At 40.6% G+C, this 119,456-nt stretch overlaps 1 protein-coding gene across 4 annotated transcripts; it reads right to left on the bottom strand.

The window, feature by feature from the left end:
• Nucleotides 1-8,347: 8,347 nt before the first annotated feature.
• PAFAH1B1 (platelet activating factor acetylhydrolase 1b regulatory subunit 1) lies at nucleotides 8,348-72,651 on the bottom strand. 4 transcript variants are annotated; one of them, XM_037880191.2, is made up of 11 exons: nucleotides 72,292-72,651; nucleotides 45,941-46,161; nucleotides 37,258-37,342; nucleotides 27,098-27,172; nucleotides 25,776-25,982; nucleotides 22,834-23,002; nucleotides 18,484-18,586; nucleotides 17,448-17,676; nucleotides 15,085-15,186; nucleotides 14,295-14,451; nucleotides 8,348-12,142 (listed from the first exon to the last, which is right to left on the bottom strand). In XM_037880191.2, exons 2-11 carry the CDS (start codon nucleotides 45,970-45,972, stop codon nucleotides 12,069-12,071), a joined length of 1,233 nt encoding a protein of 410 aa, XP_037736119.1. In that variant the 5' UTR covers nucleotides 45,973-46,161; nucleotides 72,292-72,651; the 3' UTR covers nucleotides 8,348-12,068. The 4 variants fall into 4 exon arrangements, with proteins under 4 accessions (XP_037736119.1, XP_043386837.1, XP_043386838.1 ...); XM_043530902.1 differs by lacking the exon at nucleotides 72,292-72,651 and adding an exon at nucleotides 72,119-72,240; XM_043530903.1 differs by lacking the exon at nucleotides 72,292-72,651 and adding an exon at nucleotides 71,776-72,147.
• Between the last annotated feature and the right edge of the window lie 46,805 nt (nucleotides 72,652-119,456).

Below are 119,456 nucleotides of genomic sequence, written 5' to 3'. Positions count from 1 at the left end.
CTGCAGGTCATGGGATGCCGACAGAGTTGAATGTCCTTTTCCAAGTAAATGAAGACATACAGTGAGATATGTTTGCTAGTCCAAAACCATATCATGCTGCCCAAGGAGTCCAGTCTCTTTGTCAGCACCGGTACTATGCTAATTTGCATTGCTTTTTTGATGACCTTCTGGGAAAACAAGTGCTATCACTGTGCTCTTTATCCTTGGTTTCCTGTACTGCATTACTGGGTATTTGTAACTTTTTGAGGGGAGGGGTGGGGGGGGTGAATGTACAAAGCAGAAGGCATCCCTGATCCAAAAGAACTTGCTCCCCTGTGGAAAACCATTCAATAAATGACAAGGCATCTTTCACAAAAGGGTTTTTGGTAATGTCTTCCAGTTCTAGTCCATTAATTAAACCTCTTTTAAATAAAATAAAATGTGCAAAGTAGTTTACTAAGAAGTTTGCTTTCATTCAACACAACAAAATTAGAGTTCAGGGATGTGTTTAACAGATTATGTTGCCGCCACTTCTACTTCACACTAGTGCAAAGAAGGGGAAATCCCCATGGTGTAAACCAGGACCAAAGAGAACTGAGCCCAGAGTCATAGGTGGGTTAAGATACACTCAAGCTCTTGTGAAAACCCCAGCATTAATTAGCACATAGGTGTTAATCATCCAGGTGAGTGTCTTACTCAATTGAGCTAATACTTCCCTTTAAGTGCTTAAAATGTCGTCTTTTCCCCAGTGGCTCTGTATTTCTAATGAAGCTCAAAACAAACCAACCATCTGCTTTGTGGATTTTTGCACCAGTGTCCTGTTAAGATTGCTCTGATCCTAGGCAAATTTGTTTTGCAACACAGGCAGCTTGAATCTCTCTCCTTTGAAAAAGGTAATACCAAGAGCTGTGGCAGTTAACACAAATCAAGCATGGGTGCTCAGCCTTCTCCAAGGTCCGCTGCTCTCACCCTGTCTAAAACCACATGCAAATTGTATAGAAGGTAACTGACCTGCCCCTACTCTTGCTCTGATGAAATGACAAACATTCTGCCTCTGTAAAATGTGGCAACTGCTATAAAGTGAGTAACTTTTCATTTCTTTAAAATACTTAATGTAGTTTGGTAGGATCCTCATGAGTTTTGACGGCATATCTAACGTTGAGGGCACTCAATACTTTTGTGGAACTATAGAACAACTCATGGGGCTGTCTCTCAAGGTCCCTGGAGGTAGGCAAACCACTGCTTTTCTCACCCTTCTGCGATTTTGTCCTTTTTTATAGTGCAGTCTAATGATTTCACAGTAAGGGAACTTCAGCAATGTAATCTATACTGCACCTGGATGTACACGTAGGACATGAACAGCAAGGAAGAGACCCAAACAGTTGGGATGAAGTGTCAGTCATTTGGATTCTACCCACCCACTCTCTTTGGAAAGAGGTAAAGTAGTGCAGGAGCTAGGCAGTGAGTTGAATATTGGAGCTAGGCCAAGCACAAACTCCTCTGGGTTCCTTTTAACCAGATGCATAACACCCAAGACTCCAGTTCTTGGCACAGCAGGAGGTGTAGGTGGCCTAGATACTGAGGAAATAATGGCAACAGTCTGTTCCTGTTTAGTGGAGTATCCACAATTGTGTAACAGTCTCTATTTCCAAATTAGGCCTGGTCTAGACACTCATTGTGTCAAGATATTTTTTTTTAAACTGTGCCACTGTGTTTAGACAAGCCCTTAAACGGTCTTACGTGATGCTTTGCTTGGGGGGAATGCAACACAAATGGGCTGTAGGCAGTTCATCTTCATAGGCTACATGGGAAGGAGGAGGATAGTCTGTCTGCTGCAGCATCCGCAAAGGCCAGGGTTTGGAGCAGTAGGTTCTGTGCTCCTTAGCCACACAACGGTGGCACAGCTCTTTCGGTAAGCTACACACCGCTTCAGGAGTGATACTTCCCTGCAGAGATGAATTCTTCACAGGCAGAGTCACAACCCAGGGGGTGGGGGAAATGAATTGGACAGCCACAGAAGCAGAGGAGTAGTCTAAACTGATTTCCTACCACACCCAATAAGGGGGGAGGGCAGATGAGACTTAAATACAGAAGCTGAATCACCATCTGCCTCCTGCGTGTTTTGTTCTCTAGCCTGATTTCTGCATTTTAGTAACAGTTTTAAGTTAATAAAAATAGCACCAAGTAACCAACTCCACCCCTGCCCCCTCGTGCAGTGCTGTGGAGGTACCTGTCTGTCTCAACACTAAAGAAAATGAATGCTCAAGCCCTGTTCCTAACCCCTGGGAGGAGTTAATTTTCCTTCCTGCTTGGTATAATTATGCTCTACCCAGCTTCAGGAGTAGCTTATACTAGAGCAGTTTATAGGGAAGAGAAGGACTTAGAACTGATCAGTTTTTCAAAATAATCTTATTCTGATTCTCCAAGAGGGTGCTGGCTTTTTGTCCCCATCACTTCCAAAAAGGGACTCCTCCAGCTTTTTCCCTGGCAGTGGAAAGGCTCCACTTCTTACTACAAATTTGCTGTAGCTCACAAAAGCTTAGGCTCAAATAAATTTGTTAGTCTCTAAGGTGCCACAAGTTTTTGGTTTTTTTTGAAACCCTTCAGACTCAATCCCTTGTTTTGAGTCGTTTCAGGCTGAGTGAGCCTAAAAGTCAGCTTCCCACCTCTGGCCTCCCACGCTGGAGTGGGAACAGGACACCTGCTTGCTAAGTGTGAAAAAGCAGTGTGAGAGAGGTACCTGCTGGAGCAAGGCAGAAAACAAAATGCACATTACCAATATTGCATCACACGCAGGCTCAACTCCACCTGGGTTTGTTTTTTAAACTCAATTCATCAGCCTTACAACCACCTAGTCAATATTTTCTTTTAAAATAAATGCCCTCTCCAAGGAGTGGTACCCACTTCAGCCATTTGGCATTTCCTCAGGACAGTGCAAAGTATTTCAACTAGACCTTGGGAAAGAATGGGTGTAAACTTAAAAGTGTATCTGTTACAGCATCTGAGTCTAGCCTTGTTTCAAGAAACAATCAGGAGCAACCAGCTGATGATTAAGTGGTTTCCTCATAAGGCACAGACAAGAATGTAGGTTTGGAAAGTACAGTAAGGAGATACCATATTCAACACCAAATCAATTCTAATGAGTCTAATTGCAGTGCTGCCTAGGGTTAAACAAAGTTGCTCATTTGGGGGGCTATTGGAGAGAGGAGGAAGAAATGAGCAAAAAAAAAAAAAAAAATACAGAACTCCAAAGAGAATTGTAGCTATAACAGCAGAGAATCTCACTCCTTTTATACCTGCACTGTAGGAAAGAGAGCTGCAGACACTGATCCATAACATTAAACTACCAGGATCAAAGTTCTTCTAACCCCTCAACAGTTAAAGCAAAGAGGTTTTTCAATTCCAAATTCCACACACAGAGTAAGCCACGCATTGATCCTGGTAGCAAGTGGTTTGTTTGTTCTTGGGAGTGAGGGGACATGCACAGAAGGAACCACCTTTGCAATCAGTGTCTGATGTGAAACTTAACTGATCAAGACTGAATGGGCTAGAGCAAAATGAACATCTCGCTCCTGGGGAATTTAAATGAAATCTAGGCCTCCATCACAAAGACATCAGAAGATGAATTCATCTGTTTAAGTTATCGATGGAACCTTGCACTCAAGCGGAACCATGGATCTGTCAAAAGGTGGTGATGAGCTGCTGCTGCTGCTTTTCAGGATTTTCCCCAGCACCTTGACTGAAATACAACCGCCCTTGTTATGATGCTTTAAGTGCAGTTCGTGTACTGCCAACCTCTCCCTTTGCCTCCCTAGAGGTAGCTGAGGTTTTAGGAGGTCTGAATTTCCTAGAGCATTTTCCTTCCTGCAATCATTGAACTGGAAGGGATCTCCAGAGGTCATCTAGTCCAGTCCCCTACACTCCCAGCAGGACTAATTATCTAGACCCTCCCTGACAGGTGTTTGTCCAACCTGCTCTTAAAAATCTCCAGTGATGGAGATTCCACAACCTCCCTGGGCAATTTATTCCAGTGCTTCACCAGTCTGGCAGTTAGGAAGTTTTTCCTAATGTCCAACCTAAACCACCCTTATTGCTTCTTGTCCTAGCCTCAGGTTAGGAAAAACAATTTTTCTTCCTCCTCTTTGTAACAATCTTAAACATACTTAAACTGTTGTGTCCTCTCAGTCTTCTCTTCTCCAGACTAAACAAACCCAATTTTTTCAATCTCCCCTCATAGGTCATGTTTTCTAGACCTTTCATCATTTTTGTTGCTCTTCTCTGGATACTCTGTTTGTCCACATCTTTCCTGAAATGTGGCACCCAGAACTGGACACAATACTCCAGTTGGGGCCTAATCAGCACAGAGTAGAGTGGAAGAATCACTTCTTGGGTCTTGCTTACAACACCCTTGCTAATACATCCCAGAGTGATGTTTGTTTTTTGGCACAATAGCATTACACTGACGACTCATTTAGCTTGTGATCCACTATGACCCCCAGATCCCTTTCCGCAGTACTCCTCCTTAGGCAGTCATTTCCCATTTTGTATGTGTGCAACTGATTGTTCCTTCCTAAGTGGAGTACTTTGCATTTGCTCTTATTGAATTTCATCCTATTTACTTCACACCATTTCTCCAGTTTGTCCAGACCATTTTGAATTTTAATCCGATCCTCCAAAGCACTTGCAACCCCTCCCAGCTTGGTATCGTCCGCAACGTCTAGCAAGGAAAAGCTCCTTTTAACGAACATGATCTTGTCTCCACCACCATGTCATCTCAGCACCTCCCATGCATGCTTCCCCCCTCACAAGCCCTGCATGCTGGGAAATTACTGTTACCCGCATTTTACAGATTGGGGACCAAAGCCCAGAGAACTCCACTGCTCAAACATTCTGCGATAGAACTGCTCGACTAACAAACAGTCAACACTGCAGGGAAGACCAGCCCAGGGGTCCAAACGCCCAGGCTAACACCCTAACCAGGACCATCCTTCCTCTCCATTTATGTCAACTGCTTTTAGTGGTGCAAGTTACTTAAAGAATGAGCAACCTATCCCTGAGAATGTTGCTCTAATCACAGTTCTATCAATTCTGATTAACCCAAATCCAGTCACGTCACCCACTTCAGGCCCATATGGCAGGCAGTGGTATATACATTGGTTATTAGTGGGACCATAAAAGATACAAACTTCATCCACTCACTAATCAGGCTGGCAAGGGGACAACTGACTGTCACTTTTCATATAGTCAGTGGGAGGAGGGGGGGAATATAACAGAAAGCTGGCAAAAGCAGCAGGAGGAGGAAATTATTCATGATGAGTATGAAAAAATAGATACCTATTTTTATCACTGCTTCCTTTCCCAAAGGAATTTCCAGGATTTGAGTTCATGTCAAATATTCTGCAAGGATACATAATTAGCTGCAACTCTACCTTTTAGTAGAACAGAAAGGCCAACATTTTAACTCCTTCTGTGTTGAGTGGAATCCAGCCACCCTCCCATTCAACTGACTGAAGAATGGGCTACTCAGACTCCAACACTAAATCCCACAGCAGAGAATTACTCATCCGCCCACTACATATGAAACTGAATTCTGAAACCCTCCCAAACACACCGATCGGTTGCCTCTCAGCTTTCACAGAAAAGTGTCCTGGGAATTAGTCTTCGTTATTTGTCAAGCTTCTCTCAATAAGGCACTCAAAGTAGGGCTAAGCTATCCACCAAGAATGCGGAACATGGAAAGTCAAATGTCGATTTCAAACTTGAGCATGTGCGCACAGGGGAGGTGGGGGGGGGTTGAAACTTTCTGCTGCCTTGTCTTCCACATCATGAATGGAATTATTGACATGTTTAAAATTACAGAAGGCCTTTTCTTATTTGACCTGCTGCCCAAGATGGCTGATAAGTCAGGCGACCTCAGCAGAATGAATTTTCACATCTACCTGTATCTCAGCTAGAAATCTCTGTTCCGGCCCTGGCTCAGTCCACAGTCTTAGTACAGCCAGACAAGGAGAACATCAATGAAACATGAAAAAAAAAACACTCTGCTGAATTCTTTGTCAAAGGCAGCTAAAGATCCAGAAGTTACAGCATGCTGCACATTGCTGGACAATTTGGACAACCCCTTCCAAACCGGGCTGACAAGTCATCTTTTTCTAATACCATCTAGGCTGTACTTGTTTATTCTGAGAACTAAAAAAATAGAAATGCCTTTCATCAGTGTCAAATTCACTCCCTTGCTATCTACCACTAGGACATTAGACAGCAAGGGATGGGGAGAGGCTTCCCACTGAACAGATAGGGGTGTTTTAGAGCAATGGGGACACAAATGTAGGACTGGATGGGACCTCAAGAGGTCACCTAATCCATCCCCTTGCACCGAGGCAGGCTTAAGTATACCTAGACCATCCCTGACAGGTGTTTGTCTAACCTGTTCTTACAAAAGCATGACTGGGATTCCAGATCTCCCTAGGTAACCTGTTCCCATGCTTAACTATCCTTAGAGTTAGGAAAAATGTCATGATATTAACCTAAATCATTAGTCAGACCAGCAAAAGATTTCTAAAAATAAAGTTTGAGTTCTTTTTCTTGGCCTTCTGTTTGAGCCTTTCCCACAAGGGCTAGAAACTTCTAACATCAAAGCTCAAAGTTTCTCGTGCAATACATGATTCCAGGAGCTGTGCCTTCAAGAAAAAACACCAAATGTCATGATAGCTGGCAACTCTGGTATGGCAATTGCTAAGTTCTAGAAGCCTTTAAGAGTGATCATTCACTGTAGTACAGTATCCACTAAATATATTACGTGGACGGACCTTTCCGTAGGTTGCCAAAGTCCAATTGCATCTTCCCACTCCCTCTGCTAAACTGAAGCTTTTCCTTTCATTATAGCATCTACTCTTAAGTTCAGCAGTTGCTATTAAAGTACAAATACTGGGGCCTTCCGTATGGCTCTCATTTCATTCAACACAAAGACAAAGCCCATTTCTTTTACCTACACAATCATGGATGTGATGATAGTCAACTAGAACTGATAGGTCCTCTTCATGCAGTCACAAGATAATCTCCATTACAGAAAACACAGTTGCTACTGTATTCAATAAAATGGTTACTTCTGAGTTCTAGGTAGTCACGCAAGCTACAGTTTAACCTGTGTAAACTACCACCTGTTCTTTGTCCGGTAAGAGATTGGAAAATCCCCACCCACATAACTCTGCTTGTCTAACAAAAGCAATCCAAAATAAGCAACACCAAGCTAGCTTTACCTGATGTGCGATTTAGTACAAGCAAAAACTTCCTTTCTAGCCACAGGGAACAATATATGTGTAGTTTATCCTCAACCTCAAACGCATTCAAAACAGTAGCAGCGTGATTTAAGTTATCAAGCAAAGCCTCTTCCCAATGCAGAAGACTGGACTTGGTACAAGCAGCCTTTGGTGTTTGCCAGGTAGCACGTATCAAGCCTGAAAAGGTTCATAGTTGCTTCTCCTTCACTGATGGGGTCTTACTCATTTCCTGTATGTCAAACCACCACTGTAGTTTTCCTGCTCTTGTGCAAGAAGCCCTTCACACTGGGTCCCTTCTACCTCAACTGTTTCTCAGGTAGAGCTTTCTAAATCAGGTTGAGTGCTGCATATTAAGTAGCTTATGCTCAAAATTTTCTACTCTTGAAGCTGACAGCTGTGGAAAGGAACCATCCTCTAGATAAGGTAAGTCTTAGACAAAAATTGACCTCACACAAGCAAGCACTGCAGAGAGACGCCACTGCAATCTCTCTGTACTATTGCTACAAAGCATCATGAAGGCCATTTCAATAAACCTAAATCCCCATGCTGTGCTGATACCATCAAAAAGGCTGAAGACAAATAAGTGTTCCATTAAAAGCGTTACATCAACTGATGCTTGTTTAATAGGAAAGGACAAAATTAGGAGGTAAAGAAACTAAAAATAATGGGAAATAAAGAGTTAGACAGCTTCCTTTGAACTTTGCAGTGTTGTATCTGTGTCAGTCCCAGGATATTAAAGAGACAAGGTGAGTTAAGTAACATTTCATGGGACCAGCTTCTGCTGTTGAGAGTGCTTCTCTCACCAATAGAATTTGGTGCAGTGAAACATTACCTCACAGACCTTGTCTCCCTTGAACTAGTCCGTCAAATTTTCAATTTGCATCACTTAAACCCAAGATTCTCATTTATGTAATTAAGTTAATACTCTTATAATATTAGAGCTAACTAATCAACTTGAACTATTTACACACTTCCTGGTCGGAATGGGTTTTGGAGTTAAAGTGTGGAGTAAAATCTGAAGGGTGAACCTACAGAAGCTTTTGTCAGAATAGTGTTACTTCCTGCATCCAAGGAAACAAAACCACATCTAGTTTTATATGCATTTAATAGTTTACCAATTGGTACAATAAGTTTTTTTTAATATGCAGAAAACATGAATAAATTTTGTTTTACACAGTCTGAGAGCAACAAATCTTACTGTAAAACACAGAGCAGTATTATATACATTCCTTTACTGATTTTTTTTTTATTATTATTGTGTCATATCTTCAGTTAACTCCTACAGTTTGGGAACGGTTTTCTCCAACTGCCACCTCTACATCGTTCTTATGAAAAAAGTTGATGTTTGCCTTCATGTCAATGTCAGCATCAAATTCTAAACTTGAAGATTTCACTAACTTATCTTCAGAATGAACTGGGGGAAGCCTGAAGGATAGGTAGGACAAGAAAGCAGCTACTTACATGACACAGTGGAAAGATAAAAAGGCCAGTTAAATCCAGTCGTGACTTGTAAATCCAGCTCACTTCCGCCATCCCCCAAGTGTTCTTCCCTACCATTTTTTACAAGTAGTTTTCCCTCCACTCTTGGAGATTATTCTTTGTAGTAACTAGGTTTCTTTGTAATACACTGGACTTTATGTACAGCTGGACAGAGAATGAGCGGTCTAAGTGCCTTTTTCCTTCATTCAGTTCAGCAATTTTTAATCTTCAAATTGTTAAAGGATTATCAAGCCACCACGGTCAACAAAAAAAGTCTATATTTTTTCTTTTAAATAGCTTTTATGGGGAACAGAAGCTATTTAAGAGTGATATTACCAGGCAGTTCACAAAAACAGGAGGAGGCAAACAGAAGAAGCAGGGTACTGACAGTATAAGTAGACGGCTTGGTGAGTCTATAGCCAAAGCTTTCAAACCACTACAGTGCTCCACAGCCCTTGGAGAACTTGCTAGCAACTAGTTTTGCTTTGTTTTTTTTTCCTTTTTAATTAGTGCCCTGGGCACATCATTGGTCACACCATACACAAAAGCAGGACGGCTTTTTTAATCTTCTAAAGTGCAAGATGCTATAAAACATCAACTTTCAGATTATGTCTAAACCACAATAAATTTTGCACTTTCAAGAATGCATCTAGGATTTCCTGGGCACATGAAGTTAGCGTGGCACTGGAATGTCTGTCTGTTCTCATTTGTTTGAGCAAATAATTCGTATTTGTCTATTTGGGAATGTAGTACTACATGTTTTCGTTTAAAAATGCCAATTTTAGTAAGGAAAGTGACAAAGCAGCAGTGAACCTCTAAACCCTCCAATAAATTCTTTTTCCAATCCAAACCAGTAACCTCATCATTGTACTTATCACAGGAAAGGCACAGGATTAGACAGCTGACAGAAAACATTGAAAAGAGTGAAAAAAGATCAACACAGTGTAATATCAAGGGGCTACGCTGCAGGAAACCCTCAGAAACCCAACTCCTGTGTTGTAGCTTTCACTTTTTGTCTAAAAACAGGGCTTTAACTTTTGATCCATTTTAGGACCATCCCTGAGATTATTCACTGCTTATTAAAGGAGAAGACTGCAAATTAAGTTGTTGCAAGTTTAAATACTCAGCAGGGTGTTTCACTTTCTCAATCAAATAAAATGCTGCTTACAAAACTTTAGTTCCTCTTTGTCCCTGTAAATCAATCATTGCATGCTACAGGGGAAAAAATGCAGTGCACAATTTCCATATAATAGGTACCTTGAAGTTTCTCATTCATGTTTATGAATTATGTACACGTGTGGGGTTTACTTTACCCTTAAATAACTGAAGTTGCTAGATCCTATCAGGAATTAAAATGCAGTACTACTTTACAGTTGCAGATGTATAAAGAAATTTTAAAATGCACCATCTCCGTGTATTTGGAATTCTCAAAATAGGACAAATAAATAGCAGCAAGTTTTTCCAGTTGAAACAGCTTAAGCAAAAACAAACACTTCAAATTTGTGTATGTTTTACTGTGAAAAACATTATCGTGAATGATATAAACCACTAGATTTAAGGAATTAGCCTCCCTCTTCATCTGCTTTCAAAATATATTAACACTCAGTTTCCTCCCCTACACCAGAGGCATGTTTATGCAAGGAACCAATAGCAGAATCCAGGTCCTTCTGGTGGTTTTATGGACCCTTTTTGTATGCGACTGTAGGAAATTAACAATCTTACCACTCACCATTTTCTCCTTAGTGTGTGTACACCCTCCAATCCAATGCTTTCCATTGAATCATTTCTTTAAAAAGGGACAGTTTTAAAAGCCATGTAAACAAAATGAATAAAACAATGCACAGAATAAATTCACCTATTAAAATGTCAGACTGGTAACTTCATTATATTGCAAATTTTAAAGTGGATTTTTAAAAAGACCTGGTTAGATAAGCAATGGATTTCTTTATTATCTACAATGGAATCTGTCACAAAAATGCTGATTAAAATATTCATTTGATATTTTCATTCACTTCGGATCAAAATATGTAATTTTAGGGATATGCAAATTAAAACTTCTACCAGAAATGGGTTACTAATTACCAAATCAGACTAAGATTTTGTTTGGTTTTTAACATTTACCTGATAGTTTCATTCCCACACTTGGGCAGCTCATTATAAGGCTATAAATGTGAAAATTATTTTTAGAAGCTTGTATCAAAATCTGTAATGGAGTCAGTCCATCACTCTACAATCAGATCCATTTTAGTGCTTTATTGAAAGAATTTGAATACTGTACCCTAAGATCTTTCTTACACAGACCACAGTAAATTTTGATGCAAGCTATGTTAAAACTTGTTATGTTTTATATTACCTCACATTTCAGAAGGGTTTGAGGGGGCACTGACGAACCCCTGTATTCCCCTGCTTCCCACATAGAATACAGGGAGAGTGTCCTTTGATATTGGGTAATGAGCATTGCACACAAACCATGTCAAAACCAAACAGTAAACTGCTACCACAACGTAGTCACTGCAGAGATTAAGCTCTAGTTGGAAATTAGATCAAGTTCTACTAGGAAGGACGACGCCTCTTGGAAGTATGTCTAACAAGAAAAGCATTAAGCTTAAAAGTTTTACATATAGCTTAACCACTGAATGACCAAATAAAATAAATATATCACATCAGCTGCTACTAAGATGTGTTCTCTTATTTCAGATTTACAAGTTAATTTGTTTATATAAATACACCACCCTTTGCGCGACAGGAGGCCAAAACAAATGTATTCTATTGATTTGGCAAATGGGTCATGACAAAAATCCCAAAGTTTAATTAATTCCCATTAATTACATATAAGGTTCAGAAGATTCTGAATTGCAGCCTTATTATCTAGTATCCTTAGAGAAGATTTATTAAGCACACTTAAGTGATGTTCTATAGATACACATTTCTGAAAGAGCCCTACAAAACTTTTCCCAAATGAGGTCACCAATTCAGGCACCAACAGACAGCAGAAAGAAAAACAGGTATAATTATACAACATAGAACGACACCGTCAGCTATTCAGTTAAGTGCCCTATTTCAGTTATCCAACTTCTGCCTTCATAGGTCTGATGTGACCAATGCCAGCCCATGTTCTTAAACCTATGGTACTTCTAGACAACGTATGTAAATTTACAGTATACAATTTGGATTCACCATGCATGAATACTTTGTGTGTAACATTTAATAAGCTCAATCTACATCCAGAATAATTTACATGAAAGGACAATATTTATTTAAACAGAGCTCAATGGATAACCATGGTATCTGAGTGCATCCAGAGGAAAAGGGGGTCAAATGTGACTTCAATCAACGGCACTCCCACACTTTTACTGTTTGATCTACGCTGCCAGTAACCACATATGGTGCTGTCTTGTGGAAATCTGTGAGAAAGAGAAACTCTTATTAAATGAATGCAACAATTTATAGTGTTCTCCCTCCCCTTCAAAAATATCTTTTCCCCCCCTGAAAAGACACAACAATGCTATAAAGATCAAGGAGAGACTCAGCATGTAAGGTCTTTGGGGCAGGGACCATCTTTTGTTGTGCCAGGCACTGTACAAACACAAGCGAGTCAGGGCCCATGACAAAACACTATTGCAACAGAAAACCATAATAAGCCTAAGAAGCATTCCCTAGAGTGTTGATGGTAGTCAGAATTACCAACGCAAGTGTTAAAACTCCCCAGCCCAGGATGTTACTGGAAGGGCGAAGTTAAAAGATCTTGCAACATAATTTCAACAAAAAGCATACTCCGAATATTCTAAAAAGGGTGCAGATCTCGATTTTCTCTGGAGTTCTGCTCAGGGAACTATGTTCTGAATCTGAGCCACAAAGGTCCCAAATAAGATAAGCACTCCCTCCCCAGTGATTGTTCAGCTAGAAGAACGCTGGTGTTCTCTGTTCTCTCAAGGAAAAACTCTCCCCTTTCATACTGAAATGTTTGGATCTTATTAACATTTAAATCATAAGCTCTGTGGGGCAGGAAAAAAGTCTTACTCTTTTTTTTTTTTTTTAGAATGTGTTGTGTAAATATAAGGCTGTATCAAGTTTGTAGCATAACTTAAGGTGTACTAAGTAGTCAGATTGCTATCAGTTGGAAGTAGGCTTAGGTCTTGCATCCTTTGGCTACAAATTCAAGACACCGTTAAGTAACTTCACGCAGATCAAAGTGTTTGACTTTGGACATCAGCATATACCATGTTTTTATTCCTGGAGTAGACAGATTTAGTACTGATCAGGAATGGATGCGTGTGTATTTCACAGGCTTTAAAAGGGGACTGCTTTTCAGGGGAATCTGAGAGGCATTATAAATCCTGTAATCAACTTCTGATCAGGTCAATTGGTGGACAATATGTATTGGGAGGGCTAAGTGAAGACTTCATCACTGAAAAATTAAGAAACATTAATAATCCTTAAAAAGCGGGTGCTATAACATTTCAAATGTATATAACATTAAGAACTTGATGTTATCTAACCCTCATCTTTTCTTTACTTCCCTATTGACTTTACTCCTTTTAGCAGTAAAACCCCTGGGCATGCAGAAAGCCTGACTCAAGTGCTAATTGTGATAAACACACAAATACTTAGTGGCCTAAGTTTCAGGCCTATCACCACCTTGACACAGAGGGTTTAAAAGAACCTAAAAAAATTCTAAAGACTACAGAAAAACCACCACAGCTAGAGATAAGAGATTCTATGATAAATCCAGCGTTTTTCTTGTCTGGGTAGTATTTTAAACTTTTGGGGGGGGGAAGAAGATTGAAAAGCTAATAAAGCCAATTAGCACAAAACAAGAGCGCACACGATGTAAAGTATTTAAAGGGACAGCTATTTTTAATACACTGTACACACAATCCCCTTCCACACATACTGGTAAAATGTTTCAGACCAACAACATTGCAAGTTAAAGCTTTTATCCACAGCACTTCACCAAACCTGCTTCAACCCTATTCGAAGGGAATCTAAGTGGCTTGGAGGCTAGAATATGTACATGTCTGGCTTGTTTGCTGAAACTCAATCAATGCATGTGGAGGTTTTTGATGGAATCATTATCCACTAAAAACTGGTATGATAATACATAAGCTAATGGCCATCAAATAGTAACTTTTAATCAACCACCAGCCTAAGAGGAATGTGAACCACTGAGCATACATTAGGGTTTGTTTTAAATATAAATGGTTGACTAACCTTACAAAAAATCTTGAATAGCAAAAGTATTTTCTACCAGATTTTCTCCCTGTAATACTGTATTGCTGATGTACCTTAAAATTAAACAGTCTTTTGGAACGGATTTTGTGCATTACTGATGGCAGCACGGCTTAGCTAACAGTGCATGAACTGCAAGTACAGAAGCAGTTCAGATGGGTGCCAAAAGGCCTTACATTTAAGCAGACTATTACTGTTCTCTCTCTCAGTTCTGTATTTAAGTCTTTGGGGTGGATATTTCTGGCCTAGAATGCAAGGAGTGAAAGTGCAGAAAGTTGGTAGTTTTGGTTTGGTGTTCTGCAGTAAGCATTGTAGAACAATACATACCCAAAGAGGTAACAAAGTGTTCGTGCGCATTAAGGGTTTTCATACATCGTTTGTTCTTGTAGTCCCAGACACGGAGAGTCTTGTCATCAGCACAGCTCAAAATAAATTTTCCTCCAGAATGGAACAGAACGCCACGTACCCAGTTATCATGGCCCACCTTATGAACAAGCAGACATAAGAAAGTTCTTACATTCTCTCTAGACCTGCTTAAAAGCATTTCAACTGTGTCTCATTAGCAAGAAGATGTCAATATGGAATGCCTTCATCACAGGATGCTAGTCTATTTTCTTAAAACCCATCCAACATTCCTTGTCTGTCCTACAAAACAACAGCAGCCCGTGTGTCTTCAGTGTTGGATATTTACACCAAATTTTCATCCCAGCCTTGATAAGTGTTGCAACCGCAGCCCAAACACCGCAACACAGTTGATTTCACTTTTGAATTTGCTGGGTCTCACAAGACACATTTATGTAGGGCAAAATTTAGACAAAACTAAGCTTAGTTTCAGAAGATGAATCAAGATACCCAACCACACAATAGTACTCCAGAACCTATGCTTCTTTCACCAAGAAGAGCATTGTATTTTATTTCTTAATGATCCTAACAAAAACCAAATACTGATGCTATTATGTTGTATATTTTGCATTAATATGCTTTATTTTGTTGTATCTAGCATTGCAGAAGCTTTCTAAAGGAAGAGAGGTGGCCTATAAGTTTCAAATTCACATTTAAGATCATTCATTCGGTTACTGACTAAAGTAATATGTCTGCAGTACAGAAAAAACCTTACAAGTGTCATAAGGCACATGCCAGTGCTAATATCCCACATCTTAATGGTCTTGTCTCTGGATCCAGACAGTAGGAAAGGCCCAGGTTTACCACTCTTCTTAGTCTATGGAAACAAGCAGACTTTTAGATTATGGTATTTTTCCATAAAAGAAAAATATGTAGAGACCTCTCAAATGACACCCCTAATTTGAGTGATATTTCTAATTAAGCGGAAACTGGATTGTTGTCTGACAAGGTTAAGGCTACCAAACACATTCTACCAAACTAAAATAAAAGTTCATCAGGATTTTATTAACATTAACAAAGAAAAGCACAAGCATTGAACTATTATATGAAAGCTGCAGCAAGAAATATAACTGAAAGTCGTCCCCCGTTCCCCCCCGCCAGCGACCCAAACCAAGTTTTCATTTAGAAGACTTAATAATGGTGCCCCCTTCTTCTTAACTTAGTAAGACTGAGTCTTCTCATTTAACATGCTGGTGGATATAGCCTGTGGCTTCCTCGGATCAAGTTCCAGTAACAGTCCAATAATTAGACTAACAAGACATACCTTTTCTGTATTCTGAATCTTCATATAAATCAATTAATTGAGAGAGTAATACTATTTGGAAACCCTTACTCTGTGTGAATTTCCATTAGCCCCAATCCCAAATATCAATGCAATATTCGGTTGTTAGCTGCACAGCTGAAATACATTGCAGTCCTAATACATCTGCTTGCTTCTTTTTCAAAGTAGACTGTCAGACTGTATGTAGTTAATGAATCCAGAAGAGGGCAGGAGAGAGTACTACTTTAGGTAACTAATTTCCTCTTGACATGGTAGTTAACATTTGGAAATTACCTCAAAAATTGTTAGTATATTAAGTGTTTTTAAAAAAAGTGAATAAAATCATCTTGACTGACATTTGTCCAAACCTGTCATTCTCACAAGTTACTATATAGCTGACATTGGTCTACTGCTTCTTTTATTTCACCTAAATAAAAAGGAACTTCCAACAGCCGCAGAACTGTCCACACAACAGAACAGCACATTTTATGTCACCCTTAAAAGGGATTTGTACAAATTCTGAACAAACCTTTCTCACTTTGGGCAAATGGGATGTGAGGAATCATTAAAAAGGGATAGAGAATAAGACGGAGAATATCTTATTGTCCTTATATAATCCATGGTATGCCCACATCTTGAATACTGCATACAGATGTGGTCCCCTCATCTCAAAAAAAGGATACTGGGATTAGAAAAAGGTTCAGAAAAGGGCAACCAAAATGATTAGGGGGTTGGAATGGGTCCCATATGAGGAGAGATTAAAGAGGCTAGGACTTTTCATCTTGGAAAAGAGGAGACTAAGGGGGGGATGTGATAGAGGTATATAAAATCATGAGTGGTGTGGAGAAAGTGAATAAGGAAAAGTTATTTACTTGTTCCCATAATATAAGAACTAGGGGCCACCAAATGAAATTAATGGGTAGCAGGTTTAAAACAAATAAAAGGAAGTTCTTCTTCACTCAGCGCACAGTCAACCTGTGGAACTCCTTGCCTGAGGAGGTTGTGAACGCTAGGACTATAACAGGGTTTAAAAGAGAACTGGATAAAATCATGGAGGTTAAGTCCATTAATGGCTATTAGCCAGGACGGGTAAGGAATGGTGTCCCTAGCCTCTGTTTGTCAGAGGGTGGAGATGGATGGCAGGAGAGAGAGATCACTAGATCATTACCTGTTAGGGTCACTCCCTCTGGGGCACCTGGCAGTAGACAGGATACTGGGCTGGATCGACCTTTGGTCTGACCCAATACGGCCATTCTTATATTTAATCTCTTGTGTACTAGGACATTCAAATCAAAGCTCAACTCAGATGAAGTCCCCACAAATCCTTTAATAGGCAGCCGGCCTCTTCATTCCAGATTAGTTTTCCCTACCACTTCTCAAATGCCCTTTAGGTGATTAAAGGAACTGCCCTAACAACAAAAATGTACTCTCTCTTTTCATGTTCCTTGCAGGTTGGGAAATGGGGCTTCTTAAAAATCAGAGCATCTCCCTCTTCTCCCCAAAAGCAGAAGAAACTTGTCACACACACACACACACACACACACACACACCCCCGACCTCCTGATAGTAAGTTCACAGGTAGCTCCTGAATTTACACAAAAAAGTCAATGGCAAGGGCACTAGAACCTGTGAACTCAGGAAGTGACACTGATAGGAACAATACCCAAAATGCGTTGTCATATATCCCTTGCACCCAATTATAAAAAATGTTTAACAGATTAGGCATTTACTTTTAATACTCCAAAACCTTTACAGTTGTCTTTGTACTGTATTTGCATTGAACAGGAAGGAAAGAGATGTACTGTATTTAAGCTTACCTCAGATCCTGTAGCTTCCGATATGGTGGAGTATGAGCTCTCAGGAGCCCAAGAAATGCATTCTACCACATGCTCATGTTCTCGGAGCTCAGCTTTGCATTCCTTTGTTGCTACCACCCAAACACGCACTGTCTGGTCATTAGAACAGCTGGCAATCAGGGTGCCATCCTGATTAGGTCGCACCATGCGCACCCATTCTCTGTGCCCCGTGAAAGTCTTCACACAATAACTATCAAACATAAAAGCAAGTTATGAATCAGTCTAAGTATGTTGCTATAAAAACATCTGGTGTATGCAGTTTTGTGGTTTAGGGACACGGGGGCTGTTGTTGAAGCGGCTATGACTATAAGGTGGGCTACTGATGAACTGAAGTATCAATATGCTGGCTAAGCAAGATGGAAAAGGCTCTAGAAGAGTTAAAATTCACGGACAGAAAGGTCACTAGATTAGAAAGAAAAGGCAGCTAAAATAAGCAGACAAGGAAGGAAGGAAATATGAAAGTAGTAAAACAGCAGGCCTAGAGAAAAACTAGTGCTGAGAAAATTAACCCGGGTAAAATACTAGGCTTTTTTAAAAGACATCCGGGGAGATCTGGAGAGAATACAGAAATACTTCACTGTGTGTTCAGAGCATATGGTTGGGAGCAGGGGAGAGAGAAGCAAAGATTTGTGGGATGGTGTTACATACGGAGGAATGTAGATGCTGACAGTACAAAGATGGGAAGAGGCTTTTGTCCACACCAAGAATGGCACACCTCTCTAGTAGCTATAAAGGTATAGTCGTTGTGGCTCAAAACTATATAGCAATCTATTGATTATATTCCTATAGTAGACTACAAGCTCACAAGGAGCAAGAGGGGAAAAATCAATGTGTGGTTACTGGATCTTTGGGGCCTAGTCACTTTAGCAACCAGTCTCAAGGGACACAATCCAAAGGGTATGTTGTGATGACATTCAAGCTATATATAGTACACTTCTTACAAAGGGTACAGTGTTTCCTTTTGGTATGGACGCTTTTTAAACAGAACTATACTTACCCTGTTTGAACTTCCCACATTTTGATAGTTTTATCCCTTGAGGCAGAGACTATGTGATCTCCGTTGGGCATGATAGCTACTGAAGAAACATTATGATCATGACCTAAAAACAAAATCAAGCTTGTATTAAGTAGTGCTCTGACACATAGCATTACAATGCATAAGCAATCCAATATTCAATTCTCTTGAAAAATTAAACTACGATGTACTACAACTTTTATGGGAGAATATTAATACAGAAGGTTATGGGGGTATTTAATGAGCCAAGGAATATTTCAACGCATCTGCCCTAGCATGTCTAGTGTTTCTGTATGGCAGTGTTCGGGCATTAACATATTAGCCACACTCCCTTTTGTAATTACTTTTACATATATGGTGCGCGTTACAGGGTAACCACTGTTTGCAATAAATTCTGCAAATATGATACAGCAACACCATGTTTCTTGGAAAGAAAACTCTGAAGGAAAATAACTCAAGTTTTCGCCAAGTGGGCAAGCACAAGACCTGAATGACAATCCTCATTCAGGGGCTTAACACAATTTTAAAGATTAAACATTTCAAGAGTGCCTCATTTTAGGCATAAGTTATAGTACAACTGCATTATTGAGACCGACATAACTGATGGTCTCTCCCCTTATTATCTAGTAACTCAAGGAATGGGATCAGGATTGAGTCAGAAAAAAGTCAGTTCTAGTCCAGGCTCTTCCAGATTCACGGTGACCTTGGATATGTAGTTTCACCACTTGGCTTCATTTCTCCCATCTAGAAGAGAGGATACTACCGTCCATCCAAGGGTGTTGAGGATTATTGAATTGGTTTTGGGAAGGCAACGTTTTCCATGTAACAAGAGATAATATTTCAAACATCTGAATAAAAGTGTTATGAATGGAAAGTATTAGTAAATTTTGCTGAAATAATTTTAACACAAATCTCATCCAGAAAAAGTGTGTATTGTTTTGACAAGTCCAATTAAACAAACAAAAAACTTTGACCATATCAACAATTGATATTTGTTCATTCATGTAGAGGTACTTAAACATTTAAGATAAATGCAAAATAACTTAAAAAAAATACTGCCTCCAGCTAAGATGTTGGGGCAGAAGTTAATATTTCTAAAGCTTTGGGTACAGTGATTTGAATAATCAGGGCAGCAGTTTAAGAGTATTAATTTAAGCAACCTCCTGTGTAAATATGAAATTCTAGTATTCCCCAAAAATTAGGTTACTAACAAGGAGGTTTTAGTGGCAAATGCATAATGTCTTGCCTACCAGATATCTATGAATAAAACAGGAAAACTCACTGAAACAAGTTTAAATTCTGCAAGATTTACTTTTTAAACTCCCACTAAAAAAATTAACCATTTTAGTGGATATTAATCATGCACATCAAGAGTCAGAGGAATACTAGCTTTTGGTAGATTTTCTGTACTTCATACTGCTCCATCAAAGTGATATCCATCTCAATGGTCATTTGGAAAAAGAAAAAGGAAAAGTTTAAACAATGAAATTATGACGTATGTAGTGAAGCCATTTCGCCCATACCTATGTTAACTGAAAGAACATGGTTTACAAAAAACAAATATCCTGTATGCTGGACATATGTACACTGGTTCTGAAATACTGCAGTAACCAAGAATCATTAGCATAGCAAGGGGGAAAAAAAAAATAGAGGAAACACCACAGATTACATGTACTTTCTGTAGCCCACTTAAGGTGAATATAGCCCCTATTCACCTACTGCTGAATGATTCAGAGGTGCTTAAAGAGGAGCAGATGCTTCACTGAAGACTCTGGGCACAAGAACAGCCATACTGGGTCAGACCAAAGGTCCATCTAGCCCAGTATCCTGTCTTCAGACAGTGGCCAATGCCAGGTGACCCAGAGGGAATGAACAGAACAGGAGATCATCAAGTGATCCATTCCTCGTCACCCATTCCCAGCTTCTGGCAAACCCCTGCCTAATATCCAAATGATGAACCTATCCTCCATGAACTTATCTGGTTCTTTTTTGAATCCTGTTATAGTCTTGGCCTTCACAACACCTCTGGCAAGGCTTTCCACAGGTTGACTGTGCATTGTGTGAAAAAATACTTCTGTTTTAAACTTGCTGCCTATTAATTTCATTTGGTGACCCCTAGTTCTTGTGTTATGAGGAGTAAATGACACTTCCTTATTTACTTTCTCCACACCAGTCATGATTTTATAGACCTCTATCATATCCCCCCTCAAACATCTTTTTTCCAAGCTGAAAAGTCCCAGTCTTATTAATCTCTCCTCACATGGCAGCCATTCCATACCACTAATCATTTTTGTTGCCTTTTTCTGAACCTTTTCCAATTCCAATATATCTTTTTTGAGATGGGGCAACCACATCTGCACGCAGTATTCGAGATGTGGGCCTACCATGGATTTATATAGAGGCAATACGATATTTTCTGTCTTATTATCTATCCCTTTCTTAATAATGCCAAGCATTCTATTCACTTTGACTGCTGCTGCACAGTGAGTGAGTGTTTTCAGAGAACTATCCACAATGACTCCAAGATCTGAGTGGTAACAGCTAATTTAGACCCCATCATTTTATATGTATAGTTAGGATAATGTTTTCCAGTGTGCATTACTTTGCATTTATCAACACTGAATTTCATCTACCATTTTGTTGCCCAGTCACCCAGATTTGAGAGATCCTTTTGTAAGCTCTTCGCAATCGCCTGGGACTTAACTATCTTGAGTACATCTGTATCTGCAAATTTTGCCACCTCACTGTTTACCCCTATTTCCAAATATTTATGAATATGTTAAATAGGACTGGGCCCAGTACAGACCTCTGGGGGACACCACTATTTACCTCTCTTGTCTGAAAACTGACCATTTATTCCCTATCTTTTAACCAGTTACCAATCCATAAGAGGACTTCCCTCTTATCCCATGACTGTTTACTTTACTTAAGAGCTTTGGTGACAGACCTTGTCAAAGGCTTTCTGAAAATCTAAATACGTTATATCCACTGGATCCCCCTTGTCCACATGCTTGTTGACCCCCTCAAAGAATTCTAGTAGATTAATAAGGAATTTCTCCTCTTTACAAAAACCATGTTGCCTCTTCCCCCAATTATGTTCGTTTGTGTGTCTGACAATTTTGTTCTTTACTATAGTTTCAACCAGCTTGCTCTGTACTGAAGTCAGGCTTACCGGCCTGTAATTGCCGGGATCACCTCTGGAGCCATTTTTAAAAACAGCAGATAGGCAGCTGATTGTTTCTCTTCTCTTGTTCTTCGTAGACTTTTCAATACAAACTGTGTTTCTTTAAAAAAAGATTATCTATTCCTGCTGATCATTCATTTTTAATACAACATCACCACAAAACAGAGAATTATCTTGAGATGATGCAGCAGCATATGAATACTTTTGTTCAGAACTTTCTGAAGACTGCAGGGGTGGCCTTCATATTCTCCACCCCACACCCACAACCCATCACCTCCACCATGTGTCTTTGTAACCTTGAATTGGGTGAGCCTGGAGGCTTTTCACTTTCCTCTGCACCATGGGGCACAGATCACTTGGAGGTTTAAACTATGTCAAGAGTGAATTCTCTGTAACTTGAAGTCTTTAAATCCTGATTTGAGGACTTCAATAACTTAGCGTAGGGGTCTATTATAGGAGTGGGTGGGTGAGGTTCTGTGGCCTGCAGTGTGCAGGAGGCTCATGATGGCCCCTTCTGAGCCATGCTATGGCTCCTGAAATTCTGACAGACTGGGAAAGTGTTCATCCACCACTGTACAAGGAACCCACAATTTACATACACAATTTATAGATCAAGAGCAGGAAGCATGTTAATTCAAAACAAGAAAATGTGGAACAAGAGACTCCCATTAAAGGTAGATTCAGTATACCAAGCAAAATAGCAAAATAGCAAAATAGCAAAATAGCAAAATAGCAAAATAGCAAAATAGCAAAATAGCAAAATAGCAAAATAGCAAAATAGCAAAATAGCAAAAACCACTTCCCACATGTACCAAGCTATGTTTTATACCCCATTCTCTTGTGGGACGGTCCCATTTTCTATTGAGCTCTGGACATAACAAGTACTAAAGCCATCCATCTGCTGTTTCACTGAAACCACCCCTACAGATATTTTATTTCCAGTACCATCTCATACACAGCAGATTAGAGATGCATTTTCAATAATGATGGGACAGAATACAGTTATGAACAAAGCACTCCAAAGGTTAAAGATAACTCTTTTTGGTATTCCAATTACATATCCGTTCTCACATCAGCAGTTTTCTGGATCAAAAAAATAAAAAATTGATTTCTCTTCATCTTATAGATCACTAAGTCAGTCTCCTTACCATGCATGGTTCTGATGCAATCAAAGCCCTGGAAATCCCATAGCTTAATGGTCATATCAGCAGAACAGGAGGCCAAGAGTTTGCCACTGTGGTCAAAAGAAATATCCTGCACAGAGTCTGTATGTCCCTTAAGGGTTCGTTCAAAATCGCCTGTCTCATAATCCCACACCTGACAAGTGAACAGAAAATTCGTTAACACCAGCTTATCACTCTTCATGTTCTCCAGCTTTATATTTGCACCCCACAGGCCAGTCTGGCACCTTGTTCAATAATTAACGTGAGCAGGAAACAAAGGAAGACTGTCCTAGAAAAGCCAAGCAGTGGACGAAAATAAGGCCGTGCTATATTTATATGGTTTAATTACATTTAAGTTAATTATATTTAAAGAATAGGTGCACTTCCCAGATTTCGAAATAAATTAATGTAAATGGTCTCCTCTACAATGTGACTAGGAAAAGAGTTTGCTGCATCCCTGAAAAGTCTTGATACAAATTACAAGAAGGAAGAAAGGAAGGAAGGTCACGCGAGTGAATAAAATTCCAATTAGGTAGAAGAGTCCATACAGATATATGCAGAGTCCTTTTCCCTTTCTCACCCACTTCCACAAACCCTTGTCAGTGTTCTTCCCTTACACCCTACCCCTTTCTAAGCTTTATTGTGCCGTTAGTAATTAGGGGATGCTAAAGAGCCACATGGTCAACACTCCCGACTGGAGAGCAGTATACGAACTCTGCAATATGCAGCATTTCGGTCAGGTTAGGGAAAAAGATCTGAGGTCACTCCAAAATTTAATATTAAGTAAATAGAATCTGGCATCAGCCAGGACACTAGTCAATAGAAATATGAAACACATTTGCAGTAAATACTTATCTAATTAAGAGGTGAAAATGAAGTATTCACACTATTACTTGTCAATACTCTATTAAACAAACCACGATGAACATAAACCTACTTCACTTGGAAAGAAAAGCTACTACAGATGTTAATTTCTTTAATGCCATTGGCCTCATCACAATCCAATTGAGGATTAACTAAATTAAGAGTTTCACTTAACATTTAGAAGCATGAAAACATCTGTGATTCTAAAATCATTAGCCTTATTTAATACCACAGATAAAATGAGAGGTGATTCTAGTCACAGCTATTATAAGGCTTAATTTCTGATGTGACCTGGTTTCTGAGGCTGCAAAGCATAATTAAGAATAGTCATGGTTTATGCTGGACCTACGAAATATACAGTTTGTAATCTGTGTAGCTCTTCATCACTTCAGCATTACTTGGTGTTAACAAGTGAATGCCAGTTTAGAAAAATGACAGATGGTACTATATAGTCTGAATTAAAGAACAGCACTCACCAGATAAATTTCTTCTAATGGAAGAGAGTGAAGGATACACAGAGCTTATGAAAAAAAAGTTTCCAGTAACATTTAACAAAGGCCTTTAAGAATGCCACTACACAGTTTTAGCTGACCTTGTTAGAGAAATAATTCCCTCCCCCCACAGGAACGACATGCCTTGGAGCCTGGAAACGTAGGCTCTGCTAGAAGACAGGACCTTGCTCTTTTTTTTTTTTTTTTTTTTTGGGGGGGGGGGGGGGGGGGTCACTGATATACTGGTAATAAGCTAAATGAAACAGTAACAAGTATACCTATGACTACCTACCTACCAGACTAGGTAATTACTACACTATGAGGGACACTATGCCGTTCGGACTCTCTGCCTAAGGTGGTTCAAAGGAACTGAGTGGCAGTTGGGAGTCGTTGTGCACTTTATGCCCGGGGGAAGGAGTGTCGTGAGGGCATGCAGAGTGCATATACAACCCCTGCGGACACTGCTGGTGAAAATGTTCTAACCTCCTATGCTGGGGCAAATGGACACTAAGTAGAATCTACACGTGCAGTAACTCGAAGAATGATGTTATAACTGGTTAAAACTTGATGCAAAATTATTTCAATTTAATCTTTGTTGTATCCTCCATCACGACAGGTTGCTCAATATCTCCTTACAATATTTGTTACCCAAACTCTTTAGGTCAGTATGACACTTTCAACCATTTCCAAAGCAGCATCAGCTCCCTGGTAGTTTTCATGCAAGCATATATCAAATTAATCCCCAAGCAAATGCTCAAGGAGAAGGTCCTTAAGGATTGTAGCCAAGTAGAAGTACTCATTTTCACTCCATGAATAAATCAGTTACACAAATATTTCTTTAGAATTAGGACACTAAATGGGCAAAGCACACGCCTACCACAAAAGAGTAGTATGGGTGCATTAACATCTGCAACAGGGGCTACAAAGATCTTAATAAAAATCATATTAGAAGTTCTGAAAGACTAAAAGTGTTTCTATACACACTATCTTCCATTTCCCACAAATGTTTTTAGGTGAATATATGTTGAAAACCAGCATCAACTGGTGGCTGGGTATTACATATGAAGAAGAAGATATCAATCCTTTACATTAAAAAGTAGTGGGGGAGGAGGGAACATTAAAGTTTGGTGTTTATTTAAAATTTTAGCCTGCAAAGTCGTCGTTCGATGAATCTTCTGAGATAGTCTTTTCTCTATCTTTCTCAACATCTCTTTACTCTTAACCCAACCAAACACTTCTATGTGCCACATCATCTGCCTTAATCTTTGGCTATTCTCCTTCCACAAGAGTGTTTATCCCTTAATCTTCTGCCCAGTCCCTAAATCCACACTTGCGTCTCAACAGCTTTCAAATATTATTCTGACCCAAGAGAAACCCCCAAAGACAACTTGAAGGCATCAGACTAAAATCTGCTGAATACTACCACACAACAGACTATGATCAAAGTTATAAGGACTATGAAAGTAGGTAAAACTTGGCTCAGGATTGCATGTGTGTAGGTGGTCTATATTCCTCATTATCTCAAACTGATTTGCTTAGCCCATCATATAACTGTCTATAGCAAGCATTTACCTTTATTGTAGCATCCTCTGAAGCAGAGACCATAACACTGAAAACTGGGTGGAAAATTACTCTTGTGACAGGACTCCTATGTCCACTCAACGCATACTTCTCTGGAGGACGAGGGATCCATTCTTTAGGGTCTCGTTTCTGACCAAGAGGTCCACCTGATGTGAATTCTTCTTTTGCTTCATTTAGCTTAGATTCTAGTTCCATCACCTGAGATTTATGGGGTTTAAAAAAAGAGCAATCGTTTCTACAATCTTCTACAGCAAGATCTAGCTAATCTGCACTGGTCGTAAAGAAAGCTAAACTTTCTGAATGGCTTTGGATCTATAGTATTTTGTTTCTCTCTTAGATGGAGAGCAAGTTACTAACCTCCAGTAGCTCTGGACCATCCCTAAAATACAATGGGTCTGAGTAATACTTGATTTGAACCCAAAAATTTTCCTCATAGGTTTTATGTGGGAAGGGGACTAACATGCAAAGTCATTTAGCTCTACTATACTGGGAAGGTAACTACTTCAAACTGATTGAAAGTAGCTTTTCAAGTTGCATTTTGTGAACAGTCTTTTGGCAAACGATTGTCAAAGGTAATTTTACTACTAAAAATGCTCACACACAGCCCAAGGACCACTTATCAAGCATGCATACAGGATACCCAAGGGCAAAAAATATTAAAAGCTCAGTAAAATCCTACAATGTTAACTACTACATTTGGTAGCCTGTGCTGTTAACATGCTATGATTTTTGATGCATCAATACAATATATACCTATGAAGGCTCTATTAAGCACGTACAGTTTTGTATTGTGTGTTTGCACTAGAACTACTTACTCTAATGTATCAGAACTAAAGGCTTCACTGCAAAGGAAGAGCCAAAGAGGACTAGCAGCAGAGCTTTTGCCTTCTTCCCTGCTAAGGAAGTGTTTTGGGGACAACTACTCAGCCTTTGCATTTCCAAAAAGCCTTGGGGCACTCTTTCCTTCCCACCATCTTCACAAAGTGCATCAGAAATCCATGAGATGAAGCAAAGAGTCAGATATCCGAGAAACCACTATAGGAAAAGCGTGAATATTTTTGCTGGAGATGAAATGGATAGTAGAACACACATTTCAAGGCTAAATATTCTGCATGTTGGATACCGTTACCTTCCCTGTTCTGCCCTCCAAAAATACTTTTAGGAGAACATTTAATAAGCCCACACTTCCTTTGAATGCATATGATAGTTCCTCTTCAATTTCAGTCCACCAAATACTGTTAATTTGCTTTAAAAACTGATTACTCATTGTACAATTGTACAATATGAAAAATTCAAGTCCCCTCCCCATTTACCTTCTTTTGTAATCTTATAACAGATGTCCATTTTTTCTCCAAAAGTCCAGCATACTTCTTATCTAGCTCTTCATTCTGAAACAGTAATTCAAGAAGTTATAATGCAGTTGTTAAGAGACAAGCCAAAGCATGCCGTAATGTTTTCAAGAACATTTAAACATTCAAATTAAGTAATTTGTGGGAGGAAAGAAGAGGAATCAGTTGATTTTTAAATCATCTTAATTCAGTCACCAGATGGACATCTTGATTTTTATTTATTTATTTTGAAGACTAATACCATAAATACTTTGGCGGTCTACTTTGGTTACAAAGTAATAGTGATGTTTAGCCAAAGATTTTCTGTGAATCAAATCCACAAAACCAAAGGCTCAGATCATCCACATTATTGTATTCTGGCTATTAAACCCCCCAATCCCCTTTTCTAGAACACATGAGAGCCTCTTAAATGAGTATTACTACTGCGGGAATTCTGTACCATGGCGTGTGCACAGAATTCATGCCTCCTGCAGATTTTTTTGCTTCCCTGCAGATGATAGGGAAGCAAAAGGAAGCTGCAAGAACAGTCATGCATCGTTTTGGGTGCGTGGAGCAGCTGGCGGAGAGGAAAATCACTGTGGGGTGAGGGGGGAGCCTGGCTCCTACCCTGCGTTGAACCCTGCTAGTCCCAGCAGGGCTGGGGGAAGACAAGACTTCCTATTCCCCTGCAAGGGAGCAGCAAAGCCCGATCAGACCCATGCCCAGAAACCCCCCCCCCCTCCCCCCAGTTGCACAAATATTTATACCACACTCCCTGCCCCATCGCTCCACAGCTACAGGTGGAAAGGTCACTACAAGGGTATTTGCTCCCCCGTCCACCCAACCCCCATGCGTCCAGTTCTCCCCACACCCGGACCCCCCACCGAGGCACCCGCACCCAGACTGCCCAACACAAGCCTCTCATCCCATACCAGAATCCCCCCACCACTAAACCGCTTCACACTTGGATCCTGCCAGCCTGAGCCTGCTTGCCCCACACCTTGGATCGGGGCAATGGTTGGGCATACATGAGACACTTCGTCCATCTCGCTTACTATCTTGGTACGCCCAGCGTGGAGGCAAAGGGCCCCAAGGTGTTTCTGGGGCAGGCCCGGCCCTTGCACTGTGTGCAGGCTTTAAGTCAAGTCTGTGTCTGGGAACGGTGGGAGCACTGCAGGATCTCGCATCTCCATGAAGCCAGTGGCCTGTGCTCCCCACTGCACCAAGATCACCCACTGCCATGCTAGAGCCGCCTCATTTATTTATTGACAAAATATTCAAAATTTTTATTTTTTTGGCCCAGAATTTTTAGGTGCAGAATTCCCTCAGGAGTAGAGTATACAATGAATAGCTGAGAAAACTCTAGTTATGACTTGTCTAATTATCTTTCCCACCAACCCCCATCAACTAGAAAAGAAAAGATAGGAAGGGATGTGTTGACTGTGTGGACGGGAGAGTAAGTGTGACCTGGTGATAATTAGGTTTTTGTAGTTACCTAACCTTTTAATCAATCAAAAACTGATTGACCTGTATGTACAACGGCCAAGGAAATATGCTACCACTATGTTTGCACCGCATAATCAGCTAACTTGAGACATCTGCTGCACTGCTTAAAATTTTACAACAAGGTGCCAAAAGACAGGCTTGCATATATATAGGCTATGGTGGTTTCTTCTTATTTTTAGCTGATGAATACAACCCCATCCTTGTTGAAAGGCCTTCACATCATACCAATCATGGGGTTCGACCCAAATAGTGATGGGAATAATTTTAGGCATTTCAATGATCTCTCAAACTATATGGCTAAAACAGAAAAAGATTTAAATCCTCTGTATTTCACTAGGTCTAAAAAGGTATTTCAAGGCCCTTTTAAAAAAGTCTTTGTAGTGTGCACAGTGGCGCCTAAGTGTTCCTTCTCTCAAAACAGGAATACACTGGTAACACTGATGTAAAGGTTTCTAAAGATCTTAGTAGTGTAAGAGCACTGCTACATCTGAGGCCTCCTTGAGATTCATCCCAAGGCCTGGAAGTGCTCATAGAAATGTAGGTCAGGAAGAGACTGACAGGTCATCCAGTTCAGTCCTCTGTATTGAGGCAGGACTAAGTGTTATCTAGAGTTTAGACCATCTCTGACAGATGGTTTGTCTCACCTATTCTTAAAACCTCCAATGGCAGATTCCACAATATCTAAGTAATTTGTTCCAGTTCCTAGCCACCTTTACAGTCAGTAAGTTCTCTATTGTCTAACCTAAATCTCCCTTGCTGCAATTTAAGCAGATTACTTCTTGTCCTGTCCATTTGGGGGATTCTACTTTACTCTTTCAAAAAATAAAATAAAAATCAAAAGAAAACCCCACAGATGATCACTACTGGGCTCAGAAATGGACATTTCTCTTCTCCAATTCTAGGCTTTTCCCTGCACAGTGAACCCTTTCTCCAACCTCTCCTCAGAGAAAAGAATCTGAAATTGAAGTGTGAGGTTTCATTAGGTCTGCTACACCTAGATGAAAAGCCCTCACATTTCCTGCAGTATCCCAGATGTTGAGTTTTCTAAATCCTTGGCCTTACCCAATACGCTCAGAAAGGATAACAGCCTCCTGTCTCAAATCATGCTTCCAGATGCCACTACAGTTTGATCCCTGAAAGCTTTGCCCAGGATGAGAAATCCAGCTTTTGGCAAGACACACACTCCTTGTTCCTTTCTTTTGATAATACAAATACACAATTGCCAGAGCGTCCATCCTAATTGGGAAGGGTTTGTCTCACTTGCTGATGAACTGATCTTAAGGCTCTATTTCATTTGGATGTCTCTAGGAAGACAGGTATCACACCCCATCACACAGCCTGACATCTGTGGTGATGGTTTGACTTTGGGGAGTTTGCAAAGGCTAACCCTAAAAGATGACTACTAGAGACTCCTATCATCTCTGGAACAATCTTATGAAGGTTGAGGACGACACTCAAACCCTTGGAATTTCAACAGCTTTTGCGTTTGAGGTCTAGAGTGCGTTCCTGCCCAGTGCATTAGTTGTGTATAGTCAAACTGCAGGCGCTGAAGGGCTAACCTCAACTTGAGTATTCTGAGACAGTGACTTGACAGGCCATAAAAATGGTTCTATTGATAGAGACAGAACTGGGCGTTGAACAAACGGTCAGTGATGGAGTTGTTGCTGAGCTGAAGTTAGCTTGCTGTAACTAATTAAGAATCTCTAATTAAGTACAGCAGATTCCTATACTGCTTTTCTAGAGGCAAGAGATGGGGGTCAGACAAGCCAGGTGTCCAAACAGAAGAGGGAAAACTTATGACAGGCTACCTACTAATACAAGACCTTTGGAAGAGAGCAGATATCAGCCCAAAGGGGGAAGGATGGGAACTGGAAATGTCTAGGGAACAAAAGTAAACTAGGGAGAAACTTGACAGAAAACAGGAGTGTGGAGGTATGTACTTTAACTATGCAGACATTCATAGAAGTTTCTAGGTTCCACTGCTCCAATTATGGAGTTGATGCTTGCCATCTTATAGTTTGTAAGTGGTGAAAGTTCAAATCTAAATACATGTCCCCTAACATACTAGGAAAATGCAGCAGCAATATGCTGCAGAATCTGGGAGAGTTTTGTGGACTGCTCGGATACTGATGAACTGATCAGTTGCTCTCAGATAAGTCTTTAATGGACAAAATGTTCCAGGAGAGGTGGGGATAAGGAGTCTAATTACACACAATAACTAGTTGAAGGCAGAAAACTCCTATTGTTACTGATGAAAGCTAACAAGCCTTCCCTCTTTAAAAAACTCTAATGGAGACTAGGTACCAGGTCAAAATCTCATCTATTCAGTTTGCCACGGGATGAGTTTTAACTTGATCCCTTAGAGATGTAGGACCTACAGATGGAAACCTGGAATCAGCCATATGTTCCATATCCTTGCTGGTCTCTACATCAGGAAGAAGGAAAGAAGGAGTAAAGTCTGCTGTATACAGGGGAGGTACTGTCCCTCCAAAGTCTTGGTCTCCTCACAGGAGCTTATTCCTGTTAAAGGAAGTTACAGTAAGACACTATTTGATTCAGAAATCAAGATTTCCATGCCAGAAGCCAAGGCATCCTGTGACTTGCAAAGATACTGGTCAGGAGACAAAAAAGTTACACGAAACAGAAGTCATTTGATGAATCAAGCCAATGGATTAAAAAAAAAAAAACGCAGTTTAGACTTGGAGGATTCTCTGCAAATATTCCATTCTAGCTCCTGAAGGTGCATCAGAGAAGTACATTTTGACAAACCTGACTTCATCATTCGGTACTAGGTTATAGTTCTTTTTGAAATTATCACAAGTCTTAGATACTAGGGCATTGCCTGGCAAAGGTCTTAAGCGGAGTGATACACAGGATCAATCCTAAGAGCATCTCCCATAAATCATGATGGTCCTTGAAGAGCTTTTTTCATCTGGACATGCCTTTAGGGTTGAGCAGTTCTGGAGTCCTGACATTTCCATAAAACTTGTATTTTATTCAATATCAAGATGAAGACATTATAAATTAATATCCTGGGTCCAGTCTTATTCTAAGACCCTGGGATTCTTTGCTATTAGATTAAGAGAAAATAAGGGTAACCAAAGTTTAAAGGAATCTGTGTGGAATTGTTGGTTTTCTGGGTGCAGGAGGGCCATGCCATCAGATAATTCCTTTCCCTCTTCTCACAAATTGGATAACTCTGACCTGTTAGCTCTCTGAAGCCTCAACAGCAGCCAGGAGTACCAAGAAACCGTTTTTTCCCCTGCTAAGTTTTCAGAGACAGACTCCATGAGGTTGTTCACTTAATGAGCTTAAGATGAAGGTGGGGAATATGTACAAGATCTGGGGCATGGCAGGGGAACAGAAGGTTGAAGCTCTAGAAGCAATAACCAACAAAGCTTGGGTGGTTGAGGATTTTTCCCCAAGCACTTTCCCCCCTTTTAAGGCTCAAGGGCTCAGCCAAGGAGCTCCAACAATGAGCAACTGATCCCACCACTACAGTGGGATAACTATCTTCCCTACTAAACACCAAGAACACGAGAAAAGGAGGCAAACACACTGAATCCTAATCCTCCCTCTGTGTGTGAGGAGAAGAGGAAGAGAAAGAACCCAGATTCAGGAGGGGCAAAAAAGGCAAGGAGACAAGGGCATCCTGCCTACATTACAGGTTATGTAGCTTCTGTCTCTGGGTCTTGAGATAATCTGAGCTGGAGGAAGGATACAGACTGGACAGAGGCAGGGGAGAAAGACGACGACTTGTTAGAGTGTGACACCTTGACATCCCAATATTCACCACTGTTAAGTAATTAGCATATGTTTTGTACAAAGTATGCCTTGTGAGGTGGTATTCTAAAAGTCTTGATCTGCTAGACATTAATATCTTGTTGGACTGTATGTGCTATTGTCATATGTGAAGTTATGAAGTTTGGCTATGTATGCGTTACTGAAACACGTGTGAGGTTGAAAACACCCAAAAGCAGCCTTTCAGATACAACAGTAAAGGCCAAACAATGTTAATGGCTTACTGAGGAAATGCACACAAGTACAAGGATTACCCCAGGAACTGCGTACAACAGAAACCTCTCAGAGACAGCACTACACAATGGGAACTGTTTGACCCAGGTCACAGCAAAAGAGCTTTCCAGCAAGTGGGGAGAAGATATAAAAGGGGAATAATGACATCATGAGGGGACCTCATTCTCCCTGCAACAACACACCAGGAAACACCTGAAGGGCAAGGACTGCACCATGGAAAGTGATGGTCCCAGGCTGCCAGCCTGTTTATCACTCAGGATGAGCATTTGCTAATTTATATCCTACCTACCTAGAGTATTAAACTCAGTTTGAGGGTTTTGTTTATTTACTAAGGTAACCTGCTTTGATCTTTTTGCTATCCCTTATAATCACTTAAAATCCATCTTGTGCAGTTAAATCAACTTGTTTTTGCTTATTCTGAAACCAGTTTGTGGAATTCATAACAGGGTGGAGGGGGGCTCAAAAAACTGTGCATATCTTCCTCCACATTAAGGGAGGGGGCAGATTTCATGAGCTTACAGTGTACAGATTTCTGTACAGCGCAAGACAATTTTGGGTTTACACTCCAGAGGAGGTATGCATTTCAGTGCTGGGCAATTCCTGAGCTGAGTCTTCCTACACAGAGCTGTTCTCAGTGTCTGTCTTTCTGCACCTGGGTGTGGCCCTATCTGTATATGTGCTGGAGGACGCTGGAGGGCCTGGCTCAGCAGGGCAGTGTACTGGAACCCAGACTGGTGGAACCAGTGTGCTCAGTGGTACCCCAGTACATCAGGTGGCACCCCAGAGGGGGGACAACCCGTCACACAAAGTTTCTAGACAAATATGCTATCTGGGTCAGACTCCATGGTGGAGCAGCCTATTACTCCAGCAATGTTTGAGAAATGGATTTATTTGCAGAATTAATCAGTACTGGAACCAGAATCGATCCCCAGACAGGGCTCTGCTTAACTCCTCACCATTCACTGAACCCATTACTGTGTCAGATATTGTTAGTCTTTTTTAGCTGTTTTAAAGTAGTCCCATCTAATTCTCATTTTCCTATGAGAAAGTTAAAATTGCACACAGGAACTAACTTGATTTTCTTGTACCTCCCTTAAGACTATCAAATAACCAGACTGCCTAGCATATTTAGGTCTTTTAACCTTTTGGGGAAGGGGGGGACCACACCAAATTTAATTAGGTTGATGGATAAGTCTGATAAGTGAATGTTATTATGGTTTTCAATTATAAAACGTATGATATCCCAACTAGTCGTTTCTACTGATTTGTTACTTAGAACACTGAGTGCAGTTTAGGGAAATCAAGTAAAACCTCAACTGAATATTTTGGAAAATAGGATAAACAATCCTAAATTTAAGAGAAATGTTAAGTTACACAGTTTGCTAGTCCGGAGGGATATTTTCAGAGAGAGGTGGAAAGCACAATTACAAACAATCTGCTCATAGTCAACTCAAAACTTCTCCTGATTAATCTTACATTTACGTACATAGTATTAATTTCACTACAAATTTTCAATCCAAAACAAGGGATACTTGTCTATTTTAGAGTCAGCTCCTAGTTGTAAAACAAAGATCAGGGATTTCTTCATATGGTTTGGAAGTGAGAAAATTGGCAAGTGTTTGGTCAAAAGACATTGCACATATGCAAAAGAAGTTTTTGAATTTGAATATAATCCAGTTTTCAAGTTCCACTGTTATGGAGACAAGTACCATACAAATGAAACAAAAATGAAAAGACAGGGTTAAATTCACCTGCATTGTGAATCCCAGCCAATGGCATTACAGTGACAGTAAGTTTGGTCCACTATTTCTAACAAGCACTAAACTGGCTATCCTGTCAAAATAAATTGTTTGGCAGGATTTTGAGTAGCTAAGTTAACACTACTAAAACTTTTCTTCCTTCTACATTACCACCAACTGACTTCTAGCAGTTTCAGGTACTGAAGTAGCTTTATGAGTCCAATTCGGGACATAATAGGAACATTTTCTGGATGCTCTCAGTAAGATGAACATTGAAAATGGTGACAAACATGGCACAGGCTTTACCGCTCACAGAACATTTACAAAGAAGGGCACGGCCATTGTTATTGACAGTCTCTGCAGATGCAAACCGTGCATCAATGTTATTAGCCATTCCAGTTTCAAAAGGACCTTCGTAATTTATTTCTCTATGAAATCTTAGATTATGGAGTAAAAAAGCAAGGTATGTGGATAACATGAGAATAATATGATTGCAGATTTGTCATTTTATAGAAATAGTACTTTTAATAAAAGTTTAAATAGACCTTCAAAAAAGGTAGATAATGTCTTTCCAAGAAATCATCTAAGCACATTCTGACCCAAATAGTTCAACTCTTGGAAAAATTAAAAAAGCGATTTTTAAACAAATTGTGTATGTTCAGCTGTTCAAGAGATGCTTTCACTTAAGTTTTAAATGACTCATTTATCAAAAATAAGTCTTTGCTACCATCAAGTTCAAGGTGTCAAATATTAGTAATTTTACTGACATGCAAGAGCCTCAATCTGTAATAACTGACTAGATTTTAGAGGCTAGTATTTAACAGAATTAAAGGTGACATGAGCACTTTCAGTCAACAAACTCCAGTACTTATTACACATACCTCTATCCCCTGCCTCCCATGACTATACGGAATACAAATCAACGATCGAGTGTGAGAGGCACCAAAACTGTTTCAGCCACATCTGGAAGGTACTTACAGCTGGAGCAGACACCTGATTTCTTCACTTTAGTTCAGCAATTAGTATATCCACTACACAGAACATGTTGCACTAGCACATTAATCCTGTGGAAGTGGTGCTGACTAAGGTTTCAAAATAGGAGGCCCAGAATTTGTAAGTCACTTAATAGGAGTTGGTTAGATAAATGCTCTAGACTACAAAAGCCTCGTTTAGCTCTCTGCTTCTGTATAATTCCCAGTAAAAAAAATTAAATTTGGGGGTAAGAGATGGGACCATCTAGCAGTTAAACATTAGAAAGCCAGGAAATTTTAAAAAGTTTAAATATATGCATATAAGTACATGTAGCAGGGTTGTCTGTTCAGTCAGCAGGCCTAGTGGTCTTCTGCCTCCAGTCCCCCTTTCTACCCAATGTGTCCTGGACCGAGTCCCAGCTGGGTCAGCTTCCTTGTCGGTAACCCATTGTCCTGTTCATCCCAGGGTTGGGAACAGGGAAATCTGGGCTGGGTAGGAAAAGCGTGGAATAGCCAGGATTAGGCCCACCTCCTGCTCACCTTCCCCTGGGCCACTTCCTACCACACATGATGCCTCCGTTTGAGGTGTGGCTGCTACTAGGTTAGAGTCCCTTGTTTCAAACCTCCCACAGCCTGGGGCTGATACAGGAGACCCTCTGGTGCTACTGTATGTGGTTCTCCCTCCCTCTTGAGTGATGGCTGGGGATGGGGAGGGACTCATACATAGACCTCCTTAGTATGGGCTGCTTCTACTATGAAGAATGCTCCTCCTGGAAATGCCTTCTCTCCCCCACTCCCCTGACCTGCTGGAGATCTCTTTATACTGGTCTTTTCCCCAGGAGCATGCTCAGCAGTGCCTACGGGGCAGAGCCTTCCTGGCCCAGTACTGCTCCAGCTCTCTTCCTGTCTCTGCCTTAGTTGTGGGATCCATAAACCCCTTCCCAGTAGAGTAGAGGCCAAAAGATTACAGCATTTTTAGAATGAATACAAAAGGATATTTCTGGAAGTATGACAATCCCCTCATTTTCCCCTTATGACACAAACAACTCATCCTATTTACTCCATGCATTCCAAAAGGTTTCCCCTCCAGCTTAAAACTTCCTGCCAAACTTGATATGGACAGGGTTAGTTTTGACAAAGCTAGATGGGTCAAAAGTGAATCAGTCTTACCACTGTTAAGGTTGAAACTAAGTCTGTTTCCATAATACTAAACTGGAAAACTGAAGAATTTGTACTCCTTTCTCCAGCTGGGACCCTTAAGCATTTTAGGAGGGGTTCGGATTCGTCCTATATCTGGCGAAAGTTCAGTATAAGAATTGAGTGACCAAGGAAATGGATTAATTTTCCAGCAGAGTTAAACTAGTACAGCCAGGTTCAGATGATCAGCATCATCAGAATACTCAAGGAATAATATTATATGTCTCAGAAAATGAAATGCATTCTCCTGAACATTTACTTTTTTGGTATCAAGAAAAAGTTTATTTTATATTGCTATAGCACCTTTCATCCTGGAGGAACTCAGAGCCCTTTAGGAACTGGATCCCTACAATACCACAGAAAAGCAGGCTGCTCTGGAGTGATGGGTGACAGGCAGGTGGACAACAGGCCTAAAGAACAATACACCAGTGTCAGGAATAGGGGAGTAAAGTGGGGGGACGAACTTTGCCCAAGAAACTTCACGTTACAGAGTTGAGACCATCACAATATAGAGAGAACATTTACTGTCTCTTAAAGTGATTATTGCATTAAGCTTGCGTATGATGCATCAATTTCCACATTGTAAGAGCTAACAGGACTGTTTTAGCAGATGTTCAGAAGTAGTGCAATCCACAGAACTTATATAACGTTTTACAGAACAAACGAGCTTTATGAAGAATCTTGTGTTTCAACTCACCACATCTAGCTCAGCTTCCTTTTTAAAAACTGAATAAGCCTCTTCGTAGCCATTGGATCGAAGGTAATCCGCTATTGCTCGATTTCTAGACAAAGAAAAAAAGATTTAACAGTAAGACATTCTTATCTTAGCCACAGTTCTGAACAGTACTGAAAAACAAAATACAGAACGCATGGGTACAGGTTTTCAAATTGTAACCAATAAGGTAAACCTTGTTCTTCATTGTATTAAGACAGCATCTGCTAACACGACTAAAACCTTCAAACCAACTTTAAAAGCAAACATGGCATACGAAGTTATGTCAAAACATGACCAGTAAAACAAAAATGCACATTTAGTATGTAGTTTTAAATTCTAGCAAACTTGCTGTGATTGAAAAATTCAGTATTTAACAGACAAGTTATGATGATAAAGGCTGGTCTTGCTCACTATTTTAATACTCATTATCCCTTTAAGTAAGGATGAAAACGCAGGCCTTAAATACATAAAAGCCACAATGGTTTAAGAGCGGTTTTTGGTTTAGCTCAAGTAGATTTTAGGGAACAATTTTAAGACAAACCTAAATAAGTATGCACACAGGGATTTGCGCTGGTTTAAAGTCATATCTTAGGTTAAACAGTGCAATTCTCTCAAGTGAACATGTCCCAAGTTTTAGAATACATTGTATTATTCTGTAAAACTATGTTTTTAATTGGTAAGTATCCCTACATATATTTCTGCCACGAGTATATATCATCTTTAAATTACAGGTAAGTTAACATCCTTAAGTAGATAAAGTTTCAGACTTAGAATCTTTATAAGAAAGAACCGAAAGTGACTTAGCAGTAACTAAAAAGGTTTATCATTATGTACAAGATAATTAAAAAATGAATTTCTAACATGAAAGGATGCCCTCATGTTCCTCCTTAACACAGTAAGTTTAATTCATGCTCCATTATAGATTTGGAGGGGGAGGGGGGAGGAATGTTATTCTTACATGGTATAACAGAAACCTAGACTATTCTGCAGTATGCGTGTCAAACTGGGGACACTTCCAAATGAAACAGTCTTCCTCATAGTCTTTGCCTATATTTTTCGTTTGGTAAAGGACAAGTTTGACAAGAGTCAAATAACCTAGCCAAAAGAGCAACTCTTACAGGTGGTTTCATGAAGTTCGCTGGTGTTGATTTAATTGGTCAACCAGGGCTAACCTCCTAAAGAGGTTTAGATAGCAAGCATTCTGCATCTGTTACAGAGTCTCACTCCATTCTAACTAAAACAGTTAAAATTACCAGGAAGGCTGAAACTCCGTCCTGAATTTGTTTACTTTGCCCTTGAAAGAGTCTCTGAATCAAACTATCTGCTACAGTAGCTGTAACTGCAGAATGAAAACTGTAAATTAAAATACATTTCACTGGGCTTTAATATATTTGCAAAATTTAGAACTTTGAATCTGAAGCAGAGGAGCCAGGGCTTGAAATATCCATTTGCCATGAGTGAGTGAAATTTCCTGGGTAAGCATCAAGGCAAGCCAGCAATTTCTGCAACATTCAAGCTCTGATATACCACTAACATCTTTTGTCTGCAAAACCAAGCTAGAAACTTTAGTGCCTTGCTACTAAGAGACATGTTTAAAAACATGTGACTCCATGTTTTGAATACATTTAGTCAGACCACCTCAAGAAAATACTAACTTAAGAATGACAAACTTTACCTTACTACACGTCAGATAACAATACAGCATATATGGACAAGTGTTTAATGAATAAACAGAAATGCTTTTTTTAAAGTAAATAAATAAATACAAAGACTAAAAACAGATTGGAAATAAAGTAAACATTGCAATGCACTTAATTTTGACAAAAATGGCTAACACCTTAGAAACTGGTCTTATCTTGGGTGTGGCAACTTTTATTTTAAATTCAATTCTATTTATGAGTGATTTAATTTTCCAAGCTATCCTGCTCAGATCTGTTCTAAACTAAGGGCTACAGGAGGACAAAGTGTCTAGATTAGATCATTTTAGAACATAAAAAGCTTATGACATTTATTCACAAGAGGCAGAGACTTTTTGCTGTCAGGAAAGAAACCCAAAAGGCAACAATTTCACTTTTTTTCTTGGTATTACTGCTCTTTCCCCACTATAATTTCTGAAGGAAATGACCGTATGTTACACTGACTGTGGGGTAGCTGGGTGTACAAACTTCAAGATCCACTTACCACTGTGTGCTATATTCCCCCTCACCCATAGGAATGAATGTGTTATGGTTGTTTTTGTTTGTTTGAAAAACAAGGTTCTCTTTATGCAAAAACATCTAGGACAATAAAAAGGGCCAATACCATCAGAAGCTCAGTGAAGCTCAACAGAGCAAGTAACTTAGTGGCTGTGAGGTTGTTTAACTCAAATGACCTCAAACCCAGTGTACCCAGTTTACAAATAAAAAGGGTTAGTTTTCCACAGTACCAGCCTTGAAAACTCTACCTGGGATCTGAGAGTCAAGCCGGATTCATACTGTCTCACATACAACAATTGGAACTTAAGTAAATCACTCTCAATAAAAGAGCCTAAATAGAACACAACTTCACTAACTCTCTTGGATCAGCAGCATTAGGAGCAAACAGTGTAAAAAACCCACACCACCACCACTTTTTAATCACTAAAAGAAGCAGAACTTTGATATACACAAGGACCAGATCTACATAGTAAAGCAGTTCCATTTTCACATAGTCACTCTTCTGAGTAGACCCACCACTTTAAATAAATATTAAATGTGTTTAAAAAGTGTGGGTCTACTCAGAAAAGTAACTATGTAAAAAAATATATATAAGATGGATGGATATTCCTTTCCCAGGTATGGGCTAATATTCAAAAAGTCTAATCCAGTACTTGTAAGATGCTCAAGATGTCATTTACATGTGTGCAGTAACTCAAGCAACAATAGAATGTCCAAGTCCTTAGTTTGTCTCCCATTATTAGGAACTCATTTTCCTTGAGTGCATACCAATGCGTTACTGTAAAGCTGCTTATACTTAAGATGGCATCTTTTTGTTCACTGAAGAACTAAAAGGCACTTAAAATATTCCAAGGCTTTAGACCAATTCCAGTTTTTTTTAAATGATAAAACCACAAATCTCACCTCACATTTAACTTTAAAAATATTGAATAAAATCACTTGCAATCTCAACCTCTCCTCTACTGTTTTCATCCTACCACTTCTTGCCAAAGAAGTTCAGGGCCAGAGATAAACCTGGCAATTCTATGGCTAACCCAAAATATATACCGAATAGGTTTCTCCACTGAAAAAAGCGTGAAAGCCAATTCCTTTTAAAATCCAAAAACCTGTTGCCAGAATCTTTTCTTAGATAAGAATTCATTTAAACTAAATGGTTCAAACTAAAACCAGGTCAGTCAGAGGTTCTCTCATAGCATATTGCTTTATAGCCAGGGCTTTGTCAAGCCTGACCTTAAAAACCTCTAAGGAAGGAGATTCCACCACCTTCCTAGGTAACCCATTCCAGGGCTTCATCACCCGCCCAGTGAAAAAGTTTTTCCTAATATCCAACCTAAACCAGTGGAAGTTTTACTCCTTTCAACTAGCACTACTTTACAAAATAGCTTATTTGTCAAGAGGGTAATTGAAATGTTGAACAGCAATAATAAACTGTGCAATTTACAAAAAGATTCCTGCTAACTGCCAGCACTATTACAGAGCTCACTCTTGTATTATCAGACAACCAGGCTGTGTTTTCCAGTCACCTGAGCAGTGAAAACCTGAGCAAATACACATCTGAAGACTCAAATCATAGAATCATAGAAGAACAGGGTTGGAAGAGACCTCAGGAGGTCATCTAGTCCAACCCCCTGCCCAAAGCAGGACCGATCCCCAATTAAATCATCCCAGCCAGGGCTTTGTCAAGCCTGACCTTAAAAACTTCTAAGGAAGGAGATTCCACCACCACCCTAGGTAACACATTCCAGTGTTTCACCACCCTCCTCGTGAAAAAGTTTTTCCTAATATCCAACCTAGACCTCCCCCACTGCAACTTGAGACCATTACTCCTTGTTCTGTCAAGTGTTACCATTGAGAATAGTCTAGATCCATCCTCTTTGGAATCACCTTTCAGCTGCTTTCAGCTACCTATCAAATCTCCCCTCATTCTTCTCTTCCACAGACTAAACAATCCCAGTTCCCTCAGCCTCTCCTCATAAGTCATGTGTTCCAGTCCCCTAATCATTTTTGTTGCCCTCCGCTGGACTCTCTCCAATTTTTCCACATCCTTCTTCTAGTGTGGGGCCCAAAACTGGACATAGTACTCCAGATAAGGCCTCACCAATGTCGAATAGAGGGGAACGATCACGTCCCTCGATCTGCTGGCAATGCCCCTACTTATACATCCCAAAATGCCATTGGCCTTCTTGGCAATAAGGGCACACTGTTGACTCATATCCAGCTTCTCATCCACTGTAACCCCTAGGTCCTTTTCTGCAGAACTGCTGCCTAGCCATTCGGCCCCTAGTCTGTAGCGGTGCATGGGATTCTTCCGTCCTAAGTGCAGGACTCTGCACTTGTCCTTGTTGAACCTCATCAGATTTCTTTTGGCCCAATCCTCCAATTTGTCTAGGTCCCTCTGAATCCTATCCCTACCCTCCAGCGTATCTACCACTCCTCCCAGTTTAGTGTCGTCTGCAAGCTTGCTGAGGGTGCAATCCACACCATCCTCCAGATCATTAATGAAGATATTGAACAAAACCAGCCCCAGGACCGACCCTTGGGGCATTCCGCTTGATACTGGCTGCCAACTAGACATGGAGCCATTGATCACTACCCATTGAGCCCAACAATCTACCCACATCTATAGTGCATTCATCCAGCCCATACTTCTTTAACTTGCTGACAAGAATACTGTGGGAGACAGTGTCAAAAGCTTTGCTAAAGTCAAGGAACAACACGTTCACTGCTTTCCCTTCATCCACAGAACCAGTTATCTCGTCAGAGAAGGCAATTAGATTAGTCAGGCATGACTTGCCCTTGGTGAATCCATGCTGACTGTTCCTGATCACTTTCCTCTCATCTTAGTGCTTCAGAATTGATTCCTTGAGGACCTGCTCCATGATTTTTCCGGGGACTGAGGTGAGGCTGACTGGCCTGTAGTTCCCAGGATCCTCCTCCTTCCCTTTTTTAAAGATGAGCACTACATTAGCCTTTTTCCAGTCATCCGGGACTTCCCTGGATCGCCATGAGTTTTCAAAGATAATGGACAATGGCTCCGCAATCACATCCGCCAACTCCTTTAGCACTCTCGGATGCAACGCATCCGGCCCCATGGACGTGTGCACGTCCAGCTTTTCTAAATAGTCCCGAACCACTTCTTTCTCCACAGAGGGCTGGTCACCTCCTCCCCATGCTGTGCTACCCAGTGCAGTAGTCTGGGAGCTGACCTTGTTCATGAAGATAGAGGCAAAAAAAGTATTGAGTACATTAGCTTTTTCCACATCCTCTGTCACTAGGTTGCCTCCCTCATTCAGTAAGGAGCCCACACTTTGACTTTCTTCTTGTTGCCAACATACCTGAAGAAACCCTTCTTGTTACTCTTAACATCTCTTGCTTGCTGCAACTCCAGATGTGATTTGGCCTTCCTGATTTCACTCCTGCATGCCCGAGCAATATTTTCATAATGAAAGAAATGTGTCCAGTAATAAGGTGCCAACTTCAGGATTATTTGAATATAAGACTGTTTGGTTATGTTTAGAAGAGTCAGGCAGTTAAGACTTTACAAAAAAAATGATCAGTAGTTTGGATGGTAAATCAGGAGCCCCACACTGACCAACAGAAGACAGTCATTGTTTCCGTGAAGGTTAAGATCTCCTCCTTTTGCCCAGTGTTTATATACTGGCTCTTGACCCTCAACTAAGGCAAGTTACTGACATCATCAATATGGTCTCATTGGGGGAGGCTAATAACAGAACCTGCAACAGTCGAATGCTATAGGATGGTGTACTGAACGAACTGGGAGTGGAATGCGCTACACTCCACAGTGCATCACTAAGTACCACCAACAGTAGCAAGCTCAATTCATTTTGGGAATATAAGAATCTTTGTAACTACGTTTTACTATCATTATGCTGTGTACCAACATTTATTTCTCACAAAAATCATAAAAAATTGGAGGACTGCACTTGTCCAGTAGCAAGTCTTTACAAAAACTTTCGAAGGAGGAGTGTATGGTACTAATTCCTGTAGCTGAATTAAAGAACTTTCAAATAACATTTCACGTCATTAAGTCTTCTTTAATATGTGGATAATAGTTAATATTTAGTGCTTAAAAGAGCACTTTGAAATACTTGCCTTAACTGAAGCAGCAACCTCTAAAAATATAAATGTTTTACCCCTCACACCTATTAACAGGCCTAAACAAGATTCTTCCAAAACAAAAAACAAAAACAACAAAAAAAAAAAATGGAGGGGCCCCCAAAATACTTCTTACAAGGTCTTCACCTAAAATATCACCATGGAAGACAAGCTTTTTAAAAAGAATCATTGGGGACAAATGTGTGCGCGAGAGATGGAAAGAGAGGATCCCAACACAATAAGGCATGTACCAAAATTTCTTTTAACTACCTTCCCTTATAAGCTACTGGGCCGGTAGACATCTCCAAGTTCCTCCCCAAACTCTACACAGTCAGCTTTCCCTAGTTCCTCTGAATTCCCCATCCCTGCTCATTCTCTAGGATCTTCATCACATCCCCATCTTCCTGTTACACATACCTCTTCCCTTAGGCATTTATTCTAGACATCAACCCACTATCTGTATTCAGAGAGAACCGTCAACCCCCTCCCAATATTTCCTACTCCCCATATGCAAAACTCATGTATCTCTGACCTCCCTACCATCTTCTCAGGCCATCCCTCCTCTAAAGAAGCCCCAAGTGCCTTGTCAACTCCTAATCATCCACATAGAATGTCTCGTTATCCCCACCTTCCTGTTCATGTATTTGTTCCTTGGAGTTCTGGCTTCTAGGAACCAAAAGACAATATTTTAATTCTAGATGTGTTCAGGAAGCCTTTCCTGCCTCACTTATCCCTAGCCCTTTCATCAACAGTGCTATAAATTCCTGCATAACCCTTCATAAAAAAAAATTAATAGTTCACATGCCGTTTTAGTACATCAGGGTTTTGACTCACTTAAAATTACTTTAGTGCAATAAAACAGGAAGAAATGGCATGTGAATATTACTTATTTTTATATTAAGGGGATGTACTGACACTGAGGAGATACCTATGAGGGTAAAATGGAAGCAGAGAGGTGAAGTGACTTGTCCAAGATCAGACAGTAAGACACCAAAAGAGCCAGGATAAGAATGCTAAGGTTCCTGACTCCCAATCCGTTTTCATTCTTTTACCAAGCTTTATTTTATTTTTAACAAGGCAAAATTCCTCCAACTTTTCCCTTCCCTTTTTATAACGGGGAATAGTTCAGTCCGTGCATTCATGAGCCATTTAAACACTTTAGGCTGCTGTCCATCAACAACTGGGGCATTGTGCTAAACCAAACCAACTCCTGTATGCAAGCACCATTTAAAACATCCCATCATAGTTTACTGCAAAAGCACACATGCAGAAGAGAGTATGCACAGAAGACCAGTCACAGTTTATCATGTGACAATTGCCTGTCCCCCAAATTGACCTGACACCATATTTGTCTCATCTTTTTAAGCAGAACTTTCATTTTAAAAGAGGATGTAGGGAGGCAGGAGTAAACTGCTCCAGTACTCCCAGGGCCATGTGCCTCCGGGCCAACAGGAACCCTGCTGACTAGATCCATACCAGGCCAGAATGGTGGTAGAGCGGCAGGAGATGCACCAGCATCTGCTCAAGACACCTCCTTCCTTTCCTTTTATTCCCCCCTATTAAAACAACGAACTTGGAGAGACTTCTGATGGACTCATTTTGTATTAATTTCTTCATGACTAACTCCCCCTCTCTTTCATTGACAGGGGACAGAGGCTAAGGGTGACAGTGGAAATTGGAAAGTAGGTTATTTATTGTTAACTCCAGTGATGGAAGCAGATTGGGTCAGGGACAGATTGCAAGAAGGGTATCATTTATTTTATGTCTGGAAACTAAAGAGACTTAGCAACACTATACATTTATCATTTTACTTGCACTGTACGCGTATTTCTCATTCCACACACCTGCATATTGTTTTTACTCTATTTACATTGGTCCTGCAGAAGTTAGTGTGCTTGCTAGACATCACAAACAGAATACAGAGCAAATATTTTAAAGCTCTAAACTTCAATATTTTATTCCTATGTACTTTGAACAGATTACATCTAATTTTCACAAGTCATTCCTGTGCCAAAAACTAAAGCTTCCAGTTTCGGCCTCACTATAAAAGTTTTAAGAGACTGTTTCAAATAATTTGTTACGTTTTCCCTCCTCCAGCCTACCATTCCTGAACTCCTATCCTTAAACACCCAAGTTAGTTTTAAACCAAAGTACAGATGTACAGACGGATCATAAAAAGGTAATTCACAGAAACTTAACTGAAGTAGAACAAATACGTGAAGAGCCATTTCATGGAATCAAACTGGAAAAGAAAGATCAGTGTTTCTTTGGAAGGCTGATGAAATAAGAACCAAGTGTAAGCAAAGGTTACTTTTGCTATTTTAAATAAATACTGTAAAAAAAAAAATACTTACAGTTCATCTCGTTGCCTCTGTGACAGCACCATGGTGGCTGTGATGGCAGGCTAACGTGATTCAGCTGTGGCTGCCTCCTCAAGATTCACACACCTTTGTGAATCCTGGATCCAAAAATTCAGTCTGCCACAGAGCAGCTTCAACCAAAAGGAAAAATGTTTCTCCACACGTGAAATCCAACTGGAAATCTGGAGGCATTCAACAGGGAAGGTTCATTCCATCTAGAAGGGGAAAAAATACATTTTGCTTTTGAAAAGGTTTATGAAGCCATTTGAAGCCATTTTGGAGTCACATGAACATCTACATACCCAGGTTGGAATACTGAAAATGGATAAGTGTGTGTGCAAACTACTGCATTCTTCCCACATTAATTTTTCTGACTTGCACCCTTGCAAATTTTCTCCACCTCTCAGAAGAGAGGTCTGGATAGGCTATAGCGGTCTCCTTCAATCTTTAGTTGCTTTCCTCACAGCAGTCTCCATAACTAATGATGTACATCTCCACACCACATTGTGAAGCGAAGATTTCCCAATTATTTTAGTCCATTTCAGTTTGGAACACCCGGCACAGAGGACTAAGGATCTGAACCATTTTGGTACTGCCTGTTTCTCCCAAATTCAAGGATGGACTTTAAGGCAAAATGCCTCTGAATTAAAGCTACAAAGCTATTGACTGCACTCAATAAGCATTTAGGCCAAAGCCTACAACATGAAAAAGCAGTACTAAATATGAGATTTTAAGCCTGTCATGGCACTTATATACCATCCAAAAAAAGTTCACTAGAATTTCCACTGTAACGTGGACTAATCATCTGCTAAACATACCTTTAAAAAGGTAAATATTAGTACTAAGTCTTCACCCAGCCATTAAGTTTTAAAATAGATTTTAAAAATCTGACCAAGTAGTATAATTCTTGGTGTTCTGGGTTACCTTAATTAAAGATTGTTGCTTTAACTGTACTAAGGTGCATCTTGCAAACAGTATGCAGTCACTTATGACAGTATTTTCAAATTCATTCTCAACATTATCTTCAAACTCTAAATCTTTACAGTGGTAGGATGAGTCATGGCATAAGTTTTGCTTTTCACTACTTAAAGTTATCCTATGCAGTACTGGAATTTTAATATCCTTAGTGTGCAGAATACTTTTACTGGATGGTTATGATCAGATTTGGACCAGGAGTTGTCATTTGAATCACTTTAACACTGCTTCCCCTGCAGTTCCAGTGATCTTCCATGCTCCAGGTTCTGTTGTGCAAACAGCAATATCATTATGAGCAAGCCAGGATCCTGCATCACTGTCTATTTTTCGCATTCACTTGACAAGTGTCTCTCTCTGTACCACACCATTTACTCAGTCCTCTGAAGAGCAAAGCAGACTGACCAAACAAATCAGTGATTTTTAGGAATAGAGTAAAATGTGAAAATAAAAATGTTACAGTACTTCTGTGCTCACTTGACCTTGCATTTGGAATATTTATATTTAATAAAAACAGTTTAATCCAGAATTTTGTTAAGAAGCCTGTTCAAAGCAGACAGTGTTCTTTTAAAAAAAGAAAAGGAGTACTTGTGGCACCTTAGAGACTAACCAATTTACTTGAGCATAAGCTTTCGTGAGCTACAGCTGCTTATGCTCAAATAAATTGGTTAGTCTCCAAGGTGCCACAAGTACTCCTTTTCTTTTTGCGAATACAGACTAACACGGCTGTTACTCTGAACAGTGTTCTTTTATACACTAAACTCAACGCTTTCGTACACATACTTTAGTCCACATCCTCAAAAGCTAGATTTAGGAATAGTGCTTAAAAAAAATGTTCAGCTGTTATCACATGCTTAACACCATTTGGCTATCCATTGTGGACACAGGGAAGATGTGCTTTGAAGTCTAGGCTATAAGTTATTTGTATTATGGCGGAGCCTAGGTGCTCTGCTCTCGGCTCCTCTGTGCTAGGCATTGTACACACACACAGGGACAGTACTACACTGTCCCTGTCCCCAAAAGCTTACAATCTCAACAAACAAGACTGACAATTTAATTTGCTTGACCCCATCCACAGTGCCTGTCAAACATGTTTTTCATGAACTAACTGAAAGAGTGCTGTAGGAGCCGACAGTAGGGACTCCATGCCACCAGCAAGAGGCAGCAAAGATGACTGCCTCTTCCCTTAGTTTTGTGCCTATGCCTTGCTTCATGGTATGGGTTGTTACAAAAGGTTGTTACAAGGAGGAGGGAGAAAAATCATAGAATCGTAGAATATCAGGGTTGGAAGGGACCTCAGGAGGTCATCTAGTCCAACCCCCTGCTCAAAGCAGGACCAATCCCCAATTTTTGCCCCAGATCCCTAAATGGCCCCCTCAAGGATTGAACTCACAACCCTGGGTTTAGCAGGCCAATGCTCAAACCACTGAGCTATCCCAAAAATTGTTGTTCTTAACCTCTGAGGACAGGACAAGAAGCAATGGGCTTACATTGCAGCAAGGGCGGTTTAGGTTAGACATTAGGAAAAACTTCCTAACTGTCAGAGTGGTTAAGCACTGGAATAAAATTGCCTAGGCAGGTTGTGGAATCTCCATCATTGGGGATTTTTAAGAGCAGGTTGGACAAACACCCGTCAGGGATGGTCTAGATCAGGGGTAGGCAACCTATGGCAAGCGAGCCAAAGGTGGTACGCAAGCTGATTTTCAGTGGCACTCACACTGCCCAGGTCCTGGCCACCGGTCCAGGGGGCTCTGCATTTTAATTTAATTTTAAATGAAGCTTCTTAAACATTTTAAAAACCTTATTTACTTTACATACAATAGTTTAGTTATATATTATAGACTTATTGAAAGAGACCTTCTAAAAATGTTAAAATGTATTCGTGGCACACGAAACCTTAAATTAGAGTGAATAAATGAAGACTCAGCACACCACCTCTGAAAGGTTGCCAACCTCTGGTCTAGATAATACTTAGTCCTGCCTTGAGTGCAGGAGACTGGACTAGGTGACCTCTTGAGGTCCCTTCCAGTTCTATTAAGGGACAACGTAGCCCTTGTAAGACTGACCTTTCGCAGTACAGGGAAGAAGTGGTATTCAAGGTTTTTGGGTTGGTTTTTTGTTTTGTTTTGTTTTTTTTTTTTTGGGGGGGGGGGGGGGGAGAATAAGTAATACAAAACCATTGTCCCTTGAATGGACTAGAAAAGGTGCCCTCTAGTGGGAAATGCTGCCAGACCTTTGGGCATTCCAAACCACCACTTAAGCCTTGCAATGGCTCTTTGGGTTTAAGAGTAAAGGTCTAGACACTTATCTAGTTTATAGCACTCTAGCTGAAAACTGAAAAACAAAGTATTCTAAATACAAATACAATCATTGTCCACAATGAAAGAATCCACTTGTTTCTGAAATACACTATTCATGCTCTAACGTGTAGTACTAAAGGCAGACAGAAATATTACTGACAAGCTGATGATATACCCATTCAACCGGCTACAGAAATCAGGCTCCACATGCAACTCTAACAGCTGGCTGCCAAGAAGCTCAACCACCTAAACTTCAAATAATGGGATACCAACAGTGCATTAAACTTTAGATGCTAGATCCTATATTAAGAAAATATAAACTTTAACACTCATTCAACCTAGCAAAAAGATTAAAGCTACCTGATGCAGACTTATTTAAATTCAGCATTCCAGATACATGCAGAGTCTATACTACAAAAGGTTTTCTCCATCTACACCTACAATTTAAGTGTAAACCCTAGATTCTGGATTAATATAAATAAAATGCAATAAGTAGTCCCTATATTCATACAAGGTATTTCAATATATTGCACAAATACTACTAACTCCTTGAACAATAAAGTCATGACCCAGTATTTTGTCAGACATAATTTTACATCTAGGAACTACAGCCCTGTTTTTTTTGTCACACTAGTTGATGTGATTCACTGTTTAGGGAGGAACCAGTTAGCAGGCCATCATTCTCAATTTTTCAGAAGGAAACTGCACAGCAAAGAAGAATGGTGTCCCTCAAAGTCAGCATTTGATTTGCTTATAAAACTCAGTAATTGCAAGTCAAAAAAAAGATGTAAATGGAAAGCAAACAAATTGGAGCTAGTCTCATTAAATACCAAAACTAAAGAATTAGGTTACTTTTAAACAAAAATCTAGTGAAATATGCTATATATACACACTTTATTGAAACAGTAATGATTATGAAATTTACTGTTTTAGGAAGCTTCTTTTGATGCAGTTCTACCATACACGTTTAATGTAATATCAAAGGTGTGATTTTTGTGGCTCTGATAACACTGCCTCTCCTCCTTTCCTCCTGCACACACCTCCCACCAGCGTGTTGTGGTAAAAGCTATGGAACATCATGCGGCGATGATGTAATCATTCTGCCCATGTCACGGACTCCAAATGCCCTATACAACTCTAGACCAACTAGCTGACTATTAAGGCAGGTCCTCTCTACGCTAAAAGAGACAGTGTCTAGGTTTACCTGGGCAAGAGCATGGATATGAATCCAGTTGCAAAACCTTGTATTTCCACAAAGGCTCAGCCATATTACATTAAAATGTGGTTGAACTGAAATATATAGACAGGGCTTTAGATCAGTAGGCTGTCTGGCCAAAACGGTCCTGTGGGGTGCATACACATCCTGAAAAATTCATAAAGAGATTGTTGTTTCTAAACTGGAAGTTATTTCACATATAAGGAACAAGCATTACTCACATATCTAAGAACGCTAATCCCTTGATATCAGCTTTGAAACCTACCAGTACTTCCACTGAATATATTCATTTACATATAGATCTTGAACCATCATACTAAATTTTCATGTAGTTTGGAAAGAACAAGTTATGTTTCATCTCTGAAAATTTAGTAAAAAACTGAATGTAGAGTCAAGTGAAACAGCCTTCATATTATCAAACAAAAACAAAAACCACTAACTAGAACCAGGAGCTTGATTTTCTGAAATGTTGATTCCTTCTCTCTCAAGAGAGAATGTGAGCTATAAGTGCTCTATAACTGTGAGCGCTAAGGGGGAAGAACCACCACAATAAGGCCCGAAGTTCTATTTCTTCTAATGGTCACATTAATAACTTGTGCATCATAGATAGCAGTATAGTTTTCCGCACAGTGACCCATCACTTGCCTTTAAGGGACCATCTACAGGAGAAGCATAGTCTGATCTCCATACCTAGTGTACAAAGCTGGCAAGGGAGATTAGGACGGTGGTTTTTGTAACATAACAGCCCACTAAGAACCAGATCTGATTAGATGACAACTGTTTTCAGTCACTACAAACAAGCTAGATCTGAACTGTGACCCAGAAGTGGAAAGCTATTAACCGACCAGAACTATCAGTTTCTGTCAACACCACTGCTTTAACTGTTTGTATGCATGCTTGGTGAAGGTTTATAGTAAATTACATTACTTCTCCTTGATTTGTCTTCTGATTCAGACAATCCCAGTCCTTTCAGCAGATGGCTAGTTTTGTTCTGAGATTAAGTCTTATTTAGATGGGTTGAACCGAGTTAAAAAAGACTCAAATATCTTCATACTGCAGTTAAATAGAATTCAGCCGAGTGGCATTTATACCAAGTTGTTTAATTTTAAGTAAGATGTGCAAAAACCTGTCTTAGTCGTGAAAGTCAATTTCAAAGACATTACACTACACAAGAAATATGGTAATGTTCCAGCCACAAGTTACAGTCAATGTCAGCATTAAGGAGTCAAACTGGAGACAGCTCAGCCCTACAGCACGCTTAACAGTGAGGTGCTGCCGATATAATGCAGTAGGCCAGAGTAAGGTCATATGTTGCTTCCACCAAAATGAGTTTCACAGCTGGCCGGGGGTAAGAGTGTGTTTAATGACATAATTCACTCCAACAGATTTTACACACACATTCATTTTATGAATAATTGCCTACTTAATCTGTTAAGACATCTTGCGGGATTTAAGAATCCAGAACTCTGTTTTAATAACTCAGTCTAGGCAAATGGAAGTATCAATAAGCCAAAACTCCTCTTCTCGCTGGGACCAGGATACTGTCAGAGCCCAGTAATCATACTTCAAGACATTGGGACTTCTAAGCCCATTTTTAATCTATGCCAAATAGCATCATGGTGCCAATGCTTTTCCAACAGTTTCAGATTTTCCAGTAATCCTATGACCCAACCCAGACACCTAAAATCCCTAGTGCACTAGAAAGAAACAATGTTCCGTCAGCAAGGATAGTGCAAACTGGCTTTTTCACCATGGTACCGCCTGCAAGCGCCACTGAGTCCTCACATCTTTGGTACAGGCCTTTGCTAGTAGATTCTGGGGTTCTTTATGTAAAGAAACTGGAGCCAATGCCAGATTACATATGCAAATACAAGATATATACAAACAGTGAAACCACATATGCAAGAGGTAAAGCTGAATTTACTGAGTAGTAAGATAAGTTCCTGGTAAAAGAGTGGTTTTGACTTCCTCTTATTTCTGTTTTAGGCATTATTACAGAAAGCGTGGATATTAAGTGCTCTGATGTGCAAACAGTGCCATTTCTTGCAAATGAATGAAGGCTTTATCAAATTTGACATTCAAACAGATGAGGAAACTCCAGCAAGGCTAACACATTATGAACATAAGAACTGCCATACTGGATCAGACCAAAGGTCCATCTAGCCCAGTATCCTGTCTTCTGACAATGGCCAATGCTGGGTTCCCCAGAGGGAATGAACAGAACAGGTAATCAAGTGATCCATGCCCTGTCACCCATTCCCAGCTTCTGGTAAACAGAGGCTAGGGACACTGTCCCTGTCCATCCTGGCTAATAGCCAATTCTTCCCACTTCACTAAAGGGCTGCAAGCACCTTATGAAAACTGAAATATGTTCCTCTTCCCTCATTACTAAGATCATGCTCATGAACAGAATCTTATAAAATTCACCTGTTTATTCCTTATCCTGTTAATGTCAACAGCTTACTCAGATAACATCTTGCTGTCACTGAGTCACCCCGCTGATGCTCTGGAGCTACTCCATATGAAGCCAGTCCGGACTCTGGGGGAGCCTCCTCTCTGTGAGCAGACTCCAGGGCACTTGTTTTCAGGGCAAGACGCTTACACAGCTTCGACCTTCCTGAGTCTGACCTCAGAGCATTCAGCATCCCCTTCCATACCGCGCACTTCCCACAGCGAGTCCGCACAGGCGGGGCTCCTGGGGAAGCCAGTGGGTCCTGCACCCCAATTCCGCAGTCAGACGTGACTCTCAGCCAGCCAGTAAAACAGAAGGTTTATTAGACAACAGGAACATAGTCCAAAACAGAGCTTGTAGGTACAGAAACCGGACCCCTAAGTCAGGTCTATCTTGGGGCCAGGGAGGCCAGACCCCGGGGGTCTAGGCCTCGCTCTCTTTCCTCAGCCAGCTCCAAACAAACTCTCCAGCTCTCTCTCACACCTTTGTCTCTTTCCCAGACCAGGAGGCCACCTGATCTCTTTGTTCTCCAACACTTTCAGTTGGCATCTTTGCACAGGAGGGGCCCAGGCCATCAGTTGCCAGGAGACAGGGTGTTGTCCATTCTCTGTGCAGACACCATCACACTGGCCCTCTAGGGCTCTGCAATAATCACACCCCCTTATCCCCCCACCTAAGAACTGCACAGGGCAAACTGAGGCACCCACACAGTATTCAGAGAAAACATTAAGAGCATTCCCACTTCATCACACTTGCAAACAGAAGATTAAACTGCAATAGACTAAGGAGAAGATCCTTTTTCATGCAAATGTACGTTTTTCTTCATTTACTATAAAGAACAATATAAACAAGCAGGATATTAAAACTGAGAAAGTCCTAGCCACTCATGGAGCTGTCTATGCTACAGAATATTTTAGTTTCAAACCTAATTAAAGAAATGGTTGACTTCATACTGATGATGTCCACATGCAAGTTGTTTACTCCTATCCATGTGGAACCCAACTCATGAACAGAGCTACATTATGAGGCTGCACATGCTTCCAACATTTCTTCGCTGCTTAGATAAGACCAATTAACTATTTGTGTAATTATGCTAACAAGTTCTACCTCCCAGGTTTTGTGCATCTCAGTACAGCACAGATGTGAAACAAATTCAGTCCTTTCCTTTACTTCTGGTAAAAGCAGCTGAAGCAGTGGAATAGCTGCCCAGAATTTTCCTGAATATACATATATGAATGGCTGTAAGTGTGTGAGCAGGTCAACATGGTCATGCACGGCTGGCATGGCTTAAAACAGATGCTTTTCCTCTGGAAGTAGCATATCACAAACCAGTCAAAACTAATGATTTATTGTAATAGTATTTCACCAAGAGGTCAACTGTGTAGCTAATTAAGGCCTTGTCTACATGCCACTTTACAGCACTGCAACTGTCTCGCTTGGAGGTGTGAAAAAACACCTACCCAAGTGCTGCAAGTTTCAGCTACTCCCCTCATGGGGGTGGGTTTTTTACAGCACTGGGAGAGCTCCCCCAGCGCTGGTGCCGTGAGCCACGTTAAAGCACTGCAGCACTTCAACGTTGCTAGTGAAGACATACCCTGAGGTACTCACGTTTCACTAGTCAGTCTGAGCACTACCATTGGTTCAGCAGGATACTTACTTGCTGGAGAATTCTATGGTATTTTGGAGATAGGAAGAAGTTAGTTTTGCAAAATACCCTCAACTCAGTTTGTAAGAAAGCTACATGCCTGTACACACCAGCATGAGGTGGATTGTACTCCCTTTACAAATGTTTAAGCTGAGACCAGGACTAACCGACAAGTTAAAGCTCACACAGCAAGTCAACTGTAGGCCTAGAACCCAGTATTTTCAATTCATGAACTAATTTAAGACTACACTGCCTCCCCTGTAAGGATTTTTTTTTTAAATTCAGCTAAAAAGTAAATTCCTGGTCAGACAGTTTATTATAAGCAGTCTTATTTTCCTACAGGTTAAAAAACAGATGTGTCTTTTTCCAGTGCATCTCCCAGAGCACAAACAGCTATCCTTTCAACAGCTTGGCTCTTGCTTTTGCCCAAAAGTTTAAAATTAAGATTACAAGCAAATAAGTTATCATGCCAATAGCACTACTGTATCCATTGAAGTTAAGTGGCCTTTTGTTGACTAAAAAAATAATTATTTTCCTCTTCGTCTAGCTAACAAAAGGTTAAGCAAGGTCATCATTTAAAATGACATACTTTGGATTCGTAACATTTTTTGGGTAGCCATCTGCTAGTGTCTTGCCTATGAACAGACCGTTCCATATCAGTAAAGCTAATCAGACAAGTTCACAGGCAGACAAACTTTTACGCTTGTCATCTTACAAGGCAAAGATGTAAGCAAAACAAAGATTTCAGGTTTGAAAACACACAAGGAAGAGTATTAATGTACCATGTAGTATGGAGTCTCTCTTTTTCGCTAAAGTCATTAATACAGACAGCTCAGAATAGCTCACAATACTGACCCTATAAATCCCTTGAGGTTTTTAGGAGAAATCTTATAACGGATCCAAGACAGTATTACTAGAAAAATATGTAGCTAAATTAGTTTGGACGCTTGTATGATGAAGTATATCTGTTATTTTCCTCACTTTGTCATGACTGTAGCCAGGTATAGAGGTGACCATGTTCAGATATTACAAGTTAAATTCCTGTGAACCTGTTCCACAAGAGAGAAAGTCTGGCTTTGAAATAAATATAATTAACTTACAAAGGTAGGAACTACTAGAACTTATTTCTTTCTATCTAGTGATACTCATGTTTTAAGAGTTTTACATTTTAATTGTAAAAATTTAAAATACAGGCTAAATATTACTCATTCCTTAAATTTTTCTGGGTAAGAAGTTGTTGGATTGTTAAATCAGGGATTAGTGTACCAACTACTGATCCAAGACTCAAATTTAAAGAAAAAACATTTTTCTTGTAAACCCCGCTCCCCCCCCCCCCCCCCAATCAGCTCAGAGCACTAACAGTTTACAAAAAACATTCTACTACTCAAACTACTCTGGTGTGGAATATTGTAGAACACACGTACCAAAGGCAGCAGAAAGTGCTGTCACATACAGTCCATCTGGCCATGTGATACTTGCTTTAAGAGCCAAAGGTATTTTCCATCTCCTTGACCAAACAGGACTGGTCTCATCCCAGTGTAACTAAAAAAACCCCATGTTTTAATAGATGTTCCTGGAGATGATTCTAGAATGATGGGGGTTTTCGTTATGTTTAGGTTCTTTATTGGTTTTTTGGGGGGAAGGGGGGCATGTTTGTTCTTACGATTTTTGGTGTTAGCTGGAAAATCCTATTCCTTCATTAAAAAAACAAATTTTCCTACAGAGATAAGAGCTATAATATTGTACCTGCTGATCAATTTAAGAGTTATGGATCAAACAAGCCTCCTAAAAAAAGACCAACTGAAAGACACTTTAGCCTACTGCAGGAGATATTCCTTCCCTCGCCCCAAAATGAGACATTGTTTCTCCTATTGTCTGTCCTTTATCACAGTATCACTTTCTCAGTTTAAGATGGCAATTCTGTGAAGTAAATAGATGTACTTATTACTTCAAAAACAGATTTTCATTTCCAGATATCAAATGGTTAACAATAAATTATACGATTCCCACAGACTGACAGGGCACAGATGCAATAGCGTGAAGCTTCTCTACTTCCTACTCCATAAAACTGAATGGAAACCAAAGAATAAAATGTGACAGACTTGCTCTTAACTGCTTCCCTGCCAAGCATGACTTGCTGTGAAGATATGAGCAATGTTCAATCTTCTGAAGGAAGAGATCTCCAGTAAGCAGCACAAAAACTTCTCCAAATGCTCCTACAGCAGCTCAACTAGAAGCCCATCAAGAGAATGAGACTGAGGCCATGTCTACACTATCGGGACTGTAGTTATGATGCCCTAGCAATGCCAGCATAATCCCATTGTACAGAAGCAACCCAAAGCAACGGAAGGGGTATTTCAGTCTCTGTAGGAACCACCGCCCGAAGCTATGGCAGCTAGGCTGAAGGATGCATTCTTCCATCAACCTACACCAGGAGTTAGGTTGCCATATATTTTAAGCATAGGCTAGACCTGAGTGAGAACGAGCAGGCGGCACAAAATTTAAATATCCTGCTTTTTGCCCTCAGAAGGATCTCTTCAACATGAGATTCCTCTGACATATCTACTCTTCATATTACCAGAGGGTGCATCTTACATTAAAAAATTTAAAGACTGTTGTCCAACTATTTCTGCAAGAAGATAAATAACGAACAATACAACACAACATTGTCAGCCCTCTACAAATACAGGATTGAAGAGTGGTATACATGCTGAAGTACAACCTTTCAAAAGCAGTGTCAAGAAACAGACAAGTGAGGTTCTCATTACAGCAGACTCAGGGTGCATTTAGACAGGTTAAATATGGAGGACAGTCAACCAGGCAGTGGAAAGGTGAAGACCTGTTGGATCCTTTCCTGTAGGGAAAAGGATGAAGCAGAATGGCCCTGGAGCCTCTTGTTCTTTTTCCAGGAGATGATGGGAAGGAAGAGAGTTCTTTTCCAATAGGAAGTAAGCAGGCAGAGAAAGAATAGTACAGGCATCCTTTAAGAGAAGTGGAGGGAGGAGCAAAGTTGAAGCCCCTGTTCTTCCAACAGAGAAAAGCAGCAGCAGAGCAGCATATGTTGAGAAGGAGTTATTGGGTGGCAGAGGGCCTCCTGTGTATCTTGGAGCCCTGCAACAGGAAGGCAGCAGGGCAGGTCCTGTGTTTATATTAGAGAGAAGAGCCAAGAATTCATTTAATAGGAAGAAAAGAAGAATAGAGGCCTCACTAATTAATGGGGCACTATAAGAACCCAGAATTTGTATATTTGGGGCAGGAACCCATAATTTATTGAAGACAGAGAGCCCACCTTAAATTAACTGAGTATGCCCAGCATCTTCCACTAGCTTAAGCCCCTAAGTATGCTACAACTTAAATTTGTAATTAGCTCCTAGCACAATTGGATCCAAGTATAGGTTATGTACACATACCACACAGTTAGAGGCTATTACTACCTGTGATAGTTAACAGCACTTCATTCCTGCTAGCCGGTGGCTGCCTTCCTATAACCAGTTCAACACTTCCTACAGCATGGACAGGATCCTCTAACCAAGTATGTGTAACCAATTTAACTGGCCTTCCTTCTTCACAACAGGCTACATACTGCAACACCCCAGAGCACATTACCATAGGTATCAGCAATACAAGTGTGTGTGCACGCCCTGCTTGTAACATTTTTCCTAGCTAAGGCTGCCTACATTTTCCTAAAATGCATTGCTCCAAACAGTAAGTGCTGACACACAGGCACAGTTGAGATAACAGAAGCTGCTGTGTGGACAACCTATATTACTTATAACCAATTAAGGTGACCTAACTGGATATAAAAATGACAGTAAAAAGCTGTAATGAAGACAAGGCCAAAGTGCATATGTGTAGTGTAATAAACAGACATATTTGGAGTGTCATGGGGAAGCATCCCACTGCAAAAAAGGCAGAAGTACACTAGCATTCTTTTACAATTATTAAAAACTAAATCTTACCAGCTTCTCCTACAGTGGCAAACACCTACTAGTCAAAAGAACAAGCTCGGTGGTCCAAAGTTGTTATAAGAGGAGGAGTCCCCATCAACATTGAGGAAGTCCCTAACAGCATCATGGTAGAAGCCAGTAACATTTGCTAGAATTCTATTCCAAGATCTAGCTAAGAGGTGACATCTTTGTCACCCTGACAAACAAGAAATCTCCTAATTCATTCCATCTTCTGGAAGCAGCAGCTTACTGCCTACTATGAGAAGCCAACCCCCATTCCTCTTTCACTCTTCTCAACTGTTTGTAAACCCCAAAACAGCATTTTTGCTCATCCTCTCTTATGAGCCTCCCCAACAATCCTAGGTATCCTAGATTTCCTGGCACAGTTAAACTAACAAGTTTGATCAACTTCACTGCAGCCAAAGGTGTTATGAAGAAAGAAGTGAAATCGAAAATTAAGAGCCTGTGAAACTGACCTGAATCATCTTAATTTTACTCTACAGCTGCTTGGGAAATCTAAAAGCAGCTGCTAATTGTGGATAGATCCATCGACTCTGGAGAACACTATTAACATCTGTTTATATTCAGCATACTCTTTGCAATCACAGGGCTAGGGTTTTGGGGGAGGTTTTTTGGTTTGTTTCTTTTAAAGTTGAGTTCTGCAGAAACTGATGGCTTAGGCTCCCCAAGCAAGTTTTCCCCATTCAGAATTGGAAGGTGGTTTTATGAGTTCCCTGCTGTGATAACTGACATTAAGACGAAAAAAAAAAAGTCTGTTAAGTAAGTTTTTCTGTACATTTACAAGTATGTATGATCTAGAGTCTATTAGACCCTAGTCATTCACAACTTTGGTAATTTACAGGAGACAGTAACAAGTTTTACACGCAGCCCATTAAAATATCCTTGCTCTGTCACTTTTTTTTTTTAAGCCTTTATTAAAACCTTTAGCATACTACTACTTTAAAGCTAAGGTAAATGAAGTTCTGATGTGATTTTGTACTTACATGTTTTTAAATAAAGAGTTTCTCAGTTTTCAATACAGTGGAAAGAAGTTATCCAATAAGTTGTACAGCAATACAGTAAAAAGTAAGTCTGAAGGCAACAATTGTAAAAGGCATCAGTAAAAATTCAGGACCTGTTTTTAAAAGTGAAACAAGCTCAGGAATATTCCATGAAGGTACAGGTTTAGCTGTGAAGGAACACAGTTTTAGCCTTAAAAAAAAAACATTGAAATCCAGATTTTAAAGTCAATTTGTCCTAAAATATTTAAGAAAAAGATACACAGTTCTCAAAACTTCTGTTTCATCTTACTGATTAGTCTAACACAAGTTACACATTTGAAGAATACAAACGCTTCCAAAACATTCAACCGCAGTTCTCAATATAGTGGCATACAAGCTGAAGGGTTAATCCCTATTTAATATTCATAGACCATATATAAACCTGGCCTAGAGGATTAATTTGTTACTAGATCTATTATGCCACATCATCTTCTTGCAATATTTTAACATTAAAAATCAGAGGGGGGTGAAAAGGCAAAACTAAAATAGAGGATTTCAGTAGTCCAAAACCCAGGGTTACTTTAAAGGGTATCAAAGATTTGTCCATTGTCACGTAAAAAAACAAAAACCCACCCGTGTACCAGACATTCCATATCTGCCCTGGAAATTGAGGGACCAGCAACTACCAGTAGAGAGGATTTTTTTCAGAAACAGGGTTATACAAATCTGTGTGACATTATGAAGAACATAGTATGGGTAGAAAAAAGAGTTACACTGAAGAATCAAAAGAAAATTAGACATGGGGATTGCTTAAAAGTAATTTTGAATTTACATTGCAACTAGCAACCAATTTAGGATCCAATGACCAACGTTTAATTATGTAAGACTGAGTTGTCTTTCAAAATTAAAAAGACAGACAGATGAATATATCAAAGGGACATAATTTAAGTCATTTCTGTTTGAAGACTTATTTACAAGTACACCTAAGGCTAGAAGAATTCTCCAATTTTATTATTTTTTCTGTTTATACATTTGACAGAGCTATGTGTCTAGTCAGCCTTCTCTCTTCATACAAGTTTTCAAACTCACCGAGAGCAACTGACTTAAAAAATGGTGTTAAGCCACAAGCACTGGCACAGGGATTGAGTAGACGTAACTTGAAACAGATATGAGCTAATAGCAGTCCTTTAAGCACTACCAAAGGCTAAACTACTGTTATATGTAGAGCTGCACGGCTGGTGAATTACATAGACATACAGGGTACTCGGGGCCTTAATATGACTCTTTCAAAATACATTAAGAGAATGGTCATTCCCTGGCAGCTTCAAAGATATAATTCTGAAAAGTATTATGGGAGAACTGTGTCAAAGGCATTTCCTTGGATCTAGCCTTATTTCAACGGCTTAATTTTGCTCTAACACATGAACAAAAAGCTGCTCTGAACCAGTGAACTCTAAGGGTGTAACCCACAAAATAGATCCAGTCTCTCTAGAACGAATGGAGTGGAGGGGGAAGGAGGAGAGAAGGGGAAGACTATGAAGAGAGCATACCATTTAAAGAAGAGGGAGGACCAGCTAGCCATGGAACTGGTCCAAAAACAAAAAAGACAGTGAATTAACATCTATATCTCAAAAAGAAGTTTAAGACATCTGTCTCCATCTGCTGGGAAGAAACTGCCTGGTAAATTATAAGGGGGATAAAATATAAACCTCCTATCCTTTTACCACCATATATGTCATAAAATAAGTCAGTGAACAAAGAAGTCACCATACTAAGGTTTTATCCATCCTGAAAAAGTGACCATGGCGGGAAATTTGGTTAAAATACCATTGAATCTTCAAGTAAAGACAGAAACTGAGCTATATTTTAAATAGTATTCCTATATCATACTACAGTCCTGCAAGTCCATAGCTGTAGCACAGTTCAAGAACATGATTAAGAACATTTTTAGTTCCCTCCCCTCTACTTTGCTACATCAGTATTTTGATCATTGCATTATCTACAAATTAGACATGACCCAGTACATAGGTCCTACCCTGGAAGATATTTAGGATTAGTACCTGCTAAGTATGCAGGGATGAAACTAACAGTGCAAAACGGGAACTCACTTTGAGGTGGACTAATCTTTCTTCTGTTCAACCTATGTAGATACACAACTGGTTAAGAAGTTAGAGAAAAAACACCTACAAATCCTTCCACATTAACTATTTTTTTCGAAGAGGTGTCCATACTAACCTCAGATGACTAGGCTGAAACATAAGTCCGACTCACCTTTAAATTATGGCCCAAATGAACAATTTAAAGCAAAATATCAATGTAACCTATTACACATAGGGTTTGATCATAAACACTTAATTGATCAAACAAAAGGACAAAGATACCAAATTTTGTTTTCAGAACATATTTAATACAAAATACAACTTAACATTACACTCGTGCATGTTTTATTGGCCCAAGATAAAGAAGAAAAATTGGTTGACATTAGACCACTGCCACCATTCATACAAAGAATTAGAACTCCCACCCCGCCACGCACCCCCAAGGCCGGAGATAAACAGTTTTTAGAAAGCAAGCAATAGCCTACTAAAGTTTTAGAAAATGAAAAAAACATGTCATACCATTCATTTTGTAAGGTATGTTCTTCAAACAATAAAGAGGTGCACAATGTTCAAAATTTAAAAACTTACAATTCCGTTACAGTCTACTTTAGAAAAAGCAGACTGGGAAATTCAGATTTATAACCAACATTCAGGTGCCTTTCACATACTATCAAGGCCTCGACACCAATGCAATACTGCAAAAATATTTGCCTTTTCAGCACCAAGCCTATTATGAAGTTTTGACCAAACCAAACATGCTACGAAAAGGATTTGCTGGCGCAAAAATGAGTATCAAATTTTGACAAGACTCTGAATTCACTTCTGTATTCCATCATTTTTTCCCTCAGCTTTCCAGAGATTTTGATGGAACAAAGTTTGACAGCTTCCTTCAGAAACAGAAACCATTTGAAATCAGAAACTGGATCTGTTCCTTTTCAAGTATTTAAAATTAAAATCTCCTAATTATATTCCATTAAATATATTTTGGCTTCTTCCTGCTCTAGACTGAGTGTATAACCTTGCAATTTAGGATTAGTTTTGTTGGACGTTGATGGAAAGGAGACAGCTTTTCTGTAGAGTTTTCCAAGTTTGCCCATGTGGTTCTCTGTTTTTTAGACCAAGAGAGGTTTCTCCAACTGCAAACATAGCATCAGCCTGCAATCTGTCAAGCCCCTCTAACATCTAAAACAATTTTAAGCTTAATACCTTTCTGTAGAGTCCTTTGTATAAAGCATGTGCTATGTTTCCATCAAACTCCTCCTGGCAATAGTTACAAGTTTAAACTAACATTTTTGATTGTCTTTATATCTCCTTAGATATTTTACGAATTTATATCTCCTTATATCTTTACGAATTCCACTGAGTGTCGTTGGGAAACTGAGGCACCAATCCTTTTTTGGTCAACCATGTGGTTGTGGAAGAGTTTCCATCTTCCACAATCAGCTCTGAGATTGTTTAAAGTAGAGTCCCTCAACTACTCAGACATTTAAGATGACTGCACTCAAGAATTTCTTGTCTTTTTATACTTAGTTTTTGTTGTCCGACCAAATGGCAAAGGCTTCCTTATCATACTGCATCTTCAGGAGCTTGAACACATTTCAGTTTTCTTTTCAAAGAGTTAACAGCGTCAACAAACACCCTTTTCCTCTGTGGAGCCATTACAGGACCACACCTTATGTTTGGCCGGGCATCTTGCATTGCATTTCTATGTTGATTTTTTTTACTATAAGTTTTTCTCCATTTCTCTTCCAGCATCGAGTAGTGGACCTGTAACTTTAAATTTGTCTGTAGGACTACATCCAGGGTGAAGTACTTCAATCGTTTCCTTAAACTGACTGTTGTGTGTTACACTGAAGGTGATGTGGCCATGAAAAACACTAATACAATCCTATGATGCATCAGATGAGGTATTTCTAGTAGACACAGAGAAGTGTTATTACCATTATACAAGGCACTCATGAGACCTCATCTGGAATACTGTGTTTAATTCTGATCTTCCATGTTTAAGAAAAACTAATTCAAACTGAAACTGGTTCAAGTATGGTCTACAGGGATGATCAGAGGAATGGAGAACCTACTTTATGAAAGGAAACTTAAGGAGCTTGATTTCTTTAGCCTAACAAAATGAAGAAGGAGAGGAGATAAGATTGCTCCCAATAAATACGTCAGAGGCAGCAGAGGAATTATTTAAGTTAAAGGCCAATGCTGGCACAAGACCATATGGCTATAAACTGGCCATCAATAAGTTTAGGCTTGAAATTAGACAAAGGATTCTAATCACCAAAGAAGAGAAGTTCTGGAACAGCCTTCCAAAGGGAGCAGAAGGATCAAGAAAACTAACTTGTTTTAAGACGGAGCTTGATATGTTTACAATGGGGATGGTATGATGACATTGCCTACAGTAGCATATGGTCATCCCCAACTGTTATTAGCAAAAATATCCAACAGCTGGAGATGGGACACTACACGGGGAGGACTCTGAGTTACTACAGAGAATTCTTTCTGAGGTGTCCAACTGGTGAACCTTACCCACATGTTCAGGGTCTGATTGCCATATTTGGGTCAGAATCGAATTTTTCCCCAGGTCTCACTGGCAGAGACCTTGGGAGTTTTCACCTTCTTCTGCTGTATCAGGTACGGGTCACTTGCTGGTTTCAACTAGAGTAAATGGTGGATTCTCTATAACTTAATGTCCTTAAATTAAGATTTGAGAACCTCAGGCTGAGTTACTGAAGTCATGGATCTATTACAGGAGTGGGTGGGTGAAGTTCTATGGCTTGCGATGTGCAGGAGGTGAGAGATGATCATGGATGGTCCCTTTGGCTTTAAGTCTATGAATCTACATTAGCATAAAATTAAGTTGCAACTTGATAAAGTTCAGTTTGTCATCTTCTGGATCTTTTAAATGTTCTTTGCCATTCAGAGTGAAGTCATAGCCTATTTCCAGCATAAACAAATTTCAATTTATGAGTATCTATCTTAATGCATCAGAAACAAGTCAAAACATGAAAAACCCTAGGTAACACTTCACAGGGCCGGGTTTTTTTGTTTTGTTTTTTTAAAAAAGGGGGGAGAACTTGTTTTCCCCTGCTGCTCTGATTAGAGCATAGTAACCTCCCCAGCCTTCCCCTGGTTTCAAGTATATGAAACACATTTAATATCACTAAAATGGGTGGGAAAGATAAAGGAGAGAATAAAAAGAAAACAATCAAAGATATATTTCCCTGTCTTTGGGCAAGAGACACGTGTCTCTAATTACTATTAATGTAAGAAACATTATGCATCAGGACAGACGTCGAATTTTGAAAGGAATAGTGCCAGCCAACACTATAGTACTCTGTTCATTACAAAGGTCAGTATACAACTGCTCTCAAATTTTCACTCTGCCATCTTCATTTTTCCAAGGAGATGGCACACTGGATCAAAATACGCAGTTCATTTCTGATAGTCATCCTTTCCCCGCCCCCCCGCCACCCCGCTCTATACAGCATTATGCCTCTAATCTAGGTCAATTAGGAAAAATTATTATTCCACTGTTAATAAATGTACCTTCTGCTTTTAGAAAATCATGCATAAATTAATGAAACCATACTATCCCTAACTGTATGCAAGCATTCAGGCATCTAAAGAAACAAGTCATTTAAAAAGAATTGATTATTTCTCTTCCACTTAAAAGGCAGGTGGACCAAGTGTAACAGATAAGTAGGGCAAGTTCAACCACCACCTATTTACTTTAAAAAGAGTGGTATATCGCCAGATGAAAGCTTCAATCTATGGTAAGATGTGTAAATTAAATGATTTTGTTTACTGTGTTAAACTTTCCTACCATACTATCTTACATTTATTTAACACCTAAAATTGAGCTCCCTTTGAGGAGAAGAGAAATCAGCCTTGGGGAGTAAAAAAAGTGACTTATCCAGTTAAATTGAGTCAATTTAGTTTTGCCTAGCATAATAGGAGCAAATATCCTTCCTCTCATAAGCCTCATCAGTCGGGTCCTACCAAATTCACAGTCCATTTTGGTCAATTTCACGGCCTCAGAATTTTAAAAATTGTAAATTTAATGATTGCAGCTATTTAAATCTGAAATTTCACAGTGTTTTAATTGTGGGGGTCCTGACCCAAAAAGGAGTTGTGGGGAGATTGCAAGGTAATTATTGTACGGGGTGTTGCGGTCCTGCCTTCAGAGCTGGGCAGCTGGAGAGCGGTGGCTGCTGGCAGGGAGCTCAGCTCTGAAGTCAGATCCACCACCAGCAGCAGTGCAGAAGTAAGGATGGCATGGCATGGTATGGTATTGTCACTCTTACTTCTGCGCTGCTGCCTGCAGAACAGCTGCCACTCTCCAGCCGCCCAGCTCTGAAGGCAGCAGATAAGGGTGGCAATACTGCGATCCCCTTAAAATAACCTTGTGACTCCCCAGCAACTTCCTTTTGGGTCAGAACCCTCAATTTGAGAAACGCTGGTCTCCCCTGTGAAATGTGTGTAGTTTAGGGTAAAAGCACACAAAAGACCAGATTTCACAGTCCGTGATGTGTTTTTCATGGCTGAGAATTTCATAGGGCCCTAGTCATCAGTATTAAAAACTGAATGTGGCAAAGGTCTTTGTTTTATGTCCCAGAGAAAGCACTATGTCCCATGCTACTATAAAAAACCATTACCTTTAACCAGTGACTCAAAAGAAGACATGCCATCTCAGTCACCAACAACCCTTTCTACGACTTCTTTTTATTCCTGAATATCTATCCAAGAACTGATCAGGCACAGTGATATTTTGCATAGAAAACCTGATGAAACTGCAGCTGAAGATTGATGTGACTGCAGACGCATCGATAGGAAGCCTCAGAGATCTGGACATGTAAAACAGTTGGGTCTAACTCCATTCCAGAAACAAAAGACTAAAAAAAAATCATTTAAGATGGTAACAGACTAGTAATTATAGTCATTCACCAAGTCCAAGAACTTAAAAGCAAGGAAGACAATAGCCATTCAAAAATCAAATACATACTTAATCACAATAACCCTTAACTGAGCCAATAATTGTTTTTTGGTTATCATGATCTTTGTATATGAACAATTTCTTAGAATCAATTCTATTAAGTGGGAAACTTAAAATATTTGTTAACTGACAATTTGCAGTAAAGTACTTGGAATTCTTTAAATGAATGCATAATATGGATTTTTAGTAAAATGACATGCGAGGTATTGCCCTTGACACTGCTTAGTGTGACAATGTACATATGTAATTATTTTTCAAGACTGTTACGTTTATATTTTGAATGCTGTTGAAATATCATTTTTGCTTGGGTCAGAACTAAAGTTTCTTGTGATGAAATATGCTCTTTATATTTTAAAATGAAGTGTTTACGACTCCATTAGCGCAAGATTATATATCCCTTACTAATCCTCTCTTTGCTTTTATACACTTGGGTTTTGTAAGTGATGGAATAGGTGAACTACATCATTGTTAACTAGTAACTTAAACAGTTTAAAGGACAAGACACCAAAAAGCCCACACCACCATTCATTTTTTTCCCCTCATATAAAATGGGGGTTTTTTTGTTTGTTTTTTTTTAAACTACACAGGATGGACAATTCACTAGGTTAAGTTACAGTGGTACCGTGGTCAATGCAGCAATGGTTCCCACAAAATCCTTCCTGCATTTGATAAGTGTTGATAAATCCCTTTCCTACTACACAGCTAAATTAGACACTAATGGCACATGCAGTACAGATTACAACAAGCTGTATGCCAGACTGAAGCCTAGATCCCAAATCTGTTCCACATCCAACGTATAACTTGCTATACTACGTCATCTCTTAGATAAATCATTGAATCACTGCCTCCTACTGGCCCCAGGTGAAAAATGTGGCTGCTAAAAGTACTTTGCATTTTACAGTAGTCATCAGCAGGCCCAAACACTTTATCAAAGACATTATCCTCATTACACTTGACTTTAGCACAGAAATTGGACTCATCCTGGTCAGAGAGGCTGTGTGGTCTAGTGGATGTGTTATGTGTCTACCACTTTAAAAAAAATTCAAGGTTCTGTTCTGAACTATAAACACATACTTCCATCTGGAAGATGACCCTGTACATATTCCCTCTAAGTCAAGGGAACATTTTGGTGTAGAATGTAGGAGTAGTAGTATTTCTCTTTGAAAAATAGCCTTGGTCAGCTCAGTCTTAAAGTGTTCTGACACCATGTTTTTCCTCTGTCAATTTCAATGACATGGCTCCTTCAGATCATGTCTAATTTACAGGTAGCAGCAGATTCTTGAACATTTTACTACTCCTGTGCCCTCCAAGAGTCCGTGTCAAAGTTTACCTGTTTCAAATTTGAGATGTAATATGATTGTTGGGCAGACAGAAGAACTTAAAGCAACATTAGATACTGGTAAATATTTATATTATCATAACACCCAAAGGCCCCAATTGGGACTAGGATCCCCACCGTGCTGGGAACTACTTTTAATTACTATTCCAAGAGTTACTTTATAGTATTTTAGTCACAAGAAGTATTTGTCTTCTGAAAATTATGTTATCATACTTCATTCTAAAACAAGGTGGGGAATGGGAGTTACAATGGAGCTCAAAGTTAGCCTTTTAATAAAACTGTGATTGTAGACTTAACTATATAGAGGCCAATGCTTCATCCTAACACTTAATGCCAGAACCAGAACCTGTTCTTCCAACACACAGGCCTCTAACATTTGAGAAAGGAGGATCTCTTAACTGGAACCTATGGAAATATCAATATATTCTAAGATGCAATGCAATAAGCCAATAAAGCACACCTGTTAGGAGCAAGATTGGACCGCAAAACAACAAAAATAATTAATAGATTAAGGAAATTTAACTACATGGAAAGTTCGAACAGGCAATAACAAGCTGTTTTTAATTTAAGGGAACCAAACTTTCAAATCAGGATAGGATTGTATCTCCCCTGATCCAAACAGTTTAAAGGTGGATGAGTTTTCTACATTTTCCTTTGCCTTTGGGCCAAACCAGTTTTCCAAATGGAAGTTAAGTTCATCAGTTAAATTTGCAACCAGCTTCTACTGTGCAAAGGCTATTACTTCTCCTAACACAATAATTCAGACCACTGCAGTTCATGGCTAATAATAACTTCTCAAATATCCAACTTTTTGCTATTAACTCACATAAATGTATTCAAGGACCATTGACATGCATAACATTTTACAATAGTAAAAATAACCATTGACAAACAAGACAAGGCCCTGAGTTTAAAAAATATATGTATAGTACAGCTAGATGCAAGTTAGATTGCATAGGCCTTAAAGAAAAGATAGTTTTGAAAGTAAGGCAAGGCACTCAGCAAATATTGATTGAATGGCTGTTCTAGGTGTAAAAGATAACATGGAAGAAGGCACAGAGTTGAGAGTAGACGATAAAGTCTGAAAATTTTCAAAAGAAGATTGGGTGGAGCATAGGAAGCAGTGTAGGAAGAAATGATGTCAGATTTGTAGGCAGGAGAGACCTTGCATAGAGCTATACAAGTGAGTATTAGCTGCTACTTCCTTCAGAGACTAGAAAATGAACAGGTTATTCCTGTACTAAAGGCACTTAAGATGATGCATTTCATCTTTCCAAGGAGGAAAGTATTCTGCTCGATTTAGCTTTCTTCCTATTCTGGAGACATCTTACAGGACAGATGTTTTGTTAGTAAGCATAAACCTTTCCTGATCCATAACACCAGTTTCTCTAGTAAATCAAAATTTATCTTTTAAAAACAACTGCTCTGTAATAGATATTTAATTTTATGTTAATTTGGCAAATAAGTTTAGTCTATACTCACCTAATACCAGAGACTAAACCCCAAAACGAAAGAGATACAAGCACCACACAAAAAATGATTCTGACAACTTATCAGAGAATCACCCTCAGTTCAATGACAGGTTTCAGAGTAACAGCCGTGTTAGTCTGTATTCGCAAAAAGAAAAGGAGTACTTGTGGCACCTTAGAGACTAACCAATTTATTTGAGCATAAGCTTTCCTGAGCTACAGCTCACTTCATCCGATGAAGCTCACTTCATCCTCACAAAAGCTTATGCTCAAATAAATTGGTTAGTCTCTAAGGTGCCACAAGTACTCCTTTCCTCAGTTCAATGTTATACTTTCTATGGTCAAGACTGGATTTGGGTGGGAATACTGCTTCTCCTCATTACAAGAGGAGAGTACTTCTAGAGAGAATAAGAAGTCCTTCCTAGACATCTACTAGTTGATCCCTATGGTGTTCCTCAAACGTCTTTGTTCTGAAGCTTTTTCTGTTCATCTTTAAACCTAAGCACCAATATTACCCATGATGCTGAAGGTTTTAGTTGTATGAGAATGCTACACAAAGCAACACCTTTGTACAAGAGCTTTAAAAATCCTTACACATCACTTCACATAACTGCACCACCCACTTTCAAGTCCTGCATTCCCTACACCTTATAAAATTACCCTGCTAGGGCACTGGAGTGTGTAGGGAATACATCAAGTTATATGAATGAACAGAGCACCAAGCCACAATATAGGAATTCAGAATGCATTTTTTCAATTCATCTTCTGTGTAAACAATCTCCCTTAAAAATGATAATAATCCTTAATTTCATTTAAATAAAGTCAACAACTGAAAAATCAAAGTCAACATATGAAAAGCATAATCAGACAACATAATCCTTGCTTTGCAACAGTGACTGGTCACTTTTTACTGCCAGACAAATCGATATCCACCCTGCAGAAAAATAAACCACAAAACAGAATGCTAGATTCGTTTCATTTCAAAAGGTTCCTGCACCACTAGACTCTTCCCTAAAGAAGAGACTTCATTGTTACAGCAATTAGCATTCCCACACCCCAGCAAAATGCAAGCAAAGAAAAAAAAAATTGCTATGAAAGGGTAATCTAGCCATTTCGCAGCTTCTCCTCCTTACTCCACCCAGTCTCTTCTCTGCTCAATGGCTGCACCCAGCATCCATAAACATGGTCAAATCAAACGAAAACACAAAAACAATAGCCCTGCAAACAAACTAGATAGCGGCAACAAAACCTTTTGTTAAATACATATTTTCTTTGTTTAGCTCCTTAGCATATTTTCCTGTTTTTCAGAGCCACTTTAAAGGCAAATGATATATTTTGGTAGGAGACCCTCCCTCTTCTGAAAGCCAGTTGAACGCTGCACAATTGTTTCATAAATGACAAATCATTGTGAACAGATTCTTCTCCCTATCTCATAAATCTAAAATGTATATGTACCATTTTGCCATAATATACACCCTGAACCCTCCCCACAAACACACAGATGATTCAATCAGGTTAATAAATCTAAACATATCATCACTTATGATTATTTTGCAGTCAAACAGTTCAATGAAGGCTTTTAATATAGCTTCAGTAACCTACCACCACCCTGGCTAGGTAATTCATTATGAATTGATTTGACCTGCAACAACCAAGCCCTGCTGCAGCATTATCAGCAGAGAAATTTTACCACAGCTAACATGGCAAAGGAGGTGGGGGTGTCACATTATTGTTGTATCAAAGGCCAAGCACACTATCTCCTTCATCCTACACACATAAAATTTACACCCACAAAACTGAGCCACCCCAACTTTTTATGACAGTAAAAAAGACAACACCACTCTCAACCCCTCACCCCCCCCCAAAACTGCCTGCATATAAACTCCATCCTGCACAAAAGCCAATAGCAGCAGGAAAGATTCCTACTTAGATTTCCATCCTTTCTCCCATCCACCTATTTTTGTCCTAAAAGCCATTTTAATGCCAGGTACTAGGCAGGGGTTTGACCCGCCCAAAAATGAGAGATTTAGACCTCCCTCCCCCATTTCTGCTGCAGCTGGTTCTGAAGGTCTGACCCGCCTCCTAGCAATGTTTTTTTTCCTTACTAAATCACTGCAAGGAGGTGGGGGCGGGTGGGAAACTGACTCAAAATAAAGGCTAGACCTCTCCTCTCTAGTAGCAATCCTGGTTTTGTTGTTAGTGTTGCGGCTGGTTCCGAAGGTCTGGGCCACCTCCTAACAAATCTCAAAGGGAACAAGAGAAGGAAGAAACAAAACTAGACTCTCTAAGGGACTTTTTTTTTTTTTTTTTGGGGGGGGGGAGTTTACATGACACACACACCCCACCCTCCTCACCCCCAAATATATATATATATATATATATATTTACACTACCAGTCTCCTGTCCGGCCCATCAGCCCTATCTTCTCCTTGCTGGTTTCTTGTTAAGTCATTAGGGGAAGGGGAGAACTAGAGGCCTGAAGGGGGGGGGCGGGGGGCAAGAGACCCCAGAGAGAGGGGGCTGGAGCCAACCCAGAAGGGGCACATCTCTCCCCCACCCCCTTGTCTGGCCCACCCCCGCCCTGTTTTCCTGTTAAATCACGGGGGGGGGGGGGCTGAGACCCAGTGATGGGGGGGCTGCCTCCCCTCACGCCCCCAGTGCTGCGGAGAAGGGGATGGGAGCTCCCCCCCCTTGTCCTCCCACTTCGCCCTGCCCCCCCCTTCCCTCCCTCCTCACCACCAACGGGCGCGGCAGCCATTTTGAGAGCCGAGCTGGAGAGAAGGAGGGAGGGGGCACGGGAGGAGGGAGGCGCACAGACCGCAGGGCCTGGCTCGCACCGCCGCTCCCAGATTCGGGGGGACGGACCCTGCGGGGGGCGGAGAGGGGCGCTCCCCCGGACGCGGCCTTACCCGCGCCGCCGCCGCTTCTCCTCGGTCCCGGAGGCCGGTGCCGCCCGTCGCTCCCATTCACCGGCGCTGAGCCCTGTGGAGCGGGTGGGGGTGGCGCTACGGGGGCCGGTGGGGGTGCGGGGGAGGAGAGGGAGGGGGGTCTCGGCAGGCTCCGACCCGCTCTCGCCGCCGCCGCCGCTCCGGCTCCTCGGTCTGTCAGTAGCGCCCCGGCCGCCAGGAGGGAGGGAGGGAGCAGCTCGGCCCGCCGCACTCACTGCGCATGTGCAGGAGGGAGGGCGGGGACAGGAGCCTAGAGACCATCTTGGGAAGCTAAAGCTGAGGCTCGCCTCCCGGCGTGCACCGCGCCCTGCCGCCTCTCCCGGCATGCACCGGGGGCAGCCCCTTCTTCAAACATCTCCCAGCCCAAGTGCCAACATCTCCCCCATCCCCCACTTCCAGGCCGCAGCCCCCCCCCCCCCTTTCCCCCAGTATGTCCTCTCTGCTGGCCCCACACACCCCATCCTCCAGTATCTCCCGGTCCCACACACCCAGCCCCCAGCAAACCCATTCCTGCACACCCTATCCTCCAGCATCCCCCACACCCAGCCCCACACACCCAGCCCCCAGCAAACCCATTCCCAACCCCAGGCCTGCACACCCCATCCTCCAGCATCCCTCACGCCCAGCCCCACACACCCCATCCTCCAGCATCTACCAGCCCCAAACACCTTCATTCTCAAGTCCACAAACTTCCTCCCTATCATTCTCCATTCCCATCTCCACACCACACACTCCATTTCTCAGCATATCCGACTCCCAGCCCCACAGAACGCCTGTCCCCTGCGCAAAAGAGATAGGGTTGTCAGTTTGAGAGGACTATCTTGTGACATTCCACACAACTCTTCCCTGACATGCCCACTCTCAACACCCATCTCCCACGTATCAGAAAGTGACTGCTCTCCAGTCTCTAGTTAAGTGCATATTTTCAAGTAGACTGCCAGAGATGCATGTGCAAAATCCCAGTTTGTGTGCACATGTAACGATAGATTTGCATCCAGCCATGGGCCCGTGCATTTATTTATTTATTTGGATTGAAATTCAACATAAAAGAATGCCTAGCTGAAACTCTAGGCACCCTTGACAGTAATTATAAATACAACATGAAAATAATTATGAAGGTGAAACAGGAGCATGAGTCACTACATACCAATTATTAGTCTGCATACATATTACAGATCAGAACCTTCCATTTCTCACATTACCATTAAGTCAGCCTCAGCTCTGCCAAAGGCCCACTCAGAGAAATGGGCTTTGCAGCATGCCTGGAAGAGCAACAGAGTTGAGCTATTTTGGACCAAAAAGGGGAGCAGCTCCCTCCTTTTTGTATTGAGGAGCTCCCGCTCAGATGCCTCTACTGATCTCAACTGCAGCACTATGGCACGTAAAAAGCAGCAGTATCTCAGGTAGGAAAATCCTAGATCATTTAGGACTTTATAGGTCAAAATCAATACCTTATATTTCACTTTGAATCCAAGAGGCAGCTAGTGCAGATCCCAGAGCAGCGGTGTCATGGAGGTTGTATGGTGCATGTCGAATAATGTGCTCATAAAGTAGTCACACATTTTTGTGCACTCATGGATACTTCCCAAGGGACAAAAAATCAGGTAGACTCACAAAATCTTATTAGAAAAATGTATTCAAATTGGATTGACTATGAACCCTGTAGACTGAATATTGGTTCAAGGACAATAAACACAAGTAATGATAAATAGCATTGTATTAAGTTGTGGGAGGGTTCCAGTGCAGGTATTGCAAGGATCGGTTTGAGGTTCAATGTTATTTTTTATTAACCTTTTAATTAATTATCTGGAATACGTAGTTTAAGTCATTTTAATATTTGCAAATGATGCTAAACTGAGAAGAGTTGCAAATACTTGTGAAGAGACAAATATTAAAAAGGGACATGAAGAAGGTAGAAATATAGGAAGAGGGTAACATAATTAAAACCACCATGGAAAATGTATCTTAAATAGTACAAATTGCTAATACCTATGGAGAAAAATAATTTGAAACATACACTAAATGGGAAGAAATCTGGGAAACAGCAGTACTTAAAGAAAGTAAGGGTGGTAGTAGCAGTCAGCTAGATGTGAGTTTGCAATGCGGTGTGGCAACATCTTCACAGGTTAGGAACATCAGGTTCAGCTGCTGTGCGGAAAAAATCCCCAGAGCTAAGTCGTCACTGTTCCTTTCTGATTGGTGTTGCATTTGGTGTCACCACAAGGAGATGGATTGGCATCGTATGTTAATTCTGGCTTGTGTGAAATCTGTTGCTGAATCAGCAGTATATTTAACAAGTGAGCTTGCCCTCAGGACCTAAGGTCACTAGATCTGAAAGAAGCATGCACATCATTCATGACCCTTACCTCCTTTTGATTTGAGATCTAGGGACTCGGCAAGTCTCAGCACATCCTGCTGAGATACACTCATACCACCCTAGAGCAATATGAGAGAGTAATAATACTTGTCTGCTGTGTTATTATAGCTATGTTGGTCCCAGGATATGAGAGAAACAAGATAGGTGAGGTAATATCTTTTATTAAACCAACTTCTGTGGGTAGACAATCTGTCTGATCTTGTATTTAGCTTGGCCATTCTGGTTACCTTCTCCAGACCTGAGGAAGAGCTCTGTGAAGCTAAAAAGCTTGTCCCTTCCACCCACAGAAGTTGGTTCAATAAAAGATATTGTTTCACCTAGCTTGTCTCTCTCAGTAATAAAACTTGGCACTTAAATAGCATCTTTAAGCCAAACATCTCAAAGTCCTTTACAAAAACTTGTTAATTAAGTTGCAGTATTTAATTGTGAAGTAGGAAAGTGTTGATAGCTATGTTTCGTGGAAGTAAACTGAGGCACAGATTTCAGAGCAGCAGCCGTGTTAGTCTGTATCCACAAAAAGAAAAGGAGTACTTGTGGCACCTTAGAGACTAACCAATTTATTTGAGCATAAGCTTTCGTGAATGACAGCTCACTTCATCGGATGCAACGGAGAGGCACAGAGAGATTGTGTGCCTTGTCCACTAGTTTCCTGCAAGTAAGTAGCAGAAGTGGGCATAAAATCCAGAAAAGTTAAGACCCAGTTTCCTGCTCTGCCCATTTACAACACTCCTTTCTCAGGATTTATACCCCAACAGCCAAATTCTACCCTCAGTTACACCCATGCAATCGCCATTGACTTCACTGGCTTACCTGAGTGTCAGTGACAGCAGACTCTAGCCTAGGCGCTTAACAACATATTTTGTGTGGGGTAAATGACAAAGAGCTGAGCTGGTAATAGACAGAATCAGTGCAACCTCTTGATTATCATATGTCAAGCTGAAAAACAGAAAGAACCTTGTTATTACAAGAAATGTTATAGAGAGCTAAAGTCACCCCTTGTGTTGGCCGGCATAACTCCATAGTCCCACCCATTTTACACCATGCCTGAATTTGGTCCATAATGTTTTCTATATTATTGGTGCCCAGTAAATACTTAAATATTATTTTTCCATTTAATTTTAGTTGTAAAGTATACATTTCAAGAGGACTGAAGGCACACTGCCATTTTCACAATCACACTTCTCTTTGAATATTTTTACCCAGTATTATAAGTAACATATAAGATTACGACACAAGTAACTGAAATTAGAAGAAAAAACATATCTCTGGTTTTTCGGTTTGTTTACTATGGGCATTTGACCACACTTTGTGCATAGTCAATTTCATGTTTCCCTGTGTATCATCAGTTAGTCACTTTCCCCTTTCACTTGTTTGGTTTTTCACATAGCAATAGGAAAGATAAAACAATATACAAACAAAAAACAAATTATGAAATGTGATAGTAAAACTGCTAAAACAGCAGGGTCAATTGGGGTAAGTGTAGAATACAAAACTTCTTTTGATTTATTTTTTTAATTGAGTAGATTGCAAATTGAGAGTCCCTTTTAAGTTCTAAAGGCTCCTTGTGCTTTATACCCAGAGCAGCTGATATGACAACTATTTCCAAAGGCAATTCTAGGGATCCACAATGTACCAAAAGCATAAAAGTCATTCACTATTACAGCTATGAATACTAGAACTAACAGTGAGGTAAATGGTATGATGGTTAGTATACCGGCTTTGAACTGAGGAGACAAGAGTTCAAATCCTAACTTAAAGGGAAAGCAGTTTTGTGGGTCTTATCCTGTGCTCTATTTCTGGTTTCAGAGTAGAAGCCATGTTAGTCTGTATCTGCAAAAAGAACAGGAGTACTTGTGGCACCTTAGAGACTAACAAATTTATTTGAGCATAAGCTTTCGTGGGCTACAGCCCACTTCATCGGATGCATAGAATGTAACATATAGTAGGATATATATATATACAGATAAGTTGGAAGTTACCATACAAACTGTGAGAGGTTAATTCGTTAAGATGAGCTATTATCAGCAGGAGAAAAAAACTTTTGTAGTGATAATCAAGATGGCTCATTTAGACAGTGGACAAGAAGGTGCGAGGATACTTAACATGGGGAAATAGATTCAATATGTGTAATGACCCAGCCACTCCCAGTCTCTATTCAAACCCAAGTTAATGGTATCTAGTTTGCATATTAATTCAAGCTCAGCAGTTTCTCTTTGGAGTCTGTTTTTGAAGCTTTTCTTTTGCAAAAAGGCCACCCATAAATCTTTTACTGAGTGGCCAGAGAGGTTGAAGTGTTCATCACAAGGGTGTATTGTTATTATTGTACAGTTTTGCATAACTGACTATTCTTGCATTCAGAAGAGCTAGGCTAGCAGGCATATTACAGGTCAGGTTTGAGATGCAAAAGCCAAGCTGGGTTTAATTAGTACTTGCTTTTGCTGTATTTAGCTCAGGTCTCTAGTATGAGTCACTCATTTGCTCAAAACTAAATGCACTCATGGGCTAAAACAAAAATTTAAAAACTACAACGAAGGCCCCAACCATTCGGAGAGCTCCTTGCAGGTGTATTCCTGCTGCCACGTGGAACCTCACTGACTACAGGACAGGCCTAACAAAGAAAATAACAGAACGCCACTAGCCGTCACCTTCAGCCCCCAACTAAAACCCCTCCAACGCATTATTAAGGATCTACAACCTATCCTGAAGGATGACCCAACACTCTCACAAATCTTGGGAGAAAGGCCAGTCCTTGCCTACAGACAGCCCCCCAACCTGAAGCGAATACTCACCAACAACCACATACCACACAACAGAACCACTAGCCCAGGAACCTATCCTTGCAACAAAGCCCGTTGCCAACTGTGCCCACATATCTATTCAGGAGACACCATCACAGGGCCTAACAACATCAGCCACACTATCAGAGGCTCGTTCACCTGCACATCCACCAATGTGATATATGCCATCATGTGCCAGCAATGCCCCTCTGCCATGTACATTGGTCAAACTGGACAGTCTCTACGTAAAAGAATAAATGGACACAAATCAGATGTCAAGAATTATAACATTCATAAACCAGTCGGAGAACACTTCAATCTCTCTGGTCACGCAATCACAGACATGAGGGTCGCTATCTTAAAGCAAAAAAACTTCAAATCCAGACTCCAGCGAGAAACTGCTGAATTGGAATTCATTTGCAGATTGGATACTATTAATTTGGGCTTGAATAGAGACTGGGAGTGGCTAAGTCATTATGCAAGGTAGCCTGTCTCCCCTTGTTTTTTTCCTGCAAAACCCCCCCCCAAGACGTTCTGGTTAAACTTGGATTATTGCTGTGCACATTGTAAGATGAGCTGTTGCCAGCAGGAGAATGAGTTTGTGTGTGTGGTTTTTGAAAAAAAGGGGGGGGGGGGTGTTGGGGGGGGGTGAGAAAACCTGGATTAGTGCTGGAGGTGACCCACCTTGATTATCATGCGCATTATAAAGAGGGGTTTCAAAGGGAGATGGGCTGTTGCCAGCAGGAGAGTGAGTTTGTATGTGTGTGTGGTGGGGGGGGGGAAGGGTGAGAAAACCTGGATTTGTGCTGGAAATGGCTCTACTTGAGGATCACTTTAGATAAGCTGTTGCCAGCGGGGGAGTGAGGTGGGAGGAAGTTTTGTTTCATGGTCTCTGTGTGTATATAATGTCTTCTGCAGTTTCCACGATATGCTATGCATCCGATGAAGTGAGCTGTAGCTCACGAAAGCTCATGCTCAAATAAACTGGTTAGTCTCTAAGGTGCCACAAGTACTCCTTTTCTTTTTATGGAGCTCTGTGTGGATCTAATCGGAGGATTGGGGCTTATTGTTAAAGTATATTGATTTCAATGTTGAAAAGGGCAGTGTCCGTTCAAAATAATGTATCAGAACAAATTTCCTTACTTCTGTTAGTTATAACACCTGAGATTATTAACACTAAAATGCTTTTAGACCAACTTAATTAGCCTAAATTTCCCGGCATGCATTTTTCGTTTAATTTTCACTATTTACACTGTTGACTTTTTTTATTTCACTCATCTTGAGCAGTGAAAACAGATCAGTCATTTTTTGACTTGATTTTGATTTGTACTAAGGTCCCCTTCCACTGCATTGGAATTGCAGAAATGTCTTGAAGTGGGTGCAAATGTAATTTACACCTCCTTTAAGGAACCTTTGTACTGCTAGATAAGTGTAAAAAAGAATGTTTCTTTTGCTTCTAGTCACTTCCACTTTCATGTTCTCATGCACTAGCAAGATGCTGCAAAGCTTGGGCTTCAAACAGTGAAGGGAATGTTGATATCCAGAAAGAAAATATCTACATTGTTTGTTTGTATTTGTTTTTAATTTATGAAAATATTCAGTGTATATTTGTTTTTATAAAACATTTTCACTGTAACTAAACTTAAATTTTCAGCCTAAGCTACATGACATTGCTCTTCTACATCCAGGATTTCCACTGCAGCTACATGATAGCAGGTAAATTGTGTCAGCATCTGTGAAGTACTGTGCATTAACTCTAGGCATCCTGTATTTTAAGGAAAACATTTGCCAACAAATCTAGACTATGTGGGTCCAGTTCAGGCCTGATATAAACTGATGCAACTCCACGACTGACTACAGTAAGTTACACCTACTAATATCAGGCCTGAATTTGACTCTACATCTATACTCCCACTTCTTCTTCTCTCTTTTTACTACCCCATTACCATAGTATCTGCGCACCATGCAAAGAAAACAATATTTATTTCAGGGAAATCTTGAATATGGTATCTTCCAGTCAAAACATACCTCCCTCCTTCTCCTTCCAAAGTAGTTCTCTCTAAAGTACAGGTGAGTGATATTCCAGAAACTAGCCAACCAAGAGAACTTGTTATGGGGCAAAATTTTCCAACCTTTTTTCATGCCCAATGAAAAAGTCACACTGCAAACTCTGAGTGCTAGTAGACATGGAGCATTATCTCATTTTAACCTCTGAAAATACTAACCATTATCTGATATCATGTTTTTCATATTTAAATATTCGAAGTAAATCTTACTGTCTGTTTTATATTATGAGTCCAAGGGTCATTGGCTCAGATTCTTCAGAGTGCTGACTAGTGGTATAAGGACAGGCTCTTAGAAGTTGCATAGGCCAAGATCCTCAAAAGATTCATTGAAGTAAGGAGCCAAAATGCCTTTGAGGATCTGGGCCTCAGAGACTTGTTCATGGTCATAAGAGAGTCAGCACAAGAGCCAAGGAATGGACCGTGGAATTCTAAGCATTCCTGTCCCCTAGATTTGTCTTTCATATCTCTCTAAAAGTGACATTGTTTGTGACACTCGTAATATCATCAGATAGTGGGAACCAGTTTTTTCATCCTACGTGAACTGCTGGAAATGGCTCACTACAAAAGGTTCCCCCTCCCCCCCCCCCCCGCTCTCCTGCTGGTAATAGCTCACCTTATGTGATCACTCTCCTTACAGTGTGTATGGTAACACCCATTGTTTCATGTTCTCTATGTATATAAATCTCCCCACTGTATTTTCCACTGAATGCATCCGATGAAGTGAGCTGTAGCTCACGAAAGCTTATGCTCAAATAAATTTGTTAGTCTCTAAGGTGCCGCAAGTCCTCGTTTTCTTTTTGTGATCTTTTAGAATGTCAGCAGAAGAAACTGGAGTTAGCTTTCTTGAAAGCACCATCTACATTTATATTCCTATGGAAACCCTTAACAGATAGACTCCACACCGGTATTAAAGCAGAAACTCAAGTGTATCCAGTGCAGCAGGTGTGGTCACAATTAGCTAAATACCTGACTTTCTGTGACAAGCTCCTACTCCTTTATATTGGATGATAATCCATTAATGGCCCCGCAGTAACAAACCAGGTCTCCCTGCTCTCCAGAAAGTGATACAATCATGTTAATAATACAAAGACCTGATATAATCAGGCTTGCCTGGAAGGATTGTTTGTCCCAGCAAGTGTATTCAGTAAGAAAGACTAGTAACAGGAACATACTAGGAGCAAATAATTGGAACTTCACTTTAAGGTTAACCTTACACAGTGAAAAAATTAATGATTTTTGAAATACAGAGTAAGACACTAAATAGAATTTAAACCACGAGCCTGCAAGAGAAGGGATTCTCTGGAGATGCTGTGTGCAGATATAAAAGTCATATATATACTTGGCATGATAAAAACTGCTTGGGTATCTTTAAATAAGATTTTTCAAATAAAATACTGTAAACAACTATTTTTTAGGAAAACATTAATAGCCTTTCCTTATTTAAAATTTAGCTACTCTGTAAGGATGCATTTCAGTATTACTTTAAAAACTGCCATGAGGCCCAGGTGCCTATAGAGTACAAAGTTAGTTCCATTTTACAAACCATAAAGAGTTTTTCTGACAGTGTTTTAAGGATCAAACAAGGACCTCTTTGGGCTGAACTTCAGAATGTCGCCAACAAAATGAAGGGTTTTTGCCAGTGACAGTATCCTATTTCCTATGGCCATCACTTGATCTCATTGTTAAATCGGATCTGCCCATTACATTAATTGCAACCTGTGTTGAGGCACTTTAAAGAAAGAGAGATTGAAATTTAGGATTAGAAATAATACTGTAAATCAAAAGCATATATATATATATATATATATATATATAGTTTTGTTTGGAAAGAATATTGAAATTAAAATGTTGAACCTTGTTTGGAATTTTTGAGAATTATAACTCTATATCAAATATTGTTTGAGGTACACATCCAATAATATTTTACACTTTTATCTAAGAATCTCAAGGCACTTCACAAACATGGATTAAGCCTCTTGGAGCCCTTATGAGATAGATATTGTTATCCCCACTTTACAGATGGGGAATCTGAGACACAGAAAGACTGTGACGTTTGCAAGGTAAAAGTAGGCAGCAGAGTTGGACATGTTCTGACTTCCAGTCATGTGTTCTAATAATAAATCACACTTCTCTGTAAATAATATGGTACTAAACTACTAACTCAGCTTTACCTTCCTTGTAATTTTCATTATTTAATCTTGGGGTGAAACAAACTCCCAAATCAAAACACCACCTAACTTTGGAACTAGATTAAAACTTTTCATTTGGTCCCTAAAATATATTTTAATAATGGGCCAAAACATGATCTCAGATTAGAATACCCTCAAATTCTGAGCTGGTATCAAGATCCCAATGTTGTGACTAGGCCCCCTCTGTTGTAATTTGTCTTCATACTATTCCTAAAGTAAATGTTTACAGATTACACAGCCATACTTCAGAATGATCTCTTCCTCATTGTATTTTATACCTTTCCAGACATGCGTAGCCTTATCTGTTACATAGTAGGTGTGTTTTTATATGTTTTTAAATTATTGTAGCAAACTAATTTGTGGTTGAAGATCTAGCTTTAGATTTGCAATAAAATTGAAGATACACAATACGAAGATTTACAATAAGATCTATATAGATAGATAATTTATGTATTCCCTTCAATATTATTGTAAATCTAAATTGTAATCTATATATAGAATCTATTGTAATTGATATATATATGTAGGTACTCATTTTGCTAAATAACAAAAGTAACCGTGCACATTGAAAATGCCTTCCACTGGACCTTTATGTATATTTACTAATTGTTATGTATGAACAAAACTTGTGGTGGTTATTGTACTAGCTTATGTATGTGCATGACAAAGCAGCTGTATTGGGGTATGCAACAAAATATAATAGCTAAAATATTTGTTGCTATAGAAGATGTTGACTTTGAATGGTCACTTTACCTACTCAGGTCCCTAAGTGAGTGTTATCCACATTTTGCCTTTATTGACCTTGGTCTCCACAAATTTGGTGCCCTCTTTTATTTTTGTAAATTATCTACATTAGAAATGCTGAATCAGTAGATGCAGGTTTGGGGAAATTCTGTTCTTGCTAAAGAAATCAATTCTGCATCATATGAAGCTTCCTGCACTAGTCACTTTTGGTCTTTCCCCACATTTATGTTTGGGCAGAGTTCGGAGGTATTCACAGGTCTCTGATAAATACCCTAGATTTGGCTCATAGAAACTTATAGGAAACTCAGAGGTTATTTTTATCGGAAATATTGTTTAGGATTAGGGTAGGATTGCATCTAGTGATTAAAAATGTGGGCTGGAACTCAAGACTCCTGGGCTTTTCTTCTGGCTTCTGTCACTGATTTTGTTTGCATTTGGGGAAATTTCTTAAACTCTCTGTGCTTCAGTTTACACATCTTTAAAATGAGTATTAAAAATCTAGTAAGGACCATTATTACACATAATGTCATAGGGTGATTGGCCCTTTGAGGGGAGCTGGGCCAGCTTCATCTGTAACAGATCAGCTACCTCTCAGTTGAGACTGATCAACTAAAGATCAGGTGATTATAAAAGCCAGCAAGTGGGTTAGTTGGGGTAGAGTGCTGCTGGGAGCATGGAGGCTCTGGTAGGAAGCTGCTGAGTCAAAGGAAAGGACTGGGTTTAGCTCTTGGATTTATGTTGCACTGTTTATTCTAAGGTTTTGTTGGAGATTGTTGATGTCACCAATGAATGAAGCCCTGAGAAAAAGAATCAGCATGGCTTCAGGCATGGCACTAATCCTTCATGGGCTGGGGAGACAGGCCAGGGGCCTAATGTGGTGGAGAATGCAGGCAGGCACTTGGCCCCTGGAACTGAAAGGAAATTGAGGTAGCAAAAGAGAAAACAAAAGCAGCTATAGAAACAGTGACAGAAGTGATAGCTGGCAAGGTTTATCTGATGGAACCCTCTCTTGCCTTTTTTACTATGAAGAAACCAGATGGAGGAGATTGCCTACCTGTTGGTGACACAACAGTAACTGACCCCTGTACTTCTCCTGGGTGGACAAAATCAGCTGGAGGTCCAATGCCAGCAACAAAAGCGGTTCCTGAAGTACCTTGAAAAGTGGGCTCCAGGGAGTCTTGCTGGTCCTGGCGAGGGTAGCTTAGGTAGGCCTGACCCTGCGTTGGTGAGGTTGGACCTAGAAGATGACCAGTGAGGCCTTCCTCCACACCTTTGAGCAAGTGGCCTGTGCTCCTACTTCGCAGGACTCAACTTGGATGGTCAGAGTGGATTAATTTCTGTCTGGAGAGGCAGAGGCAACATAACAAGCCTTGAACAACAAGTGGTCTAGCAGCTCATATCGTGAGGTAACAGCTGCCAGACTGAGACTGACTCTGAAGGCATGTTGTCACTGGTTCTGGGTTAAACTGTTTCCACAGGGAGTACCCATGTGTAAATGGTGTAGCAGTTGTGGCTTTCAAGATAAATTCCAAGGGTTATGAATTCCTGCAAAACACACTGCAAGAACCTTTTACATTAAATTCTGTGGGAAAAAAAACAGTTAAATGGGACATTTTGCTTAGCTCTAGGAGTAAGCCCTGCTTTAAACCCACAAGAGAAGCCAGTAATTACTGGTGAGTGAGAAGATGAGGAAATCCTCACTTTATGTGATATATGTTGGTGACAGAGGTAATGACACAGGTAGACATGCCCATTGACTCATTAAATTGAATGGTGAGACATTGCTAGACCTTAATTTTCCCTGTGTCTGTACATGGACGTCTAGTTACGACAATATTTGTGTCACAAGAATTTATTTCCTATCTAGAGCTAAGTGAGTATTAATCTCATAGATCAGATCCATGTAGGCATCTCTGAGCAGACTCTTGGACGTCTCTGTATTATTTCACCATGCCGAGATGAATACACCACCACAGTGGGTGGGGTGACATTTACGTCTCACGCCAACGCCCATTTCTGCGGTGCATCAGCCAGAGGAGGCGTGCATTTGCCATTCTCTATTCTGCTGTTGAGTCTCCTCCAGTAAGGGGCATCAGCAGCAGGAAGTAATACATGCTTTCAAGCAGGACACAATGTAGCAGTTAGAGAGACAGAGGCTTTCCAAAAGATAACATTTATGAATATTTTAAAGATACCAAGAGTGGCCTTCTTGAAAACAAGAGCATCGCTTTACAACAAAACCATTATGTACCACCTATTGATGAAGAGATGTTATTAGGTAACAATTGTTGGCCATAATTAAAAAGCATGGGAAAATTAAATGCAAAAGACGGATGATGGTCTTGTTGCTAAGCCACAGTACTCAGTGAGCTCTGTAGCACCATGGAGGATTGGCAAATCCAGATTCTAGCAGACTAAGAAGGGGAATGAGTTCCAAGATTGAGGACCTGTAAATGGACCCAGTCTTGTGCAGTCTTCACCCAGCCTAGTGGAATTTTTGACTGAAGTGAGCTCACTTTCAATTTCATAAAGAATGCACAATTACATTACTTTCAAGATGTTTTGCATTTTGGTACAAATATTTCATAGCCCTCTATTCCACAGTGGTTATAGCCAAGGCTAGTGATCCCTTGCTGTGTCATAAATGGCTCGTGCAAACAAGAGTGTATTTCTTTCTTTCTTTGCCTTGATTGAACAGCTTGTATTTTGTGGCTAGGATCTTCTGGTTGTTTTTTTTTTTTTTTTAAATCGCATGGTGATTCAGAATCTGCAAATTGTCTTTAAAGCTAAAAGCACAAAGGTCCAGCTACAAATAGTGTTTCATTAGCTTATCAGTCCTTTTTACTGTTCTTGCACTAGCAAAGGACTTTTATAAACTTCCCTGCTCACCTTTGAAGTACAACTTTATCTAGCATATGTAAATCTGGCTCATATGGTGAGTCACCATTCATCTGCTGTCTCCTTTGTACTTTGGTGATGTTGTAAGCTCTTTTCTGCTACATTGCAAAGTTCAACCTCCTTTGGCACCAGTACTGTGGAATGTCACTCCTACAAATGTTGGAAGTATGTATGTATGTATGTATTTATTTATTGGTGACACCGTGAGATCTGGAAGCAAACATAGTGTCTTTGACGAAGCTTTTCATGTTTAGTATAAACTGTGGACATTTATTTCCATACATTAAGAAATTCACTTAATACATTCAGACATCTATCTACAGTTCTTATAAGGAACTAGAATCCCAGCATGAGATGATATATACTGTTTAAATAAGTTGCTGGTGGAAGTTCTCTTTCAATTATGCTTAAAAGAGCACTATCAATTAATTTTAGGCCAAAACATAAACTTGTCAAAAAAGGAGGGGGCATAGAAGACTTAACTTGAATAAAAGTGTTCATTTAACGTTTCTACTAGCTGTGGGTATGACCTATGATGGGGTATACTTGTGCCAGTTGCGCTTATTTTGCATGTTACATCATAGTACATGTTAGTACCCAGACTTTATATAATTTTTGTATGTTGTTACACCTTTCTGCTTCCTAATTTAAGAGCCCATGTACTTACCTCAGAGCAATAGCCTCAGTAAAATCAAGTTTCAGAGTAGCAGCCGTGTTAGTCTGTATTCGCAAAAAGAAAAGGAGGACTTGTGGCACCTTAGAGACTAACCAATTTATTTGAGCATAAGCTTTCGTGAGCTACAGCTCACTTCTGTTTCAGCCATACAATTTTGCTGCCATCTCTGGCTTTGCTGAGGAAATTGGTGGTGCTCAATTTAGTTGCAAGAAGCAAATATCATATCACAGTGATCACAGAATATCAGGGTTGGAAGTAACCTCAGGAGGTCATCTAGTCCAACCCCCTGCTCAAAGCAGGACCAATCCCCAATTTTTGCCCCAGATCCCTAAATGGCCCCCTCAAGGATTGAGCTCACAACCCTGGGTTTAGCAGGCCAATGTTCAAACCACTGAGCTATCCCTCCCCGACATCCACCATCAAAGCATTTCTGCATTGTCTTGGTATGTTATAATAGACCCCCTTCTGTGTATGTGTTCGGATAGACCGGAGTCCTGGGAAGCCACCACAGTAGCTACCCTCTGTGTAACTGTGTTGCACAGTGATGATGTAGCTGGGTGAAATCTCCAACAGCTTTGTAGTTGCCAGCCATGATCTACTCAGCGCCACAACCTCCAGCTGAAATGACACTTGTTGCCAGAGATCCGTACAGAGTGTGAGCATATCTTCTATCAATGGGCCAGTGTAACCAGCAGTTAGCACTTCCCTGGGCCAACCAGGGGCTATGGTAACATATGGGAAACTTTCAACTGACATTTGGGACGACTAGATCAGTTAAGTAGGTAAAGTATTTTTCAGTGGACTACCAGACCAATCAAAAAACTATGTATCTTATATTTAACCGTTCCCTGCAATAGCTTACCTGCCAATATCCTCCAACAGAAGAAAAAGTAGATTTCAGTTACCTGCACTTTCATTTATTTCCATACATTAAGGCACTATCCATTAGAAGCACTGGTCTTCCCATTTTAAAGCAATGCTGTAACCACCCCCAGCGTAGGGAGATAACTGCACGTGTTTGTGAGGAGACTGCAGTGTTTGATAGGTGCTATCCAGCCTGTAATTCCAATACATAAGTAAAAATGAAAATCTTCCATTGCATATTTCCAAAATTATTCCTACTGCCTTTACACCTTTTAGTTTTATAAAATAAAGTTAACACTATCAGTGACATGCAAAGCTCTGTTAATAAAAAGTACAGTAAAACCATGTACATGCACACACATATCCTGGTTTTTAAACTAGTTAGATATTCAGATCTACTTGTCAAATATATGTGCAATTATGCTGGTAATTTGGGCATGCAAATACTACGGATGTACATGTAAATTAGGTAATCGTAGCCTCAAATGGCTAATTAAGGTCATTTGTGGGCACAGGTACCTGATTTGCATAATAAAATCGCTCAGTTGTGGAGCTAACTTGTTTAAAAAACAGACACCCAGTGTCTGGATAGATAATTCCATAATCCTAGCATTATATCTCTAATCGCATGACAAGTGAAGTTCACGTAATCTGAGCTTTCTGAATAAAAATTAGAAAACAAGGAGTACAAGTCTTCCTTGTATTTCAGTGACTTTTTTTTCCCAATCAAACGTACACATTTAACAAGCACATGAATTATAAATCATTTTAGCCAGAAAGAGGTGAAACACAGCAGCTTGGCCAGATTGTTATAAACAGTGATGTAAGGATGCATCATTAATTGTTTGTCATAAGAAAGAAGGTACTGTAATGCTTACTAGTATGGGAGGAACAAGTTTTGGAGGCAAAGCATGTTAGCGTGAGGTAGTTGTATTAAAGGAGGGGAAAGCACAGGCTAATATCACAGCATTTTTAATCCATAGTTATCCCAGATTTGGATTTTCGTGCCTTCTGGGTTGTTTCTCACCCGCCGCCATCCCTTTTTTTTTTTTTTTTTTTTTTAAGATCCTTTTCATATTCTACTGTTTACCTTTGGTCACAGTGGTTTTCCTTTTAGTAGGTCCAGGTTTAAAAGGAAACAGTTACATTTTTCTGTTGAATGAGTCTGAGACATCATTGAAAATACAGTGGATGTGTTGCATATTTTTTCATTCTTTAACTCACGCTACTAATTATGGTAACTTGTAATGTGTGTGTATTTCTGCTGCGGCTGCCATCCAGAGTCCCTTGTAAATTAATTTCAGTGGGTCCCTTTTTTAGAAATAATAGAACAATGCAGGTGGAATTAAATGAAAATGCTTCTGTTTTAGGGAATTATTATTCAGAAAAGGATAGTTTCGCTTTAAAACATATTTGCTTTTCAATTCCAACACATTGCATTCACTCTGATATTAAAAGTTGTTGTCATGTTGTTTTTCATAATTTTTATTATCTTTTATTTTATTGCTCATGGGCCTTAGGAAATCTGCTGTCAAACTGAAATTTTATTTCCTCCAATAGACTTTCAGCGTACACACTGATTTGTTATTGCAGGGTTGCCAGGACCTGGCTATTAGCAATTATGTTTTAAAGTCGGGGACTGCTACGCTAGGCACTCTACTAACACAGAGGTAGACATGGTCCCTGCCCTGAAGAGATTACAATCTTCCAGTCATTCCCTGTGGTGTTGTGAACCCAGAGAGAACAACATAATGCTGGTGCAGGAGAACCAGAAAGATAAATTGACCGGGAGTAAAACAGATTAACTTAGTTCCAATGCTCTAGCTGAGTGAAATGAGAAAACTAAAAAATAAATAAATACAATTCAATAATCAGAAGTGTTGTGAGTAAAACGGGCAAGGATATCTTATTTATGTAGAAATAAATTTTATTTATGGAACAATGTTGCATAAAGTTTAAACTGTATCCACTGTTGCAGTATAGTAGACCTGTAGACAATAATCAACTTTTCAAAATTGCTATATATATCCTTGCAGTAACTGTCTTTCTTACTCTTCTCAGAAGCAGCACAGGGCTTAGCTGGCATAAAGACTGAATTGCTTCTTACCCCAGAGAAAGGTGTTCTTTGCAGTTGAAGTAATTAATAATGTAACAGGAAATTCATGTTGCAGATACTAAGATCGTCATAAAAAGAAAAGGAGTACCTGTGGCACCTTAGAGACTAACCAATTTATTTGAGCATGAGCTTTCGTGAGCTACAGCTCACTTCATCAGATGCATACTGTGGAAACTGCAGAAGACATTATATACACAGAGACCATGAAGCAATACCTCCTCCCACCCCACTCTCCTGCTGGTAATACCTTATCTAAAGTGATCATCAAGTTGGGCCATTTCCAGCACAAATCCAGGTTTTCTCACCCTCCGCTCCCCCACACACAAACTCACTCTCCTGCTGGTAATAGCCCATCCAAAGTGACCACTCTCTTCACAATGTGTATGATAATCAAGGTGGGCCATTTCCTGCACAAATCCAGGTTCTCTCACCCCCTCACCCCCCTCCAAAAACCACACACACAAACTCACTCTCCTGCTGGCAATAGCCTATCCAAAGTGACCACTCTCCTTACAACGTGCATGAAAATCAAGGTGGGCCATTTCCAGCACAAATACAGGTTCTCACCCCCACCCCCTTCTCCCAAAAAACACACACACACAAACTCACTCTCCTGCTGGTAATAGCTTATCCAAAGTGAGCACTCTCCCTACAATGTGCATGATAATCAAGGTGGGCCATTTCCAGCACAAATCCAGGTTTTCTCACCCCCCCCCACCCCCATACACACACAAACTCACTCTCCTGCTGGTAATAGCCTGTCCAAAGAGACCACTCTCCTTACAACGTGCATGAAAATCAAGGTGGGCCATTTCCAGCACAAATAGATCTTCATGTAGCCTGGTGAGTAGCCCACCTGAGTGGCAATTTCTGACCTTTCTTATCTCCTAATTTTCTCAAATACAAATATTTATTGCCTGAGAATGAAGAGAAAACTAATGCCCTTTTCCTGATCTTGAATGTAATCTATTGTTATTTAGCAAATGCACCCACTCCTAATTGTAAAAGATTGATAGTCAATTACAATATTAAGTATCTGCAAAATTTTGTAGAAAATAAAGGATAGCATTTTCGAAGCTATTTCACTGAAAAACACTGTTGTAAATATCATGTTGATTTATCACTTTAAGAAAGATTTTGGGTACTTTTCAAAAGAAATGGACCTGAACTAAAGTTTTACAGATCCGAATACCCCTAAATATAGTCCCCCTAAAAATTTGTATAGTTCTCTTCTACTTCTGACATGAGTGTTATGGGCCTGACTAGCAGCTGTTACCCCTGTTTAAAATATGCAGTAAGTGTTCACTTCTCTTCTATCTGACAGAGGGTGGTTGTCAACTTTTAAAAAAATGGTTCAGATTAGGCTATTTTTCCTTCTAATCAAGATGTAGCATCTATGGGAATAGTGACGGTTGCTGTCTTGTCTGCCAAGAGCTAGGCGATTCACAGTATGTTATGATTCACAAACATAGGACATACCAAGCACAACCCTTGCACAAATACACGCACACACACACACCTCTAATGAAATTATACATTTGGCACCGCCTTAAAATGAAGTTTCCTGAAAATTAAAATGTTAATTAGCTATGCTGCTATTTGAATATCATACTCCCTACAAATTACATGCTTTGGTGGAATTTGGCCATTCTGTGAGTGTATCCAATGGACAAACAGTAGTAAGCGTAGGTAGCCTTTTTCACTGGGGTTTGAATCTCTGGAGAACGGTTCTAATTAATATGACATTCCCAAAAACATGTGCCGAAGAAAGGCCTCTCTGAGACACCAGCTGTGATTGTAGGCACTTTTTAATCAAATGAATTGAAAGTTGTAAAGGAAGAAAAAAATCTGAGTGCTTTAAGCCATTGTTTTTGCAGAAAATCTATGGAGTAAAAAGTCCAGTGGGGAAGAGAAAATCGCTGGTCTCAGTAATTTACCGTCAGAATGATAACAGCAATGGGAATGGGGGCTTATTACAAATAAAACGATATGGAGGAAACTAAGTTGGCTGCCTGAGAGAGACAGAGATAGAGATAGAAAAATCTTAGACTATTACAGAAATGTTTCTCCTAAGGCAACTGGGGGAATTATTGGCTTATGTTTATTGTAATTCTCTCATCCTCCAGATACATTTTCCCAGCATTAGATTTAACATATAAAAAAAAGTCTTAGAGAAGAGCAAATTGGGGGAGAAAAAACAAACAAAGAAGTCTTTCTGTTACATCCTTTTGAATGTGAGAATCTAGATAAAGGTGTGTTTTCCTAGCTACATAAATCATCTGAGACTGTACTGAAAATGGGCTCATAACTTGAGTGGCATTGTGAAGAAAGAGAGAAGTTGACTCCCCTGATATGTTGCTTTATGGTCTAGCACTTTAAATGGATAGAAAAGGCACTTTAGACCTTCTCTAGTGAGTGACGTGATTTTACTAGACTTTCTAGTTTTACTTTTATATTTACAGAGGTGGCAAAAGCCACTGTACCTCATGGATTCAATAGTTCAAGGGCAGAGATTATAAATGACTGTGGCAATAAAAGAACCTCATTCTAATTCCTTCTAATTCAAACCAAAATTTCTGTTACTCAAATAAATAACAATAGGAAAAGGGAGCAACCCTGTTGAATACCACCAGAGAACAGGAATGCAGGATCAGATATTCAGGTTTGGGAGTTTTGTCTAGCAATTAAAATGTGAACTAGCATGATAAATGTGATCATGGGTTCCATGAGGTTCCTTTGGAGGACAGGATTAAAATTCAGAATGATCTGGACAAACTGGAGAAAGGGTCTGAAGTAAATAGGATGAAATTCAATAAGGACAAATGCAAAGTACTCCACTTAGGAAGGAACAATCAATTGCTCACATACCAAATAGAAAATGACTGCCTAGGAAGGAGTACTGCGGAAAGGGATCTGGGGGTCCTAGTGGATCACAAGCTAAATATGAGCCAACATTATAACGCTGTTGCAAAAAAAGCAAACATCATTCTGGGATGGGGTGACCAGATGTCCTGATTTTATAGGGACAGTCCTGATTTTTGGGTCTTTTTCTTATATAGGCTCCTATTACCTCCCACCCCCTGTCCCGATTTTTTACATATGCTCTCTGGTCACCCTATTCTGGGATGTATTAGCAGGAGCATTGTAAGCAAGACACGAGAAGTGATTCTTCCGCTCTACTCCATGCTGATTAGGCCTCAACTGGAGTATTGTGTCCAGTTCTGGGCGCCACATTTAAGGAAAGATGTGGACAAATTGGAGAAAGTCCAGAGAAGATCAACAAAAATTAGTAAAGTTCTAGAAAACATGACCTATGAGGGAAGGTTGAAAAAATTGGGTTTGTTTAGTCTGGAGAAGAGAAGACTGAGAGGGGACATAACAGTTTTCGAGTACATAAAAGATTGTTGCAAGGAGGAGGCAGAAAAATTGTTGTTCTTAACCTCTGAGGATGGGACAAGAAGCAATGGACTTAAATTGCAGCAAGGGCAGTTTAGGTTGGACATTAGGAAAAACTTCCTAACTGTCAGAGTGGTTAAGCACTTGAATAAATTGCCTAGGGAGGTTGTGGAATCTCCATCATTGGGGATTTTTAAGAGCAGGTTGGACACACACCTGTCAGGGATGGTCTAGATCAGTGGTTCTCAAAGCCAGTCTGCCGCTTGTTCAGAGAAAGCCCCTGGCAGGCCGGACCGGTTTGTTTACCTGCCGCGTCCGCAGGTTCAGCCGATCGCGGCTCCCACTGGCCTGGAGTGGCGAACGTGCTGGCCGCCCTTCCCGCAGGCCCCATTGGCCTGGAGCGGTGAACCGCGGCCAGTGGGAGCCGCAATTGGCCGAACCTGCGGACACGGCAGGTAAACAAACCGGTCCGGCCCGCCAGGGGCTTTCCCTGAACAAGCGGCGGACCGGCTTTGAGAACCACTGGTCTAGATAATACTTAGTCCTGCCTTGAGTGCAGGGGACTGGACTAGATGACCTCTCGAGGTCTCTTCCAGTTCTATGATTCTATGCCTTGATCTGCTAATGACTGTGTTACTTTGGGCAAGTCTTTTAACCTCTTTGTACCTCACTTTCCTCACCTATAAAAAAGCTTAAATTATTAGTTCATGTTTATAAAAGCAAGTTTGTTTCCATGCTTTGATAGACAGCACCATAGAAAAATATATTTATTAACAAAGTGTTGAAAAGTTCTTTTAGAAATCAGTGACAAAACTCCCATTGACTTCAGCTGTGATAGACTAAGCCATTAACTAATTGGTCTCTGCTTCAATTTTTTTTATAGTAGGACTTCAACATGAATACACATTCTGCCGGCTCAAATGCTTTTTCAGCATCAAGTCCTACAATGTCATTGTTTGTGGTAGGACTTACTACAATCAATAACCTTACTATCTCAATATATATCATTATAAAGAGATACATTGAAATATGCAAAATTTTTGGCCATGATAAAATAACTGTTTTTCATCAGAACTCTTTGTTCTGATTCTAAGGATGAAAATCTCCTTGGTTCTCTGTTGTATCTTCTGTACTTTGGTATAGCTACAATCAGTGGAAGGCAGTAGTTAGAATGTTTATTAGATAGTTTGAATTTATAAGTATTAAAGATATTATTAAGTGGGTATTAGTGAGAATGTCTCAGATAGTTTCAATATATATGTGTTCAATACATTACCAAATAAATTGAGAGAGACATGGCGTGGTGGTCTCAGCAGCAGAATGAACACTATGACCACCAGAATTCTAACCTCATTCTTAACACTGATCCTCCTTGTGGTTTGTCTAGCTATAACTAGGAACAATATTTGACACTAAAATTATAAAAATTACAGAGGGGTATTGCGATTAGGCATAATTCACTACTGTTTGTAAAAGCGTATTCAGACCCTTGGTTGGAAATTGTTATAATACATAAAGAGAGTTCTTATTTAAAAATGTCTGATTGAGAGGTAGGTTTAATAATTCTTCAGAAATGGGAATCAGCTACTCTTGGGTTCCTTTTATAGAATCACAGTGGGATTCCATTTGGCTTGGAGAATTTTCTCTGTCCCCATTTTCAGACTTCCTCATGTTATTTGTAGTCACTTCTTTATCTTGTATGGCAGCTTTTTCATTAAACAGGCTCTGTGAAAGCTATATTAAATTTGATCATTTTTGACATTTTACAGCACAAGACAATACAAAATCTTTCCTGAGCTTTCTGATGGCTTACAAAGTATAGGATTTATTGATGTCATATGTATTGATTGAAGGCATCCAATATCGAGTACACTTCTAAAATGTATTTATTGACCTGCACTTTTCTTTCTTTGTTTTAAGAATTTGTTTCCATTTTAAGGAGGTGTTTAGAAAAACCAAAAACAACCAAAGAGGTAGAGCCTGACAAGTCAGGGAATGAGAATTATGTGAATATGAAGAGTATGTATCATCTCTTCAGTTGCAAAATCATTTCTCCCAATATAGATATTGCTTAGGATTCTGGATATACAATTCAATTATTTTATGTATTTGTGACATTGAGTAGGGGAATGTAGAGAGCTCATCAAACAGATGATGTGGAGCACAACTGAAAGATATGTCTTCCATTTTGGATAGAGTTGGAAACTCTGCTTTAAAGAGGTTATTGTGTTTATGAGAAGTGACTAATTGACAGAAGAAGTGCAAGAAACACTTCTAGGGGAAACTAGTTTGACAACAAGGCACCTAGTAAGAAATTTAATTATGACCAGCATGAGTAGTAGCACAAGTGAGGAGCAACTTGTGCGGGAAGCTAGGCACATAATTACTTGCGGCTGTAAGGGGTTCACAATCAGCTCTGTCCAGGAGGCCACCACAAGACTTACACATCTCTTAAATCCCATCCTGAGAGCTTGTCTCTGAAGCATGAATGTACATAATTGCCCTTGGCCATCTGCCCTAGAGCGATTCAGACAAGAAGCCAGACAGGCCAGAGAGTGCTGCTAGGATCTATTTAGATGAGTTAAAAAATCCCAACTATAAAAGTGAAATCTGTTTTTCTCTTACAACCTTGGCTTGCCATTTGTGAGAAATAATTTGACTTTCAAACAGCCCAACCCTGCACCATGGAAGACAATTTATATCAGGTTTTCCATTGACTTTCACGTGACCAGGATTGGGCTCTACGTGAGAAATCCTAATGTAATAGTCCAAATGCTGAGAAATGCCTTTAGACAATCCCAGTATGGCAAGATTTTTTTTTTAACTGTCTTTATTTAGAAAGTTTTAGCAGGTGTACAAATCCTAGCTACGTAAACATCAGAGACAATACAATAATAATTACACCAGTGAGCTTTTGTTTAGAGAAACAGTATACTATCATACAATCAGATCTCTCTATTTTAATAGGGTGTTAGTATAATACAGAGTGAGCATCCTTATACTACTCCTGACATGTCATGTGGTTTTATTACATTGAGTGAATTCTCTGATTACACATATTTAACAAACCAGGCATGTCTATGAAATGTTAATAGTCAAAAAATTGGATGGGTGAGCTGGATTTTTTGCAGGCAAATGTACTTTGAGCATTGAATAAATAGTAACTGAATGTCTAAGTATCTCTTTGTCCTCTGTCTATTTTGCTGGGTATGTAAATTGCTGCATTCATTTTTCCATAACAACCACCTCTCATATTTTTGAGCCAGTCATCTAGAGTAAGCTTAACAAGATTTTCATTTGAGAGAATGAGACTACACCCTCAAAACTGGATGGACCATTTTTTTCTTGTTGGACAACCAGATTTGAAGTCTTAGATGCCTGCAAACAAATTATCAAGAAAAAAACCTCCCTGCCTGATACTCAGGAGTTTCTGGCTGAAAGTCCTGCTCAGTCCATTAGAGCATTGTTACCCACTAGATTCTTACATGTGCCCTCTTAGGTACTTGATACAGATCACCTTTTGTCAAGGTTTCATGGAATCTTTCTCTATGAGTTAGTCCTTCCGCGCCCCAATTAATTATGTTTGTCTCCTCTGTGGTTTGTTTGGTACTCAGAAATCAAATCTAATCTATTTTAGATTTTTCAATGGTGTCCGCTGCTGTAATGTCTAAGCACTAGTCTAAAGGGATGACAAAAATCTGAATGTGGAGAAGAGGACATTCAGGGATTATCCTAGTTCTCACAGAGCATAATGTTTTCTGGCTATCTTAAATAGTTGTCCTGAAGTAATAATACTACGTTATGCTAGGCAGAATCCTGTACATTTAATGAGGTGCTTCAATCCCTATATTCTAGGAAAAGACCTTGATAGCGTTATCAGTCATTACTTACACAGACTGTGTCTATTAGAGTGTATAGATCTAGTCTTGTACCACTAGGCCAGTTAAATGAAAACAACCTCTTAAAGTGATCTACAGCTTTGTGTGTGCATGCTCCTGGCTAAGTGACTGCCAGAGAACACCAGAGACAAGAAGCCACTACTGAGCTGGGCTGTGAAGAGACACAGTAATGAAGAGCAGAGGGGACAAAATGGAAATTGCAAGTGCTCAGCACTTCTCATGGTCAGTACTAGCAGCAGCTACACCAGATAACAGTCTGCACACGCTTCCCCTCTTTCCCATGGGTGCTCGACCCCCCCCTTTTGCCCCCGCCCCCACTCTACCCCTTCCATGAGGCCCCGCCCCTTCCCACCCCTTCCTTGCCCCCATTCCAACCCCTTCCCCGAATCCCCGCCCTGGCCCCGCCGCTTCCCCGCCTCCTCCCCTGAATGCACCACATTCCCACTCTTCCCCCGCCTCCCAGAGCGTGCCAACGCTGCCAAACAGCTGTTTGGCGGCGGCCGGGCAGGAAACACTTGGGAGGTAGGCAGAGAAGCGGGAATCCGGCGTGCTCTGGGGAAGAGGAGGCGGTGGGGCAGGGAGTGAGGGGAGCTTGGCTGCCGGTGGGTGCAAAGCACCCACTAATTTTTCCCCGTGGGTGCTCCGGCCCCAGAACACCCACGGAGTCAGTGACTATGCATGCTACTGACATAGACCTAAATGTTGATTGCGAGTTTCAGTCCCCCCCTTTGACCCACAGTTGCTGCCATCATTGTCCACAACAGTGAGCCTTCAAATCCTGTTAGATAAAAGCAACAAGAATCCTACTGACATGTAAGATGGAGGAAATAAACCACTCGTAGTGCTAAATGTCATGCTTGGAAATGAGTCTTGCACATGTTCAGCAGCCCTTTACCAGCTGAAGATTAAAAAATAATGTGAGGGGATGCATCACCAGTCAGAAAAATAGAAAGCAGGCCCCCCGCAAAAAGAGCTGAGCCAGCTGAAAGCACTGGAAGGATCTCTGGGCCAGTGAGCTGTTACCTAGTAGCTTAGCAGTTCAGTCTCTGGGAGATACAGTCACAGAGCACAGGAAAGCAATAGATAGCGGTAGCTTGACATTTTGGCACCTGAAAGAGAGAATTAAATAAAATCACTGGCTTTAAAAAAAATATTAAAATTCGTGTGCTCCCATCGGCAGTGAAGTGTGAAAGAGAGCAAAGTAAAGTCAAACAAGACTGTAAAGCCCCCAAGCCAGCCTTGTGGCATGGGATTTACAATACAGGCGTGGCTAGAGTGGCCCATGGTAGTATGGCCGCTGGGGGAATCCTGCTGCCAGATAGGAAGGGGGCCCCTCTATATGGCTAGAATGTCCATTTCTATCAGATCCTTGGGATCTGTGTGGCTTGGGATTCCCAACTCATCTACAGATCCTTGAATCTCTCACCTATGAAGGGAACATTTGTAGCAAACTCTGCAAGGTGCATGTTGTGATGAGCTTGTAAGTTGCATTCATTCTGCCCACCCATTAAATGTCAAGGCCTAGATCTTCCAGTCTGTCCAAACTGCGTTAAGTGCAAGACCAGGGGATGGAGCTTTATGCACCTCGAACCCCAGAGCTAGCTGGGGATTGGGCCAGTTCCCAACAAAGTTAGAGCAGCGTCAGAGCTGCTCCTATTTATGACCAACTGATCATAGCTTCCAAGGGGCCATTTCAAAAGTTGGGGATTGCTGAAGCACAGGGACTATGGCTGCTATATGCTCTGAATTCTCGTAGACAAAGACAATCTTATGTGGTTTGGATCCTCCAGCTTTATCATTCTTTTGTGATGCCAGAGGAGGCTCAGGATCTGGCCCATAATCAACTAAATTCAGTGCTGGTATAACTTTTTTACTTTAGTGGAGTTACAGCAGGCATTAATTTGGCCTGATAGGAGGATATTTAATCCGTGCATTTCTTCAGCAGGAAAGTCATCAAGAACAGAAAAAAGAGAGGTGAGAAGGTCTCTTGGTCACTTCTAAGAAATCATTTAAAGCGTGTGTGAGAGCATTTTTTCTAGTACAGGTTTTCATAGTAGAGATGCATTGCTCAAAGGTAGGCATTGAAGCTAACTGCCCTGCCAGTACATGCTCTCTCAATGGCAATAAGTGATTCCTGATATCTTCTCAAGTGTAGATCGAAGAAAATCAGACATTTGACTGAAATGAGGACATTTTTAACTGGGAAGGCACCCTAGCTTTACTAATTTAATACGGATAGCTCTTTTTATGAAAGGCTACTTAAAATAGTTTCTCCTACCTTCGAACTCGAAAACGAATCTTTCCATAATTATGGCTGTATTAAGATAAGTGACAAAAAAGCTACAAAGGATAAGTAGGCTAATTCCAGGGAAGCACAGGGACCTGGAAGCTCACACAGCCACTGTACTTTGTAAAAAGGTGCTAGCACTTTATTTAATTGTCTGCTTGTGAAATTTAACATGAACTTAGGTATGTTATGGGTAAGTAAAAGCATGTTTTTCACCTCTGCTGTGCTATCCGTGACTTGGATACTGTGCCTATGACAAAAGAGTAAAAGGGATACAGTACTTAAAATGACAAATCAGCAAATCTTTCTGTATTTATTTTCTTTAAAATATATTAATATTTAACAATAATAATAATAATAATTAATAATAAATATATAAAAATAAGTAACAATAAATTTACACCCACACACACACAGAGTATTTCCATGAACTCAACTGGTCATCACAGACTGATGACAGTCTTCAAATATGTTGACGTGGTAGGTCTGTTATAAAGAGGATGGTGATCAATTGTTCTCCATGTCGGCTGAAGGTAGTATGCGAAGTAATCAGCATAATCTGCAGCAAGGGAAATTTTTAGGTTAGATATTAGGGAAAACATTCTAACCGTAAGGATAGTTAAGTACTGGAATAGGTTACTAAGGGAATTATGGAATCCCTGTTACTGGAGGTTTTTAAGAACAGGTTAGACAGACACCCCTCAGGGATGGTCCAGGAGGTATATTTGGTGCTGCCTCAGTGTAAGGGGTTAGACTGACTGACGTCTCAAAGTCCTTTGCAGCACTGTGATTCTATTATTTTATAAACATCCAGAAAATTGGACCAAATTTTGTAATTTCTTTCTTATATGAAAAGAAACCCTCTCAAGATTAACCACATCTGCTAAGCCAATATACTATTTTTCAACATACATTTTAAAGCTAATAACGTTTTAGTTCCTAAGCTAGCCCTCAATGAAAATTTCCCAGGTGCTATAGTTATTTGAGGTGAATCACTTAGATGTGCAATATGCTTCTTTTTAGTAGTTTTAACTTTTGTAAAATCAAAAGACAAAAACACTCCATATCTAAAAGCAAAAACCCTCACCAGTGTAAATCAGCCTAGCTTGATTGACTTCAACTGAGATATGCCATTTTATACCAGCTGAGAATCTGGCTCCCTAGAAAAAACAGTTTCTCTGTACTACTTGGGACATTTTCCATTGAAAAGTCAGTGGAAAGTTTTCCATTGCCTTCAATGGGACGAGAAGCTACAAGAAACAAATTAATCTCTGGTTAATATTAATGAAGTTACACCAGAGATGAATTTGACCCTATATATTTCAATCAGCGATTTAATTTTTGTACAAAGATTGCAATTAACAACGTACATTGTTTTCAAACCCATGTTAATGAACATAAAAGCTTGATATTAGCTATTAATTATATTACTAGGCAGAATTTAAAATACCACAAAACCTCATCATAACACACTTATAATTGGAAAAAAAATCATTTGCAGTGTAAAGGATTAAAAAAAAAAAATCTAAACTGCAATGCATGGTGGGAAACTTATAGTGCATGTTAAATATTCCAGAAACAAGTTAATTCTTTCCAGTGCAAATATATGGGCCAGATCCTCAGATTAATTATAATGGCATAGCTCTATTGACTTCAGTGAAGCTATGCTGATTTACACCAGTTAAGGATCTAGTCCATTCGGGCCTGATTCTCATTTACTCTAAAATATCTGGTGTTGTAATGGTTGTAATTTACATGTACACTCACTTCAAGGCCCCTTTACAGTGGTATAAAGAGGCTTAGTGTAAATGAGAATAAAGGTCCATATGTTTTGTGGTACTTACTTCAATATTAACCTTCCCTCTTTCTTTCTCATCTCACTCCACAATAAATATATGCATCTCTTGTGGGAAATTATTTTAGATTTCCTGCCTTTGATACTATGAGAAATCTTCTGCGTAGCATCATAAGGGCTAATCTTTTGGATCAATTAACCAACTTAAGGAAAATTTCCTTTTTTCTGGTGTAGCACATTATGTATATTCCATTCGTTAAGGAAACCTGAAATATGATATTAGTAATAAATGATAATGATAATAAATGACCTTTGAACTGTTTTACTAGAGTCACTGAGTTAGTGGACTTGGAATAAACATATTTCATACAGAATCATAATTCCAGGATTTATCTTTACATTATTCAGTCTCAGTTGAATAATTTGGAAAAAATATTTTAATAATTACCTTTGATCAATTAAAAATATTGGATGTTAGGTCTCTATTTAAAAAAATAAGATATGGTGAATAGAGAGCTGTCCATCATTCATTCTTTAAGTTGTTCACTGTGCTGTGTTATAACAGATGTGAGAATACCTAATTAAGCATGATAGATAGAAAAATAAGCTGTAATGACTGGGGCTCCTGTATTGTTTTTATGTAAGCTATAGTTAACGCTGGTGGGTCCTAATATACTTATGGAGGGCCTGATTTGGGCACTGTCACTGACTTCAGTTAGCTTTGGCTCAGGCCCTGGAAGCCCCTAAATAGATTCCAGCCTGGCAGTAGGCTGTTAAGAGCGGCATGGAGACAGGTGGGCTCCACACCTTGCTGTGCACCATGGAGAAGATCTCCATGACGGAATTCCCAGACAGGGAGGTGTAATTTATGCCTCTCTTTGCCAGCTAATCCTCCTGATTTACAATAGAAGATAGGGGGTGTTGCTGTTGTTGCCATTCCTCAGAGTTTTCTACAGTGGAGAGTAACTTTGGTGTCTGGCTCTGGATTCCTACAAGCCCGACTAGTGGCTGATGGGATGTGCTGAATCGTAGCATCCTGTGGCTGCCCTGGCTGTGCCCTCTTCCCAGCCACGGTCCACTTTTGGGGCTATGTCTGTTTGCTATGAGATGCCCCCACTGACCTTGCAGAAGGGAGATTGCAGCAGTTTTGTGTCAGTGCCACCTCATCCTCCATAGTAAACTTTTCCCTAAGGGAAAACCCTTTGCCTGAGTTTACTCTTGTGAAAGTCAGAGCAAACCTGGGCTGACTCTGACCCATGGCTTTCTGCCACATAATAATTGCTGGTTACTTGTTGAAAATGACGTCTGGCTTAGGAGATGAGGTAGAGAACATTGCATCTGCCTATGTCACTCACTGGTAGAATACCAGCATTTCCTAGAAATAATAATTATCATTGTACTCAGGACTTGTATAGTATGTTTCATCCAAGGATCCCAAAGCCATTTATAAACTTTAATTAACGGATTCTTACAACATTCCTTGTGAAGTATTAAAGTATTATTATTCCCATTTACAGAAGAGGAAACTCAAGCAGAGAGATTTTAAGTGACTTGTACAAAAACATAAAGGGAGTCAATGGCAGAGTTGGCCAGCTCTTCTGATATTGCCAGTCTCTTGCTATTTGATGTAACCTAACTCCTCAAAAAACCGAAGGTAAACAAAAACTCTCTACATTTATTATTTTATTTTATTAACTAAAAGAAAACTCAGGATTTATCAGCCAATCTCATGACTCTGGGTCACCTAGGTTGGGTTAGCAATACACTGCTGAAGTCTTACTGACCCAGGCTTGCATGCTTTGAGTCTGATTCTCCACTGCATTGAACCTTGTGGAGTCCTTTACATGTGTGCAAAATGAATGTAAAATGCTACTGAATCAGAATGCACCATTTTGCACCCCCATTTCACAGATGAGGGCATGACACCAGGTACAAGGCAGTGGAGGAAGATTCTCTCTGGGCCTGAATCTGATCTCACTTACACCAGTTTCATACTGTTCTAACTCCTCTGGCTTTGCTGGAGATCATACAGGCATGAGGACAGAATCAGGCCCCTTACATTCACAAGAAATGTTCAGTGAGCTGCTACTACAGCATTCATGAACTGCTATCAACCACTCCAAGTGAAATAAATAGTAATCTGGAATGCCGAGGACCTTAGGTTAGAGGCAGAAGGGGAGATGAGGGGGGAAGGGAGCTTGGAAGAAGCTAAGAAAATGGGAGGAGAAGGGAGAGAAGCTGATGTCAGTCTCATTTAGCAGTTAAGGAAAGAATCTGCCTTTATCCTTGGTGGCAGACAGACAGAGGAAAGTAAGGAGGGGGAGGGGTTGGTCTGGGGTGTTTTCTGAGGAACACAGGCTAGGGTGAGACAGCTGAGTGAGAGCAAAAGAGAGTGTCTGCTGTCAGTATCAACAATAAAGAAATGTCTTATCAGGTTGACAGTCAGCTAGTCAAATATTCCATAGCCCATTTATTAGCCAGGTGGCCAGTTCCCCACTTAGCCTGCCAAATGAGTTGATCCATCAGCTAAGAGCCAGACAGAATGCCAGGTGGCCAGATCCATCACTCAGGATCCAATTAACACTGAGGCTGGTTCAAAGCCAAATAGCAAGCCAGCTACAAAACAGGGAGAAAGCAGCACCCCAGAACTCCTACGCTGCTTCCAATATCATGTCTTTTTTTGTCCCCCAGGCTTTAATTCTCCTGTAAAACCCCCCTCTGTGACTCTCCACTCTCAGTTCCTTTTCTTACAGCCTTCAACTTTCTCTCTGTCTCTCCTTCCTGTGTCCTCTCCCGCTTTTTGGGAACCTGTCCCTCGTTTCTGAAATTCCACATTGTCAGAATTGTGCCAGACTATGTGTGGTGGCACCGGGTCTGTCTAGTCTACAAAGAAACTCCCAAACTCATTTCTGAACGGTGCACAGTATTACCCCAGAGACGAATAAACCAACTGGATGTTAGCAGGTAGCTGGTACCCCAAGCAGCAGAGCAGGTGAATTCTACCTGACTGGACCAGAAATATTTGGTAGCAAACAATGGATCGACCCACTGTCCCTCCTAGTCCCCATCGAGAGTGTCCTTTACCTAACAGAGCTGTTTTGTGAGTGTTTTTTTCACAAAGGCACAGTTATAAACAAGAATTTACTTTTGGAGCCTGATTCGACACCCATTCAAGCCAATGGAAAGACTCCTGTTGACTTCCAAGGGTATAGTGTATGGCCTTTATTACATAAGGGTCATTGAAGGTATGTCTACATTGCAAACCCCCGCTCCCTAACCCCCGTGGCAACAAGCCGGCTGGTTTGACAGGCTGGTGCTACAGGGCTAAAAATAGCAGTGTAGACACTCCTGCTCAGGCTGGCGCCTGGGCTCAGAGACCTACCCACCTTGCCAGGTTTCAGCACCTGTGCTCCAGCCCAAGCCAGAATGTCTACACTTCTATTTTTAGCCCCATAGCATGAGCACTTGCGAGCCTGAGTCAGTTGCCCCGGGCTCTAAGACTTGCAGCCGCGGGGTATTTTTTGCTGTGTAGCTGTGCCCTGAAGGGCCTGATCCTTTTCCACTTAAAATCTGTGTCAAACCTCCCTTTGATTGAAATGGGAGCAGGGTAGAGTCCATATCAGTTAGAGAGAGAGAGAAAAAGAGAAAGGATTTATTGAGAAATCCAGCACTCTCCAGAGCACTGTTAGTGTGTCACAACAGAATGTTCCATCTTTACAGCTTGAGGCTGATGCTTAAGGCAAGATAAACATTCATGAATGAAACTATTTGACTGGCCAAAAGTGACATGATGGTTTGTAGGGAAGCATCTATATATAGCCTCCAAGATACTTTGAAATGCAGTAGCCAGGGACTCATGAGCAACTCAGGAATCATCTGGCACCACATCCAGAAATCTGTTAGATTGTACAAAATCCTTCTGAAGAACTGCTACTGCGGCTGATATGAATACACACCTCCACCTGAGGACTAGTGGTCTCTAGACAGCTAGGATAAGCAGACAGAATGTTGAGAACATTTAAAAATCCATTCCAGAAGATAGATATTAAGTATGTTGCACCTGATTGTTTCATTTTTGTTTAAAGCATAAAGAAATGTATATAAAAGGCAATTGAATAAATAGTATGGAGGTATGTTCTAGTGAGAGAGAGAGAGAGGTGTGGTAAACTGGTCTGACCACTGAGAAGAAGGAGACCTGTGTTCATGTTTTGGCTCTTCCAGAGAGTTAATCTGGGAACCAGGTCAAATCACTTAATACCTGTGCCTCAGTTTCACCACCTGTAAAACAGGAATAACAATACTTGCCAACCTCACAGGTACATTTTGAGGCTTAATTTATTAATGTTCACAAAACCTCTTGAGAGCTTTGGAGGACAGGATATTAACTGATTAATTGGAATCCTGGGTCTGACTTTGATACCCTCTGTGATCTTGGGTAGGTTTCTTAGCCTCTCTGCCTCAGTTTCCCATATGTAAAATCAGGCTAATGATACTTAATCTTGTACTTTACAGGGCTGTTGTGAGGTTTAATTACTGTTTTTAAAGGGCTCTGAAGATAAGTGACTAAATATCAGTGCTGACTGTTATACTGTGCCCTGTAATTTCTGGAATAACTTCATGAGAGTAAAAAGAAAAGGAGTACTTGTGGCACCTTAGAGACTAACCAATTTATATGAGCATAAGCTTTCATGAGCTACAGCTCACTTCATCGGAGCTCACGAAAGCTTATGCTCAAATAAATTTGTTAGTCTCTAAGGTGCCACAAGTACTCCTTTTCTTTTTGCGAATATAGACTAAGACGGCTGTTACTCTGAAACCGTTCATGAGAGTAAGAAGCAAAACATGGCTCATGTTCAGGCAGGGTTAACAAGCAGATGAAAATGCTATGCACTATGTCACTCTTGGCTCTGCAGTCAGAGTTCTCTCCACTCTCAGTGACTGCATCCATACATCCGTGCGGTCTCTCTTGGCTAGCCGTGCTTCGTTGTCTTCTTACGAAAGGATGCAGCCTGGTGATTGCTGAGCGTGAGACCAAGCCCCTTGCATCATCCTCTTTCCTCCCCCATCTCTGTAGCACAGCTGTTATAGTCACAATTCTGCCAGGAGGAGTGTATCAGTCTGTGGAACTGCTACCCATTTCAACCCCTTTCAAAGGATCACAAGAAGGTGTGGTTTCTGTCTTGCTGACGTGTCTATGTTTTTAAAGCTCTTCTGCAGTCAAGATACCACCCAACCGTGTCTCTGCGCTGCACTATGTATAGCAACGTGTCTGCATCAGAGGCTGACAACTTGTGGCTTGAAAACATTATGCAGCTTTTCAAAGACAGTCAAGCAGCTTGGGGGCAAGGCCAAGAAAAAATCAAATATCTCCGCAGACACACTGTCCCCCGTTCAACTCCCAAGTGCCTACGGTTCAACTCTGCCTGATCACTCTCCCTAATTGGCTATTTGTATGCTTGAGAGGAGAGGGAGAGGGATTTTCTTTTTTATAATGTAAGAGATGGAAAAGACCTATAACACAGTTGAGCCTATCCCCTGACAGTTGCAGGATACAGCCCCCCTGATTGAGGGTGTATCAGATATTAAACTGATACAGCACTAATATTGAGCACCATATACACTAAAACAAGAGCTGTGTTAAGTTGAACCTGTATATAGTATAGTACAGGTAGGTCTAGATGCACTTGATCCTGCAAAGTTGAGGGTGCCCAGCCCCTCTCAGAAAACACTCGGTGCCTCACAGGATTAAATCCTCTTGAAAACAGATTTCTAAAACAGATTTAGCACACTCTGGCTGATACACACTTACCCGGCAAAGCATCTTAAACCCTTAGTCGGCTGGGCCATTTTCAAAATAGTGTTCAGGTAACAGATTTTTTGTACTCTAGATGGGGCCATCCCCTTATCCAAAAATGCTGCTTCTCTCTTTCTTTTGTCCTTTACGTTTTGAGTAGAACTGATTGGGAACTTTTCAACTAAATGTTTATTCGTCAGAAAATGCCAATTTGTCAGAAAAGAAATTTAGTGGAAATGTATCAGTTTTGACTAAAGTTTCCTCAGGAAGATGTCTTAGTTCCAGGATGGAATTTCTGGTCAAAAGTGGAGGGGAGGGGCCCTGGGTTTTGTTCCACATCAGGACAGAAATCAGTGACCGAAACCTTGCATTTTTTGCAAAGCGGAAGTTTTATTTTCTGGCCAACCCTAATTTTGAGGACTTTGTTTTTGTTTTTAGTTTGGCTGTTTTTAAACATCTTCCCAGAGTATTTTCATTTGTTCGTCTTGATTCTCAGAGTTCTATCCCGGCTCTTCATCTGACAAACAATATACAGAAGACAAATGGGATCAAAAGCAGTTGACAGTGTACAAACCATGTACCATTCTAAGTTAGTTGGGGACTATTTTTCTAGTCAAGGTTCTCACAGAAGCAGACACCAGATGGAAAGCAATTATGATTAGGTTTGGGGACTTGATCTTGCAAGGTGCTGAATGGCTCCTGAGTAGACTATAGGAGTTGAGGTTGCTTGGCGTTTCCTCAGGATCAGAGCAACAAGATCTTTTGGGGGCAAAAAGCAGCTGTTTGCCTTGAGCACAGGGGCTTCCACCAGTGATAGCTCTGTGTTCATGCAAATTTAGACATGTTTTTAGGTGCACGTTAAGCCTCACGTACTACCAGAGGTGCAGCCGTTCATTTGAAATTTCTTCACACACTGGCCTATCTGTTGTCCCCTGACAGCAGCATGCCCATTATTTCCCATGATAGACATGCCATTGCACACAATTTGATCACTAACACAGCGGGTGCTGCTACAGATCTCTGGCAGTGTGTTAATAAAAAGCCTTATGAAATTCAGAAAGCCCCTGCCAGTCACCATAAGCAATGTTGCCCCAAGGAAATGAAAAATTGCTTGCCTGCTTATACCCATGTGCATTACAGATTAGAAAGTGGCTCTAAGTATTTAGGTGCTTGAAGCCTGTCTGTAAGATTACTTTCCCCCATAATAATTAAGTGGAACCAAATGATCCATTTTCCAGTATGCCACAAGACTGATTAAAATGGGAGGTTGGCAAGGAGTTTTAGACCCAACGTTTAGCTTTGTTTTTTTAAAACTGGGGGAAAACAGGAAGGGTGGGGAAAGATTACAAAGCCTGTAATGAATAGAAATAGTTTCATGATTAAAAACAACAGCAACAAGAAGAATTTAATTTAAATCGTGCCCTGCAGAGCTGGAAACTGAAAGACAACAGCATGCGCTGCAGGAGAACCCCAAAGGGCAACTGATAACAAGAAGTTCTTTCAACCTACCCGTTTATGGTGTTGCTACTAAGATGGGTAAGGCAATTATTATCTATAGTAGTGCCGATGTAACACTTTTCATCTTCAAAGTGTTTTGCTAGCAGTAAGTGATTCTCACAACACCCCTCTGAGTTAACAATAATCATAATAATTAATAATTGTTTGTACCTAAATAGCACTTTACACCTTTGCAAACACTAGCCAATCAATCCTCGCACAACACCCGAGAAGTAAATAAGTTACCTACCCATATATAAGTAGTGGGTAGGTCTGAGTGACGCTTTACAAAAGAAAACAGTCTTTGCCCCAGTAAGCTTGCGGTATAAGGCTTCAACTTTGCAGTTGCATCTGTTCAGGAGGACATCTGTGTCCATATGGAGCAACATTGGGTTCTCCATTCAGGTGCATGTTTCTGCTGGTATAGAGCCACTTGTGGGATTGTGGCCTACAAAGTTATGCAAACATGGATAAAGAGAGCAGATAAAGGTAAGGTGAGTGAATGGAGGGAAACAGGTGACAATAGAGATTGGCTGATTTGTTTATGCCATTTTCTGAGAATACAGACTCACAGACTTTAAGGTCAGAAGGGACCATTATGATCATCTAGTCTGACCTCCTGCACAACGCGGGCCACAGAATCTTACCCACCCACTTCTGCAATAAACCTCTCACCTATGTCTGAGCTACTGAAGTCCTCAAATCATGGTTTAAAGACTTCAAGGTGCAGAGAATTCTCCAGCAAGTGACCCTGCCCCCACTGCAGGGGAAGGCAAAAAAACCCCAGGGCCTCTGTCAATCTGCCCTGAAGGAAAATTCCTTCCTGACCCCAAATATGGTGATCAGCTAAACCCTGAGCATGTGGGCAAGACTCACCAGCCAGATACCCAGGAAAGAATTCTTTGTAGTAACTCAGATCCACCCCATCTAACATCCCATCACAGGCCATTGCACCTATTTACCACTAATAGTTAAAGACCAATTAATTGCCAAAATCATGTTATCCCATCATACCATCTCCTCCATAAACTTATAGAGCTTAATCTTGAAGGGAGATAGGTCTTTTGCCCCCACTGCTTCCCTTGGAAGGCTATTCCAAAACTTCACTCCTCTGATGGTTCGAAACCTTTGTCTAATTTCAAGTCTAAACTTCCTGATGGCCAGTTTATATCCATTTGTTCTTGTGTCCACATTGGTACTGAGCTTAAATAATTCCTCTCCCTCCCTAGTATTTATCCCTCTGATATATTTATAGAGAGAAATCATATCTCCCCTCAGCCTTCTTTTGATTAGGCTAAACAAGCCAAGCTCCTTGAGTCTCCTTTCATAAGACAGGTTTTCCATTCCTTGGATCATCCTAGTAGCCCTACTCTGTACCTGTTACAGTTTGAATTCATCCTTCTTAAACATGGGAGACCAGAACTGCACACAATATTCCAGATGAGGTCTCACCAGTTCCTTGTATAATGGTACTAACACCTCCTTATCTTTACTGGAAATACCTCACCTGATGCATCCCAAGACCGCATTAGCTTTTTTCATGGCCATATCACATTGGCGGCTCATAATCATCCTGTGATCAACCAATACTCCAAGGTCCTTCTCCTCCTCTGTAACTTCCAATTGATGCGTCCCCAGTTTATAACTAAAATTCTTGTTATTAATCCCTAAATGCATGACCTTACCCTTCTCACTATTAAATTTCATCCTATTACTATTACTCCAGTTTACAAGGTCATCCAGATCTTCCTGTATGATATCCCGGTCCTTCTCTGAATTGGCAATACCTCCCAGCTTTGTATCATCCGCAGACTTTATTAGCACATTCCTACTTTTTGTGCTGAGGTCAGTAATAAAAAGATTAAATTAGATTGGTCCCAAAACCGATCCCTGAGGAACTCCACTGGTAACCTCCCTCCAGCCTGACAGTTCACCTTTCACTATGACCCACTGTAGTCTCCCCTTTAACCAGTTCCTTATCCACCTTTCAATTTTCATATCGATCCCCATCTTTTCCAATTTAACTAATAATTCCCCATGTGGCACTGTATCAAATGCCTTACTAAAATCGAGGTAAATTAGATCCACTGCATTTCCTTTGTCTAAAAAATCTGTTACTTTCTCAAAGAAGAAGATCAGGTTGGTTTGGCACGATCTACCTTTTATAAAACCATGTTGTATTTTGTTCCAATTACCATTGACCTCAATGTCCTTAACTACTTTCTCCTTCAAAATTTTTTCCAAGAACTTGCATACTACGGATGTCAAACTAACAGGCCTGTAGTTACGCGGATCACTTTTTTCCCCTTTCTTAAAAATAGGAACGATGTTAGCAATTCTCCAGTCATACGGTACAACCCCTGAGTTTACAGATTCATTAAAAATTCTTGCTAATGGGCTTGCAATTTCATGTGCCAGTTCCCTTAATATTCTCGGATGAAGATTATCTGGGTCCCCCAATTTAGTCCCATTAAGCTGTTCGAGTTTGGCTTCTGCCTCGGATATGGTAATATCTACCTCCATATCCTCATTCCCCTTTGTCATGCTATCATTATCCCTAAGCTCCTCATTAGCCTCATTAAAGATGGAGGCAAATTATTTGTTTAGATATTGGGCCATGCCTAGATTATCCTTAACCTCCACTCCATCCTCAGTGTTTAGCAATCCCACGTCTTCTTTCCTTTTTTTCTTCTTATTTATATGGCTATAGAACCTTTTACTATTGGTTTTAATTCCCTTTGCAAGGTTCAACTCTGCATGACTTTTAGCCTTTCTCACTTTATCTCTACATGTTCTGATCTCAATAAGGTAGCTTTCCTTGCCGATCCTTCCTATCTTCCACTCCTTGTATGCTTTCTGCTTTTTCTTAATCACCTCTCTGAGATGCTTCCTCATCCAGCTTGGTCTACAACTCCTGCCTATGATTTTTTTCCCCTTTCTTGGGATGCAAGCTTCCAATAGCTTCTGCAATTTTGACTTGAAGTAATCCCAGGCCTCCTCCACCTTTAGATCCATAAGTGCTTCAGTCCAATCACTTCCCTAACCAATTTCCTTAATTTCTGAAAGTCAGCCCTTTTGAAATAAAAAACCCTAGTCACAGATTTATTTTTGTTTATGCTTCCATTCAGTTTGAACTGAATTAGGTCATGATCACTCGAGCCAAGGTTGTCCTCTACAACTATTTCTTCTATGAGGTCCTCACTACTCACCAAAACCAAATCTAAAATGGCATCCCCTCTTGTTGATCAGGCAGGGGAGCAGGAGAGGAGAAGAGGGAGAGGAAGGCTGTTTTAGCTGTAACATTGGATGAATGGATTGAAGAGAGAAGTTAGAGACAGGAAAGCTGGAGAAGAAGTTGCCGTAGTCTGGGTGAGTGAGAACCGAGGTATGAACCAGGGCTTTTGCAATTGGAATAAGGCAGGAAGGGATGCAATTTAGAGTCATTAGAGAGGGAGAAGCAGCAAGATTTTGTTGAAAACCTGATTGTGAGGGGAAAAGGAAAAGGAAGAAAACCTCAAGATTGTGATCTTGAGTGACCAGGAGGAGACTGGATTTGTCAGCAGAGATGACAAAAGCGAGAAGAAAAATGCGTAGATGGGGAGTTTGTGAGGGTTGTGGAAGTGGATTGAACCATGGGGTGGGTTACAGGGACACAATGAGGGTGGGTTTTAGGCCATAAGGGTGGTTGTGGAAGGCCTAGGGTGAAGTGGGGGAGATGGGAAGCCAGCAACAGCAGTGATTTAGCTAATAGGTACATAAAGCTTAAAATTACCAGCTGAAACTGATTCGAGTCCCATAATTTGTATTTGTAGCATGCTACAAGCACATTGCTTAGATTGTAAACTAGGGTAAGAACAGTGTCTTCCAATGCAACACCTAACACAACAGGGCCCTTATCCTGACTGGGTCACTTGGGCCCTGCCACAACATTAATAGCAAATATCATAATAATGTAATTAATTGGTCCTCATAAACTCTGTGTGATAAGGGCAAGTGAAATTGTCCTTCCTGAGAGGTGGGCAAAAAAAGACACAAAGGAGTTAAGGTAACCCAAGGTTGTCAAGAGAATCGGTGACAGAGCCAAGATTAGAACACCAGTCTTCTGATTCCCACTCCCATGTCCTAACCTCCGGACAGTGCTGCCTTCCACCTCACTATCACACAGCCTTTCTGAAGGAATCAGGCAGTGGATCAAGTGGAGCATAATGGAAAAATTCTTCCACATGCCCATGACAAACCCCAAAGCATTTTGCATTTATTTCTACTGCACAGATTGGATGATCTAACAGGACTTTCCATCTCTATTTTGTCTTGTTTCTAGCAGGATTGTTTTGTGAGCATGCCACCTTTAGGCCTGTTATTGTGTGGTATATTACCATAGCCTATGTTTATAGCAAATGTAGGGGCAGGTTCTCAATTAGTGTAAATGAGCATAGTTCTAATGACCGCTGATTTACACGAGCTGAGAATCCTGCCCATAGTATCCGCAGCATGTAGTTTAAGGTTAGTCTTATTTTCTGATCCAAAAGAAATCTGGCAGGTGGAGACCAATCCTAGACCTATGAAACCTCAACATATTCATCAAACTGGAACGTTTCAAGATGGTTACCCTATTGACCATTATCTCAGCACTGGAACAGGGAGACTGTTTCTTGGCCCTCAACCTCCAAGACACATATTTTCACATCACAATGCACCCTGCTCACAGATGGTTCCTCTGATTCATCACGGGGACCGATCACTACCAATAAAGGACCTTTATTATCCACTACCTTTGGATTCTCTACAGCCCCCTGAGTATTCTCCAAAGTCCTTGCAGTAATGGCCACCTCCCTACACAAACAGGAAATTGTCATATTTCCTTACTTAGACAACTGTCTCCTCAAGGCCCCCATCTGAACCCGACGCCTTTTATGCCAATGGACCTCTTTTCGAGCCTCGAAGAAAAATCCACACTATCACTGGTGCAACATCTGGAGTTTATCAGGGCACAATTGGGTGCCATACAAGCCAGAGGCTTCCTCCCAGCTCACAGATTTTCAGCAATAGTCGATCTCATGTCAACAGTGAGAATCTTTCCCCAAAACTCAGCCAGGGCGTGTTTCCAGCTGCTTGGCCACATGGCAGCGGCCAAGTTTTTGGTAAAGTACCCAAGGTTGCATATGCACTGTCGCCAGGCTATGTACAGTCTGTGTACCTCACAGACACAGCCTTCACAACTCCTATCCACACCTGTCAAGGGCTCACTACTCTTGGGGACACAACCGCAAAATGTCTGTGTCGGTTTTCTTCAACTAGCACTGTCCATGATACTAACCACTGACACCTTCTTAATCGGTTGGGGAGCGCACCTTCAGATCCATATAATGCAGGGCAGATGGTCCTTACCTGAATCCATGCTACCCATCAACCTCCTAGAGTTACCAGCGGTCCGCAGTGCCTGCCAACATTTCCCAACATCCTCCCACTGGCAGGATCAGACATCGTACTATAAGAGTTATGATGGACAATATCGCCTGTATGTTCTACATCAACAGGCAAGGCGGAATGAGGTCGCACTCTCTATATTCGGAAGCACTGAAATTATGGAACTGGTGTATCCAGCACAACATCGGCATCTCAACCGCATACTTCCCTGGACACCAGAACACCACAGCAGACTCATTGAGCAGGAGATTCTCCCAAGACCATGAGTGGGGAGCTGGATACCCAAGCCCTGCACCACACATTGAGCTGCTGGGGATTCCCAACCATAGATCACCCAATGTCCTCAATTCTGTTCGAGAGCAGACCTAGGCTGCGGATACCTGGGAGACACATTCCTCCTCACATGGGATGGTCCACTACTTTATGCGGTTCTCCCTTTTTGTTCAAAGTATGTCACAAGAGTCAAGGAGATTGAACCCGAGTCATTCTTATAGCTCCAACATGGCTGCTACAGATCTGGTATACTTACCTCATTCACATGGCAGTATATCCTCCGATCACTTTGCGACTGACTCCACAACTCTTCTCACAGGATGCAGGTTGAATGCCCCATTCCAATCCCTAGCTCCTCCCTCTGAAGGCATGGCTCCTCCATGGTTTCAGGATTTGGAGATGATGTGTTCAAAGGCAGTAAAAGAGGTACTCTTGAATAGCAGACATGACACAACTTGATGCAACTACCTCCAAAAATGGTCAAGATTCGAATCCTGGTGCACCACCAATCATGTCACAGCAATGAGTGCTCCATTACCGTTCATTCTAGATTGTATTTTACATTTTAAAAGATTGGGGTTATTCACCAGCTCCGTTCATGTCCACTTAGCCGCCATCATGCCTTTCACCCCGATAAAGACGACCCCTCCGTTTTCACCCACCCACTCATGTAGAGATTCCTGACAGGCCTCCAAAATCTTTACCCTCACATACAGGATCTCACCCCAGTTTGGGACCCCGGCCTTGTCCTACACTGTCTTACTAGACCACCATTGGAACCAATGGCAACATGCTCTGATATTCATCTATCTATAAAAACAATATTTTTTTGTCGCTATCACCTCCGACCGACTGGTAGGAGAAATTGTCGTGCTCATGCAAAGATAAGGTTATGTTACATCCTGTAGCGGGGTGGACACTCGCTCGGGCCCAGAGGGGTTTAGAACAACCCTGAGAGAGGGCTGTTGTAGAAGGAAGGCAGCAGGGCTGATTGGGGAAGCAGCCTCAGCTGGGGGCCACGCCCCAGTCAGGGCCCAGCTGGCTCTATAAAGGCTGTGAGCCAGAAGCCCAGCACACTCTCTCTCTGCCTAGAGAGAGAGAGAAGGGCCTGGCTGCAGGGGCTTAACCAAGGACCTGGTTTGGAGCAGGGCTGGGGAGAGGCCAAGGGAGCCTGGGAGCTCCAGCCTAGGAAAGCCCAGGCTGCGGGTCTGGTAAGGTAGGTACGGGGGTTGCAGGGGCAGCCACGGGTAGGCAGAGACAGCAGGTCCAAACCCAACCTTGCTAGTGATGAGTGGTTCATACTGCAGTCTGCCCCAGGGCGCGGGGGCTAGCTGGTGACTGGCAGGAGCCTACGACTGAGGTGAGGTAGGGATAGCGGGTGGGGGGTTCCCCTGGGAGGGGGAGACCCAGAACTGTGGAGTACTGCCAGAGGGCAGCACCCAGTGAAAGGGGCACCGGGGTCGTGGGAGGGACTCGGGAGCCAGCAGCAAGGTGAGACACCGGCCCACAGAGGGTGCTCCGGAAGCTGGAATGCTAATTCCCTGAGACGACCAGCAGGAGGCACCGCCGGTGAGTCTGCGCCCGGTTATACATCCACATCCAAAGTTCTTACCTAAGGTACCATCCTCCTTCCATCTAAATCAACCTATTCACCTTCCTTGCTTCTTTCCAAAACCATACAGCAACCAGCAGGGCAGCATTACACACCTTGGACATCAGGTGAGCATTAGCCTTTTATCTGGACAGAACAGAACTAAATCTTTCAGACAATTGCCTCACTTATTCCTATCAATGGCCAAAAAATCGAAAGGCACAGCCATTTCTAAACAATGCCTTTCCAAGTGGATCTTGCAGTGTATACACCTGTCCTGTCAACTACACAATTGACAACCTCCTCCTGGAACTCAAGCGCATTCCACCTGCCCTCTATCCACCTCGATTGCCTTTCTCAACAATGTCCTGATTGCTGACATTTGCAAAACAGCCACCAGGGCAACCATGGACACTTTTAGTCGTTAGTACACAATTACTCATGAGGCAGCTTCAGATGCCCTAGTAGGACACGCTGTCCTATCATCCACATTAAACACCGCTCCAAAGCTCCAGCCTTCCAACTAGAGGCACTGCTCTATAGACACCTAGAATGGAGCACCCATAGGAACATCACTCGAAGAAGAAGGGGTTACTCACCCTGTGCAGTAACTGAGGTTCTTCGAGATGTGTGTCCCTATGGGTACTCCACTGCCCGCCTTCCTTCCCTCTGCTTCAAAGCTGACAAGCTCTGCGGTAGAGAAGGAACTGGGGGGCAGTTGGACAGCGCAAGACGGGGAAGAGAGCATGTGAGGTCCAACGGGCACTGCTACCGAAGGTCTCTGATCCCAGATGCAGGGGGCGCTACTGCACCTACAGTGGAAGACCCATAGGGACATACATCTCGAAGATTCTCAATTACTGCACAGGGTGAGTAACCTTCTCTTCTTGTCTATAGACAGTGCTATCAATCTCTCATTTCCACTAGCGTTGAACAGAGACAGATTTGACCCAGGCTGCCTGGGTGTGGATAGCTGACTAGTTTTTGGTTTTTTTTAGATATAAAATGTAGTATTATTATTTGACATTTTCTGAGCAATAATACATATAAATCAAGAGCCTCTTCCTCAGCTGATATAAATCATTTTAGCAACATTGAAGTCCAGGGTGCTACACCAATGTATGCTAGGTGAGGTTCTGGCTCCTAGTATCTTATTCTTGTCACTTGATGTACATTACTATGTTTAGCTACGGATTAATACATATTGCTTATCAGCTTGTCATTCCCTGTATTCTTTACAAACTGTTCCATTTGAGGATGGCCCTTAATAAATCAATGAAACAAGTGCAAGGACAAGCTGCCTGAGTTTACTTATCTGGCATCTAAATACCCAGTTTTTAAGCAGCATGAGCAGATAAACTTGTGTGGCAGGTCAACATTAAAAGGAATACTTCATTTAAATGATATTAAGGGCCTGACGCTCCATTGTCTTGCACGTTGTGTAGTCATTTAAACCACTGCAAAAGGAGTATAAATGCTACCAGATCAGGGTGGCAGTGTTTTACACCCACCTTGAAAAGGTATAAATGTTTACACAAGGTGCAAGGCAGTAGGGAATCCGGCCCTTAAATTTAGCAATATGTCCTATGCATGTATGTATTGAATAATGACAGCTATGTATTACCAATGGACCAACCATTATTTTTGTTCAAAAGAGAGGAAACTGCACAATCCAAAATAGAGCAAACAAAGTCCAGACATGACCAAAACATTTAATTGTGAGCTGTGAATTAACCTGTAGCCAGTGTCCTTTTTCAAAAAACCCTAAAGAGAGTATTATTGCACAGATCTCATAGAAAGACCCCTGTGGATTGAACCCACAGCCAAATCATGCGGCTAGCTGTTAAACTAAAGCAAGCGTGTTTCAATTCTTACTTACTTTTTAGGTTTGTTTGAAGTTAAGGTTAATTTTGTTCCTACCTTTCATGAGGGTATGCAACAGCTCTACCATCTTTGGGAGCCAAAAATATACCAAAAACACCATCTAGTTTTATAGCCTTTTAGAGAAAAGGGGATAACAATTCATTATGAACTGTGATCTAAATTTTTGTTAAGTGACTAGTCGTTTTGGATACCTCAAATTTTGGGTGTCCAAATTAAGACACCTTAAAAGGGCCTGATTTTCATAAAGTGCCACCCTCGAATAATCAGACCTCTTCAAGGTGTGCCAAGTAGGGCACCCAAAAATGGAGATATCCAAAATCACTTGCCATTTTTGAAAATGTAGGCCACTAGCTTTTCTGATTTTTAGTTTTCAGCTTTTTGTTAGTATTAACTCTGTGTACAAACCCACTCTCCTTAGTGCTGTCTGTACCTCAGATACACTTTCTCCTTATTATACCCATTCCTATGGCTTTTGCTTTAATACTGGCCCCACTGAGGTCAATGAGAGTTTTGCCCCTGGATTCAGTGGAGCCAGAATTTCACCTAAAGATTTTTGTCATATTGGTAACAGCCTATGTGGTGCTGCCAGATTTTCATTGTGACCATTCAGAAATGCAGCCTACATCTTCTGGTCGGGGGAAAAATATATTGCAAAAGGAGCAAGAAGCTTTTGGATCCTGTCAACTCCCTGATCCAGAGCCTTAAGTCTCTGCCATGTAACATTTCTGTTGGCATCCAAGCTTGTCATCTTCTCAGTCAAGCCTAGGAATTCTTTTCATGCTGAGAATTAGTGAGGAGGAGATGAGTGGCTCTTGCCTGTAAATCGTACAGTGAGGTAAATGGGGCTTCACTTAGGAGCTTAAGAAGTCTTTGAGAGTTTGTAATTTTTTTCTTGGATGGTTTGTATGTATCTTTTGCCACTGAAAGTTTAACATCTAATCCTAATATGCAACACTGGTATCTCTTCAAAGTAGAGTGCAAACATTCATTAAGCCTCGTCGCTAATTATTTTCCTCTGTGAGGTAGGTAAGCATTATCCCCATTTTACAGATGAGAAAACGGAAGTAGAGAGTGTATGAGGCTCACATTTTCAAAAGTGGCCTCTTACTGCAGGTGCTTACATTTTTGAGTGTCCAGCTTTACATACCTGAGGCCTGATACTGAGGAGTGCAGGGCACCTATGGTTCCCATTGGCTTCAACTGGAGTGCAAGTGCGTACTACCTCTATTAGGCCTCAGGTGTTCAAAACTGGGCATCTGAAAATTGAGGCATCCAAACTAAGACACTAGCAAATTTTGGTCTATGTGACTTGTCCTAGGCCACACAATGAGACAGTGGTAAAACTGGGATTGAACTCCTGAGCTCCTAGCCCATCAGATATGAGACCCCAGAGAGGGCAGATCCTCAGCTGGTATAGATTGTCGTGACTCTATTGACTTCAGGGACTGAATAAACATTTTCCCAAGATGATAGTCTCACCTTTCTATTTTTTTTTCCACCTCCCTTTTTTGCTTTCCTTAGCAAGTAAAAAATAGTAGCTACTCTCCAGGGATTGTCCTGTCAGGAAGCTACTGTCCTTTAACTCTCTTTCTGGGGGCAAGAGAAATGTCTTTCTGTTTCATAGGCTATTCTGAGAGAGCTTGTGACATATCAAGAGATTCACTACAGCTAGACAGAGTGCTGCAGGCTGTCTGCCATTTTGCTGAGCACTGAAAGTTGCTGTTCGAAACACTTCAAAGTTCCAGAGCGGCAGCTGGGGGCAGTCAGCAATCCTGGTGCTGCAGAGTCAGTCTCTTGAGCTTTTACGTGCTCAACTATTGTTCTTGAGATGCTGCGCCACCTGCGGAAGGGGCCATTCTGTGCCATCTTACTGGCATTTCATCAAATTCTCTCTCAGCTTCTAATGGAGCAAAACTTCAGCACTGCTGTCGCTGTAGCATGTGTTAGAGGCCTACTCTATACACAGCTTCGGTACTGATATAACTATGTCAGTTAGAGGTGTGATTTTTACAGGAATAGGTATACCGGTACAACCCCTTGTGTGGATGCAGTTATATGGGTGCCTTATTCCCTATCCCACACAAGGATAAGCTATACTGGTATAAGCACCTTTATACCGGTATTACTGCGTCCACACTGGGGAAGGAGGAGGGTTGTAATTATAGGAGTATCATTAAAGCAGTACAGCTTTCATTGCCAACAAGATTGGCTCTTCTCTTTTCAGGAAAGTAATTCTGAGTATCAAAGAGAATCTATCGTCATAATTTATTCAGTTCTAGTGTAAAATTTGGCTTCACGATATGAGGCAGTTAAAGAGAAACGAAATCCTTGAAGAAAAGCTTTCCCAGATTTCCTAAGAAAAGCATTTCCTCTGGGGACCTTCCTGTCTCATTTTTTTTATTTCCTCTGCTGCCGGTGAAACATTTTGGTAGGAGAGGTCATTACGTATGGAGGCATCTGAACTTTCCTTCTCCTTCATGTATTGATATTTCTGTGGCTCCCTGCTACCGTATCCTATGTGACTGTCCGCTGCAGTCGAATTCCCTTGCACTTCAGTTGTGAGCACACACCAAACA

Source organism: Chelonia mydas, chromosome 17, assembly GCF_015237465.2.
Source record: "Chelonia mydas isolate rCheMyd1 chromosome 17, rCheMyd1.pri.v2, whole genome shotgun sequence".
NCBI classification, from domain to species: Eukaryota; Metazoa; Chordata; order Testudines; family Cheloniidae; genus Chelonia; species Chelonia mydas.
This window is presented reverse-complemented; position numbering and strand designations above follow the sequence as displayed.

Excerpts from the sequence above, each read along its gene's own strand:
- PAFAH1B1 (XM_037880191.2), bottom strand. The coding sequence starts at position 45,972 with ATGGTGCTGTCACAGAGGCAACGAGATGAACT. Across the intron at positions 18,587-22,833 it reads TTGCATCAGAACCATGCATG|GTCATGATCATAATGTTTCT; the intron begins GTAAGGAGACTG and ends TTTTGTTTTTAG. Across the intron at positions 12,143-14,294 it reads ACACTTTGTTACCTCTTTGG|ATTTCCACAAGACAGCACCA; the intron begins GTATGTATTGTT and ends TCTTTCTCACAG.